This window comes from Leiobunum rupestre, chromosome 6 (assembly GCF_980474605.1).
Source record: "Leiobunum rupestre chromosome 6, qqLeiRupe1.1.hap1, whole genome shotgun sequence".
NCBI classification, from domain to species: domain Eukaryota; kingdom Metazoa; phylum Arthropoda; class Arachnida; order Opiliones; family Sclerosomatidae; genus Leiobunum; species Leiobunum rupestre.
The window spans coordinates 19599657-19736278 of NC_143389.1; the positions used below are offsets into that span (position 1 = coordinate 19599657).

Genomic DNA, 136622 nt, shown 5'->3' on the forward strand with positions numbered 1-136622 from the left:
CTAAAAGTCTAGAAGAGAGTGGAGTTTCAATTGTTAAAAAATCAGTTAGTTCTAAAAGTCTAGAAGAGAGTGGAGTTTCAATTGTTAAAAAATCAGTTATTTCTAAAAGTCTAGAAGAGAGTGGAGTTTCAATTGTTAAAAAATCAGTTATTTCTAAAAGTCTAGAAGAGAGTGGAGTTTCAATTGTTAAAAAATCAGTTATTTCTAAAAGTCTAGAAGAGAGTGGAGTTTCAATTGTTAAAAAATCAGTTATTTTCTAAAAGTCTAGAAGAGAGTGGAGTTTCAATTGTTAAAAAATCAGTTATTTCTAAAAGTCTAGAAGAGAGTGGAGTTTCAATTGTTAAAAAATCAGTTATTTCTAAAAGTCTCGAAGAGAGTGGAGTTTCAATTGTTAAAAAATCAGTTATTTCTAAAAGTCTAGAAGAGAGTGGAGTTTCAATTGTTAAAAAATCAGCTATTTCTAAAAGTCTAGAAGAGAGTGGAGTTTCAATTGTTAAAAAATCAGTTATTTCTAAAAGTCTAGAAGAGAGTGGAGTTTCAATTGTTAAAAAATCAGTTATTTCTAAAAGTCTAGAAGAGAGTGGAGTTTCAATTGTTAAAAAATCAGTTATTTCTAAAAGTCTAGATGAGATTGGAGTCTCATTTACAATGGTTGAAACTTCCCCGAATGAGAGCATGCTTTTACCCGAGGTAACCAAATTAAGAAATTTTGGAATGCAAGTTGATTTTAAATTACCCGCGTCAGACATGGAAATACAAACCAATTTTAAAATTGAAACATCGGACATTGCAATACAAACCAATTTTAAAATTGAAACATCAGACATTGCAATACAAACTGAGTTTAAATCTGAAGTCTCGCACAATGCCATGCAAACGGATGAAAAAGTGGTCTCTCAAAACTCTTCTCAAACTCTATTCAGAGTTGTTGAAATGTTTGAATTGGAAGACAGTCAGCTAAAGTCCAAAAGCTTAACAAGTGAAATTGAAATGTCAAAATCAAAATTAAAAGATGCTAACAATTCATCAAAAAAATTAGAAGAAGATCTAAACTTGCTGAAATGTGAGTTTGAAAAATTAAAAAAAGACCTTGATGGTTATCAACTGGTGCAGTCGTCATTCGTCAATGATAATACCAAATTAAATTTTTTTACTGGATTAGAAAACTATGAATCTTTAGTGGTGTTGTTTAATGGGATTAAGGAATTTTTGTTTGTAAAATCTAAATTAACACCATTTCAACAATTAATTTTGACTATAATGAAGCTACGATTAGCTTTGACAAATCGAGAATTAAGCTATAGATTTTGTATTGCAGAGGTTACTACTGCTAGAATATTTTATAATTGCCTGAATGTGTTATTTTTTCGTTTGCCAAAATTCATAAAGTGGCCTGATAGAGATTCTCTACAAAAAACAATGCCATTGTGTTTCAGGGAAAATTTTGGGAAGTCAATTGCTGTAATTATAGACTGCTTTGAGGTTTTTGTGGAAAAACCTTCAAATATTTTAACCAAAGCCGAGATGTGGTCCAGCTATAAACATAACAATACAGTAAAGTTTTAATAGGAGTAACACCTCAAGGAACAGTCAGTTTTTTTATCTGAGGGATGGGTAGGGCGAGTAAGTGATAAGCGTTTAACCGAGGAGTGTGGTTTTCTGGAAAACCTTCTCCCCGGTGATGTAGTTCTAGCTGATAGAGGCTTTAAAATCGAAGAGTCTGTAGGATTTTATTATGCTACTGTAAAGTTGCCTGACTTTAGAGAGGGAAAAAATCAGCTCTATCCACAGAACGTGGAATCAACTAGGAAAATTGCAAACATTAGAATACACGTTGAAAGAGTTATTGGTACTATTAGACAAAAATATACAATACTACATTCAAAACTCCCCATAGAGTTATTACATGTTGTGGAAGGTGAAGAAGTTGCCACAATTGATAAAATAGCCACTGTAGCATGTGCATTAACTAATCTTTGTAAGTCTGTTGTGTCTTTTGATTAAAATATTTTATTTTTTCAAAAACTAAGTATTAAACCAAACTCAATGGTTGAATAAATTTTGTAACAAGAATAAAATAATACATTTAAAATTCTAATAGTAATATATTATTATAAAGAATAATAAATAAACTAGATTATTTTCGCCTGAAAACCTAGACTTTAACTTAATAAACAGGTCTAAATAACAATGACCTATAAATAATACACAACTTGAGAGCAAAGTCAAGCAAAATTTAAATGAGTGTAACCCCAAGTGGTTTTTACATTAGACAGATTATTTAATTTTTAACATTTTAACAACCTTACTTTGTACAATTGCACTTAAAGGTTTTACCTGATTTTTATTCAATAGGGGATTTTAAATTTGCTAGACTTTTGCCCTCAGGTAGCCAATTATAGTTGCTTTCACTTTTTCAGAAGTAAATAAAGCTCATTTACTTTTTACCCTTTTCTCTTTTTGTTGATTAGGATTAATTTTACACAGTCTGGGCAATACCATTTGCCTAGTGGAATTTTATCCATTTTTAAACAATCCGTTTGGAACCATTGGAGGTGACAGTTTTCACTGTCGCAACTAATCATTGTTCGTTCTTCTTCCTTGTTGCAGTAGCACCAAGTTTTGACTTTTTTTCCGATTTATTTGTAATTGGGGAGAGAATATTTGAGGGAGAATCTATTGCTGAGACTTGAGATTTGGGGGTAGATGGAATGTACAATTTTGAAATATTTTCATACCTTGTTTCAGCGTTATCATAAGTAGTATTAATATTATCACATGTAGGTTCAACATTATCACAAATAGTATTATTATTAGCATGTGTAGCTCCTATATTATCACATGTAGCTTGAACATTGGCAGACGTAGCCTCAATATTGTCACATATAGCTCTGACACTTATATTTCTTTCAGATTCTTTGCTGTAGAATTTTCCAATGAGCTCAGGCAAAATTGCACATCTAAATAGTTTTCCCACTTTCTCTAGTTTTTCTTCCCAAAATTCTTCATTAGGTTTTATTCTTTCTATGTGCATACCTACATTGGTCCAAACGCAGAAATCTGCGTAAGAAGACTCTGTTATAAAAATCTGAGCTTGGATCTGATGGTAGTACGAATGATTTTTATCTAGGAAATAACCATTTTGTTTCTTTTTTGTAGGCAGGAATGATTTCTGCTGTAGAAAGATCTGCTTTCCAGATGGGATGGTATGAAACTCAGTGGCGCCGATCGCTTTTTTTCCCAATGGGGGCCGAAGCTCACTAATAAACTTGGAATGAGGCTGCTGGCAACCTTTTCTTGCTTAAAAGTAAATGGCCTTTAACATCGGCGGTTTTACCAATGGGGGCAGAGCCACCATTGATTTTTCCCAATGAGGGCTTCGGCCCCGCCGCCCCCATGGGATCGGCGCCACTGATGAAACTGTTTTGGTTACAGGTACAATCCACTTCGCCTTTATACCAGTGCAACTAACAGCTTCTCTGTGCCTTACTGCAAATTCTATATAAAATAACAATGCTGCGATGTGTGTACAACATTCATCCAAGCCAGCAATGCATGTACAGTGTCCACATAGTATGGTTCCTTCTTTGTCAACAATAACCCAAGAGTCCAAAGGTTTGTCTCGAAGCTGTTGCGAATGCATAACCTATATGAAACAAAATTGTAAACAGCCATTTCAATTTGGTAACACTAACAATTTTAAGCAATTTTAAAAGAGAAACCACTATTGTACAGTTTGTATAGTTTTTCAAATTGTACAATAGTGGGTTTTTCTTTAACATAAAACTTAGTTTTAACTTTTATGTACAAGAAGACACAAGGCTTAGACAGTTTTCCATAGTTCAATTTAAGTACTTACTAAACTACGCAAGAGCACATTTCCAGATTTTTCGAACTTTTTGACTTTTACTTATCTCACAAAACCATGCAGAAACTGGTTATAGGCCAATAGGCTTTTATGTCTTCTCAATTCTTGATGTGTGTAGGGTGAGATTCCGGACATAAAATATGTATAAAGGTCTTCAAAAGTAATTGAAGGTAAATGCATTTCTCCACCTTCTGCTAACCCTGAACTTCCATAGTCTTTATTGTAACTACCGTGTACTTTTTCAAATTCTTTCGAATCCATTTCATACGGATCCCTATTTTCAATATTTAACAACTTTTCAGCATATCTCTGTTTAACATCTGGAGGGAGACTGTTCAAATATTTTGTAACCTTATACATGTTACTAGATTCCAATATACGTCTACATATAAACTCGACACTATCAGACCCTTAATATGTCCGCCAAAACACCTAATATTCTTTGAATATATTTGTCAGTAGATGGCGTTAAAATATCTCAGACTTTTCAAATCTCTGTACCTCACTAAACATTTCGCGCCGTTCAACTGTAAGTTCCCTATTGAGAACATCATCCTTGGTACAAACAGGATTGTTACAAGGTATACATAAGATCGCATCTTTGTCCTTTCCTTCCCTTGAAACAACCACTGAAGAGCTAGCAGAGGATTGTTTCGAATTCTCAGCAATCTTAAACGAGACTGAGGAGGTACCATTTGGAGCTACACTCTTTTGAGAACGAAGAATTGGAGGAGAAGGCAAATTAACATCAGCGGCTTCCAAACGAGAGCGTAAGTGAGAAACAACGAGATTTTTTCCATGGGGCGAGATTTTAAGTTTTAATTCACGCGCGCGCGCGGAATTAAAATGAAAAGTTTCAAAAGGCACTCGGGCCTAAAAAAAAAACGAAACACTAATATTCGGGGAACCGAAAAACGGCTATAAAACCGAAAATATTGGTCGAACCGGAAATGTAACTATCAAATTCAATAGCAGGATAGTTCAAGCTTCAAAATAATATAAAAATCGCCACCCTTAGGCACTTTTAACTGTCGAAATGCTATAAAAACCTGGAGGGCAAATAAAACACGTAGCCATTTGGTTTACCAACATTGGGAGCTATAGACTATACGGACCTATAGCTTCCACTGTATTATTCACCTTCACCAGCACCACGAGCACCTCATACATCGGGAGCGAAAATAACAGCCTCTTTCCTCTCTACTAGAGGAAGATGCGAAAAATTCATTAGAAATGGTGCAATTTGTTTCCTCAAAAAGAGTCATATTTTGGGTAATAAATATACCTTCCCTTAGATAGTTTGACAACCCGTATCTTCAGAATTTGGAATTAAAAACTTAAATTAATGCCAAAACATGCTGCAATTTGGTTTCTCAATAATAATAATAAAAATTTATTTACCATCAGATTTAACTGCATGGAGCGTAATTAAATTAAATTGAGTAATGAAGTTTTCTGATAGAAAAATCATAAAAATCCAAAACGTTTTTAAAATTCATCAGTGCACTCTTTTTGGTCATACTACATTACTCATTTCTTTCTCTAATAACTTTATTACAATTCGACAAAGTACCATTAATGAGATTTTTACGAAAGCTAATTACCTACTTACCTAGACAAATCATAAAACGAAGGACAAGGGTTCAAAACTGATTCTTAAAAGCAAGGAAGAGAGTTCTATTACATATATAACTTAAAGAGATAGTGTCAGTATTTTCTACGTATATGAAGTTTTTTCATCAATTATTTAAAAATATAGCAATGAAAAATATCGCTATAAAACATTTGGTATAAATATAAATATTCACGATTAATTTCAAATTTTAAAATAGAAAGATAGCGTAACTTTTTTATCACATACTGTCTACGTCATAGATAGGTTGATGTTAATTGGTTACTACTAGAGCGAGCTGGAAATATAATTTTTAGGGGATGACAGGAGGATATTTTACTCCCATCGCTTTCTTCTGATCCGAGTTTCCCGCTTTCGCACGCTTTAAGACCCTCATTCGATGGAAAGTAATGGAAAGATAAGCCACTTTTGTTGAATTATTACTGCAGGAAGGAACTGCACAATACACTGTGGCGCCCACGGTCTGCGGTGCTTTCGGTGGCATCTTTCCGTAGAATATAAATATTGTTATAATGACTACTGTTCGGTTGTACACATCGTAATTTTGTATAGTGCATGTACCTATATTCGTTTTCAAATGTTTATATAGCGCACGCGCGCGTGAAAGTGAGTTTTTGGTTGCTGTTAAAAAAGGTGTTATTTTGCGCGTGTAAAAATAAATTAACGGCCAGTTCTGTTTTGAAATAAGAGGAAAAAGGTTTACCGGTTTTTATGTCGGAAAAGTTCGCGTCTTTTATTTCGCTGTTCACGACATTTTTTGGTCCGTCGAGCCGGATACATTCGTCAACTTGATTATGTTCCTCAACTAATCATCGAATCGGCTATCTTTCCGTGAGAGACAGTGAAAATTAGCGTGGATTCTCCGTTGGAAACCGTTTCAACCATCGATCATATCCCGATCGTAAACGAATCAACATAAGTCATCATGGATGTTCTGGTGAGAAGAAGAGCAGCTATCAAGGGACAGATCACCAGGATTGAAAATGCGGTGGGTCAAACAGCAACGAATCTATCTGACGTCGCCTTGAAGCTGTATGTAGACAAGGTGGAAAAACTATCGAAAGACTTGGATGAGGTTCACGATGCCGTAGTTGCAAATATCGATCCCGACGACGACGACTTCGCGGATCACGAAGATGAATACAACCCTCTAGTCGCTCGACTCGAAGATCTGACAATCCTACTCGTCACTGAATCAAATGAAAGAGCAGCAAACATTCCAGTGAGACAAGTCAGACCAGCTAGTGATGTACGTTTACCTAAGCTGGAACTTCCATCATTCAGCGGTGGTTACGTCGATTGGCTTCCATTTCATGATCTCTTCACGGCCACCGTACACAACAACGAATCGCTCACCGGAGCTCAGAAGTTTCAGTATTTGAAGTCATCATTACGAAACGAAGCAGCGCTCCTAGTTCAATCTATTCCGGTAACTGACGCTAATTATCTGGAAGCTTGGGATATCTTAAACAATCGGTTCAACAATACCCGGGAAATCATCGATGCACACGTAAAACGTCTCTTCAGTCAAACTAACGTCATCCAAGAATCTTCATCCGCTTTACGAACGCTCATCGATACCACCGCCGAATGCATAAGGGCGCTCAAGGTTCTCAAAGAACCAGTACAACATTGGGACTCCATACTACTTCATCTTGTAAAGGAAAAACTGGATTCAGAATCTCGCCGACAATGGGAACTTTCCCTGAGGGGGACCGAAAGACCAACTTTCGAGGATCTCGTTACATTTCTTGAACAACGGGCCAGAGCCTTAGCAGCAGCTCCGCCTACAACTACTGCAATCAAGTCGAAGCCTCCATTACATCAGAGACCGAGTACAAAGGCTCATCATGGTGCTCTGAGCGAGACGTGTCACTTTTGCAACGAAACACACTCTGTATACAAATGTACCAATTTTCTGAATGCATCTTCGGACGAGCGTTGGAACATGGTCAAGAGGAGTGCCATGTGTTTCAATTGCTTACGAACCGGTCATCAAAGCAATGACTGCAAATCTGGTCATTGTAGGAAATGCAACGCACGACATAACACACTTCTACATCAAGAGAAGGAATTAACGAAGACGAAGGCAACCTCCGGTGTAGTTTCATGCCCATCTCGTGAAATAATTGGATCAACCCAAGTTATCTTGGCAACCGCAATGGTCCAAGTCAAGGTACTTGACGAGCAACTTTATCCAGCCCGAGCGCTTCTGGACTCGGGTTCTCAAGCCAGTTTCATCACGGAACAATTCATGAGGAAACTAAGATTGAAGCGAACACGTTTCAACGTCTCAGTTGACGGAATTGGAGCAACCGGAATGAACACCTCTCAAGGCAGTGTCATGGTAAATATTCAGTCAAATATCATTAACACGTCGGAGGTCATCGTCGAGGCAATCGTCCTGAAAAAGGTCATGGATTATTTACCTAACAGTCCGTTCGATCCTGGAAATTGTCTACACTTGAAAGGCTTAACACTTGCTGATCCAACTTTTCATAGCCCTGGACAAGTGGATATTTTACTAGGTGCTGACGTGTATCTAGAGCTCTTACAAGATGGCATTTGCAAGGGGAAAGAAGGTCTTCCAGGTGCCTTTAATACTCTTTTCGGATGGGCAGTTTCCGGTCCATTGCTGATGGCCGGAAGAAGTTCGAAAATAAAGGTCCACCATTGTACATTGGAAGCAGATTTGAAACATCTTTGGGAGCTAGAAGACATCCAGCCTCGAAGAATACTATCTCCAACAGAAATTCAATGTGAAAAGAACTTTGAAGAATCACATACACGTGACTCTACAGGAAGATTCACTGTACGATTACCAAAGATAAACGATGCACCAAAACTTGGAGATTCTAAACAAATGGCAATCCGTCGATTCTCTCACTTAGAACGACGTCTACGTGTTACCCCGAATCTCTATGAGGAGTACCGCAAGTTCATGGGGGAATACATTGCCCTTGGACATATGGAACTCATTCCCTCGAATGAAATAAAAATCGAAACCAATCCATCTTACTACGTGCCTCATCATGCGGTATTCAAAGAAGACAGTACTACCACGAGAGTTCGTGTGGTGTTCGACGCCTCTGCCAAATCTACAACTGGAGTTTCCCTAAACGATCATCTGCTAGTGGGGCCAAAACTTCAAGATGATTTGGTCAACCTCCTTATTCGCTTTCGTCAACATTGCATTGTAATGAAAGCAGACCTTGCCAAAATGTTTCGTCAAATTAGAGTACATCCAGACGACTCCGATCTTCAAAGAATTGTTTGGCGAAACAACTCACACGAACCCTTGCTCGAATACCGTTTGCTAACGGTTACATATGGAACCGCATCAGCGCCATACCTAGCAACTAAAGTCTTGAAGCAACTCGGCCATGACGTGAAAGAGACACTTCCGTTGGCATCTTCAGCTTTACAAAATGACTTCTACATGGACGATCTAATGACAGGAGACGAAACGATTGAGAACGTTTTAAGACTTCAGTCAGAAATCATTCAAGCTACATCTCAAGCAGGATTTGAATTAAGGAAATGGGCGTCGAATGAAGCTGCATTATTGGATACACTACCAGCCAACATGAAGGATTTACAAAAGCCACTATGCATCGAGAACGACGAATCAGTCAAGACTCTCGGCCTATATTGGACTCCTTCGGCTGATAATTTCTCGTTTATGGTTACTTCTCCAGCGTCAAGAAGTTCAATCACTAAACGTACGATTCTTTCGGATACAGCACGGATATTCGATCCTCTGGGACTGTTGGCACCAGTAACCGTTCGAGCGAAACTGATGTTACAGGAAATGTGGCAGCTAAAATTGAATTGGGATGAGCAACTTCCCCAACCACTTGAAGCTAAATGGAGGTCGTTTCGAACCGATTTACCAGAAATTGAAAACATTACGGTTCAACGGCACATTTCGCAAGCTAATGCTACAGACATTAGCCTGCATGGATTTTGTGACGCATCGGAGAAAGCGTACGCAGCTGCCGTATACCTGAAGACGGTGAATAACAACGGACAAATCAAAATACAACTGATCGCTGCGAAAACAAGAGTCGCTCCGCTCAAACAAATCACACTTCCGAGACTGGAATTATCTGGTGCATTACTTTTGGCTTCTCTGATTCAACTGATCAGGGAGTCATTGAGATTGGATATAGCTGATGTTCATTGCTGGTCGGACTCAACAATCGTCCTAGCTTGGTTGAAAGCTCCACCGCAACGTTGGAAAACGTTCGTAGCCAATCGAGTGTCAGAAATCCACGAGAAACTACCGAGAGCGCAATGGCATCACATTTCAGGAGATAGCAACCCTGCAGATTGCGCTTCTCGAGGAATATCCGCTAGCGAACTGGGAAATCATGGTCTCTGGTGGCATGGACCGCAGTGCCTTATTTTCGCCGCAACAACGCAAGAACTACATGAACTCTCAGAGCCAAATGAATGTTTATCCGAGGAAAGACGAATTATTTCTTTAGTAACACATCATCAAATGGATTTCACGCTCCTTTCCAAATTTTCAGCGCTTAAAAAACTCATTCATATCACCGCCTACATTCTACGTTTTGTCTTCAATTCGCGAAATGCGACAGAATTGAGGATTACTGGACCTTTATCGAAGGAAGAGAACGAAAAGGCGCTATCCCATTGGATTCGGGTCGTCCAAAGCAACAGTTTTAACGAAGAGATAGCTTGCCTTAAACAAAACAAGGAATTACCACGGAAAAGTAAAATCCTTTCGATGCGTCCGTACATCGATCAAGATGGGATTCTTAGAGTTGGTGGCAGACTTTGCCACTCCAACTTACCATACGAACAAAGGCATCCGGCACTGTTACCGAGACAGAGCAAATTAACAGAACTTCTAATACAACACGAGCACGAAAAACATTTTCACGGAGGTGCTCAACTACTAACTTCTGTCTTACAGAAACGTTATTGGATCGTCGGTCTTCGTGATGCCATACGTTTCCATATCAGAAGATGTGTTTCATGTGTACGAGAGCAGGCAGTCACTGTAAAGCAACTTATGGGCGATTTACCACCAGCGAGAGTAAATCCTGCTCGGCCATTTTTGAAGTGTGGAGTCGACTACGCAGGACCATTTACCCTTAAACTAATGAAGGGACGAAGTCACCTCAGGTTTAAGGGATACATTGCCGTCTTCGCTTGCTTTACCACAAGATCAATTCATCTTGAACTTGTCAGTGACATGACCACCGAAGCATTTCTGGCAGCATTGAAACGCTTTGTTGCTCAACGAGGAAAATGCGCCGACATTTACAGCGACTGTGGAACCAACTTTACAGGAGCCGATCGAGAGATGAAAACATTCATCAAATTCATAGTCTCTACAAACAACAACGATCAAGTGTCACGATGGCTCGCAGACGAAGGAATTAATTGGCACTTCAACCCGCCTGCAGCGCCACATTTTGGAGGCCTCTGGGAAGCCGGGGTGAAGTCCGTCAAGTATCATCTGAAACGAGTTCTTGGCACCATGGTTCTAAACTTTGAAGAAATGCAAACGCTTCTTTGCCAAATCGAAGCTTGCTTAAATTCACGTCCTTTAACGGCGTTAAGCTCGGATCCAAACGACTTCAATGCGTTGACACCTGGACATTTCCTAATCGGAGATGCGCTCACCGCAATACCCGAACCCGATCTCACTTCTGAAAACGTCAACCGCCTGTCACGTTGGCAATTGGGCCAACAAGTACTGCAGCACTTTTGGAACCGTTGGCGAAATGAATTCCTCTCTCGCCTTCAACAACGTCCAAAGTGGACTACACCAAAACCGAATCTACGAGTCGGCGACTTGGTCTTGCTCAAGGATGAAGATTTACCTCCAACCAAGTGGAGAATGGCAAGAATCACTGAACTTCATCCAGGACAAGACAATCAAGTTCGCGTCGTAACTGTCAGAACCTCTGACAAATCACTGAAAAGACCCGTAGTTAAATTATGCCAGTTACCACTAGACTGATTTTAATTGTATTCAAACTGTTTACTAAGGGTTATTTATGTATGCAAATGTAACTTTTCGGACTTTTACTATCTCATTTGAAATTCGTTATTTCAAGGCGGGCGGAATGTTCGGTTGTACACATCGTAATTTTGTATAGTACATGTACCTATATTCGTTTTCAAATGTTTATATAGCGCACGCGCGCGTGAAAGTGAGTTTTTGGTTGCTGTTAAAAAAGGTGTTATTTTGCGCGTGTAAAAATAAATTAACGGCCAGTTCTGTTTTGAAATAAGAGGAAAAAGGTTTACCGGTTTTTATGTCGGAAAAGTTCGCGTCTTTTATTTCGCTGTTCACGACAACTACGTATAAGAAATAAAGGTATAATTTATAAACAATACCTTGTTATCGATTTTTTCTTCAATTTCTACTCTGAAAATAATATTTTTACACGTAGCCTTCTCGTGAAGTCGTGATTCAAGAATCTCGAACCGCGTAGTCCGCGAGAAGAAAGTCAAAAAACGCGCTTACAAATCCTCTACGCGATAGTAGAAAAAGACTACTGGAAATTCCCCGCTGCTCGAGCGCGCCGAAATCGACCAAACTCATGACGTCAACAATCTATAAATTTTTGCGCGGCTATTGAAATATTATTATTTTACATTAAAATATAAAACTAAATACTAATTTAAAGTGCTAATATGTATAAATATTCTGATTCAGGACTTAAAATCTATCATAACGTGTAAGCCAAAGAACAAAATTTTAAATTAATCTGAGTGGGCACTATCTCTTCAAGACGAAATTGTGGAAAATAGTAATTAATCATCTCATATCTTATAATATTGACTATAAATTCTTCACCTTTTTACCCGGTTTAGCTCGGTTAATGGTGCAGCACTCGGTTTTTAAACGCCGCACCGTCTAAAACGAAGAAGATGCCTTAAATGGCTTGTTTATAATCTAAACAGTACGTTTAGGAAACGTTTACCCTCCAGACACGTTATCGAAATAAATGGTTCAAAATGCGCCATATCGCGTATTGTGTGTTTAAATTTTTTGTGTTTCAGTTTTCAACAGTTTGTCAGGCGTAGGTTTTCTTCTACCTGTCACCCTTTAAATTAACTTTGTTTCGCAACAAATACCCTGGTGGTAGGCCAACCGCAGAGCACGGTGGCCTACCACCAGGGTATTTGTTTGCAAGGAAAGTAAATTTAAAGGGATACAGGCAGAAGAAAACCTAGGCCTTTAAGCGTTTAGGAAAAACACATATTTAAATTTGAAAAATGTGTTTAAAAGTAAAAAGTTGTTTTTTCTGTATGCAGCTTGAAAGTGTACTGGTAACCAGCGCACCATCAGTTTGTTTCTGAATTCATGTTAATTTCCTTAAGCAATTATTTAAAAAATGTCTTGAATTTCCTAAATCTATAATAGCGTAACAGATTATTGGGGGAAAATTGAAAACTTTGGTTAATAATTTTAGATGTTCTCACTTATAACAACAAGTATGCAATAAGAGTGAATGTTTTCATCGTCATTAATTAACAACGGTGCCGAATAACAATTGAAATATCACCACGGACCACGGCATTGAGGAATATATGTGAGGTAACTATATCAATTTCTTGAAATGCGGCTGGTAGCACTTAAAACTTATCGAGTTGACGCTAGTTCTATTCCGTCTGGTTTTCCAATTTAAAGCCAATTTGCTGATATGCTGTAAATAAAAATCATCAGTGACGGCAGTCAATCAGCCAGCCGGACGTTGTTCAACACCGTCGCTTTTCAAAACTTATCTGACATATTTCAAAGGTAGTGGTAGCTCTTTAAATTTCATTTATATAAGCACTTCCACTCGCTCGTTTACCATATACGACCAAGGGTTAATGAAATGTAAATGGTTTTTAAAATTACACTAATGGTTACTTAATTTAGTTTATTAAAATACCATTTGATAATCTTTCTTTGTCATTCTTGGAAATAGTTGTTGCGAAAAATAGCACGGGCAAAGCGACTACTGCCATACTTAATATTATTATGTTTATTTATTTAAATTTTTCTTCTGATGGTGTTATTTAACTTTTAAACCATTAACAATGAATCGCATATGTAGTCTGTACTCAGCTTTACAGAAATGAAACCGTTAAATATTTACATTATAACGAAAGTTAAAATAAAAAAAATAATAATCAGCTAGGCTAATACCCAAGGCACCACCTCAGGCCTAAGTCATCAAGTGACTAGTTGGATATTATGACCGAAAACAGCCTTTAAGGGCCACACACATTGACACACCCAAAGGGGGGGCCTCGTGCCCCCCCCCCCCAAACGAAATGAAAAAAAAATTCGTCCATATTTTATGTTTCATTAAAAGTCTTAAAATTTTCTCAACTTAGTTCATTAGGCACCGGTAATAACCGACAAATGACTAGACTGAAATCAGAGGTCGTTATTTACAAAACACCGAAGGTGCCTCCCAAATTAGCGGCAATCACCAAACATTTCTGTTAAGTGCTAGTGTACAATTCATCAGAAGCTCTAAAATCTGTCCCTTCAACCCTTGGCCGTAAACGTAGAACACATTTTAATGGATTTTATTTTAGGGCAAAATTAAAAAAAGTTGAAATATCATATTAAGAATCTGAAATATATCACCAATTGATTGGTAATTTAATATGTTGTATTAAATTATTCATTTCATAGGATAAATTCGATTTTACTTTAAGGTGTTAAAATAAAAGTTTTATATATGTATACAGCTAAAACTAATTAATGTTCAGACAGTTATGCGCGCGTTATAAACGTGTAGTTGTCTTTTTGGGCCTGGCATTCTCTGTACATTTTCCCGTCACCATTTTTTAGAACGGGCTTAATAGCGTAGTCACACAACTAAAAAGTGGAGTACATTGATTGAAAATTACGCTAAACACATTAAAGAATGACTTGATAAAAATGCACCATATTTTCAAATAAATATAATGGGTTTTCAAAATATTGCCGATTAAAAGCGTCATTTTCTCCGTTTTCCGGCAACTGTTTGAAGGGTCAGAATTAAGAAAAAGATTATAAATATATACATTTTCCACAGCGAAATACGCCTATCAGTTTTCCAAAAAGAAAAACTTCAAAGTCAATTGCAATTTTAGTTGTTAGTGATAAATTTGTGGTCACGCTTGAGGAAGAGTTTTCGTAGGATAATCTTTATTGTACATTTGTAGGTCATTACTTACCAATAAAAATAATAAATGTTTTGAGCCTTGTTATTGTTGTAAAATTTTATTATACTTTTATTTCAAGAACTAAGGATAATCATTATAGGAAGGGTTTTATTTTTTATACTTTTGATAAAAAAAATTCGATAACTTTGAAATGCCCAACAATTTCGTTATTTTTGCTATACCTTAATACCGCATTTGGAAGTTATTTTTCTTCAGTGGGCAAAACGATTATCTATGTGATGTGTTTAAATAAGAAACCATTAATACGGGCGATAATAATTCATCCAAAGACTAATAGTTGTTATCACCATCGCTTCGTACAACAAAGTATGTAAATGTTAGTATTATCTACTGCACACGGATTTCCAATAGTGATTCAAAGTGCATTAGTTCATTCAAGTGGTTCGTCAATAATTGCGACATTGTTATTTAAGAGTTCACGTTTGAACATTATTAAAACAAGCATTGCTACCATATCCTAATCATGGAGGAAAATAGCGATCCCTTATATTCACAGAAACAAACATTTTCAAAAGATTTATAAGTGGCAATTTTAGCAAACGCTTCGAAAAATACTAATTTGTTGCATATTTAATGAGGTTTGTTTTCCATGAGGAGAATGGGATTATTTATACTATTTTCGTTTGCACAAGGAATGCCGTCGAGCTGTTACCAAGGTAAATCAAGGCCAATGAAGCTACAACACAGTCCTTGATACGGTCAGCGGGAGACTTTTCGCAATTAAAGAAGGAAAGTTTAGAATATAATGAATCTCGAGATTAGTTTCCGGCTCAATGCAACTCCACATCCCTCTTTCGCTAAAATAATGAATATTAGAGGCCTTACCTCTTATAACAAAATAATACCAGTGCAGGTAACATTTGTTGTTATTTTTTTCTATTAAACCAACAACTTGAAATAAATAAAATTAAATACTTCCTTTCGGAAAATTTCCCAAAGAAAGAATAAGGTTGCATCGGAAAACAGAATTTCCACGTTCAAAGCATCCATGCAAATAAACTGTCCATTATGAAATAGGATATCATGAATGTAGTAAATCGATTTAGAAATTATCCACCCTATTGGAAAATGATGAGACCATCAACCACTAATTTTAATTTTAGTGCAATGGTAAAGAGTAATTGGTATACCATTGGAGGTAACTTATTATTTATACGCGAGCTCATTCAGCGCATAACTTGTATATGTAATCACCATCAATGGTTACATCGTTCACATAAATTGTTCTGTTTCAAATATTGCGCTTCGTCCAAACATCACAGTATTTGATTTTTAAATTCACGATCATACTCTCCATATAATTTATGAAAAAATGAAATATTTTACATTGCTAATTTTGAAGCATACCCGTTTACAAATCTTCACCAGAATAGGGTCAATAAATAGGCTATGTAAATCGTATGCAAATATGAATATTTGTAACTTGAGGCTTTCATGTTTAAGGGTTTAATCATTCTCAATATGTAACAGTACATTTTTGTAGAACTGGTAGCTGTAAATTGATTTAAGAAAAATATTTAAGTTCCATTCAAATAAAATAAGTGACCAGAACTGAAAATCAAAGTCTATTTATTTTTTATAAATATGATGAGTTTTCAAACATTAACAAAATGATTTGGTCCTTCCACATTATAACTGTACATATATTGTAACCGTTTGATTCAATAACAAAATGTCTGTCGCTAAACGAAATTTAAAATAAATGATTTATTTACTATTTTTGAATTAATTAAATATTATTTTAATATATTATCAGCTATATAATATCAAAACAATTTACCCATGCTAAGATTTCCAAAATTGAAATATATAATGATTTTATTAAAAGACGTTATTAAAATATAAACTAAATTTATTTTTGACACAATCCTAAGTAAATTAATACGTTATATCTGAGACTTAGCTAACATTCTTTGAACGGGTACAAATATCAATATTCCATATTTCTATCTTTTAATTGGTAATTTAAGTATAATAAATTATATTTCGTTTAATGCGTCTTCGATTTACCTTTAGATTTAAAATACCTGTTAATGTAGTACTCGCCAAAAATGTAAATGAAATAAGCGTTAACGAGAACTGCGCCATTCGCAACGGACTTTGAGGTTTTACACTCGTGACCAAGAGCTAAAATCCATGAGCAATATGAAGCGGCGAAAAACACGATAAAAAACTGGAGAACCTGAATTGATGTCAACCAAAACGATACTCTTTCCGGCATGCGAATATTCATGGATTTAACAGCGAAATATGAGTACATAAACGAGTGAACTACTAGATTCATTGTTCCAGACCATCTTGCCAGGGCTGGTGCCTCCGACGTCCAATAGAAGCTGACGAAGACAGTGAGGACATGATGCACAACGTGTATGAACGTCAGTCGTTTTCGAAGCACCACGAAACCAGTCTCGAAAAGTTCCAAAACTTTGGAAGCTATGGTAAGTGTCCCCCAGAAGAAACTAACTGAATTAAATGTGTTATTGCAAACCGAAAACTCCAAGCCGTAGTTCCATAGAACGTAAAGAATATCCGGAACCCCTCTGCACATGGCGCAGAAGCTGAAGATCGCCAAAGCGACATTCCAAATGAGGAATGGCCGTCTGACGTCCATCGGTGGTTTGTTCTTCATGTAGCATTGCAGCGCGTACACCCAAATCAGGTATACCACGGAAATGTACAAACAGATCGACCAGTTTTTCTCGAACCATATTCGCACCGGTTCAAATTCGAAGTTCCGCTCGAATTGAAATACGAACGCGTAGTGTTGATATCCTTTGTATTCAGTCACGTTGGGTATCACAGACGCGTTCATCACTACAAATTTGTTGGTAATCGTGTTACGCTCCGCTGCAGGTGTCGCAAAGAATCGCTTCATTTCAGGTTTTTCCTTTTTATACCGAAGCGTTAAAAACAGGAAAAACAATCCAAACCATGTTAAGGAAAACCATTAAACAATTAACTTCACTTGTAAACGCTTTACGGTATTACTTTTTACATAATTGAAAACTATGTGTTTTTATTTAACATAGTTCTAAGGCTAAAATGTTAATATAGTTCGTTGTGGATTTGGCTCCTGTTGAAATATCAAAACTATTACGTTTACATTTCAAACAATCTATTGTTTTATAGGTATACTTGAATTTGGAAATTAATTTTTGACCTCTGAGCGTAGATAAATCAATATAAACAGTAGGAAAACATTTTAAGTTGATTATTTCACGTGCAACTAAATTATATCCCACGTTTTAAAAACAATAAAATTCAGATATTAAAATGTTGAAGATAGGCTTTTAAGGAGTCCCTGGAATCTAGGAGCAACAAACACAAGGAGAACGCAGCTTGCCTTTAAACACTCTAACGAATTTCATTGGACGAGCGTCACGAGCCTTTACGCTGAACGTTTTACGGGCGGGCAGGAAGAAAATTTCCGAATTTTCCCATTCCGACGGCAACAGGCGCTAAAGCGTCTAGCCAATGAAAAATGTACACAAGAAAATCCACGACTTTTGACGGGTTGCGTTCTCCTTGTATGGGGTGCTGTGTTTGTTGCTCCTAGGTGGAATAAATCATTCAACTGAATTTCAGGATTGTTTACAAATTGAGTCACGCAGTAGAGGGAGACGGAGGTTAAAAAGTGTGACTAAATATAACAGGGTTAAGGGTCACATATCATAGTTTCCTATCGGAACCAAAATTATCAATTATTTTAAATTATAGTCACATTTTAATATTTATTTTATCATTTATAATAGTTTAATTAATTTTCTAGAAGTAAAACCATAAACATATATGCTTGGTTTTAATCGAAATTTTATAACTTAAAGGTTAATAGTGTTTATAATTGTTTAGGATTTGAGTGTTGGTTACGTAAATTTTCGGGTTGGGATTATTCCAATTTTTACTCCTTGTTGCGATGGGTAGGAAGCCAGTAATAAAAAGTAAATTATTCGTTACGTAATTTGGGTAAGAAGAATTTAGTGCTCTACCTTTCGAATCCAGAGACAATGTACGTCAACTATGTCTTCTATCATTATCCCTTAAATTTGCCGAGCTTTGAAAAAACAAAATACTTGACGAGCCATGCATTTTTTTCAGATATGAATATTCAACTCTATCTTTACCAGATGGTCTGTAACGTTAAATTTGGATTATTTTACATTTCAAGATAACTTTGCTAATATGAATTTACAGTTGCTATTTTATGACCTATTTGTTCCTACGCTCTCTCTCCAAGAACCTTAGCTAGGGGTCGCTCGTGCGCTGGACACCCGAGTTTCTAACCCCTCGTTAATGGCTCTTGTTTTACAAGCGCACAAAGATGGTGCTGGATAACCAGAAGAGGGAATGGGAGCTGTAACTGGCCAGATCTCCTCCATTTCCACCGATCCTTCCTTACTTTGTGTCGTTGCCCAATTATCCAACTCTCTCTCCTTCTCTGTGGGGCGGCCGAAGGAGCCCCTTTTAGTTTTATAACTCCGGTTGAATTGAAAAAGAAAGTATTGAGGTTTGCCGACTTGGCCAACAAATGTTTATTTCTTTTATTTATTTGTGTGAGCGTTACCAATTTGGTTGTATTACTATTTTTGAATTAACGCTCACCTTGGTGATGATCCCAGAAATAACCTAATTGGTAGGGATTTCTTATGGGATTCCTAGAAGCACGGGTCTTGATTGGTCAAAAAAGGTTGCAATTCCAGAGACCAAGTGACCCTACCCATATTTAAAATGGACTAAAACTATTTTGAGTATAAGTTCTTACAAGTGCGACAGAAGAGACACTTGTAAGAATAAATTGAAGACGGGTGTTAAGACACCGGGGTTCGCGTGCAAACTGTCCCGACGAGGCCTCTTGTCCCGACGAAAGCTCTTGTCTCGACGACGCGGAGTGCGTGCTTTGCCGGGAAGTTAGCCCGTGAAAAAAACGGCTTCGGAACAGTAGCCAACGTGGCCGTGTGTCCCTTTCTCGCGCCACCGTCACCACACCGACCTTCGTTGCAGCTCAACGCCATCATAATTTTGTCTGAAACCATATAGCAAAGTTGACGAAATTTACTTCACTCCCCTAACACGGGGCCGCGTGGCTTAGTGGTTAAAGCGCCTGTCTCGTAAACAGGAGATCGTGAGTTCGACTCTCGCCGGGGCCTCATTAAAAACATTTTGTCTGAAATCATATAGCAAAGTTGACGAAATTTACTTCACTAACCTAACACGGGGCCGCGTGGCTTAGTGGTTAAAGCGCCTGTCTCGTAAACAGGGGATCGTGAGTTCGACTCTCGCCGGGGCCTCACTAAAAACATTTTGTCTGAAACCATATAGCAAAGTTGACGAAATTTACTTCACTCCCCTAACACGGGGCCGCGTGGCTTAGTGGTTAAAGCGCCTGTCTCGTAAACAGGAGATCGTGAGTTCGACTCTCGCCGGGGCCTCATTAAAAACATTTTGTCTGAAACCATAAAGCAAAGTTGACGAAATTTACTTCACTCCCCTAACACGGGGCCGCGTGGCTTAGTGGTTAAAGCGCCTGTCTCGTAAACAGGAGATCGTGAGTTCGACTCTCGCCGGGGCCTCATTAAAAACATTTTGTCTGAAACCATAAAGCAAAGTTGACAAAATTTACTTCACTCCCCTAACACGGGGCCGCGTGGCTTAGGGGTTAAAGCGCCTGTCTCGTAAACAGGAGATCGTGAGTTCGACTCTCGCCGGGGCCTCATTAAAAACATTTTGTCTGAAACCATAAAGCAAAGTTGACGAAATTTACTTCACTCCCCTAACACGGGGCCGCGTGGCTTAGGGGTTAAAGCGCCTGTCTCGTAAACAGGAGATCGTGAGTTCGACTCTCGCCGGGGCCTCATTAAAAACATTTTGTCTGAAACCATATAGCAAAGTTGACGAAATTTACTTCACTCCCCTAACACGGGGCCGCGTGGCTTAGTGGTTAAAGCGCCTGTCTCGTAAACAGGAGATCGTGAGTTCGACTCTCGCCGGGGCCTCATTAAAAACATTTTGTCTGAAACCATAAAGCAAAGTTGACGAAATTTACTTCACTCCCCTAACACGGGGCCGCGTGGCTTAGTGGTTAAAGCGCCTGTCTCGTAAACAGGAGATCGTGAGTTCGACTCTCGCCGGGGCCTCATTAAAAACATTTTGTCTGAAACCATAAAGCAAAGTTGACGAAATTTACTTCACTCCCCTAACACGAAGCCGCGTGGCTTAGTGGTTAAAGCGCCTGTCTCGTAAACAGGAGATCGTGAGTTCAACTCTCGCCAGGGCCTCATTAAAAACATTTTGTCTGAAACCATAAAGCAAAGTTGACGAAATTTACTTCACTCCCCTAACACGGGGCCGCGTGGCTTAGTGGTTAAAGCGCCTGTCTCGTAAACAGGAGATCGTGAGTTCGACTCTCGCCGAGGCTTCATTAAAAACATTTTGTCTGAAACCATATAGCAAAGTTGACGAAATTTACTTCACTCCCCTAACACGGGGCCGCGTGGCTTAGTGGTTAAAGCGCCTGTCTCGTAAACAGGAGATCGTGAGTTCGACTCTCGCCGAGGCTTCATTAAAAACATTTTGTCTGAAACCATATAGCAAAGTTGACGAAATTTACTTCACTCCCCTAACACGGGGCCGCGTGGCTTAGTGGTTAAAGCGCCTGTCTCGTAAACAGGAGATCGTGAGTTCGACTCTCGCCGGGGCCTCATTAAAAACATTTTGTCTGAAATCATATAGCAAAGTTGACGAAATTTACTTCACTAACCTAACACGGGGCAGCGTGGCTTAGTGGTTAAAGCGCCTGTCTCGTAAACAGGGGATCGTGAGTTCGACTCTCGCCGGGGCCTCACTAAAAACATTTTGTCTGAAACCATATAGCAAAGTTGACGAAATTTACTTCACTCCCCTAGCACGGGGCCGCGTGGCTTAGTGGTTAAAGCGCCTGTCTCGTAAACAGGAGATCGTGAGTTCGACTCTCGCCGGGGCCTCATTAAAAACATTTTGTCTGAAACCATAAAGCAAAGTTGACGAAATTTACTTCACTCCCCTAACACGGGGCCGCGTGGCTTAGTGGTTAAAGCGCCTGTCTCGTAAACAGGAGATCGTGAGTTCGACTCTCGCCGGGGCCTCATTAAAAACATTTTGTCTGAAACCATAAAGCAAAGTTGACGAAATTTACTTCACTCCCCTAACACGGGGCCGCGTGGCTTAGTGGTTAAAGCACCTGTCTCGTAAACAGGAGATCGTGAGTTCGACTCTCGCCGGGGCCTCATTAAAAACATTTTGTCTGAAACCATAAAGCAAAGTTGACGAAATTTACTTCACTCCCCTAACACGGGGCCGCGTGGCTTAGTGGTTAAAGCGCCTGTCTCGTAAACAGGAGATCGTGAGTTCGACTCTCGCCGGGGCTTCATTAAAAACATTTTGTCTGAAACCATATAGCAAAGTTGACGAAATTTACTTCACTCCGCAACACGGGGCCGCGTGGCTTAGTGGTTAAAGCGCCTGTCTCGTACACAGGAGATCGTGAGTTCGACTCTCGCCGGGGCTTCATTAAAAACATTTTGTCTGAAACCATATAGCAAAGTTGACGAAATTTACTTCACTCCGCAACACGGGGCCGCGTGGCTTAGTGGTTAAAGCGCCTGTCTCGTACACAGGAGATCGTGAGTTCGACTCTCGCCGGGGCTTCATTAAAAACATTTTGTCTGAAACCATAGAGCAAAGTTGACGAAATTTACTTCACTCCTCAACACGGGGCCGCGTGGCTTAGTGATTAGAGCGCCTGTCTCGTAAACAGGAGATCGTGAGTTCGACTCTCGCCGGGGCCTCATTAAAAACATTTTGTCTGAAACCATAAAGCAAAGTTGACGAAATTTACTTCACTCCCCTAACACGGGGCCGCGTGGCTTAGTGGTTAAAGCGCCTGTCTCGTAAACAGGAGATCGTGAGTTCGACTCTCGCCGGGGCCTCATTAAAAACATTTTGTCTGAAACCATAAAGCAAAGTTGACGAAATTTACTTCACTCCCCTAACACGGGGCCGCGTGGCTTAGTGGTTAAAGCGCCTGTCTCGTAAACAGGAGATCGTGAGTTCGACTCTCGCCGGGGCCTCATTAAAAACATTTTGTCTGAAACCATAAAGCAAAGTTGACGAAATTTACTTCACTCCCCTAACACGGGGCCGCGTGGCTTAGTGGTTAAAGCGCCTGTCTCGTAAACAGGAGATCGTGAGTTCGACTCTCGCCGGGGCCTCATTAAAAACATTTTGTCTGAAACCATAAAGCAAAGTTGACGAAATTTACTTCACTCCCCTAACACGGGGCCGCGTGGCTTAGTGGTTAAAGCGCCTGTCTCGTAAACAGGAGATCGTGAGTTCGACTCTCGCCGGGGCTTCATTAAAAACATTTTGTCTGAAACCATATAGCAAAGTTGACGAAATTTACTTCACTCCGCAACACGGGGCCGCGTGGCTTAGTGGTTAAAGCGCCTGTCTCGTAAACAGGAGATCGTGAGTTCGACTCTCGCCGGGGCCTCATTAAAAACATTTTGTCTGAAACCATAAAGCAAAGTTGACGAAATTTACTTCACTCCCCTAACACGGGGCCGCGTGGCTTAGTGGTTAAAGCGCCTGTCTCGTAAACAGGAGATCGTGAGTTCGACTCTCGCCGGGGCCTCATTAAAAACATTTTGTCTGAAACCATAAAGCAAAGTTGACGAAATTTACTTCACTCCCCTAACACGGGGCCGCGTGGCTTAGTGGTTAAAGCGCCTGTCTCGTAAACAGGAGATCGTGAGTTTGACTCTCGCCGGGGCTTCATTAAAAACATTTTGTCTGAAACCATATAGCAAAGTTGACGAAATTTACTTCACTCCCCTAACACGGGGCCGCGTGGCTTAGTGGTTAAAGCGCCTGTCTCGTAAACAGGAGATCGTGAGTTCGACTCTCGCCGGGGCCTCATTAAAAACATTTTGTCTGAAACCATATAGCAAAGTTGACGAAATTTACTTCACTCCTCAACACGGGGCCGCGTGGCTTAGTGGTTAAAGCGCCTGTCTCGTAAACAGGAGATCGTGAGTTCGACTCTCGCCGGGGCCTCATTAAAAACATTTTGTCTGAAACCATATAGCAAAGTTGACGAAATTTACTTCACTCCTCAACACGGGGCCGCGTGGCTTAGTGGTTAAAGCGCCTGTCTCGTAAACAGGAGATCGTGAGTTCGACTCTCGCCGGGGCCTCATTAAAAACATTTTGTCTGAAACCATATAGCAAAGTTGACGAAATTTACTTCACTCCCCTAACACGGGGCCGCGTGGCTTAGTGGTTAAAGCGCCTGTCTCGTAAACAGGAGATCGTGAGTTCGACTCTCGCCGGGGCCTCATTAAAAACATTTTGTCTGAAACCATAAAGCAAAGTTGACGAAATTTACTTCACTCCCCTAACACGGGGCCGCGTGGCTTAGTGGTTAAAGCGCCTGTCTCGTAAACAGGAGATCGTGAGTTCGACTCTCGCCGGGGCCTCATTAAAAGCATTTTGTCTGAAACCATAAAGCAAAGTTGACGAAATTTACTTCACTCCCCTAACGCGGGGCCGCGTGGCTTAGTGGTTAAAGCGCCTGTCTCGTAAACAGGAGATCGTGAGTTCGACTCTCGCCGGGGCTTCATTAAAAACATTTTGTCTGAAACCATATAGCAAAGTTGACGAAATTTACTTCACTCCCCTAACACGGGGCCGCGTGTCTTAGTGGTTAAAGTGCCTGTCTCGTAAACAGGAGATCGTGAGTTCGACTCTCGCCGGGGCCTCATTAAAAACATTTTGTCTGAAACCATAAAGCAAAGTTGACGAAATTTACTTCACTCCCTTAACACGGGGCCGCGTGGCTTAGTGGTTAAAGCGCCTGTCTCGTAAACAGGAGATCGTGAGTTCGACTCTCGCCGGGGCCTCATTAAAAACATTTTGTCTGAAACCCTAAAGCAAAGTTGACGAAATTTACTTCACTCCCCTAACACGGGGCCGCGTGGCTTAGTGGTTAAAGCGCCTGTCTCGTAAACAGGAGATCGTGAGTTCGACTCTCGCCGGGGCCTCATTAAAAACATTTTGTCTGAAACCATAAAGCAAAGTTGACGAAATTTACTTCACTCCCCTAACACGGGGCCGCGTGGCTTAGTGGTTAAAGCGCCTGTCTCGTAAACAGGAGATCGTGAGTTCGACTCTCGCCAGGGCCTCATTAAAAACATTTTGTCTGAAACCATATAGCAAAGTTGACGAAATTTACTTCACTCCCCTAGCACGGGGCCGCGTGGCTTAGTGGTTAAAGCGCCTGTCTCGTAAACAGGAGATCGTGAGTTCGACTCTCGCCAGGGCCTCATTAAAAACATTTTGTCTGAAACCATATAGCAAAGTTGACGAAATTTACTTCACTCCCCTAACACGGGGCCGCGTGGCTTAGTGGTTAAAGCGCCTGTCTCGTAAACAGGAGATCGTGAGTTCGACTCTCGCCAGGGCCTCATTAAAAACATTTTGTCTGAAACCATATAGCAAAGTTGACGAAATTTACTTCACTCCCCTAACGCGGGGCCGCGTGGCTTAGTGGTTAAAGCGCCTGTCTCGTAAACAGGAGATCGTGAGTTCGACTCTCGCCGGGGCTTCATTAAAAACATTTTGTCTGAAACCATATAGCAAAGTTGACGAAATTTACTTCACTCCCCTAACACGGGGCCGCGTGTCTTAGTGGTTAAAGTGCCTGTCTCGTAAACAGGAGATCGTGAGTTCGACTCTCGCCGGGGCCTCATTAAAAACATTTTGTCTGAAACCATAAAGCAAAGTTGACGAAATTTACTTCACTCCCTTAACACGGGGCCGCGTGGCTTAGTGGTTAAAGCGCCTGTCTCGTAAACAGGAGATCGTGAGTTCGACTCTCGCCGGGGCCTCATTAAAAACATTTTGTCTGAAACCATAAAGCAAAGTTGACGAAATTTACTTCACTCCCCTAACACGGGGCCGCGTGGCTTAGTGGTTAAAGCGCCTGTCTCGTAAACAGGAGATCGTGAGTTCGACTCTCGCCGGGGCCTCATTAAAAACATTTTGTCTGAAACCATAAAGCAAAGTTGACGAAATTTACTTCACTCCCCTAACACGGGGCCGCGTGGCTTAGTGGTTAAAGCGCCTGTCTCGTAAACAGGAGATCGTGAGTTCGACTCTCGCCGGGGCCTCATTAAAAACATTTTGTCTGAAACCATAAAGCAAAGTTGACGAAATTTACTTCACTCCCCTAACACGGGGCCGCGTGGCTTAGTGGTTAAAGCGCCTGTCTCGTAAACAGGAGATCGTGAGTTCAACTCTCGCCAGGGCCTCATTAAAAACATTTTGTCTGAAACCATATAGCAAAGTTGACGAAATTTACTTCACTCCCCTAACACGGGGCCGCGTGGCTTAGTGGTTAAAGCGCCTGTCTCGTAAACAGGAGATCGTGAGTTCGTATCTCGCCGGGGCCTCATTAAAAACATTTTGTCTGAAACCATAAAGCAAAGTTGACGAAATTTACTTCACTCCTCTAACACGGGGCCGCGTGGCTTAGTGGTTAAAGCGCCTGTCTCGTAAACAGGAGATCGTGAGTTCGACTCTCGCCGGGGCCTCATTAAAAACATTTTGTCTGAAACCATAAAGCAAAGTTGACGAAATTTACTTCACTCCTCTAACACGGGGCCGCGTGGCTTAGTGGTTAAAGCGCCTGTCTCGTAAACAGGAGATCGTGAGTTCGACTCTCGCCGGGGCCTCATTAAAAACATTTTGTCTGAAACCATAGAGCAAAGTTGACGAAATTTACTTCACCCCCTAACACGGGGCCGCGTGGCTTAGTGGTTAAAGCGCCTGTCTCGTAAACAGGAGATCGTGAGTTCGACTCTCGCCGGGGCCTCATTAAAAACATTTTGTCTGAAACCATAAAGCAAAGTTGACGAAATTTACTTCACTCCCCTAACACAGGGCCGCGTGGCTTAGTGGTTAAAGCGCCTGTCTCGTAAACAGGAGATCGTGAGTTCGACTCTCGCCGGGGCTTCATTAAAAACATTTTGTCTGAAACCATATAGCAAAGTTGACGAAATTTACTTCACTCCCCTAACACGGGGCCGCGTGGCTTAGTGGTTAAAGCGCCTGTCTCGTAAATAGGAGATCGTGAGTTCGACTCTCGCCGGGGCCTCATTAAAAACATTTTGTCTGAAAGCATATAGCAAAGTTGACGAAATTTACTTCAATCCCCTAACACGGGGCCGCGTGGCTTAGTGGTTAAAGCGCCTGTCTCGTAAACAGGAGATCGTGAGTTCGACTCTCGCTGGGGCCTCATTAAAAACATTTTGTCTGAAACCATATAGCAAAGTTGACGAAATTTACTTCACTCCCCTAACACGGGGCCGCGTGGCTTAGTGGTTAAAGCGCCTGTCTCGTAAACAGGAGATCGTGAGTTCGACTCTCGCCGGGGCATCATTAAAAACATTTTGTCTGAAACCATATAGCAAAGTTGACGAAATTTACTTCACTCCCCTAACACGGGGCCGCGTGGCTTAGTGGTTAAAGCGCCTGTCTCGTAAACAGGAGATCGTGAGTTCGACTCTCGCCGGGGCTTCATTAAAAACATTTTGTCTGAAACCATAAAGCAAAGTTGACGAAATTTACTTCACTCCCCTAACACGGGGCCGCGTGGCTTAGTGGTTAAAGCGCCTGTCTCGTAAACAGGAGATCGTGAGTTCGACTCTCGCCGGGGCCTCATTAAAAACATTTTGTCTGAAACCATAAAGCAAAGTTGACGAAATTTACTTCACTCCCCTAACACGGGGCCGCGTGGCTTAGTGGTTAAAGCGCCTGTCTCGTAAATAGGAGATCGTGAGTTCGACTCTCGCCGGGGCCTCATTAAAAACATTTTGTCTGAATCCATAAAGCAAAGTTGACGAAATTTACTTCACTCCCCTAACACGGGGCCGCGTGGCTTAGTGGTTAAAGCGCCTGTCTCGTAAACAGGAGATCGTGAGTTCGACTCTCGCCGGGGCCTCATTAAAAACATTTTGTCTGAATCCATAAAGCAAAGTTGACGAAATTTACTTCACTCCCCTAACACGGGGCCGCGTGGCTTAGTGGTTAAAGCGCCTGTCTCGTAAACAGGAGATCGTGAGTTCGACTCTCGCCGGGGCCTCATTAAAAACATTTTGTCTGAAACCATAGAGCAAAGTTGACGAAATTTACTTCACCCCCTAACACGGGGCCGCGTGGCTTAGTGGTTAAAGCGCCTGTCTCGTAAACAGGAGATCGTGAGTTCGACTCTCGCCGGGGCCTCATTAAAAACATTTTGTCTGAAACCATAAAGCAAAGTTGACGAAATTTACTTCACTCCCCTAACACAGGGCCGCGTGGCTTAGTGGTTAAAGCGCCTGTCTCGTAAACAGGAGATCGTGAGTTCGACTCTCGCCGGGGCTTCATTAAAAACATTTTGTCTGAAACCATATAGCAAAGTTGACGAAATTTACTTCACTCCCCTAACACGGGGCCGCGTGGCTTAGTGGTTAAAGCGCCTGTCTCGTAAATAGGAGATCGTGAGTTCGACTCTCGCCGGGGCCTCATTAAAAACATTTTGTCTGAAAGCATATAGCAAAGTTGACGAAATTTACTTCAATCCCCTAACACGGGGCCGCGTGGCTTAGTGGTTAAAGCGCCTGTCTCGTAAACAGGAGATCGTGAGTTCGACTCTCGCTGGGGCCTCATTAAAAACATTTTGTCTGAAACCATATAGCAAAGTTGACGAAATTTACTTCACTCCCCTAACACGGGGCCGCGTGGCTTAGTGGTTAAAGCGCCTGTCTCGTAAACAGGAGATCGTGAGTTCGACTCTCGCCGGGGCATCATTAAAAACATTTTGTCTGAAACCATATAGCAAAGTTGACGAAATTTACTTCACTCCCCTTACACGGGGCCGCGTGGCTTAGTGGTTAAAGCGCCTGTCTCGTAAACAGGAGATCGTGAGTTCGACTCTCGCCGGGGCCTCATTAAAAACATTTTGTCTGAAACCATATAGCAAAGTTGACGAAATTTACTTCACTCCCCTTACACGGGGCCGCGTGGCTTAGTGGTTAAAGCGCCTGTCTCGTAAACAGGAGATCGTGAGTTCGACTCTCGCCGGGGCCTCATTAAAAACATTTTGTCTGAAACCATATAGCAAAGTTGACGAAATTTACTTCACTCCCCTTACACGGGGCCGCGTGGCTTAGTGGTTAAAGCGCCTGTCTCGTAAACAGGAGATCGTGAGTTCGACTCTCGCCGGGGCCTCATTAAAAACATTTTGTCTGAAACCATAAAGCAAAGTTGACGAAATTTACTTCACTCCCCTAACACGGGGCCGCGTGGCTTAGTGGTTAAAGCGCCTGTCTCGTAAACAGGAGATCGTGAGTTCGACTCTCGCCGGGGCCTCATTAAAAACATTTTGTCTGAAACCATAAAGCAAAGTTGACGAAATTTACTTCACTCCCCTAACTCGGGGCCGCGTGGCTTAGTGGTTAAAGCGCCTGTCTCGTAAACAGGAGATCGTGAGTTCGACTCTCGCCGGGGCCTCATTAAAAACATTTTGTCTGAATCCATAAAGCAAAGTTGACGAAATTTACTTCACTCCCCTAACACGGGGCCGCGTGGCTTAGTGGTTAAAGCGCCTGTCTCGTAAACAGGAGATCGTGAGTTCGACTCTCGCCGGGGCCTCATTAAAAACATTTTGTCTGAATCCATAAAGCAAAGTTGACGAAATTTACTTCACTCCCCTAACACGGGGCCGCGTGGCTTAGTGGTTAAAGCGCCTGTCTCGTAAACAGGAGATCGTGAGTTCGACTCTCGCCGGGGCCTCATTAAAAACATTTTGTCTGAAACCATATAGCAAAGTTGACGAAATTTACTTCACTCCCCTAACACGGGGCCGCGTGGCTTAGTGGTTAAAGCGCCTGTCTCGTAAACAGGAGATCGTGAGTTCGACTCTCGCCGGGGCTTCATTAAAAACATTTTGTCTGAAACCATATAGCAAAGTTGACGAAATTTACTTCACTCCTCAACACGGGGCCGCGTGGCTTAGTGGTTAAAGCGCCTGTCTCGTACACAGGAGATCGTGAGTTCGACTCTCGCCGGGGCTTCATTAAAAACATTTTGTCTGAAACCATATAGCAAAGTTGACGAAATTTACTTCACTCCTCAACATGGGGCCGCGTGGCTTAGTGGTTAAAGCGCCTGTCTCGTAAACAGGAGATCGTGAGTTCGACTCTCGCCGGGGCCTCATTAAAAACATTTTGTCTGAAACCATATAGCAAAGTTGACGAAATTTACTTCACTCCCCTAACACGGGGCCGCGTGGCTTAGTGGTTAAAGCGCCTGTCTCGTAAACAGGAGATCGTGAGTTCGACTCTCGCTGGGGCCTCGTTAAAAACATTTTGTCTGAAACCATATAGCAAAGTTGACGAAATTTACTTCACTCCCCTAACACGGGGCCGCGTGGCTTAGTGGTTAAAGCGCCTGTCTCGAAAAACAGGAGATCGTGAGTTCGACTTTCGCCGTGGCCGCAATTAAAACATTTTGTCTGAAACCATTTAACGAAATTTATGAGTTTTACTTCACGTCAACCACAACGTGGCCGCGTGGCGAAGTGGTTAATGCACCTGTCTCGTAAACAGGAGATCGTGACTACGACCCTCACCGTGGCCTCTGCTTTTCGGTTTAACTTTTACCCAACATACAAAATGGACAAATTGGAACTTGTCATAACCATAACCGGGCCGCGTGGCTCAGTTGTTTAAGTGCCTGTCTCGCAAACCGGAGGTCGTGAGTTCGACTCTCCCCGTACCCTCAACTAAAACCTTTTATTTGAAAGTATTTAACCAAATTAACGAATTTTTCTTATACATTCTCAACGGGGACGCAAGGTTTAGTGGTTAAAGCGCCTGTCTCGTAATTAGGAGATCGTTAGTTCGACTCTCACCGTGGCCTCGGTTAATACGTTTGGAGTTAAGCTATTTTACCAAAATGAAGACTTTTACTTTATCTTTAATTTCAAGGGGCCACTTGTGTTTCTTGCTATTTCCTGTCGGTATTTTTAAAATTATTTAAAGTTTTCAGGGGTTTAGAGGCCACGGCATTATTTGAACCTAGGACCTTCTGCTTACGAGACAGGCAGTTTGCACATATTTAATTTTTATAATTTACTGGGTAAGCCATGTTGTACTTTGTGCTATCTCTGCGCAAACTTTAGGCTAAATTATTAAATACCTCGTTCACCTTATTATTTGTATGGATGTACTTTACAAATACATGAGCACATTGACGCTTTTTATTGTCAATATGGTTTTTAAATTTATGTTTTTATATTTACTTGGTTTTACCAGAGAGTGCAAAGATTATGAGAGGCGTCTCTCTTTCAAAAAAGCGTACTAACTTTTTTTTTCCCAAAAATGTCCACTACTACCGTAAGAGCGATGGCGCCACCAGTGGCGCCGTTCTCACAGCGCGTGCGTTTCGATGTTAGGTTTAAAAGAGACGCAAAAACTTTCCAGATTTTTAATGCTAGTTTTAGAAGGTTTTTAAATAATTTAGTAGGTCTGGGGTATGTTCTTTTGTTTTAAATTGTAAAATATCGAAAACAAGAAATCCTTGTTTATCTTTTTTTTAAGTTTCCAAAGGAAAAAGCCTGGTAAATTCGCATTTTCATTAGATAGGCTTATTGGCATATTAACTTAATATAAATTTTAGTTCTATTTTGTGGCTGAAAATTGTAAATAATGATGGACTTACAAATAAAACTACGGAATATTTACACGTTAACCATAGAATTTGCGCGAATCATTTCATTGATGCCAGTTTCATGAATATTAGAACTAAAAATAGGCTCACACCATCCGCTGTGCCAACAATTTTCAGTCTTAATGACTCTACACCATTGGAAATTTCAGAAAATGGTAATTTCAATTCAAGCCTTGCTACTCCTCTGGGAAGATCTAAATGATAATTTTGGTTTTAAGTTTTTATTAACGGACAGGATTAGCCAAGATTTTGTAGATAATTTTCTTGGATCTATAAGACAGAAAGGAGGCAACCGTGATCATCCCAATAGACAACAATTTCGAGCTGCATACAGGGCTGCCTCTGTAATAATCTCTTGAAACCACCGGATTCTAATTGCATTGATGATTTGGATGAGTTCATTTTAAACATTGACACTTTTAAAACTGCAACTCCAGGACCGGATGAAGATTTCTCCAATTTTGAAAATCTTGTAGACTCGCAAAGCCAGGGGCAATGTTCCGATGAAGACTTAGAATTTTGTAAATCTATTGAAAGTCCAAACCTGCTAAATCAAAATGTTCTTAGTTACATTTCAGAATATCTAATTCACCGCTGCTACTCAAACCTTCAATGCTCTTCTTGCATAAGTCAACTCAAAAAATACAATCCAATTGTTGACCCAACAAATCTGCTTTTTTACTTTTAAGCTTTCAAACCAGCAAAGAATTCTTCTATCAGCTGTTCAGCAGCCTCATCGTACCAACTGATAGTTTCTTCAAATTTGTAACGGAGACAAATGAAGTATTTGACACCAGTTTTAAGCTTTTATCGCACATGACAAATATTAAAGGACGTTTGGAGAGATTCATCATTCAAAGAATTGACAAGAAATATTTTAAAGCTAATGAAGATTCTCCATGTGCAACTGCTTACCAAAACATGATATCTTTTTTCATAGAATTCTGCATACATAGTTCCCTTAAAAAACAAGATCTCAACCATGAATACATGAAAACCCAGAAAAGATAAGTTAGGAAACTGTTAAAAGTACAATGTTAATCACATTTTACCAACTTCAATGTTTCCTCGTATTTTTTAACTTATACTGCTCTGTTCTCGTTAAGCCTCGGCAATTTCATAAAATTTCCAATGAATTTCCTTGGTTAATCAAACAAATTAATTCTTTTAGTATCAAAATATTATAAATAGTCCGCATTCTTGTACTTACGTTTCTTTATTTTTCATGGAATTGAATTTTATTAATTTTAAATTAGCATAATTCAACTATGTTTAACAGCCATGACTGATGAAAAATACTTTCCGGATGTTTACAAAATTTAAAAATTTTCCAGTAGCGACATCGTGTGTCGGATAGTATCGTAACCTCTCCTATGGGCGCGTGCTCTCAAAATCTTGTACGAAATTTTAACGTTACGGGAATAGGAAGAGACGCCTCTCATAATCTTTACACTCTCTGGTTTTACCTAGATTAATTTATTTCTTTTGTTTACATTTACAAAGATGTTCACACCTACAATAATGGATATGATCCATATTGTATTTAATCTTTACTTAAAGCTTTGGTATTTTGATTTGATTTTGAATTTTTTGATGATTTCTGATAACAATTAAATTTTACAAATATTATATACTAGTTTATGTTAAGATAATTAATCTGAGCCATGGTACAAAAGTACTTTAAGATTTACTATTCTCGAAACCAGAAAGAGACAATGCTTTTCGAAGATATGTAGGTAGTTACGATGTACGATATCTAGTGTTTGCATTTATTATCGTTTATCTCTTCAAATATTTACCAATTCAAGATGGCGGCTTAGGTACATTTAAAGTGTTTGTATCTTACGACGTTTAAAATATCAAGTGATATGAATAAAGTTTAGGAAGATGCGAGTTTTTATTTAATTGTTTTTGTACTTGGTTTTACTCGTTTTGGTCTGGGTCTGCCTTTTGAAATTTTGCAAATGTTTTGATTTTCTTTTAAACTGTAATAATTTTTTTTTATTTATTGCACTCAATAAATTACTACAATTTAAATATTTAACATCCACTTAACAAAACTACACGAAGCGTTATGTCAAATAGCATTGCAGTGGGAGCTTTTCGTAAATTAATAGTTCGGATTTGTAACAGAACTCTAAAAAGTGACCACTTAAACCTGTGGGTCAAAAGCTTATTTATATATTCTTTAAAAATTTAATTTTTATCTTTTAAAGACCATATTTTTCCTTCACTAAAATTTTATCATAATAACCAAATTATCTTAACTATACTATTAAATACTACCTTCCTAAAAATCTTAGCTCCACAATTATTTTAAATCAATTTAGACAATTGTTATCGAGATCAGGGATGTATTACAATAAAATTATAATTGAAATAACTAAATACATTGTTCAAAAACTCTGTTGTAAAATTATGGAAGAGGTGACAAAATACTTAAATATTTTTAATTAATAAACACATAATATATTAGCACCGAGGATTTTGTGTATGAAAGTATAAGCCTCGAGACTTTCTAAAGTTTTTATCTTATCCAAACACCACTTTTTATACCTTTAACTGGCTAGAGAGCCCGTCAACGTGAAAAGAAAGCTAAGTGGAATAATAACAATCGCATCAAGCTATATTATGTCTTAGAATTCAGGTTTAACAAAGAATACGGTGACTTCTATCAATTTTATTTTATTCAATTTTTCTCCGATTTGAAAATAATATTATATTATCCTTTAAACCTAGGAGCAAATCCGAGCAACAAACACAACACCCCACACACGGAGAACGCAACCCGTCAAAAGTCGTGGATTTTCTTGTGTACGTTTTTCATTGGCTAGACGCTTTAGCCTGCTGCCGTCGGAAGGGGAAAATTCGGAAATTGTCTTCCCCCCGCCCGTAAAACGTTCAGCGTAAAGGCTCGGGACGCTCGTCCAATGAAATTCGTACACAACCCTTCGTTAGCGTGTTTAAAGGCTAGCGACGTTCTCCTTGTGTTTGTTGCTCCTAGTTTAAACTGTTTGTAGAACAAAGCAGCTGTGTTAACAAAAAAAATCAAAATTACTTATCCCAACAAATTATGACCGCTTGAACAGGTTTTCAAAGCTTTGTTAAATTTCTAAAGTAAGTTTCATTTGTCTACAATCTATATCAAGACACCAAATAAACATTTGTGTTTAGAGAATCCATTAACTGAAAACGAAGTAATTATTTTAATTGTTTAATTAAATGTAATACCGTTGTGCTTGACGGAGGTAAATCATTAGATCTGGGAAAGCTGGTAGATAAAAAGTGACAACCAGAATTCGTAAATCATAACCAGCGTCACGTTTCCTCTTATGACGGCACAAAAGAGATCGACACAGGATTTAAATTATTTTCATCTTTGTCATGAACCATATAGAAAAAGCTAACAACCAAAAAATACATTTCCTCATTTTCCATTCTCTCCATCGAGCCAGAAGGTTCGAAAAGAGCCTTTTCCCTGCAATTTATGAAAACATGTACACTTTAGGTTTCGTGTAGAATTTTAGGATCTTAAAAATGATGTAAATTAAATGTTTACCTTGATTTGAATATCGCCTCTGAGAGTAAGTAGAAATGTGCCGAACTTCTCTAGTAATCGTTTGGTCACCCAACTGACATGAATTTTCATCGCTTTAAGCAAAGAATTACATTTATAAATATGTTTCTTATAGCAGCAGATAGAATGAGCTAACTAAGTAGAAAATATGATTAAAATTATATGAAAGAAAATTTATTGGGAATTTTGTTGAGATTATTTTGAAAGAATTGCTAAAGGCCAAATTTTTGATATAATCGAATTAAAAATATATACAAATAAATAATTTTTTTAAATCACAACTTTAGCGAAAGCTGATTTCTGGAGATAAACTAAATGCTTGTAAGTGCTATATCTTTGCATCTATTTAGAATATATTTTTAATTTTTTAATTCTAATAATTTACCACCAGCTTGAGTTATTTTACGTGCAATATTTAGACTTATTTTGAGTAATCTTTATAAGAAATATAAATATATTTAGTTCATTTAGAAATAGCTTGTTTCAAATAATTCACCTTACTGTAGGTTAAAATGTCCTTAAAAATTTGAAAATAAATGTTATTAATTTATAAAGTTATAAGAACTTAATAAGGTAGCTGAGAGGTACGAGTCCATCAGTTTACAAAAGCAAGAAATGCTACGACAGAAATTCAAAATGAAAAAATGATTGGTTTTTAAATATTTATTCTTGAGATGATAATTGAGAACCTACCAACTATTTTGGTTTTAAGATTTAAATAGAAAAAATAATTAATTTTTTTAGTAACTTAATTGAATTTGCACAAACTAATTTTATTTCCGTAATTAAGAATAAGCATTTTCTCCAAAAGAAAACAACTGAAAGTTGATAGCTTCATGCAATAAGTAAGTTTTAATAACCGAACCGCCATCTAAAGGCTTTTAAAACAACTATTAAGAAAACTTGTGGGTTTCTGTCCGAAAGGGAACATGACTTTTTGCAATGCAGTCCTTCGAGAGAGCAGAAACGTAGGTTCTTTGTAAATTAAATAGGTTCTTGGGGTTATTGATATTTTAGAGTTTTAAAATGAGAGCTGAGACGCAATATTATCAAATAAAATTTAACTTTAACTATTTGAATTTCACTTCTTATTGAACACACGATTTGAAACTTGCTAAGAAGAAAATTTGACCTCAGTTAATTTAAAGGAAGTAGATATTAAACCCGAACATCATCCGCTAACACGCTCGATGACTAGTTCTTAAATTAACTAACTTCCGTTAAGCCTGGAGGCAGAAATGTGAAATTCACTGCTCCGCCATTATAAAGGAAGTTCATACTCCCTTTAAGCTGTTACCTTTGGCCATCAAAGTAGTTTAACGCGGTCACTTCGCGATTGGCAATTAAGAATTTTGGAATTCATAAAGCGTGAAACGTTAAGAATTCACAAATATTTACATCGCGTGATAAATAAATCACCGGATGTCAATATTAACAGCGTGTGAATATTGTGAAATTGCTCTTCGCCTTTTCTCAACCAATCTAGTTGTTCTTTAACCATCAGTTCGTTCTGCAAGAAAGCGCTAAGCTTCTAAATATTTCAATTTGATTTCATTTTCATTTTTCATTTTTTTCATTAAACGTATAATTCGTACTAAACGAAACAGATTACAGTCATCGGCGATGGAGTTACCGCTATAGTGGGTCTGAATTATAATTTTGCCGAGTGTGCTCGTTCACTGAGACCACATTTGGGATTTTCGTATTAGCAACTTGGACATGATAAGAGATTTGGTACCATCTCTTAGACCTAAGGCAAGAATCCATACCTCTACTTGGAATGCTTATCGCGGCAGATTTTCGTCTCGATGTAGCTGACGGTTTTTTTGACGTCACTATGTTAAGTTAACAAACAACTACGTGAAAGGGGATTCTTTATCTCGTGGGCGGGGCCAAAGCCGTCAGAGTGTTCTTACCATACGCCATACGGCAGGATAAGCATTCCAAGTAGAGGTATGGATTCCTGCAATAGGCTATGCATACGAAACGTTTTTCCTAGTCGACTTCACGTTCTAAAAGCAAGCTACTTCCCCCTAAAATAGTCAAATAAAAACGGTATCTCATTGGTCCTTTAAATTGACGTCTTCCTTTGCGAAAGAAGCACGAGGCGGTGCCGTTTTTCCTTCCCCCTTTCGCACTGGCTGAAAACTAGAGTTCGATTTCCGCCAATCGCCTCAACAAAGTCATTCTCCCTAAGTATAAATTAAATCATTTTTGGCACTTTTTAAAAATCAGGAAATTTAATAATTCATGTATCTTTTATGCTCTATCCTAGAATTTATCGATTTAAGAAATATACGTATTTACTTGGAAGCAGTTATATGAGACGATTATGATAATAATTCGATTTCTTTTTGTAACGAACTTACCGCGAATTAGGAGTTACAAAGTAAATAAATTTGATGTACCGTTCACGGTAAAGACAAGTAATATAATACACATAATGAAAAACAAGTCCCATTTGTTTTTCAAGATATTGAGTTTATAGGTTTACTTCCAAAAATATCTACATATAAATTGTATTTAGACAATTAATCTTGTGGGGTTAATTTTTAAATGGTTTGTTAAATAATTGGAAGGTGTTATGTAGTCGACAAATACGGCTAATAAAGACAGAATTTTGCTAAGATGGTCAGTAGAGTTCTAAGAATATACATTTTGGGTTTGTTGTAAAACCAAAATGTACAATTTGTAAAATATCTTGAAAGGAAAACTGTAGTACTAACAATTTTGTACATTAGTGTACTTTATTTCCGTACGAAAATGCCTTAATTATAGCGTTCAAAAGGGCCACAGAAACATTCGAATATCACTCGTTTTCCGCATAAGTCTCCGAAAATAAGTGTGTAAAAAGGGAAAATTACGATTTTTTCGAAGTGATAATGTGGACCGTTAACCAACGAATACCCCCAGAAGAAATATAATGAACATCTAGATGATGAAACGAACTGCACCCTACAGGGCGGACTGGCGATATTACAAGCAAAACTTGATTTTCAATCTTTGTTTTACATATCACGACGGGTGTCCAAAATATTCACAAATAGGCTCTTTCCATGAGCGCACCCAGAGCGACCTTTCTGTGTCGACGCATCTGAACGGTCATGAAAATTACGCGACGCGATATCGCCGCCTGTTTCCATTGTCGAACCGAACCCCCACTGATGAGTAGATCGCTCCATTTGTAGTGCTACTAACTGGCACTTTGAAGCATTTATCCTAATATCTTCTTTCTAGCCCAATGCGGTGGATTAAGTCAAACTCGACTTTCACCCAAACTAATTTGACTTACGCTTACGCCACAAATTTATACGTTCATATAAATGTAAATTTGACGGTGAAATTAGTGAAGCAGTTTGGATATATAATTCAGATTGTACCTGATCATGTGAGAAAAAGATAACGGATTGATATGTTCAGATAGAAAATAGAAGCACTAGATTTACCAGTTGCTTTTCAATTCGGAAATGGGCTAAGAGGATCACCGAGTATAGAAGGAATAAGGAGAGAAACACCCAAAATGTAGTGAGAACGATGCGATGACCGTTTCCAAGAAACAAAAAGGAGCGATATTTTATCCCCGGAACACCTCTTTTGTCGTGCCAAGAAGGTCGACCACTTTTATCGCACTAACCCGTTTCCATGACCGTTCAGATGCGTCGATACCGAAAAGTCGGTCTCGGTGCGCTCATGGAAAGAGCCTCAAACATTATTTGGAAAATATCGGCACATTTATAAGGGCCTCGACCTTCAAAATGTTTTTCTCGATAATTAACTTAAGTCATACAAAAAAAACCTTCTACAGATTATGGACCTTCAAAATGGTTATCTTTAATTTTTAAATTTGGTCAACCTGCAAAAATAAGAAATGTCACGCAATTTAATTTATTTTTTGGAAAATTACTGAATTAATTTGGAAATTTTTAATTTATGAGTAAACAAAGAAATGCATTATTCTCACAAAGAAAAAAATATCAACACTGTTGCAATTTGGAATTCATTACTATTAGAAGTTAGCGTCATTAATTCTTTAATTAATCAAAATTAAATCTTGATATAATGAAATCTCAAACTTTGTCTTAATAAAGAATAAAGCGTAATTAAATATTATTAATTTTTATCAAGTTAATTTGGATATGGCCCTTTCTTCATACCAAACTAGTAATTTAACAGATAAAAATTATTGAAGGCTTTCAATAATTATATTGTTTATTATTAATTTTATTTAAACCCTTAAAATTGTTTTAAAAATATTTTTTATTTACTCGATATTTATCAAATTTAGAAAACAACATTCTAGGCGGTCTCTATAATTGATACTAAAGTGATGGAAGCTATATGAGTTTATTTAATGAACGAATTGGCCCATAAATAATAGATCTTTCTACAGGGTTTCAAATTCAAAGACTAACATCTTAGTTAGTAATTTTTTGTAGAACCAACTGTTTTTTTCATGATTTTAAAACCAAATAAATCTATTTTGAAATAACCAGCACTATTTTTAAGTTTCTGAATATATTATACAATTTTCTCATTTAAATATTTGTCATTTCAATTTTTAAATATCATGAAATGTTAAAAATTAAGAATTCCTTTACTTATAAACAAACACTGAAAATACTAGAATTCTAAATTTAAGAAAAATGCTATTTCTTATAAGCATTGTTTTGGGATTTTATAAGTTTCTAAAGCTGAAAAGATGCGATTTAAAATTGAAACACGAGGTACGTGATTTTCAAACGAATTTTACCCCGAGCATTAATTTTAATTCGCATAAGTTTCAGCGGGCTCTTGTTTGTATCATTACCTGTTGAACTACATACGGCAAAGATACCCTCGTACTTCAATGCTCTTAATGTCAGGTAACATTTACTTTAGGTAGCTATAGCTTTATTTAGAGTAACCAGTTAGGTTAATTATCTCAGGTCAGAGATCGAATATTAAAATTCGGGCTTCGTCTTAAAATTTCTTTCAAATGGGTTCATGTTTATTGCGTCTACGGCAAACTATTCCATATTTAAGACGGTGATAAGGAAATATTAAATATTAAATAAAAATGTAAAATATTTAAAGAATTTTTCGGTATTCGTGATAAGCCGTGTAATTTCCCAAAGTGCGCATCGAATTGCCGCAGCTTTGCGTTTCGATTGTTAAAACTGGGAAAAATTGCGCCATCTAGTTTTTTTAACGACATCTTCCGAAATGGGGCTAAATTTAAAAAAACAAGTTTTCAAACCATTTATCTTAGTGACAATCCTCATTAAGTCTTAGGAATTTCCGGCTCGACCAAAGTGAAAATTTCGAAAGGTCATAAAACGTGACCTTTTGACTCTGCTAGAAATCCGCCCGGCTGATACCTAACTGGGGCATGCCCCAGTTAGGTATCAGCCGGGAATAATTTTTTCTCGGATCACAGACTTACAGTCCAAGACCTTCCCTTGTTAGTGGACTTTAAAGCAAGTGTCGGCTGGACGTCAAGTAGTTCGTTTTTCAACAGATGTCGCTATCGTCGACATCAGAACAAGATGGGTAAGCTACATTTCAACCCAAAAGGCGATAATTTTCAATACCCATCGCGTTGATTGGATCGTTTGTAAATTTGTCAATAACATAAATTAGAGCAATTATAAACAATATTTTTACATGCGATATATCATTAGGTTAAAATCCACTTAATGGAGTAAAAGTTTTTTAAATAAATTGCTCAACAACGGCTCTCTGATGACGTTATCATTGGGCAATTTTAATTTAATAGATGACACTGCGGTCTCCACTAAAGTCGCTTTATTTCGGATAGATTCATGGCCACCTCTAATAACAGGGGCCTTTGCGTATAATACAGGTGGCAATGATAGAGCCGACAGTTGTTTTAACCTAAATTATATATTCCATATAAAACATTTAAAATAATACAATAAATTAAGTTATTGACAAATTTACAAACGAGCCAATCAAAACGATGGGTACTTCTATATCGCACCATTTGGATCAAAATTTAGCATAACTATCTTGTTTTGATTTCAACGCTAGCGACATCTGTTGAAAAAAGAGTTAGTTCACGTCGAGCCGACACTTTCTTTATATATATTGTGGATCCATCTACGGTAGTTTTTTTAATAGCAGATTCTATTTAAGATTTGTAGCAACGGAACTAAATACAATTTATAAGAAGCTTTTTAATTTGGTCTTAATTTCTGAGCCTAGTTTTGTGAACCATAATGTTAGGACTGACCTTCCCCGGTGGATTCCATTCGAGAGGCAGTGTTCACCGTGTCTCCAAATAAACAATAGCGAGGCATTTTCAAACCTACCACACCCGCAGCGCAAGGACCTGAAAAAATACGTCTTTTGTTGTAAATAGAAATATTATTTCAAAAACATAAATTTGGTAAAGATGGAATGAGGAGCGTTTTTTAATACACCCTTTAAAAAAAGGTGTATTTTCAAACCTTTAAGGGTTTTTTCTTGTCCCATATTTAACACCTTAACAGGTTTATAAAGGATGTTATTCTACACCTTAAAAAGCAGTTTTCCTGCTAGGGTGTTTATTCACACTGTTTGGGGTGCTTATGTCCTCAGTTTTGTTTCCTTTGTTAACAGTTTGTAGTATAAAACTATTCACTTCATGCTTATTATCTACTCCTTTTAGGGAACCAAACGCCTCCCTTCAGGGTGTTACACTACCCCCTTAAGGGTTCTATAATACTCCCTTTAAAGTTTTAAACTACTGCCTTTAAGGTTCTAAACTAATGCCTTAAGGGAGCTACACCCTTACCAGGTGTTAAATCACTCAATTTACGGGGTAATATAACACCCTTTATACACCTTTTCAAGTTTTTAATTTGGGACAATAAAAATCCCTTTAGGGCGTTTAAATTAACATTAAAGAGTGTTTTTTTTACAGATATTACACCCTTAATTATACCATTAAAAACCCTTATAATAGAAGAAAAATAAAGGAAAAATGTTCTATGGGTTCGCCTTTCTGAATTCTAGTTCATGTACCAAGCTTTTATCTTTTTACATTTAGACTTGATAAAGTAGCTTCCACTCCCTGAAAATGCGCTAGAAGACTTCCACGCGTAGGCTACAAATATGAAGGCCCTGAAGAAGGTCTATAACGTATTAATGTTATTCTCTTTATTCGAAATGATTTTTGAACTAAAAGAAAAACCATGGTAACTTAAATTTTATAAAGGAAGTTTTAAAAGTTACTATAAACCTTGGTAATATTTTTATCGATATAGTGACTGAGCTTTTCTGATTATTACTGTAACTTTCAAGAAATTGTGGCATAACATTCAAGAAATCTATGACCCATTTGAACTGAAAAAACCAACCCATCCTTAGATCCCCTGTCTTTGAGTTGGTTTGCGAACAAAACATACCGACGATATAAATATAAAATTAATGAGACAATCTTGTTAGAAAAACCACACTTTTACCATGGCGCTAATTGCGGAACTTGAAGGTGGTAGTTAATGGCATCTCTTGTAAATTGGTTTCTTAAATAAGCGATCTCAGAAAACCATTTCGTCTTATATTTCTATCCTATGATTAACTGATTTACCAGAATGAATTCCAATTCGTAGTTGTAATTTTTTACTCGGCTTATGCCGTATCTGAAACTGCCCGATGGCGTCCAGTAAGGAGATGGACATCCGCGCTATTTCTCGGGCGTGTTCGTTTCCATTTCTAATAGGTAATCCGGACACTACCATGTAGGCGTCACCAATGGTCTCCACCTGAAATATTTAGAAATGCAATGTCTCAGTGTTCCAGTTTGAATAACAAACCTTTTAACATGAATCTACTCAAACCCATTTATATTTCTATAACTCTACATTTTTCAAAACCCTTTTTCTGGTAAACTGAAATTAAAACTGACGCGAGCGCTCGCGTCAAATCTTTTCACTTTCAAATTTCATATTAAACATTTTCATTAACGTTTTCCTAAACTAACCATACCCAATATATTTAACAGAACGTAAAGTTTCGATTACCTTATACACATCATAGTTGCCTATAATGGCGTCGAAACACGTATACAAATCATTGAGTAGGTCAACCACCTGAAAGTAAATATAAAATAATATTATCGATAAATTTAAATTTGTTATGTTAAGGACAATTGTGAATTATATGTTAGTCGAAGTATATAAATAATAAAGAACCTGACTCTTCACAAATCAGATTCAAGGGTAGCATTAAGAGGTTGGGGTCTGCTATGGGACAGATATTGAAAACTGGTAATAATTAAACGATATATTGCTTGAATCATTTTAGCAAATTTTGGAATAATTTCAAATACAAAATATATTTTAAAATATTTTAAATAAATGTTTGAACTATTCCTGATACCCTTTCTTTATCAAATTTAAGTCATATTTTATGAATGTTTGAATATAAATAATATTTGACATTCAAATTTCTTTATTTTTTCGCATACTTAATGCACATTTATTTAAATGTATAATTTTTGATATTTCTGATGATTCTAATAGTTACCGTTAAACGAGAAAAATGTCAAGTTGACGTTCACTTCTTTGTATTTGGCGAAAATCTAAGTTATATTTAAATTTTCGATCAATTCTGATTTAATAAATGTAACAGAATACAGGCTATTAGAAATAGTTCACAATGCCAAAAATGTAAGACATTTTAATTAAGAAATACATTGAACATATAACTGAAAGTAGTCTTTTGTTGAATATATCGCGTAGTTACCTCCATTGGTGTGCTATTGGCAGATATTTCGGTAAAACCAACAATGTCACTGAAGTAGATGGTCACGCATTCAAAAGCTTCCGGTCTGAAATGATTCCCCGCTTTTAGCTGCTCTGCAACGTATCTTAAAACCAAAAATTGAGATAAGATAAATCACTTTTGGTATCTCCATTAATTTGTTTTTAATAATAATAATAATAATAATCATCTATCTAATACCCAAGGCATCACTTTGGGCCTAAGTCATAAAGCGACTTTTAAAGCCATTAAATCAGGTTGCCGGGGTTACAATGCGTCGGATGGTGGTGGAAAAACCTTCATGCCACGCGAGATAACAGCTCCCTACACTCGCTATTACCGCTAGCCTCAATATCTCTACACCAAGTGTCTTTGAAACAAAATAAAAATATTAATTTTCAGGGCATACATATTAAGTATAATAAGCTTTATTTTTAAGTTTCGGAAAATTATGGCTTTCTATAAAGTAACATGGCTTTATTGTTATAATGTAGCTCTTAGAACGGTACTGATTAATGATATTTTACAAATTTTCTATACTAATACACCTCTTTAGTAATGCTGTTTATGCAAGCGCAACGACTATCAGAAAAGTGAAATGCAATTTATTTTTTGCCGAACCAAATTTAAAAAGTACGTGCTTTCAGAAAACTGCCATAGATGGCGTCATTATAAATACTGAAATAGTGCATTGTGTATGGTATACCTCGGTAGAACTTCGTACAAAAGTTCCTCGCTTCTTTTCTTCTCTTCTAAGAAAGCGGCTGTTTTCTCTTCAACTAGCAGCTCCAAGTTATCCGCGTATTGTTCCATTCGCGAAAGTAAGTTGTCCAGGAAGTTCTTGCTACCCATTCCCCTGAAACAAATTCAATGTGTTTTAATATAATAATAAACTTAAATATTTAATCAATCAATACACATTCGTGAAAGGAAGGGAACATAACGTAATTTAATCTTATCGTTTGGGAAATATTTCCACAGCTTGAATATGATCATACTTGGTAACTTTTTTCAGAAGCAATTTGATATTGCAAAAGGAAGGTCGTTCGTTGGGGTCTTCTTCCCAGCACAAGTGCAGGATCTCCAGGATTTCAGACGGGCATTCGTCAGGAGACACTTCGGGACGGAATGGTGGAGACGTCCCTACTCGAAGCTGCTCCAGAATTTCTGAAAAAGGTTTATCCGTTGACATTTCTTTATACATTTAGGGAATACGTAAGGCTATTTTAAAGAAATTTAAACTAATAAAAACTACGCAAACCCTGGCTGCTACTGCGTAGGTCTAGTAACGCCAAGAATTTATATACGTTATTGAGAACGTACGAGTATCTCACAAGCTGAAAGTGTAAACGCTAATGTATGGCGACCGCAAGGACATGTTTTGGGAGGATGCCGAGTAGATTGCCACCAGCTGCTAAAATATGGCCAGATGGCAAAATAGTTATTTTGACGATCTTTTTAAGAAATCACCACCCGAACAATGATTTCGCTAAGTACCTCGGAAAATCTTTAAGCATTTTCGAAAAACAATTACTTTAAAATTTGAAATTAATTTTATAAAATTGTAGGTATTCGCCATAGACCGCCAAAGATTACAGTACTTTCTCACAAAAAGCATTGAAACAAATCATATAAATATAACAGAAGGATTTCCTTTATTTATTCAAAAGCTAATAAAAGTAATATTATAATTATGATCATAATAATCAGCTAGGCTTATACCCAAGGCACCACCTTAGGCCTAAGTCATTAAGCGACTTTTAAAGCCATTAATTCAGGTGGCCGGGTTACAATGCGTAGGATGGTGGTGGCAAGCCCTGTATGCCACTCGATCGAGCCAACAGCTCCCTACACTAACTATTACCGTTAACCTCAACAAGTTTTTATAGGAAAGTATGGTCAAAGGTTCTCGTACATTATGAATTATAAAATAATTTGCATAAACAATCGTTCCGCATACCAAATCTGTAATTGTACCCTCATGAAGACTCTCCTTCAATATACTCACTAAAAAGTATCAAGGCTTTACCGTCAGTTTGTAAGATGAGGCGTGTTGGCCTGCATGAGCACTCGAACGGTCCACATCTGGTGATAATTTCTTGCAGGATAATGGAGAAACTGTAAACATCGCCTTTCGGAGAGCCTCTGAGCTCTGGTCTCATTTCACGGAGGTGTTCCGGAGCCGTCCAAAACAAAGACTCTATGAAAAAATAAGCATACACTGTTAAAAATAAAGGTTTAATTTTAGACCTCTAAAGTGGTTAAAACATTTTCCAATATTTAAGACCATTCAGGGTTTTATCATAAAACATATTTAAACCTTCTGCTCCTCAAATTCAGTCCTTTTGTGGAGTGTTTAAGTACTTATTATACATTCTTCTATCCATTTTATATACTTCATAAACAGTAAGAAGTTCATCTTTTTTAACTTTATTTTCAATCCTTTATAGGCCCTTATTTAATTTTTTTTAAATTATTTAATACAACTCAATATATTAACCATTAACATGGCCACATTAGGCTGGTTTTCGCTTGGGGGAAATAGCCGAATGAGCGTCCCTGAAGTCGTTGAACGATGGGAGTTGATCACGTATAGTATCATTTAATACTTTAAATTTTTTATATACACATAGCAAGAATTCTTTGGTGTCGATTTTGGGTTATCATAGTTTGACGCCTTAATCAATATCCCCTATATTTAAAATCCGTTATCAAATTTTTAAAGACTTAACCTTAGAACATAACTTTTTTATACCTTTACCACCAGGACTGGAAAAGGTTTACTCTTAGGGCTCGTTCCCTTTCAATACCCCAACATGAAAGAGTAAAATGGGTCTACAATAATTGATTAGACCGTTTTTAGTAACCAAATGGTTTGAAATAAATTAAAAGTCCAATTTTGGTCGTTTTATAAACCTTTATTTTTAACAGTGTATGAAGAACAAAAGGGTATTAAAAAACTACTTGATCATTGAATTTTACAACTAAAAATATTCGAATTCAAAGTGTTACAAAATGATCCAGGTATTTTTATATTTGAAAAGGTTATCTAAAAATTTGGTGGTCAAACTATTCGGCTTTTAAAAGATGTAAACTCTAAATGACCCTTCAGGCAATACAATATTAATACCAAGGTTTTTAGCCTATTTATAGTGTACTTAACATAAGTGTTCATAAAAACGTTTTTTCAACTTGTGTTTCAAACTTTTGCTTTGGTGTCACAAAAAGCAAGAAACATTTAAAACTTTGCTCGTGTTTGTTATTGAAATTATAATTTTCTCTAAGCATGTTTGCAATTATTTTATACCACGAAGAGAGAGCTTTTGGTAGGCAAACCCAGTGGCGTAAATAGCGCCCGAGAACTAGGGGCCCCCAAACGTTTATGATTAAAATCGGTGCTATTTAAAAGGGCCCCGAGTTGTTTTTCGCGGGGGGGGGGGCGGAGTTCCTAGTTACGCCACTGGGCAAACCAGAAATTATCATGTTAATGTTTAATAATTTAGAAGTGTGTCATTCAGACCATTGTTGCCTTATTGCTAATGTAGGTTTTTAAACCGAAGCGATAAATAAAATGGCTATTGCTAACGTTTCTTTGTCAACAAAAAATTTATGTCATTTTTTACTTGGATTAAAGGAATCATCAGGTAGTACTTGATCCATCAATGACCTTAGGCCAAAGTCAGTTAGCTTGACGACGAATCGGCCATCAATAACGCAATTGGTGGACTTAAGACGACCGTGGTATCCCAGAGCGCTTTCGTGTAATACGCACATTCCCTAGATTATAGATGGTTATTATTAAAAGTACTTTTTAACACTGATTTTCAAAGAAAGTGACTTAATCAAGACACACATTGCAGGTTTGAAAACGATTGGGAAGAAAAGCACACTGCTCGCTTTGAATTAAACTCAAGTAATTTATTTTGAAATAGGGTTCAAATATTTTAATTTTAATGAACGGTATAAACTACTAACTTTCCTGAAATTTAAGTAAATTAAACGTTTCTTTTAAAATAATATTTTGAAGAGCTTGTCTGAATACAGAAAAGGAAGTGTGTAAGCCCCATTTGAATTATACTTAACGAAAAGCATTGCTTTTCAGGTAATTTACTTAAATTGACTAAATAATTAATCTAATAAAATGGGGAGAAGTGGTTAGAAAAAATTATATTTTTAAGAGCTTGAGATAAGATACAAATTTAATTGTGTTCGCATAATTTGAACTGCAATTCAATAATTTATATAAAAAAAATATTTTACAGTAAATTTACGTATACTGCCTAATTATTAATTAAGGACGAGAAAACATTAGAGTAAGGCTTAATAGTAATTTCCTTACTTCTATGATATCCCCAATGACGGAAAAACGGAATGGCCAGTCCATTTTGATTTCATCGTTCTGAAGGAGATCCTAGATTTAGTACAGTCTTTTAAATTGTGAGGTTTGCGTTCTGATAAGAGTTCAATGAGACCATTTTGGAGCCGCAAATGATTTAAATGAAGCTCCAAAAAGCGAAAAATGGTGCAAAAACGATCAAACAAACTCTGCCATGTCTTTTATCTTAATTCGTTAGACAACAAGATAAATTTGATATTTCATCTCAGGGAATTACAATACTTTTTATGCTTGTTTTTTTTCAACCACTTAATTTTAAATATAGAAACGACAATTCAAACACACATCGAACCTGTAAACATCCTCTAGGGCTGTACTCATTGAGAACAGCTACGTTCGGATGGTCGATGCACAAACCAATGAATCGAATTAAGTTTCCATGCGTCAGATCTCTTAGCTGTTACAAAAACCTTGTTAGTAACTTCATGGAAATTTTTAGTTTTATAGCAACCGCAAATAGCGATAACACAAAAGACTAGAGCCCGTCTTTCGGTTATTCGTTGGAAACATGTACTTTCGGAGGTTGTTTAAATATGGTAAATATATCTGGGCAGTGCGGGGAAAATAGCAACTATATGGAAACTGTCTTGAGCCTACGAGGGTACATGTTTCATTTGCAGTTTCGTTCCAATATTATTCTTCGTTTGGTTGACACAATAGGGACTTGGCAGTGCTATACGTCACAGTTTTTTTTCAAAAGTTTTTATCGTGGCGAGAAAAATATGACCACAATGGCGGCCATGGCCAAAGCTACGGAGTGCCAAGTCTCTATTGGTGGAGAGCGAGAGTACAGAGTCTAAGGTATATTTTACAAACGTACCTGTTTCATTTCCAAAAGAACTGTTCTCGAAATGGTTACTCTTCGAATATTCAAAGATTTTACTGCTACACGCATTCCCTGTTATAAATGTTATTTTCATCACTTATACATTAACTCTTGTTACACCGTTTAAAATTGAAATTTTTCAAGAAAGAAAGTTTAATCTTGTAACTAATCGGAATGGAAAGTTATCAATATCACAATTAAGAAATGTATGATGCGTTTCTGACGGTTTTCCCTCAGAATCTATTAGATTTAAAGATTTTTGTAGGATATGAAACCATCTTTCATTCCGGCGAAGGATTTTGGTTTATACAGTGTATAGCTCAAATATTCTGTATCAAAATACGCTGCTCAAAGCCTCAAAGGTAGTTTTCCTAAACATTGATTTTCAATAGTTCTATTACATAACAATGATGGCAGACTGGCAGAGTTCTAAATAGATTGTGGTTGTAGAGGGTCCTTGATAAAACTGTATTGGCAGCCAAATAAGTTCCAGTGCCCTGATATATTTTTAATAAATATTGATTAAAGAGTTCAAAGTGTGTCTTAAAATAAAAGCTGGGAAATTTTCTTCATTGGTAATATTTAAAACCATTTCTAACTTATATTATTTCACTTTGACCTTCGCTTTTGGAATAATCTAATGTCATTCGCTAATGATTTCATTCAAAGTAATTATTTTGGACTTACGCTAGTCGATCTGCTTCACTTATGAGTCAAGCTGTATTCCGATTACGTAATCAAGCAGTACCCCAAAAAAACGTACAGTATTCTAAGATTAAGAGAAATACGACGAACTTACGCTAATATTACCATGAGTACCTCGATATTACGTGAGAATTACGTGGAATACAAGAAGATTACCTAGATATTCCCGGTGTAGGTAATATTACGCGCAGTACAAATACTGCGTCGAAATTACGGGAATCGCATGTACACCGTCAGCCTCTTACGTCCTACCCATTGAGCTCTATACTTTGCTGACGTGGCTTTCAATTCAATTCAATTTCAGCTTTACCCAGGAGTTAAGTTTCACCCACTGTATGGCGTAACTATTGCCCTGCCTTTACGGTAGTCACGTGAATTCAAAGTATAACCTGTTTGATATCCATGGAAGCATATACATAAACTAGCCGAGAAGCCCACCCTATGGGCGGGCCCTCAGCTAGTTGTGTGTTTCTAGGCCTCCCCCTCCCCAGTAAGCTCCCCTACCCCTCTTTCCCGTGCGATAATTTCCATGGTACCCTTTTCCCCATAGTCGAACCACCGCAGTAAGGCACTCCTCCCCCTTTTCCCCATGCCAGAATTACCGTAGTACCCTTTTCCCCAAAAAAATTACTCAAAAACTCGCCTTTCTCTCTCGTCGAAAACCCTCTTGTACCCCTGTAAACCCCCTGTATCCTGTATCTTAAGAAAATTATCATAAACGTGAAACGATGCGCTCCGACCATAAAGGTTAATTAAAATGCAAAACAATTGGTTAAATAATCAGTCAATTGCAATAGGCTTCGGAAGCAATTCTGCATGAAAAAGATACAAGATGAGAAGAAAATAGGATACAAAAGGGTAGAATTACTAACATACACCAGGACAAAAAGTTAACCCTTATAACATTTTTCCAAACTATTCGCTTCCCAATTTTACAGCATCAAAACTGTTAGCTAGCGGTTGAGTTTTGGTGTATTTGGGATATTTGCTGTTGCACTATCACGTTTACGAATTATTCATCTGAGCATTTACGTGAGGTCTTTATCGATAAATTTATCTTGAAACTGTTCGCGATACACCAAATACCCCGCACTAACAAATAATTTCCCCTTCATTCGTTTTCATTTGAGTTACAATAATAATAATAATAATAATAAGCAGCCATTAATTCAGGTAGCCGGGTTACAATGCGTAGGAGGGTGGTGGCCAGCCCTTCATGCCACGCCAACCGCTTGTTACACTGTTAAATTAACCTTCAAGCTGGCAACCGATTTAAATCCTAATTTCCTGGCTTCGAAATAAGGAGCAATGTATTCGTTCTTCATTAATGTTATTTTCCATTTTTTTGGTTTTTAATACTTTTACGTCTAATAAAATAATTTCTTAATAATAATATTGAGCTACGCACCACCACTACTCAAATCAGCGTTGAAATACGTAACAACAAAACTGTAACTCTTCTATATCAAAACAAATTAAGAGCGATTTCCCGTTAAGTGCCCACCTATCGCAATCGATTTCATAAATAGAATATTTACTTTGTAGATAGCGGCTCTAGTTCCGGGAGTGACAGGCTCTATAGTAGTACTGGACGCAGAATCCAAGTCACCATTCTGTTAAAAAATGTTTTTAAGTAAATAATTTATATTTACTGCCACTCGTTTCTTAAATGCAAAACTGTAGATTATCATTCTATCTTTTCACCGCTTCGAAAGTGGTTTTGTTTTTTTATCTAGATTATTGCTGAACCAAAAACATATATTAGCGTTAACAGATTTCACTTGAAACCAAATTAAGGTAGAAATAAAAGTTGCTTTAACCAAGGAATGCTTCTGCGCAAGTTTTCATACCCGAGTGACTGATAAATATCGTATCACCTCAGGCAGGTATCAAACCCGCAACCTTTGGGTTATCGTTCCAACGCCACTAACATAGGACTACCGAGGCCACGAAAATATTGTATATTAAGCCGCGTTCAGAAAGACGTTTTGTTGAACAGAATTCTAAAGTAAAAGTGGAAAGAGCATCCTGCTTTCGGCGGGGTGATCCGACTTCAGCCTTTCTCTTTCTCCTTCTGCACAATGGCAGCAGTTCACAAAGACTTCCTTTACTAGCGCTAACACAGTTTTATTTGTGGCAGCCATAGCGCACCGAAACCACGAGGTAAACCAACATAAATAAACACAGTCTTTCGTTCCCTCACCATGGTTCCCTCGTGCCTTGGGCTCCACACTCTCTCGAGAAAACAGGTGTTTGTGTATCACATAACCGACACGACGTCATAACCGCTTCTTCATTGGCCAAACCTGGCAAGGGATTTTCAGCCGAAGGTCGAAATATCAAACTGGAGTAGATACGGGTTGACCGCCGATTTTCCTCTCGTCTTTTGACTTTCGGTGGGTTTGTGAACCGCCGATTTCTAACTTCAGCTATTTACATGTACCATTTTTAACGTCTTTGTGAACGCGGCTTTAAAATTTATAGGAGCTTAAAAACGTCGAAAAATGCGCAAATGTGCAGTTTCTATGATCACTTGGACCCAACTGTTTCCTTCCACTAAGCATTGGTTTCTTATCTTTTTCGGTATAAAACAAAACTAGTATCAAAAGTGCGTTATCAAATTGAAAGAAGTAAGCTACGTGTAAAAATAACAAGGTGTATCTAAGTGACTACGCATATTAAAAAAGGAAATGATTGAATTCCGCTTTTAACCCCTAGGAGGGGCTATACAATCACCGTGTCTGTGTGTCTGTCTGTCTGTCTGTCAGTCTGTCTGATTGTCTGTCTGTCCTGCGAACGCGTTCGCATTTTACGCAATTTCTCGAAATCTCTACGTTCGCAGTTTCTCGAAGGGTTGGCAAAGCCACCGTGTGACGGTGAGCGTTAACGGATTAATTTGCGGTTGGGTCCGGTTTGGATGGTGTTTTTTCGTTAACGCTCACCGTCGTGACGGTTTTAACTCAGTTTGTTTGGGTATTTCGTAATTGTAATGCTTAGGCGTAGGTTGCGAATGTTGAGGTCGTGTTATGACGGTTGCGAGTGTTGAATTCGTGTTATGACGGTTGTGGGTGTGGAGTTTGTTGTGTTTGTGTTATGATAGTTGTGGATGTTGAGTCTGTTGTGTTTGTACGGGCGTTTCCTCTCCAACTTCTTCTTAATGACTTTGGGACGGACCGAGTGCTGAGTGTTATGCAAGCTCTCAACGTCCAATGGCAGGGTTTCCACCAATTGTTCACGTTATTCGTCTTAGTAACAATTTGCGAATTATTGGCGCCGGCCGGTAATCGAACCCGGGTCTGCCTCGTGCAAGAGATTTACTCTAACCACTCAGCCACCAAAGATTGTTAAGTTACGGTGTTTTTCTAAAAAACAGCTTTTGCGAATGTCCTTTACAAAGTTATAACGTTAGGTACTATAATTTATTCTACATCATTTTAAATATTTATAAATTATATTAATCTTATATTTAATTAAATATTTATAAATTATATTAATCTTATATTTAATTAAATATTTATAAATTATATTAATCTTATATTTAATTAAATATTTATAAATTATATTAATCTTATATTTAATTAAATATTTATAATTATATTAATCTTATATTTAATTAAATATTTATAATTATATTAATCTTATATTTTATTAAATAATTAAGTATTTTAATGTAGAAGTTGATCGTAATCAAGAATTGAACTCGGGTCGCATTGTTACCACGTGGATAGTTCACCGCCGAGCCATTAACTTCCTTAGGGAAAGGAACCATTATGATTACTAAACGGATTAATACAATATCTGTGGATATTTTTTATTGAACTTTGTTTTTTTATTTTTGTGAACTTGTTTTTATTTCGTCTGGAATTGAACCGGGAGCGCGGTTTTAGGACTTTGATTCGTTGCCGCTGTGTTATTTTTCCTTTTACGTTGTGTTATAAATCTGTAATATATTATTCAATGACGTTGTTAAACTCTTTAATTGTCAGTAGGTTTTTTTTCGGATACGCTTTTTTGTTGTGTTTTTTAACTGATCGAGATTACGTTATTTTTTGTCTAATCTTTGGTATTGTTGTTTTTTTCTGTCTTATATTTGTATCTACTATTTTTTAAGTTTATTTCCTTTTTCCCGCAAAACCGTCCAGTCTTAGAGGAACCTTTAAGAGCGTAAGTCATGCCCAAAAGCTTATCCGGTTTCATTATAATAACGTGAAAAATCGTATTTGCGAATGGTAAGGTGTTGCGCTTCTTGATATTATATTTTCTATTGCTTGATTTCTAAGTATTTGAACTAATTTATTGCTTGACTGCGTTATAATATTTTTCTATGAGTTTTGTTTCTGAAGTCTGATTGATTTGGTTGTTATTGTGTATTTTTCTATTCGTTATTTTTATTTTGTGATACTCTAATATTTTAAACTGGATATAGTATAACGTTACTTCTGCGTATTTCGAATGTGCGTGACGTGGAGGGTATTTTCACGATTTATTAGGATCAGTTTTTTTAATTTTATATATCTTTCGTTTTATTTGTATTTTATTTCGTTTCTTCAGTCGTATATTTTAATCGAGTTGTATACATCGTGCGCTTACAATTATGTTGGTCTGGTTTTTAACTGGGTCGTCATTACTTCGTAATTTATTTAGAACGTTTTCTCGACTGATTAAGATGTTTAATTTGAAATAAAATGAGCGTTAAAGATGCGGCAAGTATTTCGTAAGCGAGAAAAATACAAATACCCTCTGTAGATATTTCTTTCATTAAAATTGGCTTCGTATTATATTTAACTGATAAACTTGTACCGAAAATAGGGTTAAATTCAATTGTGCATTGTTTTAGTACGTCTAACTCGCTGTTGTAACTACTTAATTTATAATATTCTGAATAAATTATACTCTGTTGTTTCGTCTCAATTATTTTAATTATAATTAAAATTTTATACCGGGCGGGATTGAACCGGGTTTACGTTTTTAGTAAATAACTCGGAATTGCGGAAATATATCTTTAAGAGTCATCTCGAAAAATTAATACCGCTAGGGACAATTCTTCCGAGGAGAGGTATATTTTGGCTTGCCAACTTGTTTATTCTTTTAATGCCATACGTAAGCACAAATTTAACACCTTGTGAGGCGTTTTGGAACGTATCTTACTCATCTCCGTGTTTTATTTTCGAATGCAAGTACACTGAATGTAGTTGGCTTGTGTAATTAAATAGTCACCTACAAAAAAATGTTTTTAGTCTACAGGTTTAGTCGACAACACATGTTCTTATGGTTCATTTTGGACGCGTACGAGGCTCGAGTTTGCATTCAATTGAGGGGCCTCAAAATTAAATTCACATTTTGTATCTTAAACCTGCTGTGCTATGGCGAACTTCACGATTGCAGAATATGGCGATATGCATCTGATGTATGGACTCGCTGAGGGAAGTGCGGTGGAAGCACGGCTCTTGTATCAGGATCACTTTTTTCAAAGACAGCTTCCAAATCGACAAAACGTTCCCGGTGGGTGACAGACGCTTAAGATAAACTGGAAAAATACAACTCAGGGGACCTGCTACTGCAGAATTAAGGACACGTTCCAGAACACGTGGAGGAACAAGTACTTATTATCTTCGGGAATGATCCTACGACAGGTACGAGGAGAGTTGGACGTCAATTGCATGCCAACCATTTACTTGTCTGGAATATCCTTCGAGGACTCCAGTACCACCCATTCCAGTTACAAAAGGTTCAATCTTTAAGTGAGGTCGATTATCCAAGACGAGCCAAATTTCAGTGGTTTCAAGAACAGACTTAGGACGTTAATTGTTTCTGATGAGGCTAATTTTTCCTTTGACGGAATCTTCAATTTACATAATCGTCATGAGTTGAAGCTAGAAAATCCGCACGCGACTACCGTTAGATCACATCATGCACAGTTTAGTCTCAGTGTCTGGTGCGGAATTGTCGGCGACCATTTAATTGGACCTTATTTTCTACCACCAAGACTGACTGATGAGTCGTATTAAACCTTTTTAAAATACACTTTACCAAAGCTACTTGAAGACGTACGATTACCAGTAAGACACCGAATGTGGTTTATACACGACGGAGCACCCCCTCATTTTAGCCTTTGGGCTATAGAGTTCATCTTGATGCCGAGTTTCCTCAGAGGTGGATAGGTCGAGATGGAACTGTTGCATGGCCAGACAGATCTCCTGACTTTAACCCATGTGATTTCTATCTTAGGGGCCATATCAAGGACTTGGTATACATGACTGAAGTTCGAGACGTTAAAGACCTACGTCAACGCATAATTGACCCCGTGCGACACAATTCGAAACACGCCAGAAATCATTTTGAAGACTCGTTCAAACTTGTATGTACGCCAATGGGGGCCATTTTGAACAACTTTTGTAAATACAATGATCAATGTAATGCTGTTTAGGTAACAGTACATGTAACCTCTGAAAAACCAAGAAATGTATTTTTTACTGTGTCTCTTGATAGTTTATATCAAATTGTTATTATTTTTAATCGTAATTATTGTATACTTCTAGATGTGAACTCTTAGTAAGCTTTTGTTAGTAGAAATTTATATTCAATTATCTCTTAAGACGTTTTTACTCCTTGTTACTCAAAGAACTTGAATTTCTACCCATTCCCGCAACATTGAGGACCTACGACAACGCATTATTGAACGAATCGGATCTAGATTACGCAACGGTGCCAAACCGTATAAGGGGTCTAATTTCGCTTAAGTTTCCACAGTGCGTTAAATTTGACTTCCGAAGAGTAGTTCCGCCCGCCGCCGTTAGGGAAGGCAACCATAGTTTTTGACCGCTTTGAATCTTCGAACGGGTTAAAGAATGATTTGCGTGTGCCCCAGGTGATAATTTTGTACATTTTTTGTAATTCGGTGAAATTTGTACTTATGGCATTTGAAGAAAAAAACGAAATTCAATAAGTTACTTTCTTTCAATTGACGTTGTCCCTATGAAACACCTTGTTATTGTTAATTTCTATACGTAGAATTCTTCTTTCAATTAATAACGAACTTTTGATACTAGCGATCGTTTTCTTATCTTTTTCGATACAAAACCAAATGCTTAGTAAAAGGAAACAATCGGGTCCAAGAAATAAACTTAATTTGCTCGTTTTTTCACGTCTTGGAAGCCCATTTTGGACGGCCAATTACTCGGATACGGTCCAATTTCGTTAAACGTTTCTTAGGACCTTTTGCACTCCTTGTTACCCAAAGAACACGCCTGTAAATTTTGGCCAGACATATGCCAGAGTGAAAAAAAAATTAAAAAAGTCATTTAACCTCGGGCAGGAGATGAACATTCAACCTTATGGTTACCATTCCAACGCCACTACCATTAGACTATTGAGACCACGAGTGAACAGGCCTTGGACATCCAATTTATGAATGACTCGATCGGGTTCGCTTGTTTGACGGGAAACATTTAACCCATTGTTGACTAGTTATAATCAAGGACTAGTTATAATGATAGTTGACTTTTAAGTCAACTATCATTATAACTAGTCCTTGATAGCCTGTAGTCAGAACAATGACGCTATCAAATAAAATAGCATTGGGGATAAATATTGAATGGAAGCTCACATGGAAGCTTGGTTTAATTATATACATCCAACTGCACAATGAGATCTCACGGTGCAGTTATAAAATACAGGTTTAAAATGTAATTTTCTTCCACGTGCACTATCATTCAATTACATTAAACCACAGTGATTTAACCTACTTCAAAGTCAATGAAATATTTTAAATACCTTTCGACTATAAATCGGCACAAAATATATAAATTGTAATCTACTTACTGTTGCAAAAGCTTCGGTGCTTGTTGGTAAACTAAGAATGGACTTTGGAAGCTTTTCATGAAATGTGATGTCCTGCCATCGCACTTTCCACCAGAGACTGGCCAGCTCCGACTCTAGCTTTAATCGCCTTAAAGAGATATTTTGATTATCACGTTTAGAATTAAAAATTAGTAACTATATCAAGGTGCCAAGTAACAAATGTGTATCAAAATTCCTTAATTTGACTCGACAAAACCGAAAACTATTACTCTGAACGTGATATTTCAGTATTATATAAATATTAAATAACGTCTTGCCATCTAGGAGCAACAAACACAAGGAGAACGCAGCTAGCCTTTAAACACGCTAACGAAGGGATGTGTACGTATTTCATTGGACGAGCGACACGAGCCTTTACGCTGAACGTTTTACGGGCGGGGGGAAGACAATTTCCGAATTTTCCTCTTCCGACGGCAGCAGGCGCTAAAGCGTCTAGCCAATGAGAACTGTACACAAGTAAATCCAGGACTTTGGACGGGTTGCGTTCTTGTGTGGGGTGTTGTGTTTGTTGCTCCTGGTTGCCATCATCCTCCTACGCAACTTAACCCGACCACCTGATTAAAACGCATCAAACGTCACTAGTTGACTTGGGCCTAGGGGGGTGTCTTGGGTATTTGTCTAGCTAATAATTATTATAATTATAATTATTTATGTTACACTTTAGTGCCCAAGTTTAATAAAATGTTAATTGAATATTATTTTAATAAGTCTTGACAGCGACCTTTGAAGAAAATGCAAAGGATTTAAATCATTAAAAAGTTTGATACGTTATTAACATCTTAAATTTTGGTAATATTCATAATAAAAATAATATGTATAATTGTTAAATATTTAAACGCGCGACATTTAGAAAATATTGATGGACCAGAATGACTTTACTTACCTATAAACAAAGACTCCAATAGCAAAACCCGCCGAAATCGCCACGAATCCAATGATGGTTACGATTAAAGATAACGGTGTTGATTCTAGAGAAAAAAAGACCCAATCAATGTTAGTAGATTGTGCTGCAAGCATTGTCAAACTGAACCATTAATGATATTTCTTTTCACTTTGGCCAAGAAGGCATCTAATTCTACCAAGAATACATTCAAATACCTAAGAATACGTGTCAAAAGCATTTACCTCTAGTGAAATCCTCACATACTTCGTAGTAAAATATCGTCAGCTATTTAATATCAAAAAGTAAACACAGATGGAGGTCGTCTGTGAAATGTCTAAAGCAGACGAACTTTCGCTACAAAGTATGCGAAGTTGGGTTTGAATCTTAGTCTTCTAATACATTCTGGTTTCTACTCTGATTCTATTAATATGCCAGAAAACGTTTAAAAGAGTTTTGATCAAGAAATCATCATCAAACAGACCTTTGGAAAGGCAGTCATGATCGTTGCCAGTAAATCCACAAGGTGGCACGTCCGGTGGAGGATAGGCTCGATTATTGGGCCACTTTATCGGGCTTCCGGGGACAGTGCTCAGTTTCTGATTCGCTCCAGTGTAAAGCAATACGGGCTAAAATAAATATCTCAATTATATTATTTGATAACGAATAAAAAATTGTTAAGCGCTTTGCATTTGTTATTTACTTGAATTGCGCAATTATATTTTTAACGAAAACACCAATCAATGACTAGTGGCATGAGCCTACCCAGCGAACACATCTGGTCCGTTGGATATTCAAAAAAAAATGTCAGCATGTCCCTAATAAGTCTAATCTAAAAAGCATAAGTAATAGATGTCGTTGCGATGGAAAAAATTATTATTTACTGGATATATAAAATAGCCATAAAATATTCTGGCTTCTAGTTTTAACCTATGTGAGATTTTTGGCGAATAGGATGCTTATGGTCTTCATATTAAAATGAAATAGTGCTTATTTTATAGCGACACAGATTAAAAACTAAACCGAGGTAACGTTTTTTAGAATGTTTAAAGGTGTTTATTAGATTTTAACATCTAGGTCTCGCTTAGCCTTTAAAACGCAAACAAGTCGAAAAATGTAAGAGCTTGGTGCTTCCTTATTAAAAACGTAATGGGCCGTTCACAAATTACGCAAGCGTTAGTAAACGTTAAAGGAGGGGGAGAGGTCACTGAACTGTTTAGTCCGATATCGTAATTCCATACGAGACCCTAAATTACCAATTTACTACCCTTTCTCATTTATAATTTAAGGAACACTGGCAATTTACTACTCTTTCTCATTGATAATTTAAGGAACACTGGCAATTTACTACTCTTTCTCATTGATAATTTAAGGAACACTGGCAATTTACTACTCTTTCTCATTTATAATTTAAGGAACACCGGAAATTTACTACTCTTTCTCATTTATAATTTAAGGAACACAGGCAATTTACTACTCTTTCTCATTTATAATTTAAGGAACACTGGCAATTTACTACTCTTTCTCATTTATAATTTAAGGAACACTGGCAATTTACTACTCTTTCTCATTTATAATTTAAGGAACACTGGCAATTTACTACTCTTTCTCATTTATAATTTATAGCTTATAATTTAAGGTACACTGGCAATTTACTACTCTTTCTCATTTATAATTTATAACTTATAATTTAAATTACACTGGCAATTTACTACTCTTTCTCATTTATAATTTATAACTTATAATTTAAGGTACACTGGCAACTTACTACTCTTTCTCATTTATAATAGCCTGATTGGTTTTCTAGTGGTAAAACAATAAATAGTTTAGCTTGTAAAGTAATTTTGGTGGTGTGGTCAATTAATAACCTGCGTTACGTCATTTATGAACAGCCACTTATGAAAGCACATCTAAGGAATATGAAGTCTTCAGTGTAGGGTTGCACCTTATGTCGTTTAGGATAGTAAATGTGTTTATGTATCGCAGTTAAAATTTTCAAAATCAGTACGTTTGCTTACTTTCATTGAGTTAGAAATCTCATCGAAGTCATTTAAGGTGTAATCAGCTTCCCGGTCGCCATTTTCGTTAATGTATATTGGTCCAGTCAAACCTAATTATTATACGTACGTCAACAAAAACACAAAATAATTTTTGTTAGTGTTACCTCCGTTAAAAGTTCTGTTGAGTAGTTTAGCAATGATGGCGGTCCCATTAGACGCGTTTCCATTTTCAGCAAGCGTCTCGTTCAAAGCCCAAGCGTACAGCAACATACAATCGTGAAATCCTGCCACAATAACATTCACCTAAAGGTAAAAATAAATTTTAAACGTGTATTACTTACAATCGACCTCAAAATAGCTAGAAGACCGCGAGTTATTTTTTTATTATTTATCGTTTTTCCAGAAAGTATTCCGCTTCAGTATTTATTGTGCCGCCATCTACGATAGTTTTTCGGAAGCAGATATCAATTAAGTTTTCTATACGCCGCGGAAAATGAAAATATTAACTAAGAATTTATTTTTCTGATAGTAGATGGCGCAGTCCGTAGAACTGAAGTGGAATATTTGAAGGGGCGTTTTAAATAAAAATAATATAAAGTAATATTGAAAGTGAAGGATTACCTCGTTCTCGTCAAGGGATCGGTTAAATAGTTCCCAGGATTTTTCAGTGACGTTTTTAACAAAAGTATCGTACTCAGTTCCCGTCGGTACTCTCACAGAAACGACCATTAAAGCATCAAACATTTTCTTCGCTATCTAATTACAAATTATTGATTTAATATTATTTTTTAAATCGAATCCCATTTTTGTCACGATTTCAAATTAAGAAACAGTAAAAAATATAGTATTTGGAGCTCGAATTGATTCGGTGGTTGTATAAAAAATAAAAATCATTAGCATTACAGATTATTTAGCTCAATCCAATTTAAATATGCACGTGATACCACAGTTCCTAAGTCTACGTAAAGGCTAGTTCCCACTTAGCGAAAAATGCACGTGCAAGTGAAATTTAGTGAAGCTCAAAGCTACGACGAAAATCTGCCGCCATAAGCATTCCAAGTAGAGGTATGGATTACTGCCATAGGTGACAATCGTGTGCGTGAAAGTGAGACACCAACATTCCAAAGAGGATGAGCTTCGCTAGAAAGTATGTGATGGTGGGGTAACGATCTCTGCGATCCCATATTCTTAAGTAGCCTAAATCATTCTTGTTATTGCTATTTTACTTTCGTTCTCTTCCTTCTTGGTTGGGTTTCTATTACGTCGCCAGAAAGCAGAAATCATGTAACAGGAATTACTGGCCTTTTTTGCATTTCAAAAACCGTATCGACTTTTTATACAGAGCGCCTGCCCTCCTTGTTTTAAATATTTAAATACTTTTACCTCTAAAATACCAAAAAACAAAAGAGGTTGCACACGTAACGACTTTGGGACAGTGACGGCGATCCCGTGCGGGCTCTGGGGCTCGAGCCCCCATAGGGAAAAACAAACGAGGGCACAGCCCCCACAGAAATAAAATCGAGGAAAAATAGCAATCAGGGAAAAATTTATAATCTCACTGCCCTTATTTGGGTCTGAATTCGTTTTTTTTACAGAAGTTATTTTGAGATTGCAGATGCGAGTAGCATTAAGATGATATAACCGTAAAATTGATTTCAATAGATTCGTCCAAACATAAAATCGGCCCGTTGTGTACCCTATTTTAGCTAAAATACCTTCGTAAAGTATGTGGCTTAATTATCTAGCCATGTACACAGATATTTTTATAAAGATATCGAATTTTATTATCATTGTATTCATTAACGGATGAGATATAAGAAAGAACACTTTAAAAAAAAATAGATATAGTTATAAAAATTTAGAGCAGTACATTTTCTTGCTTAAATTTTAAGTATATGCATTTTTGGATGAAAAAATAATGCCCGTGCCCCCACAGACATATTTTCCGTTCGCCGCCGCTGCTTTGGGACAGAGTTAGAGAGAGTGCCAAGGTCGCCAGAGATATTAGAAAAGATAGATATTGCAGGTTACCGACTCGCGTGAGGTTGTGCAAGACACTAAACTTTTAAAAGAAATAATGGAAGAAACAGCATTAAATTTTAAAATTAAAAAACATTATATGCATTTTTCTGTATGTGAACGACAGTCAAATGTACTATACATTTTTTGGTAAGCTCGTTTAAAACTATTTTTTGGACACAGCGTAGTACTTTTGTTTCGTGTAACAATGATTCTTACTTGATTGCGAGAGCAGTTTATCTTAAACCAAGAAAAATCTCCAAAGAACTGTTGACTTTTGAACAGTTCCACTCCTAAAAACACGTAGTCGCCGCCGGTCATCTGCAAATCATGTGCTTCGAGGAGAATTTCTCGAATGGCGTCTCCTTTGCCAACTAGGATGAAAACTGAGAAATATTTTGCGTTGCGTTAGACAGAGGTTAATCTTATTTTTAAAAGATGCAATTATTCATAATTATGTTATTAACTTAAGAGAGACTTAAAAGGAAAATGTTGGACATCGTGTTTGAACGTAATTAATTCTTTTGAGAAATTTTCTGGTATCGCGGACCAAATTTGAAACATTCATCTCAATATTAGAGCTTAAATCCTGTAGTACGCGAGTCTATGGGAACTTATGAAAGTTCGAAGTTAATTAATTTGGTGCGATTTTGTGTACATATTCCATGATTGACGTCCTTAAGTTTTGTTATGGGTCGCGTGACTTTAAAAATACGTTTTTTAAATGATGCAACCCATAGTGTTTATGGCCAAATTGTACTTCCCTTAAAACCAAACGAAATTTTCGGAACTTTATAAGCAAATGACACTTTACCTCGAGCCATCTGTTTCCCACGCATGAGAAATTTTCGGAACTTCAAACTACGGCCTTCTGTTTGGTGTAGTTTGTAAACTTGAACCTCGAAAATTTCCGATTCAGTGAAAAGCTCTTCCAGACTCTCCGCAATTTTCGCTTGCAAATGTTCCGTTAAATCAGCGATGAGAACGATGTGTCTCCACCGGAAGTAGTCCAACACTTTAATAACGAAGGCGCTCATTCGATCCAAAGAGAAAGATATTCTGATCAATGTCCGGAACACCGATGTGTTCAGGTGTCTAATATCAATTCCTCCCGCGGTGCAAATGGGCAGGTTCCAGAACGTTGACATACGAGCGACCGGGTCCAGAGCTTTGGTGCAACCTTTTCAAATTTGATATACATTTTTAAATCCAATACACTTATTGACCAAAGCTCAAAAATGAAACATCCGTCCTCATTGTTAGATAAAGTTGAAGCCATTGAGCGGGAAAATCGTGCTTGACAACAAAGAATAAAAATCTTGAGCTCGTTTAAAGTTACGTTTTTCAATTTAAACCATTGTTTTTCTCTAGGATTTTTAACACGCATCACGTGTGAAACTTGTCCACCTAAAATAATAGCTTTAAAGGTCGCTAGCTGAATTTGACCGAAGGTAGTGCACTGCAGACGGTATTAGCCTTTCGGATTATTAGTATTATTAAATATTGCTATTACTATTATTTTATTATTTCATTAAACACTGAGGAAGATTTGATCTAAAAGAGCTTGTAAATATTGTCCAAATGAAGATTAATAGGGATATTGCACCTGAACGAAAAACAATGTGGTTGATACTTCTCTAGTAAGTTGTGCTTTACATACCTCTGCTGATAATAATTTTAAAGATATTTCTTCAGCTAGAAGATTGTAAATATTTTGGGTTTTAATTTATACACTAGATGCTTGGTGCTTAAACTTACTCACTATAAACGATCTGTGATTTAACTTATTTAATAAAGTATGTGTGTTTTTACTTATTCAATGAAAGTTGTGTACTTTAACTAATTCATTAAAGGTTAATTGCTTAAACTTATTCAATAAAAAATTTATGTTTTATCTTATTCAATAAAAATGTAATGTCTTATCTTATTCATTAAAGGTTTTTTTTTCTTTTTTATTCAAAGAAGGAAGAAATAAGGGCTGATTGAGTCTGAGAAGACCTCGAGCCCGGCGAAGATCTGATTAAACAGGGCGAGATATGTGTAACGGCCACGCCAACGGGGTGATCCGTGGGGCCAGGGGTGGGGACAACCGGGGCGGAAGTATTCCGACCACCCGTTGCGGGATTGGTGGTCGTCTTCACACGGCTATACACAAATTCTGCCTCCCAGACGCGTGGGATTACAGGAGTACGCCACTACCGCCGGCATCCATTAAAGGTTAAGTGCTGTAACTTATTCAATAAAGGATAAGTGCTGTAACTTATCCAATAAAGGTTAAATGCTGTAACTTATTCAATAATGGTTAAGTGCCGTAACTTATTCAATATAGGTTGTATGTTTTAACTTATTCATTAAAGGTTGTCTGTTTGAATTATTTGCGAAACATGTCTATTTTACTATATGTGTTTTAATTTATTTACTAAATATGTGTTTTAATTTATTTACTAAATGTGTTTTAATTTTTATACTTAAATTATTTGTTAAATTTATTTTATTAAATTATGTGATTAATTTATTTACTAAATATTATGTTTTAATTTAGTTACTTAAATTATGTGATTAATTTATTTACATAAATTATGTCATTAATTTATTGGCCTAAATTATGTGATTAATTTATTTACTAAATATTATATTTTAAATTATTTACTAAAAATTATGTTTTAATTTATTTACTAAATATTGTGTTTTAATTTATTGGCTAAATATTTTGTTTGTATTTATATACTTATGTTTTTGATTTCATTTATATTCGAATGTTTTTTTTATTAATTTATAAACTAATGGTTTTTATTTAACAAGCTTGAAAAAATTGGTCTTAAAATTGTAAATTTTTCAACTCCAAAGTGTAAACGGCAGAAGAAAATTGATCACTTGCCTCTCGGCCTGGTCGTTGAAACACCGAAAGCGCTTTACTTAACTTTTCTATTATCATTTAACATTTTTGTTCACGAAGCGAGCTCCGCTCAAATTCTTCATGAAAGAGGAAAGTACAAAGCAGTCAAAGACAAAAACGCCAGAGTGTAATTAGTCATTGCCAAGTGCACTAGTGAAAGAAAAATCATCTACGTCAATCAGCGGGCTCGGAATATATATACATGATAGTCCTCTTTTGCCCTTCAAATATTGCTCCAGATAAACTATCGAATGTCAGGCTAAGAGCCAAGGCGATGATTACAAAATCGTAAGCATACCTTATAGTTTGAACACATTGCTAAGACTGAGTCATTAACCAAAACTTAACTTGGGTTTTGTAATTATTTTGGGAGAGTAACTGTTCAGACTCTCTATTAGTTAGAACGACGAACCGTAAGAACCAGATTTACTTAATACACTTTAAAATAACAAAAAAATCGTCTTGTCCAGCTTTACACGTGCGTGTTTATACAGGGTGTTTCAAAAGGTTAAGCAAAAAGTTTAAGGGGTTGTAGAGGGTGAGTTGAGAAGTATGCATGTTTTTTTTCCATCTTGCTACGATGAGTTAAAAGACCGCCAGAGCGCTTCAAAGTGTGGCCTACTAGCCCCTGGAAGTAGGCTGCAACAAGCGCAAAAACCAAGCAGTTGGGAAATGCGAACATTAAGGTGATAAGTAAAAAATGACTTTTTTAAACAAATCGAGGTAACCAGCGTAAAAAAGTAAACTTAAACAGTATTTAAAGTCCCTGCTACTTGGATTTGTGCTTGTTGCAGCCTACTTCCAGGGGCTAGTAGGAAACACTTTGAAGCTCTCTGGTGCTCTTTTAACTAATCGTAGGTTAATGGCGAAAAACAGGCATTCTGCTCAACTCACCCCTATACAACTCCTTAAAATTTTTGCATAACCTTTTGAAACACCCTGTATAACCTCTGTGTTATCGGGTGGCGCCACAGTCTCTAGGGCTCCATCACCGGTAGCCATATTCGAAGGGTGGTATTTCGCCAGATTTCATGTGCTTATTTCACGTAATCTGGTTGACGGACTTAATTTTTATCATAACTCGCATCACATGATAAAAATAAATTCCTTGCGAGTGATATTTGTTCCCTTCCGTGTCGGGTAGCTAGACCCAACCTAAGAACATAATGGTCTTTTTTTGGTACACTTTTCTCAAAATGGTAAAACTTTGATAAAGGTATAATATAGGCTATTGTGAAAACCAAGATACCTGGTCCGATAAAGGCCGAGATGTTCTTGGAGCAATAGGCGGCGGCTGCTTGACCCGGAGCGAGATTGGCGTGACAGGATGTGCTCGATTGGATGATGTCAACTGTGAAATTGATATTTCTGTATTGTTTGGCGATGTAGTCTCGAGCGTACTCTAGCGTCGGTTTCATGATTTGGTAAGAGTACGATAAATCTTCTTGGTCGAGGAAGATTCCTTGCAAGTAGGCGTTGTACTCGATTCGCTCTTCTTCGGAGGCGCCATCTTCAACCGCGAAGCTCTCGTCTGACGTTTCGACAGATAAAATTCCTCCATTAATCACAATTAATAATGCCACGAATATCTTTTTCGCAGATTTCGTCCAAACCTGCAGATTAAAAAAAATAATAAAAAAATCAGTTATGCCCACCCGGTGTAATTCAAAGCCCTTCAGAAATAGATATATATTAAAAATTAGTTAAATAGATTTTCAAGAAGACAGAAATTTAAATGCATTCCATTTATTTAGTGAGTGTAATGTTTTCAAGAAGGAATACAATTTTCATTAACATTTTCACCACAAATTCCTCAAAATAATTGAGTATGGGTAAAAATGTACGTGTATGAAATTTCAATGAAGAGTACAGGGATTCATTTCGCTTGTTTAAAATTACACAAGACTGAAAATTTAAAGAAATTTGTTTCGCTTTGTTTTTAAATTGTTATGCGAAGTTGATTAAATTGGGAATTCGTCATGGTTTAACTTGATTTATACAGTTTATTAAGATAAAACTCGTAGTTTGTCAGCTTTTATAAATTCGAATGAAGTATGAAAATCAATAGACTTTCAAGATATTTGAATCAGGAGAAATCTTGTTTACGATTTTTGAACAGTCTTTTTAAAGCAGGTTTGACACCATGGCTCACAAACGACGTTGCAGACGAGCAAACATGATGCGGAAGTTAAAAGAAAATTAATGAATAACTTCACGTATAATAACCCCCGTGAGCTTCGATATTTTGAAATTCCGTTAATAGAAACACTTATAATTAAAAAATATATTCAATTATATAGATATTTGAAGAAACACTAGAATTTTTTTAAATTAAAAAATTAAGATTTTCTTATAGATTTAATAACTGCAATTATCTTTCAAGGATTAAGCAAATATGTCTAGTTTAGTACCTTTTTTGGGAATGCTCCTATTTTATGGAAAGAAAAAGTCGTACTTTTAAATTGATTATGTATAGATCACTGAATAGCTTTGATATACGGATAGTGCACGAGAAATGGGCTCACTCTGATATAACTCGCTTTCAATTTTGGTACTGTTATCGAGAATGATGAATGTCAAAAATAACTTCTAACGTAATAAAATAATTTATTGGAACTATAACTGAAATAGACAGAGAGAAGCGAGAGTTCATAAATGTAGAATCAAGGGTTCTTCGTTGAAGCAAAAGTAAATAGAATAAGAAAGACTGACTTCATATTCTAGCTTCACGCTGTGGTTGACTTGCTATTTAATATGCTCGAGAACAAGCGATTGATTAGGGCAAATATAATTGTTGTAAACTCGCTCCATTTTCCTTAACAAATTGTGCTCATTTGGATGTTTCTGTAACCATTTTGCTAGTGATAAATTATCAATTAATATACTTTGATTAATTTTAATTAGAATCTGATACTAGCTCTTTGAAAAATTGTAGAATGCAAAAACAACCTTAAAAAATTGAGTAAATTTGGAATAGGTATTGGGAGATAAAAGAAGTTCTCGACTCAAAACCCTTTTTTACTTTTGATAGATTTATATCAGAAATCCTTTAAGCGATGATTTTTGATATTTCGAAAGCCCTTACGTTGTTTATCGTTGAAGCTAGAAGTCTATGACGAAAACGTGATAGGCTAAGGGAATTTCCTAGTTATTTCATCAGAGTGTTAATAGTTTTAAGACTGCGTGTTGGGTTTTGAACGATCTGTGATCATATTTGTCTAAAATTATTTGTATTTCCAACAATATCGAATTTAAGTCTGCTATATATGTGGTAAGTCTGTAAATAATTATTCGCAAAATCTTACCCTTAGAATGAAAATCACGAAATTTAATAATTGATATAATAAAGTATGAAACATAAATGGCAGCATTATTTTATCGTTGTCTTAAAATTTTGATATTTCTACAGATTTATAATGCTAAAATAGCAGTGGTTAATTTTTTCCAAATTTAATTTAATATTACTTTTCTACATAACTCTTTATGGCACTTGATATTAGTGATGGATACAAAATTGAGGACAGACCAAACTCATTTTAATCGGAAAAATTCTGGCCGATCATTTTCTATACTTACATTTATGGAAAGCGCGTATCTCTCATCTTATTAAACAACAATACTATTAAATGTAAAAATAATTTGATTCTTATTTAAAAACATACCATTTTATGTGACATAAACCATGTATATTGGGTAGTATTTGTAATAATTGACATTTTTAAATGCTTCTTCGTTAAATAAATTTTGTATATCTTTCAGACTTATCTATGGACAATGGTTAAGCAATTTCTAATTTCACGAAACACATAATTAAATCTCCATCCAATATATAAATAAACAGTTTTTTTTACAAATTCCCTAATTACCGTTTTAAATTTATTTTAAAATTTTCATTATTAACAGCTTTATACTACTAAACAAAAATTAATTTTGTTGATGTCTTCGTGTAGTTATGAACTATTTATATGTGAACATGCATATTCCACATACCATTTTCCATTTCCACTTCATCAAAGAGAACATTCCCGGTGTGAGCCCGAATGTCCGTTTCCGAAACTGAATCGGCCGCTGATATCACAAGGCAGAAATGAAATATTTTTGCCCGTCTCATTTCTTGGGACGAACGCGAGGCGCTATCTGGGAAATGATTGAATTCTCTGCACAAACAAACCCGAAGAAGGTCCGGGATTGTTCGTAAACAAACAAAACGACACGCCAATTGCTATTAATAATGTGCAAACAACTTGAACGTTGTTATTGTCACCACACATTTATACAAGCAAATACTAAACTAAGTATAATAATATTATTTCTTATTGTATAATAAGTAAGAACATATAGAAAACCAAAGATGTTTTTTTGGTAATTGCAACTACAAAATATAAATAACTGAAATATTCTTATAAACCCAACGGAATTATATAAAATCGTTTTCTTATAATGTGCGAGTAAATCAGCATAAGAGAAACTGACCCTGAATACCAAATAAATAACAAAATTAAAAATACTTTCCGAATAAAAAAGATGTATCTAAATTAGTTATCGCATTGGGCGGCAGATTTTAATATTTATTATTCTTTTAACTTTGATTTAAAATAAATAATTAATTGTAGACTATCTGGGACGCCAAAGTATTCGTTAGTAAGACTACATTTTCCTAACTAAATACAGTTTTATTAAAATTAAAATAAATTTATTTTTCAAAAAAAGATTAATTTTCAGGTTCCATACTATATCTGCCAGAACTCCTGGTGTTAGTTAGGACATATTGCATCTGTCACGTGATATACTTAGGGGTTGTCAGAAGGTGTTAGCTGTGAAATAAATCTAGACAAGTTAAATGAAGCATGCTTTATTGTTAGCTATGAAACATATTCAATATGTCATAATCCACTCACTGTAACCTAGGAGCAACAAACACAAGGAGAACGCAGCTAGCCTTTAAACACGCTAACGAAGGGTTGTGTACGAATTTCATTGGACGAGCGTCACGAGCCTTTACGATGAACGTTTTACGGGAGGGGGGGAGACAATTTCCGAATTTTCCCCTTCCGACGGCAGCAGGCGCTAAAGCGTCTAGCCAATGAAAAACGTACATAAGAAAATCCACGACTTTTGACGGGTTGCGTTCTCCTTGTGTGGGGTGTTGTGTTTGTTGCTCCTAGCTGTAACTAACTCAGCAACATCCTGCCTTTCCATATATATTATCCTGTTAACTCGTAATCTTTGGGCTAGAAAATATTCAATATTGTAGATAGAAATTTGTGAAGAACCCAGTTTTTTAAAATAGTTTATAATGTATCGAATTCCTTTACGTACAAATATCAAAAGGCATAATATTAGTTCTCTATTTAACGCAAGCACGATAAACACTCAATTCTTGTGTTTTTATTGATGGTTAACAGCAATGATATACATAATATTCTAAATAAAGCAGGAATCTCTAAAATAATTTCCAAATCGTATGAAAGGGGTTTTCAGAGAATGTCTGAAAAATAAAGCAAATAATGGCAGCGTAAATATTATTAAATTAAAACAAGGGTCAACCTTTTGATATGTAAAACACGACCTTAATTATTCATTTCCTCAATTTCCAATACGGTAGGTAGCGTAATTATTTATTTTAACTCCATAACAGTTTTTCAAATACCAATGTTTTTTCGCAACGTTATTAAACAGTCCAGTAGGAACTAAACACTGAAGAAATTCAACCACCCGCCAAAAAAGTGTATGCTACCTGAAAATGAACCACAAATTGAAACATCAATGACGATCATTAATATTCAAATCTACGAATTGTTGAAGGGGGAAACAATACTACGCTTTAGCCAAATATTTGTCTCATTTATTTTCTCCCATAAGCGACCAAACGCGTTTGATTTCCTAGTATCGCGGCTAAATTTCGCTTTAAATTCCGTCTTTTCTTTCTGCTTCTTTCCAGGTCAACTTAGTCGGCCAAGGTCTCAATCTCACCCCACCGCGTCGACAGAGAATCTCGCTTATTGTCGACGAAGCGCCGCGACTACTGATAACGTCCAAGATGCTATATTTAAGTACTCGGAATTACCACCAAACTCGCGGTAATACCGGAAGCAGTTCGACGGTCGTAGCTGTGAGATTCATATTTGTATGTCTACTCTTACAAGGTAAGTGTTTCAAAGTTTCCTTTACACTGGTTTCAATAAAACGTTGGAAGTATTTCTTAGACAAAAATGCGATTTTTTTGTTCTCTTTCGAGTGAGGATCTATCTATAAGCTGAAACCTGTTTTTCTAGAACTCTCGTGGCTCCGGCGTGTCTGTTGACGGGCCTAATATTATCAAGAATATAAAAAATCACGTATTAAAAACGAAAGCGTTTTAATATCTTTACTAAGTTATACTATAGATGTATATTTATTTACCAGTAATGGTAGCTGTATAATATGGATATGGTCTGTCAATACCGCTGTTGGGTAAAACAATTTGTTATTCATGCTAAAAGTTAAGGATTTTTAAATCGTTTATGGAGCACTGAAATTAAAATATTACAATTTCAACTTATAGTTTCGATCATAGATTTAGTTTCTGTTCAAAATTAAATCTATATTTTTATAGAAATAAAATATAATTTACCAATGAATTTATATGAACGTTAGCGTTTAATGACTGACGGAAATATATCGAATGTAGGAGACGAAATAGAATTTATAATTAGTGGACTTTTATTGCAATTTATTTTAAGAGTTGTGATTTAAATTATCACGAAGTGTGTGAGAACACGCGAGTTGCCATGATTTATAGAAAAGCTGTGTTGGGCCAGATTCGTTTTAATATTACTCGACATTTATTTTGCCAATGGGGTAATAATAAACTCTATAGTAGTTTAGTATCAAAAATTAGGTAAGCGGTTGATATTTTGACCAAGAGTGATAAATCAAAACCTATATATAACATATGACCAGTATTTGTGGTTCATGTTAAAAATTAAAATGTTGTTGCAAATAGTTAATTTCCTCTGGAGCCTTTCAGTTCAGTGTAGGAATTTAGATTTTCTGAAAGTAATAAAGCAATACAGTTAAGCCCAAAAAGTTGGTAATCCGAATGTTGAATTTCAACGGACACCTAGTTTGTTAATATGAAACTGCCATGCAATAGCGTTTTAGAATTTTTTTTTTATTCCATTGGACCTACCTTGAAATTTTTAAGATAGCCCAAATCTTTGTTATTAACGACAACATTTGGAAGTAAAAATTCCTTAAATTTCGACACAGATTTATAACATGGATCATAGAAATTGAAATCAATATATTCTACTAGTTTTATTAAATAAAAACCATTTACTGATCAAATATCCTAGTGACACATTGTTGGACAGTAACAAAAAGAACCAAATAGAGTAGTAGCACTCCGTAGCTATGGCCATGCATGGCCGCCATTTTGGTCGCAAATTTTTTATCTATAGTATTTGTAAATTATTAATATAAAATATTTACTGGTAATTACGTTATTTTAAATTAAAATTACTTATAATCTACCAGATTAAACTTTTATTTAAAATATCTAATTCTGCAATTAAAAATTGATTTTGGTCGTTCCGGAGTAATGAAATTAAACTACTGAGCTGTCATAGAATAACTTCTCTGTAGTAGTACACAAAAGAGCATACTTTAAGTACATCAAAAATAATTATAAAAAAATTAAACCAGTTCCAATGTGTATTAGCCTAGATGATGATAATGATGGTGATTATTTTTATTATTATTATTATATTTAAAAACGCCCCTTACCTTTACGATTAATCTTCTTTAACTTCTGAAATGCGGCTTTAAACTTTGTGTATGTGAGTGTTGTGTCTGAGTATTTTACTTTCTTTATTTACCTCTAAGCTTTGTACATGCATTACTACTTACTTAAGGGTATTCGGTGTTCTAAATACATGTGATAATACGACGAACTGCCGTGGAACATAGCTGCCTAGATAGTCTTTCGATCTAAGCTATTGAAATATGGAGTAAGCAAACTTTTTCTCGCACTCTACATAGCGTCATCTGAGTTGCTTCGCATCATAACTCTGTTATGAACATTTAATCGAGTATTGTACACGTGTATAGTTATTGAATTAAATTCAATATATTTCGCGATTATATTTTAAAAATTCGATATTTTATATTCTACTTATATATTTTGTAACTTCAAATTTTATTTTCTCATAACCTGATTTCTATTTCATTTCCCCCCCCCCCCGGGGGGGGGCTAAAGGCACCACTGTGACAGTAACTAAAAAGATGGAACGATGCGTACTTGTAGACATTCAATTTCTACTTCGTGCTTTGATTTTGGGCCCTCATCGGTTTTATTTACGATGGAAAGCGGGACACTAATAACAATTAAGGAGCGATGCCTGCTCGTGGAAATAGAACTTCCCCCTCAACCTTTGAGGGGTTGGATAATCGACCTTGGATGGACACCGTGTAGTTGGGCCTAGAGCATAGCGTTGATTTAATTTGGGTCTGCGGAGGCGTTTGACTAAAATCACCTGGCGCCGAATTTTCCAAAATCATTGCCGGCGTTGATTTCTAAAATGTATTTGAAAGAAAAATTATATACGCCTCCTCTCATCTCTTTCTATTTAAAACCTAATTTCTTTACTGAGCAGTTGCTCCCTCTTTGATCTATTTCTATTCATAAGCCCACTTCTTTATTGAGAACGGTCGGTCGTTCTTTCTCGGGGAAACAATAGTTCTGTTTGTTACTATTTCAAATCGTATTGCTTCGACTATAAGGACTGTGTGTTTAAAGTCTTAACTATAAGGATTACGTACGTTTTTTGTCTTATTGAAGTGTGACGTTAAAAGGATTTCGTCATTTATGTATATAAGGATTAATAATAATCAGCTAGGCTAATAGCCAAGGCACCACCTTAGCAATGCCGGATTAACGTCCGTTGAGGCCCTAAGCTTGAGAGTTATTTATGGCCCCACTAACTAAAGGAAAACTATTTGGTTTTCGGTGCTTCAGGTATTTCAGTTTTATCCTATTGATTACGTGGATGTTTTACAATATAAGAATAAGATAACGTGATTTAAAGTTAATGCAAATGAAACAATTGAAATAATTTTTCTATCAGCGCCATCACAACAGTCGAAGTCAACCAGGTTTACTTACTAGATTTAGAAATGGAGAAGATTTGATTGCTATTAGCTATATATGAACTGGCTGAATTTATACAAATTGTATAATAATAAATTTTACAATATTTTACATTTCGTAATCCTTGCTCCCTTGTACCATAAGTAACATAATAACCTTAAGTTTGACACTTCCTATAGTTTAAATTTTCTATCCAAACCTTTTTCAACACTCCGATTTGGACTTACAATCTGACCCAGTAGTAGATTATCGTTCATGGCCTTATATTTAAGTTTCGCTTTATTTTAGACGCTAGGTTGTCCTGTGCTGATTGTGCAATAACTTTAAAATAACTTCGGTTATACATTTTGATAATGGTTATAGTTCTTATGTTACTTATGCTTGTACCAAATATGCTTGTGTCTTTGCCACTTTTTTGTATTCGATTATGCAAAAACTCATTGTGAAACAACACTTTAAATTGAGCAATGAAAAAACATTATCACCGTCTTTGCGAACTTGCTTAAGTAACGATGATTATAAAATAAAGAAGTGATATAATATAATTAAGGGAATATATGTAGGTAAAACGACTGTCTTTCATAATCAACAATATTAAATGTTTCTTTTTTTCAAGCGGCGAAATAACCTGTGCATAATTCTGAATAATAATTGCAGAGAGCTATGGCCAAATTATTATTAAAAGGAATGAGACGAAGCAGCTTTCTCCCTGCCCACTGCCGCCTCAGCCACTAAACGGCCGCTTCCGCATTCGACGACAAGGAGGTGTCTCCGCGATATTCACCTGCAATTCTGGATACATTCTATCAGGACACAACGTATCCAGATGTATAGAAGACACGAAGCTATGGTCGCATTTTCCACCAACGTGCATAACAGCCCAAAGTAATATTGTATTTGAATAGGTATCTTCCCATTGCGCCGAATCCCATTCGACCAAATTCCCATTAGACTGAATTCCGCAAATGTTTTGATGAAATTAGCCCCAAAGGCGTGTTTTGTATTTTTCTAATCGACTCACGCAATATTCACAATTGAGCGACCGCAATAAAAAATAGTTTTTCTTTCTACTCCTTTTGATTTTTTATGGAAGCATTTTAATAAATTTTAAGTCTGTTGTAGGTTAGGTTAGGTTAGGAGAGGTGAGGTGAGGTAAGGTTAGGTTAAGTAACACTGCATGCTGTTCTGACAGATGCTGTAACGGATCAAACCGAATCCTAAACCCGGAGAAGTTCGGGTTTTCGGTCGAATGGGACAATCCCATTAGACCGAATCCTAAATCCGCCAAAGTGCGGCTTTTTCGGTCGAATGGGATTGGGTTCGGTCGAATGGGATTCGGCGGAATGGAACAGATTCTTTGAATAGATAGTAAATGTTTATTTTTATTAATAGTAAATTCTTAGGTTGAATATGCCGCTACCAAGGATTATTTCAGGTACCTAAGAATAGGTAAAGACTGAAATTCTTATACTTAGTTTAGAAAGTTCGTTGGCTTTTGATATTTTAGAGAAAGTCTTTTACACAGATGATTGCCATCTATGTTTACGTTTAATAATTAAAAAGCATACGAACTGTGTCTACCAAGTAAGAGATTGTGATACGAGAGGGTATTACTAGAAGCTTATGCTTTTGTCCCATATTCTTAGGTACCTGAATTCATCATCGTTTCTACTAGGAATGTTAATACGAAAATCTTAAACCTAAATATACGGTTGCTAAAAACTTTAAAAATAAGGTGCATGTTTTCAAAATAAAGATGGTTTATACTATCAGACTTTGAGAGAGGAAGGTCACTAATAAAGATCGCTTAACCTAACAAAGTAGTTTTTCCATTGATTTTGGATTAATCACTTATTTTACCATCATGAAGGACATTAAAGTAGGTGTTTTTCAATACTTAGTGGCTGACTTATAGAAGACAATAACGAGTTAGGTTATCAAACGCGTGAAGCCTGAAGATAACTATAAATAATTCCTAGTAGACGATATGAGTTCCTAAATATAGCTTTTTATGTTCCACTTTCCTACATTACTACAAATTTATGAATTCTATCTAAAACAACATTTACAGAGGTTCCCGAAAGTCACGACTTGAAGAAGTGCGACGAAGTGACATTCGACTCTCAAACTGTTTATCTCAACGAAGGAGCAATAACACTGAGATGTAGTACACTAAACCAGAATATCCTGTGGTTAAAAGACTCCGTGGCGTTGAGCTATGTGGTACCCGGAATCACATTAACGAGGGACGGCTCTTTAGTGTTAACGTCCAAAGAACTAGTAGGACAGTACACTTGTTTAACAATGAGTGAAAACTCTCTCAGAGTATTAGAATCTTACATGGTTGTAGCATCGCCAAATCCGAATATGCCCGTGACTTTATCGGACAACGTGGAAATTCATCCTTTGAAACCAAAAGAGGTTCTCGTAATAACGGTGAACAAATCGATCGAACAGAACAGATTATGCGGAGTTCCTCAACTTATTTTCGAACCAGAGGCTAAAATTCGAAAGAAACGAATAATTGATGGCACGCGGGCTAAAATAGGATCCGCACCTTGGATGGGGATCATGGCCAGTGAAAAGAACCCCTTTCTTTGCGGGTGCTCTTTGTTAACTTCCAATTGGGTTGTCACAGCGGCTCACTGTCTTAACTCAGTCGAGGACAATGAAAGATCAAAATTAGTGATTAAATTGGGCAAGTACTTAAGACGGCAGAGGGAGCCCGGCCAATTCACCAGCTCCGTTTCGAGAATAGCCGTGCATCCGGATTTCCGGCCCAGGGCTATCAGAAACGGAAAGGTGATCGTCAACTCGAACGATATAGCATTGTTGAAATTGGAAACTCCGGTTCCGGCTGAGTCAAATTCAATTATACCCATATGTTTGCCGAGACAAGGACTTCTGGAATCCCTGCCCGAATCCGCGCTGGCCGTGGTGACGGGATGGGGAAGAGTCAGCGTGCAACAATCAATTAACGCTTACACTTTGCAAGAGGCCAAACTACCACTGGTGGATAGAGGAATATGCGAACGGAGTTCGGATTACGCTTTAGCTAACGGGACATTGTGCGCGGGGTACGCCGAAAGCTATAAACCCGACACGTGCGATGGTGACAGTGGCGGACCGCTGTCCGTTAAAATTAACGACCGCTCTTTCCTGGTGGGTATTGTGTCTTGGGGTCAAGGGTGTTCGTCTCCTGGGAAATATGGAATTTACACCGATGTTGAGAAATATTTATCTTGGATATTAAATATAATAAATAGTAAAGAATAAAAATTACTTTCATGAATTTGTGCAATTAGTTTATACTAGGATGCTAAGACTTATGGGTCGAAGTACCGGGTACTTAAACTTTCACTTATTAAGTTTACTTTTTCACCAAACATTTTTACAACTTTTGGGGCTGACCACTTGCAATAATTAGATCTCGGGGTTTGGATAAGAATTATCCGTTCTATTTGTTTTTATCGATAACCGAAAATTATCTGAATAAAACCTTAATCTTTGCACGTTAAATCTTTTTATAACCGTGAATAATATCCATAAAAAAAGCAGTTAATCGAAATTTTTATGAATAATTGGAAATTCGGTGGTTAATTTATCTGTTCCGCCGAGCTCTAGCTGTAATCCGTTAAAACTTTGGCTGTAAGTGTAACGGTAATCGCCCTGTTTTCGTTTTTGTTTAGTGTGCTCTGCTAATCGGTTATCGCTGCAATGTTATAGTGGTTCATTTTCGTTAATCACTGTAAATTTTCCGTAATCACTGTAATACATTATTCATCCGTAATCCCTGTAATCGTTCCGTAATGAATCTTTTATATCTCTGCTAGCTGCTTAATTGAGGTTATCTCCGTAATAGCTGTAATAACTTTCGTAATCATTGTATTCATCATAGTTACTCGTGTAGTCAGTGAGTACGTAATCGGTGTACAGCAAAATGAGAAGTGACAAAAAGATTTGACTTTCTGTGGCTTCTCACACGAGGTTTCCAGCGACAACTGATAGTTACGTGGTATCCGGTGCCTTCTAATATTCAAACTTATATTTGAATTTATTAATTTTTATCTTACTTTCCCATTAGTTAATGACTTATTATATTGAATCAAATCCACCAAAATATTTATTTTATTTAAAAATTTAGGTATTATTTTATTTAAAAATTTAGGTATTTAGATACATATTTAAGGGTTCAAATATTTCCGTCGCAATTTGGAGACAAATATATTTCGCTTTTCCTATTTATTTGACTTTTTATCTAAGCCGAAAAAGATGGATATTTAGGGAGAGTCTCTTTATATCCCGAAATGGTGGTCGGTTTTCAAAATAACAAATCAATCGCTAACAATGAAGGGAACAATGATAATAGACTTCCATTATATTCATTGACGTGCATTTCCTTAACACAAAATAAATAAAAGCAAACGTATTTTATAAATACGAAAACATTCTTCACGAACCGGTTAAAGCGGATAAAAATTCACTCGCTTATTGACATCCAAAATAATATGGGCTAAAAATTTAATTATTTTACCAAAATTATCGTTTAACGTCATATTTACGTGAGTTAGATCATAAGGTAGGAAGTCTATAAAATCGTCAGACCTATTCATAACGTTCTGAAGGTTATTTGAATGGATTTAACGTAATGAGGCGAGAACATCAGCTCGTACGATGCATCACTTCCCAAATTTACACGCACATTCTCTTTACAGGAACCGGGAGAGTGAAATTACTGGGAGTGACCACCTCGTGAAATGTTCATATGATTATTTTCAACACATTGCGCAAAAGCTAGCCTTGAGCTCAAGAAAAACTTCCAAATTGAAATCACGAGTGACTGTAAATTCTAGGATCGACTCGATAAAACCTTTGTTAGTAAACAAAAAATGTTTGTCATAAATGGCTGCTGGGTTTTGGATCACAGCTATTCAGACAGAAGCAACTAAACGTAGCATCTGCTAAATGGCTGATTTCGTCATCTTAGTTCTTTTTCCTGGTCTTTGAAGGTCGCAAATTCTAGACGAGGTCTAGTTTATCGCTGAAATTTGTTTAATTCAAATATTGAGAGCAATTTTAGCTGTACTTGCGCGAAAATATTGGTAAAATAAATAGGAATTGTTTGAAACATTAGTTTAAGTTGCGAGAGGAATTAGGGGCAATGCAAATTGGGAATCGTTGCTGGTTTATTCATACGTATTAACATTAGCCTATAATAAGAGGCTTAACATAAGGCTTAAGGTTTTTCAACGCGTATTGAGAAAATTATCGCATTCAGAATCACGATTATTGTTCATTAGTATGTATATTTATGATAGCTAATAATAGTTTTAACAAGTATAACCTTTATAATGTAGAAAAAACCAAGTTCTCAAAATTAAAAATCCCCAGCAAAATCCTATGGGAATTCTACGAGCTAAAATGTTTTCTCGCTACTGCTCGCGTATGAATCGAGGAGCTATCCAATCATTCCAATGATAGAAATTTTGTATATCTGATTTCAGATTTCAAGTGATTTCAATATTTAATTGATTAAAGTTATGAAATCTACTAAATTTACGTGATTTCACTGCTGATTTGTACACCTGAAGTCCCTCGGTATGAATATATCGAGAGGACTATATTTTCTGGACACATATCGCCTTAAAAAATCCGTATCCCTCCGAATACCTCTTGTTCGAAAACGAGACGTTTAACGATTTTGGGCGACTTAGAGGCTTCTCTTATTATAGGCTTTTGCTTTTAAGTAACTCTCATCGATGACACCCGTTTCTTTCTGCCCGTTTTCTAGCGTTGCCAGTTTGACTTTATCCACGTTATTAAGCTACTCATCGGTGGCCCATAGAATACATCTCTCGGAGGAGTTAATTTTCCAATAATTACCCGTTGAGTGACGTTTTATAACGACGATTTTAATAGATTAACCTAGACATAACATTATTACCCAATAAAGTGCTAATTGCGATACCTGTACGTACCTTTTTAATAATATTTATCAAATTAATACAGTTTAATAGCAAGTTATAATTTAATTATAAATATTAATTTTCAATTAACCTACAACACAATGCTAAGACACCAAAAAATAAAATGCGGATAAGTTTCCAAAATATTTTCGGAAAATTTTCCGCAAATCAGAAGAATAAAAAATTTAAACATAAATTACTTTATAAAGGTTTTTAATACTTTTAACTTTATTTCGATATATAATGTCTAATATCAGTAAACATACTACAAAACATTAATAGTGTTACATTGTTAATCAGTTTAAACAAGTATAGAGGTTTACATGTAGTTTTACATTTAGATTCTAAAAAAATTCCGCTTCATTTAAATTTGCAAACAATATATTAGACAAATCATGGAATGAAAACTTTTTTTTATTTTTTTCGGAATATTTTCCGGAAAAAAGGCCTCCGTCATTTTCTGGAAAATTTTCCGACTGAAAACATTATTCCAAACACATTTTACAACAACTTCATACGTCACGAAGCTCGTAGGTGGTTTTCTTAAAAACCAGGTTCTATCCGGTAAATGTTACTGAACCCAAGCCAACTCAAAGAGGATTACTTCTATGCATTATTGCAACAATTTGTTTGGTTTTGTTCTTAGATGTCATTGAGAGTTGAGCCACAGGGTTTAGAATGCTGTATGTTTTGTCATTGAATTTTGAACAAGTGGACCATGTGTCTTAAAAATTTGAACTTTTTGTAAACACTTACTGCCTTAGGAACTGAGATTTTCTTATACATTTAAAGATACGTATAGTAGTTATCACAGTCTAAACATCTGTAGAAAATTATAACTCTTTGTATTTGAACTTAGTGATCACTATGTAAACATCTCTAAAAAATATCACCCTCTACATTTGAGCATTTTTTACAAACATATTTAGCGTCACAGTGCACTAATTCCCGTACTAAATGGTTTCCGATGAGGCTACAGTACAGAAACCCAGGTACTTTCTAGTGTCGATGCTTAGTCCTCACTAACTCCTACTTGCTAAGTTACGGGACACGCGGTCCTACTCAGCTCTGGATAGACTTCTTTCTGGTAGTCCAGTTTTCAAAAACATTCTACAGACTTCACTTTCTCTGTTAAAACATTCAAACTGTCAGAGAGCGGTGTTCAACAATTGAGCGTACATTAAGAAAGCACTAACTCTATTAATCTTCTGGGTGCAATAGAATGAGTGATAATTCCAGGTTTTTGGTTAAATAGAAATATACAAATTCTATATTATTATTATTCTTTATTTTTCTTTATTTCCAATGATTCGGTTACCTATGATAAAAATAAATAGTCCGCAATACGTAAGAATATGTTTTCAATCAATTGATTTGTTATACAAATATTTAGTACAATCTTCATTGAGTAGCTTCATTCTGTAATCTTGTCAATTTCCGCTATTTTAAGCGCAATTTTTTTCATAGGAAATAGCACGGATGAGATCATATCTTGTGGGACCAATACAGATCCATATGGGCCTTTCGCCGAAAAAAAAACACAATTCGTGTACTAGGTATATCGACATATCAAGGAAGCTTTGTGACCAATAGGTCATCAGAAAATTGTGACAGTTCGGGAGCAGCGAAATATTTTACTGTAATTTCCTGTTGTAAACAGTTGATGAAAATTGCAAATACCTGTGATACGGTATTACAATAATGAATTGTGTTTGAATATAACCGTCCGCTAGAATTGCATTGACGGCGATCGGAGGCTGTCCGTTTCCTAGTTCGCACGTGATTGGGCGTGGTGGACAAAGGGTCATAGCCGCCCGCGACGCGACCCGTTCGGGAATCGGACATGGACGAGCAGTCATGCATTAGGAAGGAAAATAGCCCCAATCATTTCACTATCTGCCGTTTATGGGACGGTTGCCATAGCGACGGTAGTCTCCAAAATTCCACAAAATATTTTGTTCCGAAATAGTTGCCTCGTGTTCTGTCTGTCGGAGGAATTGAGCTCCAATTTGGATTAGTTATTTAATATATTTATAGTTGGATGAATGTTAATACTAAAGGTTTTGAAAGGATACGTATGAACACCGTAAAAAACATCTACCCGACGATAGGAAATCTTCTTAACTAATAAGACCACACAATATAAAGGTGAGTTTAAATAAAAGCTGTGATTTAAAATTTATTTTTCCGTCTTAGCAACGAAATCTTACGATATATATTTAATAAGGATATAATGGTATTGTATTGATTTACATAAAAATTACCCGTTTCGTTACTTGAATAAATATATCTTTACCACTATATCTTTGCTGTGCGTGTATGTTATATCTAACTGAAAAATGAGTTACTATAAAATGAAATGCGATGAAACGCGTTTTTTTACTCAAATTAAGAAATGTTATTTAGTATTTTAGGAAAATAATATTAAGCCACGGTCACGTGACTGCTAAATCGGCAAGCTTAAATCTATCTATTGCCAACGCGGTTTTATGCTTGTTTATATAATGCCTTATGCAACCACTATAGAATTCTTCAAGATGACATGTTACGTTTTTATAGCTACACGACAATAAAATAATAAAAAAGAACTGTAGTCGTATGGATATTCCACCATTGCCGCAGTAGCGTTGAATCCCTTCTTTACACACAAACCACAGTGTAGCCGATGCCACCGTGTCGTACATAATTCTTTACCAGTTAGTGTTATAAATTTCGAGGATATCTAGTTCGACGATACATTTACCGGCCTCTGTATCCCAATATATATTTTTTTAAATCTGAGCCCATGAAGTTAATAATTTTTCTATTTAAATTGTTTTTCGCGATTTTCAACTTTAAATCTAAATACATTTTTTAAATTAACACCGACTTGGTTGAAAATTATATTTTGAGTTAGTACTGATCATTACTAAACCAGGTTTTCGGTTTCATTAAGAAATTTTTATTTGAAGTGATATTTCAGGCCATTTCGCGGGACATCACAACCCGCGTACGCACTATTGTGATATCTGAATTTCGTACCAGTTGATACAGGCGCCATCTAACTCCAAAAAATAAAGCCACCTTATTTTCAAAACCAGGTAACTCGAAAAATTAGGTTTGTATAAAAATAAATATAAATTGGCGTGTAGGCGTTTCGCTACCTTATTTCCAAAGCCAAGTACCTCGAAAAATTCTATATGTCTAAAAATTAATACAAATTGTTGTGTTCGCATTTCGCTACCTTATTTCCAAAACCAAGTAACTCGAAAAATTCGGTTTGTCTAAAAATTAATTTAAATGAACGTTTTCGCGTTTCGCTACCTTATTTCCAAAACCAGGTAATATCATTTTCGATAAACTTCCTGTAGAGTTTTTATTATTACACAATATGATTGAAAATTGGTTCAAACTTAAATATAATAATTAAAATATAGTTATAACATCGGGGGGATTGTGTGAACATAAATGTCCGTGACACGTTGTTTTTTCTTCGTGTTTCTTGATGTTTCAAAAAGGTTAGCCAAAACAACTCGATACTATCCGCGATTGAGGGAATTTTCCCACATCTAAGGAAATTTCGACCCCAAAAATTCAAAAATCGGAAATAAGACCGAAACTTTTCAAAATCGAGGTAGAAATTCCGGCGTGAATGATTTTAGTGATTAAATACGATAAAATAAATACAATTAAATTAGCAACTGATTGTAATTTAGGCTTTCGTCAAATGTTTAAGAGTTGGCACACTTGGACTCTTGCTTTGATATTTTATGTAAGCTCTCTTTAAATAAATAAACTGAAAAATCAAGCAATATTAGTCATAGTTCGATTTGAGAATTTATTTTATTTATATTCTATAGGTACCTACAGATATAACTATTTTGAAAAATCTCACACACCGTGGTCAGATATCTTCCATCCTCTCCTAATAATACAGAGCAACGTTTAAGCTATGAGTTAAGCCACCCTATCTTGTTAAATTCTTAGTAAAAGTATGAAACCGCATAGAATCGAAACTTGTAAATTTTTCAAGTCGTGTTTTTCAGTGAAAAATTGGTCCTCTTTTCATCAAACTTACGATATTCGTACGTTTTAGATAACGCTCTACAACTTGATCATTGGGAAATTTGATCTAGCACCTAGTAGTGAAAAAAAAATATTTTGAATATTGTTAAAATATTTTCAGAAATCAGTGATTTTTCAGAAAAGAGTGTCCATAAATAACGAACCATAAAAAATTATGTTCTAGCGATAATAGTTTTTGCAAAAATTTACTTTTCGAACAAAAAATACCCCGTATATGCTTAATTTAAGTGAAACTGATAAAATAAATTTTAATAAAAATTGCTTATTTAGAGTACAAAATTCAAGCGTCATTGTCTTTTCTTAAATTACCAACGCTTGGTAAATATTAATTTTTTGGGGGGGGGGGGGTAACATGATTGCTTGTAACTTGGCCACCTGTTTTGATTCCCCATTTACAGAAATTTGTTTAGAACTATATACTTAGTAGCATAAGTAAGATATAAGTTTGACACTTCCTATTGTTTTCATGCTAATTTTCTAACCGAACCTGTTTTCAACACTTACCCACCCGCCCCGCTATGACTTGGACTCGCAACTTAGCTCAGTAATATATCCTTGGCATAAGTATATTTCTATTTGGGCATTTTTGAAACACTAGGGAGCTCTGCGTTGAACGAAACCTAAATTGCACAAAAACTGTGATAAATTAGTTCGGTGTTAATCTAAGCTATTGGTCATACTTATACATGTATTTATTATATTTGTACTAGTTAATGACGTGGGCTTATATCCGAATACGTTTTTAATACCGTTAGATTCGTCATACATTCTGATAGTTTCCTCGGTATAGTTTTGGAAAGTGCGGCTTATACTCATATTTACTTGAAATTACCGTAAACAAATACACTCACATAGTTTATTTTATAGTCCATATGTGGTTTTTATTAATTATAAATATATCTTTGACCGCAAGTATGAAATAATGTTTAAGTTCCGAAAATATTGTCGATTTTCCGAATAATTGACATTTTAATTTATTTGCAGAGAAATGTCACACGTGGGAGTTGCCATACTTTGGCTTCCCATTATTTACCTGATGATCGGTAAAGGGCAGTCATCTCTCAGCTTATGGAGAAGTACTCACGAACGATACAAAGAAATTGCATCAAGGCTGTTGGGAACGCAGGATACTTCTGTTCCTCTAAATCTTCCAATAGTAAGTTACGTTAATGCTACACAATTTATAATTCGATCACGAAATTATAACTAGATATAATCTTTGTTAAATTTGACAACTACCAAGCTGTTTAATGCTACAAACGAAGGCCATATAGTAGAAGTATAAGCCGTTAAATATGTTACTGAGCTGAAAATAACTTTTTATAAAGTGGAAAATAGAAATTTCTCATTTTATCATTAAAATTGCTTATTAATTACAATTTTACCATTTTAGGTGTACAGAGTTAAAAGACAAGAGGATTTTGATTGTAAGTACCATCATTATCAGTAAAGGAAACTAATAAATTAGTTTCGTACTAATGTCAAAAATAGTCAAATAACGTTTTTATTTAATTTTACTAAGACTTTATTTTGTTAGAAATTACATTATTCATTCGATTTTTTTTCATTCCAAAATACTGCGAAAAACAATTTGTCAAAAGGAAATTAAATTTTTAATTTATGTAGTTCAAAATACATGTACTTATGCAAACCCATTTAATAGAGTGCTCGTTTCATGGAAAAATATTAATTGTGGTTTAAAAACAATGACACAAAAATTAAAGATTGATTTATCGCCCTAAACTTGGAAGGTTCCTTAAGTAAAATTTAAGATTTTATTGGTTATAACAAAAATAAAACATATCCTTTGCTACTAAAATCACTAAACATATTAATTAAGTGCCGTCTGAACCACCTGGACTGTGCACCTTTGGCTCGGAGGATGAACTGGAGATGTGCACTTATAAAAACGTTAAAAACGTCTCTTCAAAACTGAAATGGAGGGCCGGGAAAGGTGTCACCGCATTCTGGCTCGGGGGTCCCAAGTTCGATCACACAGAGGGCGACAAGAACGGTATTATGAAATTAACGTTTCTACTGTTTAATTTTATGAAACTGAAAAGTTATTTTTTTAAAATGCAGGAGGCTACACATTCTTCGAGACATCGTACGAGCGTTCCGTTGTTGACGCGCAACCAAAACGTAGTCGACTGACATCTCGAAGTCTCAACCAAAGAAATTCGTACAGGCACAACAATCCCTTCCCTTTTCCGTCTTTATCTCACTCTGCTAATCACGAATCGGAAGGCATTTCCTACCAATCGAGCACAACCCCGAGACCAATATCTTCTTTCACTGTCGAAAGTAGTGGCTCACTGAAAGCAGCGCCGTCGGACAGCGGACTGGCCAAGCCTGGAGAAACCGCTTTCTTGTTTAGCACCAATATATCGCAAACTGGACCCGATGGATTTTGTCTCAGTTTTTATTATAACATGGAAGGACTTAGCGCTGGACGATTGAGGGTTATCTTGTTTGATTTGGAAATGGGTGATAACGACACGATCTGGGAATACGCCAGTGATGGCCTTGACGGAATGTGGCAACACGGCGAAATCGCCTATACATACGGAAGTCTCCATAAGGTAATGCACTTAAGTTCACTTTAAAAGCGAAAGGCGAGTAATTGCAAATGTATTAGTCACTTTTCAATAATTACCCTTAAATCAAAGAGGTTAAGATTATGAAACACTATCACGAAATTATACACTATCCTAACTGTACCTTTAAATTAAAGATCAACCTAAAACATTAGTTAACATTTTTCATCCTGCATTTTTGAGTAAGTTGTTTCACAGGAGCCACTTAGCCTTATATAAGCAAGTGTTTTTGCACACCATCAGTATGATTTTATGTAGTGGTATATAATATAAATAAATGATAATTCCAAATCTTGATACTGAATAAAGCTAAAGGCAGTCTTTACCCTTAAGGAGACGCGAAATCGTGTAGCTTTCACTAGGCAAGCCTAACTTTTACTGCACTGAGCCATTGACTTCACGTATTTAAAATTGTTGCTCTGATTTGAAAGATAGGGGACCAATGTGAGCCCTCAAGTCCTTTAAATAATAGTGACAGATCCTGCCGTCTTTATTTAATTGTATAGGACTAACAACAGCACGATATGTGGCCGTTGGTCGCAAAGCTACTTAATTTATCGTCCCATTTAAGGATATAAACATAAGCTGAGGTGATTCATTAGCAATGTTTATTTTAGGTGATCTTTGAAGCTATTCCCAAAGCAGCATCTGATCCAGCTCGTTCGTTCCGTGGGTACATTGCCCTGGACGATATAGAATTTTTACGAATGGGTCCTAATGCAGAAAAAGGCTGCTTAGGTATGAGACAGGGGCCACTAAAGAGCTCCAACCATTTTGTTAAAAATGAAATGTTTTTTTTTTCTGGCTATAGGGCATTGCACATTTGAAGGTAATTTTTGTGGTTGGAAGAATGTAGATGATGAAGACGATTTTGACTGGGATTCCGGAAGAGGAAGTCAAAGCTTCTTAACGGGACCATCTAGAGATGCCAGTAGCTTTGGAAAGAACGAACCTACAGGTGAAATATAACAAAGTTTACCAGAAAATTATACACTTAAATGGAATGTATAAGTCTTCATTGCTTCAAATGATTTAACAAGACCAAATTTATTGTGCACTCTTATTTGAGACAAGACTAAATTCATATCGAATCAGCGTATATTTTTAAAATCTCGGCTTTAAACCACACCTGTTTCTATGAGCATCAGTACCCCCGCCAGGAATTTTTAACACACAGGCCCGGTCTGATTTAGAGGCCCCCCATCTATATATTTAAATTTAGAAATGCCCTATTTTAAAGATTTTTTTTACTATAGTTAAAATTTTAAAATTATGACACTATTATGTTAATTTAAACGTTCTCTTGGCCCGGTCTGATTTAGAGGCCCCCTATCTATACATTTCAATTAAGAAATGCCCTATTTAAAATTTTTTTTTACTATAGTTCAAATTTAAAATTATGACACTAATATATTAATTTAAACGTTCTCTTAGGAAAGAGAAAATTTTCTTCCCTGGAAATTTAATCAGAGAATGATACTCTTCGATTAGAGCTTTTACCAAATTCGTCAACCACTAAATTAGGGTTTTCTTTTAAACTTGTTGAGGTTAACGGTAATAGTTAGTGTAAGGAGCTGTTGGCTAGCGTGGCTTGCCACCACCCTCCTACGCATTCTAACCCGGCCACCTGAATTAAAGGCTTTAAAAGTCGCTCGATGACTTAGGCCTAGGGTGGTGCCTTGGGTATTAGCATAGCTGATTATTATTATTATTATTATTATTATTATTATCAATCCCCATTAATGGACAAAGTAGCCAGATTTGAAAGTCTAAATTATCCCATAGTTGTTCGTAGACGTGTTTCTTTTAAAAGCCGATTCCGCGATTTTAGTAGCTTCTTTCCAAATATAATCAAAGCGTTCAGAGTTTCTACACTCTTCTAAGGTCTTGACAGTAGCTTGGCAAATGGCAACGGCTTCCGTAAAAATAACTTTGGAACTTTGTTAATATTCCGACAGGGAATTTGTTACACCTAATACTTCGTCTAATGCAACGACTATTATTAAGTTTTTAAAGTCGGGTTTTCCATTTTCAATCAGATTCTCTTAAGATAAAACTACGGAATCGAGTCTATTTCTAAAATAGTTAATCCCCTTTTTTTGCTCCACCATCGAGTGTCGCAGCTTTGTGGCATTTTTAGTATATCGTAGCCTATCTTTTTGGGAGTTTTCAAAATATTCACTTCTAATGACCGAACTGCTTTGAAAGTTGTAAATGGCTTGAACCAAACCAAGAAGTTCCCTAACTGTCGATATTTTGGAGCAACAGTCAACCGAAACTAAATTTAAGCGGTGGGCGTAGCAATGAACGTACGGACAATGGCCAAGTACTGCTTCTTCTACTTTCACCCTTACTCCTTTTACATGTCCACTCATTACACTAGCCCCACCAAAAGTATGTGCAACACAATTCTCCAATTTGAAACCACCCTATTTTAAAACATTTATAATTGCCAAGCTGATTCTCTCAGAATCAAACTTGTGTAAATCTGTGAACCCTAGAAATCGTTCTACGACACCTATGTCTGCTTTGGTATATCGAATACAAAGACTTAACTGTTCTACTCCCACATTGTCTCGAGTTTCGTCAGCTATTACAAAGTAGAATCCACCGGATTTGTTGACCTCTTGAACAATAATTTTTCTCACTAAACTTGCACAAATGCCAATTATCTCGTTATGTATGGTGCTGTGCATATATTTGGCATTATTCAGAATATTATCGCACTTGGCTTTTAAATCAGGACCTTTTCTTTTTAAAAGATCTAATATTGCAATAAAGTTTCCCCTATTCCCAATATTGTCGGCGGATGTGTAAGTGTTCCCCTGAAGTGCTAAATCTTATTTGGCACATAAAATAATCACTTCCACGTGTGTAGATAGGACCTCTCTATTTCTAATAATGTCTAGTCTATGGTGGTTGTTAAATTGGCAAGCTATTGATCCACGGGATTTGGATTCCATGTAGTCTAAGCACATTTTGTAGGCTAGTTGGTGAGAAGATTTGTTGGAAGTGAAGTGTTCTTCGAATTGTTTTCCCATATTTTTCCAATCCGAAAATCCCTTTAGAAATCCAGTATTTTTACAGCCTAAAAAATACGGCAACAAAAACAATACACTGTATCCTTTGCTACTGAATTTTGCTAAATCATTTGATATTGGTCATACCAAGAAGAATTGAAACCTCGATTTTTACCTCAAATTAATCTTTTAGGAAAAGGATTTAGCTTAGGCTGAACTGGAAGGCAATCTTTATCTAGACTAATATCCAAGTTATTCAACGCGTGTAAGCCCATTTCTTTTGAATTGGACACGTTGTTTGATCTATTTTGTGCATGGTTAGAGTTGGGGTTTGCAATTACTTCTGCAATTTCTCCTTCGTGAGTTAGTTTCATTTCCATATCAGCACTGACGTTTGGAAGAAGTTCGGCACCGGCGATCGGAAAAAATTCCTGTAGGTTCCCGGGCCCATATATTTTAAATAAAAAAATATACAGTCTTAAAACTAAAACCAGAAAATAAATTGACAACTGTACCATTTGAAAAAAAGTGTTCTTTCTAATATTGATAACGAAATATAGGTCGATGTCTTCCAAAAAAGGATTAAGGGCAGATCATTAAGCCTTTCGTGGCCACATGCATGCAATTGACGGCTTTTAAAATTCATTTTGCGCGTGAAAATACCCCTACATGTTATGGCCAAAAAAGCACGCAAAGAAGGCTGTGTGCCCAAGACATATACCTGTAGTGTCACGCGCTAAAACGACATTTCAAAATCCGTCAATATAAAAGTATTTTAGGCTATCTAGTATACCTTAAGATAATTAGGTAAAACAGGGTACACGACAGCGCAATTTCGGTTTGGACGAATCTATTAAAATCATATTTATGCTTATTTCATCTAAATGTTACCTGCATCTTCGGTATCAAAATACCTTCTTTAAAAGACTAAATTCCAACTAAAATGAAGGCAGTGAGGTAATTTTTTTGCCTAATTTCACATTTACTTTTGTGTGGGCTCTGCCCCCGTTTGTGTTTTCCGGTGAGGGCTCGAACCCCGGAGCCCTCAGCGGACCGCCGCCTCTGAGCACCATCAGTCTCACCGTAATCTTTCTTAGACGTTCTAATTGTATTAATATATAATTTACTGATTAAAGAGTAACCTTGCTTTTTATATGTAGGTGGTTTCGCGTACATTGACGCATCCTACCCACGACGACCCGGAGATAAAGCTAGGCTTGTCAGTCCAGAATTTCTCGCTACCGGTGACAATAATCCAATGTGTATGAAATTTGCTACTCATATGTTTGGCAATGGAATTGGAACTCTTCGAGTGATTCAAAAGGCATTGGAAGCCAATGAAAGTCAAGCAAAAATAATCTGGGAAATTTCTGGTGAAGCTGGAAATAATTGGTATACGGCCCAGGTCCCTGTGTCTTCACCAACGCCATTTACTGTAAGTGTCAGAGGCGTCAAAGTTGTACTTATTGAAACAAACTTAATTAGTTTTTAGTTAAGTTAATCGAAAAGGTAGAAAAGTCTTTAATAAAAAGGGGGCAAAAGAGATAAACAATAGCAAATTTATAGTAATGATAAAATAATCGAACTGCATTATAGGCCATAGGTGGTTTTTATTAACTCAAACTTAATTAGTTTTTGCTTAATTAGTATAGTTATCTTAATTAATATATCCCTTACATTTTTGTAGCTTACATTTGAAGCAACAGTTGGATCGAATACTCTGGGAAATATCGCCATAGACAATGTATCTTTTAGACCAGGAACTTGTCCAAGTTAGTAATTTCTAAACATATTTCAAATATAATTCCGAAGGTTTGTCTCAGAACTAAGTTCAGTCGCTGAAATAAACGAAACATTTCTAAGTACACATATGTGCACGCGGAGCAAAAGCTACCTTTAGAAAGAATCATTCGTCAAAAGTTATGGCATCAATAACGGCTAGTTTGTATTAATATTTCCTCGAAACTACCTTATGAAATATAATTTTTACAGTGATATTGGGAATTATTAAAACTACCTACAATTTTATTAATTTCATGAAACCTCACCGTGTCAACGTCTACATGAATACTTTTATTAGTCTTAAGTCAAATTAAAATACATCTAATAAAATACCTATTTGAATTACAATTATACTTTCATATTGCAGTATCACCTCAGACCGCATTTAGAAATTCAGGTGAGTTTCTCGTTCATTGAAGGGCCACACTGCCATTTAGAACATTTATGCGCGAACCCAGTACTTCTGTACCTTATAAAAACAGAACCGACCACTCATATTGTGATATTTCTTCAGTCCAATTTCCGAAGTTCGCCCGGGACACTAGTAAAATTCAATTGTCGGTGTGGTCCTTGAACTTTGCCCGTACAAGGCCTGGTTAATATCTACTTCGTCTATAGGAAATTGCAATTTCGAAGAAGACTCTTGCGGGTGGAACAACCCTACGCCCCAGGAAGGTGCCGTAGAAGTTGATTGGGCAAGACAACATAGCTACAACGTGCATTACGGTCCAATCGGTGATCACACGAAGGGTACACGAGACGGATATTATATGAACTTACTGAGTAACTCTCAGTCGCCACTCAGAGGAGGAACTCGAGCGTGGCTAATAAGTCCGAGATTCCCACCAGTGAAGCATCCGAGATGCTTGGCATTTTATTATTTTATGTTTGAAAGGACCATCGATCCCGCTGGTCCGTCTCTCGGCAGCTTGCGCGTTTACGTGCGCTCCGTTTCCAGAGACAGCGTTATGGTCATGACGCCGATATGGAGGGTTAACAACCATCAAGGACAAAGGTGGCTTCCGGCTAGAGCCCCCATCGTTTTGGGCTCCGAGAGAGCTTCACCCACCGAACCTTATCAGGTTATCATTGAAGGAATTTGGGGCGATGGTCGTGTTGGATTTATAGCGATTGACGACATCAGTTTCTTCGACGGGGATTGTACAAGTGAGTGCAACATACATATTTAAGGAATCGATTGATATAAGAAATGAATTAAGGAACCATGTCTTCCAAAGTACTATTTTTCTGCAATAGAATATTTTCCCCATGTTTGCTTGGAACTTATCATCGCTAAACTTAACGAGGCAATTCACAAATTTACTTTCATCATCTTTCTGCGTTAAGTGTGCAGGATATCTACCCCTCTTAAAGGGGTTTGCCTCAAGTTGTTCGGTTTCCCCTTACCAAATATACTTATTGATTTAGAGTTATTAATAAGTGTACGAAACTGTGTGTGAACGGACGTGACATGCTGGGCTTCGTGCCACCCTCCTTCGCAAAGGAAACCCGGCTTCTCCTTCTGCGTTGAATTATCTCCCCACCGGTTAAAGGGGTTTTCCCAGGGTCTTCGGTCTTCCATAAAAACTTGTAGAGGTTAACTCTAATAATTAGTGTAGGGAACTGTTGGCTCGCGTGGCATGAAGGGCTTGCCACCACCCTCCTACGCATTGTAACCCGGCCACTTCTTTAAAGGCATTATAAGGCGCTAGATGAATAGGGCCTAAGTTGGTGCCTTGGGTATTAGCCTAGCTTATTATTATTATTATTATTTTTATTAAACGCATTGAAGTTGGTTACGGCCTTGGGCCTTTGAGGGTGCTTTGGGTATTAGCCTATCTGATTAATAAATCTTGCTAAATTCGTTGTAAATTAACATGTTAGGCTTAATTGTTAAACCTTGTGCCGCCATGAAGGTACATCTGGCTAAATTACCGCAAATTAAGTTTTATTAAATAATTGGTCTTCAAAAAAAGTTGGTCATTCATTTTTTATATAACACATGCCGGTAATGACAATCTATACAATAATATTGCAAAAACGTACGATTTGTTAAAGGTATGAGAAATAGTACTTTTCGAACATGGTTGTGTAAAGAAAACTTTGGAAGAAACTTACATAATTAGACTCTAATTATTCTTGCATATTTTGCAGCCCAACCTAGTAAAGCCACCGCTGTGGAAGGTATTCATTATAGAACCCGCTTAGGAAAAAAATAAACATAGGCCTAATAACAAATTTTTCGTGAAGGCGAATGCTCCTTTGAACAAGACACATGTGGCTGGAAAAATGGAACAGTAGCTGCGTCAGGTTCTTCAAATGGAGGCGTTGTTAGTTCTCAAAACAGAGCTGGAAGACTTCCTGCTGGTCAAGCGATAACGGAAGCTTTAACTTGGAGAATGGCTACTCCAACCAGCAGACCCGCAAATCTTCAAGATCATACTTTCAGGGCTCCCAGTTAGAACCCGTTTTAATAATAACGCTGTTTCTTTGCCCAACAAACGCTAAATTGTTATATTTTTTTAGCTGGATACGCGTTTTTTGACATATTTAACCAAGCATCCGCTCAGAATCCGGTTCTGGAAAGTCCTCCTCTGGAACCAAGTCAAGAAGGAGAGCGTTGCCTCAGTTTCTGGTTTGCTCCATTTGGCAGAGGAGAATCCACAACTCTGAGAGTCGTTCGCCTCGAGAGCCCAGCCGGAGAAAGTGAAAGGGAGGTTTTGTGGCAGTTGTCCACCAGGCGTTTCGACATCGGCCGTCCTGATTGGATGTACGGTCAGGTTTCTTTGAAAACAGAAACGTCACACAAGGTATTTTTGCAGATAATATATGTTACCTAATGAAGAATTTTACATTTTTCGCTTTTTGGTTTAGATATTGTTTGAAGGAGAATCGACAGATGGTGGTTTTGCTATCGATGATATTACATTCTATGAGGGTATTTGTAAAACTAGACCAGATCAAGCTTTCGTGCCGCCACCCGCAGATTCATAAAAGACAATAGTATACCATAATGATGATACATACATTTTCTATTAACATAATAACGTATTTATAAATTGAAGTGATAATCGTTAACAAAATAGCCAACTGTTATCTGTGTATAATCTTATTAGTTTAAATTGTTAAATACGCGACCAGAATATTCATTTGAAATATATATAGCAATATTTATAGGTTCCTGTAGCAGCATGTTGTAAGTGCTTTTTTTGTTAATTTTAAATTTAAATAATTCAATTTTAGCAGGATTTTTTTTTAAATAATGCTCGTGTATTCAGTTGACGTCACGAAACACAATAGGAAAATTGTAGGGTATCGTTAGAAAATATAATTTCTTATAATCCTCCATTCTTATAGTTTTTTGCTTTTGCAATATGTTTAGTTTTTTCGTTCTTTTAAAATGATCACTAAAAAATTATAACGCAAACCTTTTTTTAAAATACTAGCTTTGTCCGTTTTGCTATTCAACAGTTGAATTTTCAACTTCAAAACATGATTGCAGAATGAGTGTTAAGCTAATAATTATTGCCATTTTAGAAGTTTCTACTGCCATATACAATATTGTGTACGATATAATGAATTTATCCATTTCCATTATTTCATTAAAGGGTTTTACCATTTATCTTTGCATTTTCTATTACTCAATGTACCAAAAATTAATAACAAAGGTGTAAAGCAACTCATTTTACATTCTTTAAAAATTCCCAATCGAAACGAACTTCAGCAATTTTTCATTTTAATATCAGGCTCTTAAATCAAGGCTTGCTTTTATCAGACATTCAAGCGCGCAAAAACAGTGATTAATATCCGAATTCCGAAAGGACGAATTTTTTAACATACCAAGACGTAGAGTATTATTTATCAAATTATACTGACCTTAAAAAAAATAAAATTAATATTCAGTTTTTCAAGACCCATTTCTGTTAATCATTCGCCTGCAATGCAGTAACAGATTGGTAGCAAAGGTACATTGGATAACCACTCCTAGTGATGGGAATGAGTTCCAGCTCTAGCAAATTGGGGGGCCCTTGGTACAATGACACTATAGCCTCAAATCCCATAATGAATGAGTTGTAAATATCTTTGTTTATCGAACAAAACAGTTACACAGCAAACCGTTCAATATACAGGTATACACATTTTGAAAAAAACGAGATAAGATTAAGCGTAGCAGTTTTAGAAGCGGCATCTTAAAGAAGCTGATATGGAAAAGGAGACGACGGTGCGCGATAGGAATGATTTCACGAAACAATCGGCATGTATGTGGGATAAGTAAGTTATTCTTTTTGAATTTTCTTAGTTTTCCAATGTACCGCAAGCTTTATTCCATAATTTTAAGTTGTCTCGTAAAAGCAACTTCGTTATGGACAGATTTAGTACCTGTTTTTATGACTTTCTTGAGGTAGATTGTAAACACGTTTTAAATTCAATTCCGTATTGTTGACAAGATTACTTTAAATAGGTTTCAAACTGAAGGACGAGTGTTAGAGATACAACAAAATAAATCTGCATAAAACGAATTTAACTTTTTAGGACAGAGAAGTTGAGTTCGTTAGATAAGTTAAAACATGATTCGTACCAGTACATGGCAAATGAAATATTTTGTTTAGTATGTTGGGTATAAAGTCCTCTCGGAAAGGACTTCGAGTTGATATTTTTTCTCAGGTAGTGAGGCGAAATATAAATCTCTTGACAGATAACTTCCGATAGTGTTATTTTAAGCCGGTTTTTTGGTTTTTTCGACCGCATTTTTATTGAATACGTGCAGATATCCGACTTGAAAAATTTAAAAAGATATTCCACGAGGTTTTTCGCTCTAAAGTGTAATAGATCTGTTTTTGATGAGTGAAGCGGTTGGTGACCGACGGGTTGTTACACGACACAGTACCGAGTTTATTTAATGAGTCCGTGGTTTGAGGGTTTCTTTTAATAGTTGAAAACATATTTCATTAATATAAAGAGGCAACAAGCGAGGGAGCTATAAAGTGCACTTCTTTAAATCAGTTCAGGTTAGTGTTTTATTCCTTTCAAAATATTGTTACACCAAACTTTTCCAAAGCAGTATGATCGCTAACCTTACTTCGACTGCGGGATGGTCCGCGTCCCAATAATGGTAACTCGATTAACTATTTAGCTCAATTTACGATATCATGTATTCAATTTTGACACTGTTCACAAATTAATTAAAGCATGGAGGGGGTGGGGGAGATTCGTTCAAGCGTTACTAAATGTCACGGGGGAAGGGCCAGGGTGTGTGAAATGTTACGTCACGTTGGATAATTCTATACCGGAACATACATTATCAATTATTTTAAGCTGCACAAGCAATTCAATATTTGTTTTTCTCATGTATAATAATATTATTAGTTGCCTAACCAATTTAATTTAGAATTGAATTTACAAATTTTAAGGTTTATACTTATTGCAAAAATTACAGGATGTGGTCTTTTGAATATTTATGATTTTTGTGTTAATTGAATTATTAAAATATTACTGTATATTTTTATATTTTACAGGACGAAGTATGATGATGTACTTACAATTGTTCGTGTCAACAGTAGTTGTGATCATTTTTGGTCCTTGTCTGTCAACTGCAATTTCTATTTCTATCAGCGATTTTGGATACAGTGGGATTGTTGTTGCTATTAATAAAAATGTTCCCGAAGAAGACATTATAACAGAAAATATTGAGGTAATATGACTTATAACATCCATGCTGATAATTTAACCGATATTAAATATTGCTTTTATATAATTAATGCTTATCACAACACAGTAAACATAATTGTAAATTCTAAATAGGAGTCTGCTATATTGGGGCGAGTGAGTAACTTTGAATAGACCTAAAATACAATTCAGATTAAATTTAATCGTGAATATATATATAAATCGTAAATATATACAGGGTCTTTTTTTTTGCTCGGAAAAGTGTTTTTTTTCAAAAACTATTTATAGTACCGATTTCAAATTTTGAAGGTCAATTCTCTATACCGGGGGACATCAGTTTGAGAAATTTGAGCGTTTTCGGTAATGTTTTTCACCAATTTTGAAAAATTATTTTTCGACCACTAGGTGCGAGATAAAAAATTTCTATTATAAAGTTGTAGGCCGTCATCGAAAACCCTTAAAAATTGTTCACTCGACGAAAAACAACTTATTTATCAGTGAAAATTCGAGCTTGAAAAATTTACAAGTTGGTGAAGCCAAATTACGGTTGTTTGAAACGATAATTGAAAAGGGAACAAGTCTAATACAAACGTAGTAGAGTTTTCACACTTGAAAAAATGTACACGTTTGGTTTTTAAATGCAGATATTTTATTCACATAAATTTTTACAAAACATTTTCAATAATATCACCATTGGCTGCAACACAGGTTTGTGCGCGGACAATTAAGTTCTCAAACGCTTTCTCTACCATTTCTGGTGTGACGTCTCGGCAAGCACTGATTATTCGTCTAATGAGTTCCTCCCTAGTTTCAATGGGCGTGGCGTATACCTTTGCTTTAACGAATCCCCAGAGAAAATAATCCAGCGGTGTTAGGTCAGGTGACCTTGCTGGCCAATGCACTGGACCATTTCTCCCTATCCACCTTTCAGGAAACTCGTTGTTGAGGTGCTCAGTTACTTGCCGGGAAAAATGCGGAGGGGCGCCATCTTGCTGAAACCACAACTGACGTCTTTCAGCCAATGGAAGGTCGTCGATTGCGTCACTCAGTTCGTTCTGTAGAAAATGTAAATACCTTTGGCCGTTGAGGTTCGTCGGCAGGAAAAAGGGACCAATCAAACGGTTTCCAACAAGTCCAACCCAAACATTGACCCGTTCAAATTGAACCTGGTGATGATATTCAAAACCCCAATGTGGGTGGATGTCAGACCAAAGATGGCTGTTTTGATGATTAATGGGCCCATCTCTAGAAAATGACGCTTCGTCGGAGAACAAAACATGGCGCAAAAATTGTCTATCTTCTTGGACAGCATTTAGTAACCAGTTGCTAAATTCATAACGTCTTTGATGGTCTCCGTCAATTAGTCCTTGGTGGAGCGTAGCTCTGTATGGGTGATAGCGATTCTTACGAAGAATTTTCCACACACGATTTGCAGAACAACCCAAATCAGCAGCGGCGTTAGCGCAACTGTGACGAGGATATGCCACAAAGTACGCGAGTACATTGTTCTCGAAGTCTAAATCCGGTTGACCCAATCCGCGAAACCTAGGTTGCAAGTTACCAAATTGATTGAAATCGTGAATTGCTCGTCTTACTGTATTTACAGATGGTGCTCCATTTGGATGTCTTTCTGCGAAGATTTCACTCACTCTTCTAAGGTTTTGCGCTGCTTCTCCATAGTAAATGGCAACTATCTCGGTACGCTCAGCTACTGAATAACGAGGCATTGTTCGAAATATTATCAAACACTGATAATAATCTCCCAAAGTTTTCCTTTAAATACCCAATGCATGTTTAGGATTGACCTATAGCCTCGTGTTTTTTAAATCCGGTCGTTTTTTTAACCAAAGTTTCAACTGGATTAGGTAATTCGGTTTCAATTATCGTTTCAAACAATCGTAATTTGGCTTCACCAACTTGTAAATTTTTCAAGCTCGAATTTTCACTGATAAATAAATTGTTTTTCGTCGAGTGAACAATTTTTAAGGGTTTTCGATGATGGCCTACAACTTTATAATAGAAATTTTTTATCTCGCACCTAGTGGTCGAAAAATAATTTTTCAAAATTGGTGAAAAACATTACCGAAAACGCTCAAATTTCTCAAACTGATGTCCCCCGGTATAGAGAATTGACCTTCCAAATTTGAAATCGGTACTATAAATAGTTTTTGAAAAAAAACACTTTTCCGAGCAAAAAAAAAAGACCCTGTATATAAATCGTAAACGTATCTTACGAGAGAGTTGATTGACACCCAATTTTAAATGAAATGGCTTAATCAATTTTAATTCCAATTTTAGCTTGATTAAAGTTGAACAAAAGTTTTTCGGTGAGATGATGAAATGTGAGACGTGCATTGAGATGCACAAAATAAGTCTATCTCGGGAGCGTGATTTCAATTCGTGGTTTATTTTTTCAATTGGATTTACACAACAATATAAATTCGGAAATCTTTTAGCTAAAACAAAGCATATACAGTGAAGTACCCTACATAAATTTAAAGGTTCGAATAAAGCAGAGTGACCACACCTCTTATAAATTATAATTTTTCCTATATTTTCAATGTGTTCCTAAAACTATTTTCCTTTTTTTTTCCTATATTTCGGTAATTTTTCGGGCTTTACCTGTTGCAATTAGGATTATTACGTCTTTTGGTATCAAAATCTACATAATTAGAATGCATTTAAAAAAATATTAGAAATTATTTAACCAAATTCCCTTTAAAAACCATTGATTTACCCTTCATAAATACTTGCAACCTATGTTTCGCGTTATTTTAATCAAATTTTTCTTAAAATTTCCTTTTTTCCCGAAATATATCTAATAAATCGACCACAAACTTTTTATTTTTCCAATAATAATTTTTGAACTTGCTGGGATCACCCTGATAAAGTTATCTTGTATAGAAAGCAGTGGCGTAGCTAGTGGGGAGCGAAACGCATGGGCCCCCCACCCACCTGGAACTAACATCCTGACTACGACACTTTTTAGAAATAACATTAATTACTTACTTTCACATTGATACACTCAGGATTTAGTCAACTAGTAGCTAGGCATGTTATTTTTATCCATTTCTTTCTCGTTAAATAATTATGATTTTTGATGAATATTTGGTTTATAATGTTATACAAACGTATAACGTTTTCCCCCAATCACCCTCATGTTCGAGGAGTAAGCTCCTCCCTCTAAACGCAATCAAATCCGCCCAGTTTTAAAGCAATTGTCTTCCGACGCTATAGACGGGTAAATAAATTGTATGCCAGTTTATCTTTAATTTTAACGTGGAAGTTTTTTAAAAAACGGGGAAGAAAATGGGGTTATCCAACCAAGTCACGTGATATTTGTGATGGTAGCGACATCTTACGGCTGATTTCTACAACTGTCAACCTTTTTTCATTGGTCTACGAACGTTGGCTGCTTATGTTGTCATTTTTTGTAATAATTAAATATAATTATTTAAATTAATCTTGTTAAATGAGTGTCACGGTGGTTCAAAGTATTGCGTTAAAGGTTGTAGAAGCTTACCTTTTGGTAAACTTAAATCGTCATTAAAAATCAAATTCAAAGCAGACCTACATTGAAAGATACATAAAGCTTTGTCCGAAAAACATTTTTGAAATTAGATTTGAATATTATAATACCTTTTTTCCTAGTTGTTAAGTTCTTCTTTAAGATCTACTTTTTTCTTATTTCCAAACAGTTTTAATAATTTAAACTAATAATTAGTTTAAGATGTGTAACACTGAACCGCCGTACAAGTAGGATAATATAGAATATGCCCAGACTCCCGTAATAGCCAATCAGGTTCTCCTTTCCTACCCACAATTCCCTCGAAAGTTCGTTTAAAATATTTTAAATGGAAAGCGGTTTTCTTTACTGGTCTATTTGTGCACACGCTAGTTACGTTTTTACAGGACAAAACCATGAAAGATTCTGGCTCTTTTACCTGAAAACAGACCTACGAATCTTTTAACATTTGGTTATTCTAATTCATTAGCAATTTATTTTCTTACTCAGAAAATGTTTTATGCCGCTTCCGAAGTATTGTTCGAGGCAACTGAACACAGGGGCTATTTCAAAGAAATCCAAATAGTCATTCCGAACACCTGGAAGTATAAATCGAAATATGAAAACACCACCGAAGATCTTTTTCAAAAAGCGCATTTCCGAATAGACGTGGAAAACCCTCAATATGGAAGTGAACCTTATACTCTGCAAACTGGAACTTGCGGTCAGACTGGTACCTTCGATTACATTCATTTGACGCCGGATTATATCAAAAATCCAGTTAGTCAAGAGATTTTTCGAGAAGGCGAAATACCAGGTACAGAAACTAATTCGGTACTTCATTTTGAGGACAAACATAGAAATTTTAGCAGCATCAATGAGCACTTATTAAGCAATAATAGCGTTTCTAGCTAGTCAAACCATATTTTCATAACCGAATCTAAGGTTAAAAATTATTGTAATTCCAAAATCCATCTTTTTTCTTCAGAATATAGAATAATTCAAGAATGGTCTAAATTTCGTTACGGTGTTTTCGATGAATTCGGATATGTGGGGAGCAAAAAGTACCCAACGTTTTATTATGACAGTGTATGTAAGTGTATTTATAATTTACTTAAATTTAATTATAAACTTGGTTCTTATACCCTTTCAATTGGTTTTTTTTGAGGACTATTCATTAATATTGTAAAATTAACAAAAATTGGTTATTTACACTCAAATGAGTAAACCATGTGTGTTTTTAATTAATTTAGACTTTCGATAAAACTAACTTTTAGGATCTAAATGGTAATGCTGCAACCGGCTGTGTCAAGTCAATTCCAAGTTCATTCGACTTTTCACCAATTTGTAAAGTAAACCCAACGGAAGGAAAAATAATCTTGTCAGATTTGATAAACTGTACGGCCATTCCAAGTCAATTCGAAGAAGAAGAAGATAAAGTTTACGCATCGATTATGTACACAGCTCGCATTCCAGAGGTACTTTTTCAAAGATAAATATTTATAAATTAAAATCGATAATTACAACGAAATTTAAATGTGAAATGCTGAACTAGATTTCTGTTTTTTATTAAACACTCAATTAAATCCTTTTTAGATTACACTATGCCCGTTGTAAGATTTATTCAATTATCTATTTAATATTTAAAATTTTCAATAAGTTTATGTTTATTTAAAACAATGCTAGAAGCGTAAATATACACTATAACCATAAGCCTATAACCTCTAAGTTTGAAACGCGCATAGCGCCCTTTGTACCACCACTGGACGGGCGAAAAAGAAGAAATCAGGCGATAGTATCGGCACCAGTAGAGATAAATTGAAGCTTCTTCCTTCCCCCTTTCTCTCTATGCACCTCTCTCTTACCAAAGCCGCTGGCATCATGCATTGCGGGACGCGTTACGTTTCTCTTTTCCGCCAGTCGTTTGCTTGAACCAACACTGCCTTTCGATTCAAACTTAGGGTTGATAGGCTTATGCTATAACAGATATTTTACAAAATGGAGCTTTTGGAAATCAAAGCTTAGAGCGGTGTGTACCGTAAAAATGTAATTTCTACATCTAGTCATAAACAAGAAGGTTTGATAACTTTAGTACTACTATTTTAAATTATACAGATTTTCTTTATCGATTTGATTTGATGTTCAGTTTGATAGGTTTGAAATTAAAGGAACATAATTTAAATTGTTTTTTTTTGTCATGTATACAATGTATTTAATATATTTGTAATTAATATGTAGGTCGTGCACTATTGTAGTAGTGATAGCTCTGATAAAGGGAGGAAACATAACGAAGATGCTCCAAATAGACAAAACGATGAGTGCAATGGCCGAAGTGCCTGGGATGTGGTCTCACATCATCAAGATTTTATTCATATTCAAAGGCAAGTATGTATAGCTGAATTTGTGGGTGGGTTGTTTTATTAAAACAAAATTAAAAAGAAAAAAAACGGAGTTTTTCGTTGAAAAAAAAATTGATATTTTTCCAAAAAAAAAAATATTTTAAAATATAATTTTTGTTGAAAAAAAATTTTGAAAGAAAAAAAAATAATTTTGATAGAAAAAAAAATTATTTTGAAAGAAAAAAATTATAATTTTGAAAGAAAAAAATTAATAATTTTGAAAGAAAATTTTTATTTTTTTTGCATATACCACACATAGATGGCTCTACTTTACGCTTGCAGGGACTACTAATACTGTCATGGGATTATTTTGATTGTGAATTCAATGCATATTTTTGTACACCGCTCCCTTTCGACGAAACCTAAAGAAGCTCGATATTAATATACAGGGTGTTAACTAAAAATCGATACAGAGGCAATTACTCAAAATGTGTTTTATTTAAGAATTTGAAATTTGCAGGTTACATAGAGGGTGCAGGGGGACAAATGACAATGAAAATTTCAATGACCTTGAACCAGGTCTTCAAGGTCATTCAAATTTTACGTCGAGAACCGTCAGGATTAGAAGAATGGTTCCAATTAGAAATGTGTTCTACGTTTAATTTTAAGTCTAACCAGCTTTGACCCGATCTAATTTGACCAATGGGAAGCCGAGAAATGTTAGACCAAAAACCATAAGGTCGTGTGTGATATTCCAATCATGACACGACATTTAAGGGCTTATAAATCGAAAACTACCAGATCTAACGGATCAAAATAGTCGTGACACTCTAAACTGAGGGGGAGAGTTCGTAATTTGTAACTTATGATGACCTTAATTAGTTCAAGGCCATTCAATTTATTTCAATTACTAGTTAGATTATTTTGTGTTTAAAACATTTAAACTCAAAAAAGTTAATAAAAATACTTGGTACGTCTTAAATCAATTATTTAACGTTTATTTTGGAGTCTTATTGGTTTATTTACCTCAGGTGAAAGGTAATTTGACTTAAAAACCTTGGCGGGCATTTTTCTAATTGGAACCATTCTCCTAATCCTAATGGTTCTCGAGATAAATTTTTAATGACCTTGAACTAATGTTTCAAGGTCATCATAAGTTACAAATTACGAACTCCCCCCTCTAACGGATCAAAATAGTCGTGACACTCTAAACTGAGGGGGAGAGTTCGTAATTTGTAACTTATGATGACCTTGAAACATTAGTTCAAGGTCATTAAAAATTTATCTCGAGAACCATTAGGATTAGGAGAAGGGTTCCAATTAGAAAAATGCCCGCCAAGGTTTTTAAGTCAAATTACCTTTTAACCGAGGTAAATAAACCAATAAGACTCCAAAATAAACGTTAAATAATTGATTTAAGACGTACCAAGTATTTTTATTAACTTTTTTGAGTTTAAATGTTTTAAACACAAAATAATCTAACTAGTAATTGAAATAAATTATTAATTTTTTTTCTTTCGAAATTATTTTTTTTCTTTCAAAATTATTTTTTTTTTCAACAAAAATTATATTTTAAAATATTTTTTTTTTGGAAAAATATCCAATTTTTTTTTTCAACGAAAAACTCCGTTTTTTTTCTTTTTAATTTTGACCGGGATGGCGTGCCATATTGTTTAAAGGTATACCAAATTCCAAAAACTTTATCCAATGGGAAAAGAAGCAATTAATGAAGCTACAAAAAATTTATATTTATAATAAAGGGTTCCGGATGATCAAGACACAGCACCAATCTTTCGCTACCTTTACGTCAAAAAGAAGGTTGAAACTATATCAAACCGATTTGTGTGGGTTTTGGACACATCGTACAGCATGAAGGTACTTTTTATTTAAATATTCATCAACGATCATACCAGAATAATAAATGGCTAACATCCATTACTCGGCTATTATCATTAATTAATGCTTCACTATTTACAAACTCAACTGTTTAAATTTCCTTTGCTTATTTTTCCGAAATTTAGGGAAAGCCTATGGAGATTTTGCTGACAGCAACTACAAGATGCATTGAAGATCCAGTTTGTATTCCAGATGGAAACGAAATTGGAATTGTCACTTTCAGCACTTACGCTAACATTGTGTCAAACTTAACGAAAATTGAAAATTCGGAAGATAGAAAATATTTGAGTACACTGCTTCCACAATCCGAGGATAAGGGCTACACAGCCATTGGAAAAGGATTAGTTGATGCGGTTCAGGTAAGCGCTCTCGTGAAACCAATTTAATTATAAATTAGTAGAAGTTGGTTTAATTATAATCAGCTAAACTAGTACCCAAGGCACTACAGTCAGTTACAGTATACATATTTATATGCCTATAAGTCTAGTGGTGGCAAGGCCTTCATGCCACGCGAGCCAGCAGCTCTCTACATCTATTATTACAATTAACCTCAACAAAAAGAGAAAACCGAAGAACTCGAGAGTAATCCTATTATTACCTGGTCCCTGCTGTTACGCGCCAAGTGCCAACGGTTTAATAAAAAACTTAATCGTTTACGGCAGAGTTCGACGAATTTATTTCCTAAGTCTAACCAAGAATGTATGTATTCATAACTAGGGAGAATGGCTTTGTTGAGACGAACAGCGGGCATCACGGCCTAGTTTTGGTCCTTAACATGACGCCGAAGGAAGAAAAAACGTCATCAATGTGTGTTTCAATAAAATGGGAAGTCTTAGGGAACCTATGAGATACGGGGTCGATTTTATTGCTATTCAATGGGAGGAGCTTACTGTCAGAGCGTGAGGTGGATTGGCAGAAACGCTACGAATCGTATCAACCTAGTCATTCCCCTTATATACAAATAATATATACCTTAGTGCAGCTTAAGGTGAGATACATGAGTGATTAGCCTTCCTCTTAACCTAATAAATGTTTGAAAAAGCACTAAATTTCTATGTAAATTTTGATTCCTTTAAATTTATAATTCAGAGCGAGGGACTAACCTACCTCAAATTCTTTACACCGATTTCAGCGAGTACAGCTTTTGGTAGTGCTTAATTATAACCTCTCTCCGGTCGGAGCGTTTTGGTGATTAGATGGCAAGTAATCAAATGATGTTAATAGTCCGGTGTTAGGGAAAGGGAAAGGGGAGGTTGTGGAATCTCAGACGGAAAAACAGTATGATCTCAATCAAAATTCTCTTTATTAATAATACACTCTTAAGAATAATAGGGGGACAAAATCAACATTATAAAATAACATATAATAAGGCAAGGGGACTTATGGTTTTAAACGGGACTTACTATCTCGTCTTTCCGGGGTTTTCTAGTCTGGTAATCTCTTCGGGACTCCACAGGAAATTGTGGGTTTTACTAGGGGGTCTACGCTATCTCGCGGTATTGGTTATTAGGAGGAAACTCTAGATTTGGGGCGAATTTTGTCAGTTTGATGGTGGGGGTCGTTACTTGACTCGTTACCTTGACCCGGTGAATTTTTAGGGGGGACTTAGGAGAAATTACTACTGATCAATTGTCCTTTTGTCTGGTGTCTTCGCTTGTCTTGGAGAGGAGGGATTAATTCTCTTCTTTCGCGCGGGACTCTCGTTCTCACAGTCCGATGAAGAGGCACAAACAGTCACAACACTTCGTTCAAACGCACGCGGAAGGGTTGCACGTTCCCGAACGGCAAGGGATGAATCCAGGCAGCGGATCCCAGAGCCCTCTTTCTCTCTTGATTCACGATGCGTCGCTTAACTCGAAGTTGCAATGGAAGGCTGGGGTCTCTTTCTCTGGAATTTGACGATTGTGCTTAGTCTCTTCGGCTTACGGGGATCCGGGTTACGGGATTTTCGGATTACGCAAGTAGGCTCCCAGAAGTCTTTAAGACTTAATCAGCTTGGCTAATACCCAAGGCACCACCTTATGTCTAAGTCATCAAGCGGTGGCCGGGTTACAATGCGTAGGTGGGTGGTGACAAGCCCTGCATGCCACGCGTTCGAACCAACAGCTCCCTACACTAACTATTACCGTTAACCTCAACAAGTTTTTATGGAAGGGGAAACCAAAATTTCGGGGGAAAACCCCTTAAACCAGTGGGGAGATAACTTGCAAACTCTACGCAGAAGGATTTGCTGCGAGTCGGGATAACTCTTTCGGACCTGAACGGGACTCTCAAACTCTGGATTGGATTTACGTCTCTCGCTCTATTGGGATTTGGATTTTCGTAGCTGGATACGTCTGGGGACTCGCCGAACGTCGTTATTATGAATGATTTCATTTCTAAGTTTTGGTTTAAAGTTTGAAGTTTCTAAGTGAAGGGTCGGGCCATGGCTGAGCAGAGCTTCCGCCTGCAAGTCTCTTTTGGGGTTCTCTTCTGGTTTCGAGGGGTCTTTTTTATACCCTCGGTCTTGTCACTCATTCCTTAATGATGGTGCTCCTTTTTGGGCATTGGGTCCATAGTACGTAGGGGGGTGGTTATGCCTTTGACTATGCTTTTTTGGTGTTTACGTGACTTGACGAATTTGAGGTCGGTGGGGAGTTGGGGGTCCTTTCATCCTATCGCGTTTTTGGTAACCTTGGCCTTGTTGCTGAGGGATCCGATGCACGATTTATGACTATTTTTAGAAGTTTATGATAGTTTCAAGGTTTTTTGCGTGGGGCTCTCTCAAACTGACAATAAAACTCTCCTCCTTGTCTATTCTATTTAATTCTTTGGGGCTTAGGCTTAACAATGAAATCTGCATTACTTTACATTTAACTTTAATATTTGACTAAAACTTAATGGGGATCACACTTAAATTACATTTCTAATCTTGGGCCATCAGGTCATATAGTTCCTTAGGGACTTTATACTTTAGAAATTACTAGGGGGCCAACCTTTATTATATACATGACTTAAACTTAAATTTCAACTTAAAATAGCTAACGTTTGATAGATTTAGGTATTTCAATATTATAAGCATTTATGAAAATAGAATTATTGCGTAGGAAACTAATATATTATAGCGATATTACGTTAGTTACGTCAGCTTAACCTTAAAAACATACTGACGAAAAGTCCGAGGGGACATTCATAAAGACTTACTTCGCTTACCCGATTTCAAAACAAACTCTGGGACTTTACATAAAGCAAAACCTAGAACACTCGGGGACTTTACATAAAATATAAAATAGAATGAAAATCAAAAAATATTACATAACAAGACAAGGGGGCACCACTGAGGCGGTTACATAATCGGTAATCGATCACGTAATCACTTTAGTACAGTCAAAGAAACAGGCTTTTACAGCGATTACGGATAGTTATCAGCCCCTCGATTCAGACCCGTCTCTGTAGCATTTTACCTATTAAATTTTATAATTAAAATCTATATCGGTACACGCGTATGTATATGTATAATGAATACGCTCATATAGATGTGCTTACGCGTAGAGCCAAAATTTTCGGAAATTAGGCCGTGCAAAATAATACTGTACATAAGAATGTTCTAGTTTACTTTCAAAGTAGAACTCACAGTTAACTCTTATTTGATATTTTGGTGGTCATCAGGTTTTTAAAAATGGTGGAAAATCACCCGAAGGAGGTCAAATTGTTCTTTTGACGGATGGGGAAGAAAACGTCTACCCGAAGATAGACGAAGTTCTACCAGATCTAATCGAGCAAAATGTTGTCGTATCCGCCATCGCATTCGGTAATAACGCTTCAGAGAAACTGGAAAATCTGACGTCTTCTACTGGAGGGGAGCTGTATTTGTTCAATAATTTGGATGGTTTTACTTTCGCAAATTCTTTGGAGTATGCCTTTCTTGAAGCCACAACAACACAAATCGAATTGGACAACCAACCTGTCACGGTAATAAACTAGACATTGGTTTTTAAATTAAAAATTATTTTTAAATATCTACCAACGGTATGCGCAGAAATGAAAAAACTCAACGATTAAAAGTACACTATAAGGTTAATTTATTGTTAAAATATTTTAATCATTAAAATAATTCAACTAAAAAAGCGCGACATGTTTCGGCTTGTGGCGAGTACGCCGCCGTTTTCAAACGCAGTTGCAAGTCTAATGACACCGGCTACGTGGAGTTCAAGCGAAGAAAGAATCCAGGGTAGATACATTATTAAGTGCGTTGAGTTTTTTCATTCCTTCGCATAATTTTTACACTAGTTTAAAGTTACACATTGCATACTCTACCAACGGATTTTTTGATATTTTTAACCTTCTGGTTATCGAAGCATAAGCCCCAACTTTTCTTCTGATATTGTAATTTTGCAGTGGCTTGTAAATATTTTTCCTGTTAACAACAGAATCTTATTTTCTCAAAATATCTATTCTGACTCTGATAAATAAGTCTAACAAATAGTTTATCAATGTTTCTATAACATTATGTGTATATATTTCTGCGTCTTGTTTGCTAACTCATGGTCTTATCCCCCCCTTCCCCCCGAGATGATTTTAGTTTTCACTTCTGCCCTAAGATTGGAGCTAACTCATTGAACGTTTTGTATCCGATACGTAGGTACCTAGAATTTTATTAAATTTAATTTTTTATTTAGATTGCCAATGAGCGACTAACATCCGATAGTCAAATATTGACCAAAGAGATAAATATAGACAATCAAATTGGAAAGAGCACCGTTTTCACAATTCAAACTGCAAACGTCAAAATGATCGATGTAGTTCTCGTGAGACCAAATGGATCCGAAATATCTGATACCAACAAAGAAGAGTTCAGTAACTCAGTTCAATGGGTTCGATTTTCAATACCGGATGCCGAGGTTCGTATTTATTATCATTACAGTGTAGAATCATACTTTTATATTTATTTTAAGGTGGGGTGGCGGAGTGGTTCGATCCCAGCTGAGTGTAAACTCGGAACTACTCCTTCTGCGTTGAGTTTGCAAGTTCTCTCCCCACTGGTTTAAGGGGTTTTCCCTAGAGCTCTTCCCCTTCCATAAAAACTTGTTGAGCTTAACGGTAATAGTTAGTGTAGAGAGCTGTTGGCTCGCGTGGCTTGCAGGGCTTGCCACCACCCTCCTATGCATTGTAACCCGAACACCTGAATTGCTGGTTTTAAAAGTCGCTCGATGACCTAGGCCTAGGGTATTAGCCTAGCTGATTATTATTATTATTATATCGCCAACGAGTCAAGTATCCATCTCCTTATGTTATTTCCTTGAAGCCGTTCCTTTTGCCCTAGTGTATTGCAAAAGTATCTCTTTGTATAACCGTACTTCTCCAAATTAGTCTTTATTGTACAAGGCCTAGGCGAATTTCAATTCAAACAAGTATTTATGCTTTTTACAAGTATGCTGCTAGATAAAAAAAAGTTGTCATAACTGTGTCTCAATTTATTGAGATCGAAAATTATTATTATCAGTATTTTATTTAAATATATTACGTGTCACGTAGCTCGATCGAAATATGACTGTTAAATGGTTGTATACTATTGGACCGAATCCCGTTCGATCAAATCCCATTGAACCGAAACGTATTTTCGTTTATAGCCCAACATAGCGGGATTCGGTTGAACGGGAAAATTAAATCTGGTTCGTTTTCACTTCGGGTAGGTTAGTTCAGGTTGGGTTGGGTTGGGTTGGGTTGGGTTGGGTTGGGTTAGGTTGGGTTGGGTTGGGTTAGATTGGGTTGGGTTAGGTTAGATATGGTAGGCAACTATTTCACGTCGGGTCTTATCAAGGTTATTTTCAAAAATTAAACCCGGAAAATATCGAATTTCAAGGGGAAAAGGTCTAAAAATACCCATCGGTATGAAATAATAAATATTTAAGACATAGTTTTGTCCAAATTAGATATACTCTCGTCACGTATCCTACGATATATAAAATTGTATCACTAATGTTATATTGAATGAAAACCGCGCAAAACGCAGTTTTCGGTCGATTGGGATCCGGTTAAATGGTACATTCGGACGAATGGGATTTCGGTCCAATGGTCTACAATCCTGTTAAATATTCGACTGCAATTTTTGCAAAGTATAAAACGGGAAAGTAAAACGTCTGAAATGTTTACGTGACTCCCGAAGTTGTTGTTCAAACTTCTGGAGTGTTCGGCTTAAAATTCACTGGTGTCAGTTTCTAACACTATTACACCAGAAAATCTCTCTTTTTTTTATAAGTAAGCACTTCTTGTGGTTACATATTCTAGTATTTTTATTTATTTCCTTGTTGTTGTAGCCTGGGACATGGAAGTTAACTATTAAAAGCAGAAATCCGATTCTTCCGGCCGTTGATATTTTCGTCCGTTCGTTTCCGAACAACCCTAAAATCCAACCCATCAGAGTTCGCGTCCAACTAAGCGACATCACCATTCAACATCCAAAGAGTTTAACTATTTTTGCTGAAGTGAAGAGAGAATACGTTGCTGTGATAAACGCCAAAGTTACGGCTCATATTTCACGTCCAAATGGTTCTCTCGTTGAAATTACGTTGAAAGATAACGGAGCGAGTAAGTTACTTTCTTCAATTCAAAACGTGTATTACAATTTTCGAACTTGGGGGAACGAGGTTAATTAAATGCTTACAGGGAAACAAACATATAGAGTGGGAGTTCCAAAACGGCCGATCTTTAGTTAAAGGCGATCTTGACCTTCAAATTGACCATTTTTAGAATTGAAAACTTCGTCCGCCCTTTAACTTTTCTGACTAATTTATTAAAATAATTAACAACTTCAAATAATTTTTTAAAAGATGATTTTCGTAAAAACTATTAACAAAGGGGATAAAAAAGAATGCTGATTGATTGTGTAAAATCGATATAATAGCAACTCTCAGAAATCCACACCTCTACTTGGAATGCTTATAGCGGCAGATTTTTGTATCGTTGTGTAGTAAATACGAAGTTGTATTTTTTAGTATAAAAACAGACTCCTTTTAAGCTGCCACAGTCCCAAATACATCCTGGTTTCCGAGTTATATCATTCTTATTTGGAGTAAAAATCTAGACTTATTTAAGATTGCTATATTTTGGTTTGTTTAAGTTTCAAACAAGTTAGAAAAATAAAACTTGTCTAACACTTTTTGAAACTGCCACAGTTCCAAATAGTCGCTTGATGACTTAGGCCTAAGGTGGTGCCTTGTGTATTAGAAGAGCTGATTATTATTATTATTATACATATCCTTATTTTAGATTTAGTTCAGCTCTGGGAGAGTCCTATTTAAGACTCCTAATAACGGTTAATTTCAGTTTAATTTATGTCTGATATTTCTCCTTTAAATATATAGTCTTGTTTAAGATTAAACTTAAGCGTATATTACTAGGGTTATTTTAAACTTATTACTAGCTGCAAATATAATATTAATTTTAGTATAAATTTTATCCAAACTAATACATATTTTAGTCTCAACTTAAACAGCAAAAATAATTCATGTTAGTCTCAATTTAAACTGCAAAAATAACGCACATTGTAATCTCAAATTAAACTGCAAAATAATGCATATTTTAGTCTCAATTAAAACTGCAAAAATAACAGCAATTATGGCCTTCATTTAACCAGTAATTTAATTTTAATATCTCTCTAATTATTAGTTTGTTGTCAGCTTGAAAGCACTTTTCTTTCCTACAAAATTAGATACTCATTTAGAATAAACATTACAGTAGACTTAGAGCCAACAAGACCACTTTCTTCAAGACGTTGATCTTCTTATGTATCGAATTCGTAAGTATTAAATAAAAACAATTGGATTTTATACCAAATTGTGTATGGGGTGCCGTTTATATGAATGAACATTCAAATAATATTTTCTTGAAATTAATTTGTTACGCGATTTAGAGCTAACTTATACCAATAAGAAATTGTTAAGTCCACTATGAAATTTTTTATAGGTTGTTCAAAAACCGATTCGGTCTTACAATTTTAGCGTTTAATTAATAAATCATAAATGGTTTAAATTAACCCACAAAACGGTTTACGAAATTGCATTAAACCCCTATTGAAACCGTTATTTTTTACATCGTAGTAGGTATTTAGATTTAAGTAACCGTGTTGTTAGTGTGTTTTGTACTTACCGGTGGGATAGCATGGTTTATTTTCAGCGTTTAAAACCGGGAAAATTTCTTCGTTATACATTAAGGATAGGTTGTGGCGTTTGGAAGTGATTTAATAACAAAATGGGTTAGTGATAAAATTACGTACTTCAAGAAAGCAATATTTTCAGTATCCATCATCAAATAGTCTAGAAAACATTCCGAAGTAATCCAAAAACTTCCTGGAAATTAGTAATAAATTTTTTTTTAGTTTTGCTTATTAATTTCATATTAATTATATTAATAATTAATTAATATATTGTTTTCATAAAAAATTATATAATTTTAATTTTTGGAACTTACGCGTAACAGTCGCGTAGTCTGAAATCTGCCCAGGAGGGGTTCACACTCTATAAAGGTTCAGAGGGGTCGAGAAGGCGGTGGACATTAAGTAAAGTCTAAGGTACGACCAAAGGGGGTTGGAACGTGGAAGCCCCCCTTGTCTACGCCACTAGAGCATAACGGAAATCATAAGGCATAAAATGAAGAACAATTGCTGTAACTAACAAATTTTGTTGAAAGTGCCAAGAGAAACATTTTGATAAGTTAAATTCATTAATTGAGCGTAAAGTTAGTTTTATAAACAATGTACTGCCAATCTTATATAAAGAATATTTTAAGGTTTAAATAAGGATTTTTTACACTGCTTATTATTATTTCTTTTCTGTTATTAAGGCTGCATTTTTAAACCTAATTCAAGACTCTTCTAGATCTTATCTTTTGAGATTTATGTTTAAGTCTTATTTTACACTTGATCTAAACGGGAAAGAATCTAAAATACATTCATAGTTAATAGCTATTTAAGTCTTATTTGACTACTTTAAGTTTAAAATAAGGATATTTTACACTGAATATTTTAGTTTTCATATAGGGTATTTAGACCTTTTTTAAAGCTAATTTAAAACTATTATTAAACTTAACTTCTCTGATTTATTTAATACTGAATATACTTTTGTGGCAGTACTGTGTTAAATGTTACTTAGGACTTGAGTAAAACGAAATGTTTACTAAAAATCTGGCTTATTTAAGAATGAAATTGGTCTTATTTGAGCGAGCCTCAAATTTTATTATAAATAAGGATAACTTACACTGCACATTTTAGGTTTTATGATGATTTTGATCTAGGGTATTTACACCTTTTTTTACTCGAATTAAAGGCAGTATCTGTGCCGTGGGTAGGTTTGGCAGGCTATAGCTTATTTTAATTTCACTAGGGGCCGACAAATCGACTTCAGAGACCCGAATCCTTAATCTTGACATTTTCGGTGCTTCTTAGTGGTTGATTGAGGATTATATTCGCTTTAAAACATAAAAGGGGCCCCATAACTGATTAAAGTTTTTGAAAACTTAATGTTTCAGAAATTGAATTTACTTTTATAACAGATTTAATTTAAAACTTATTAAAACTTTATTTAAACAGAATTTTAACTGGAAAACTCAAACAAATATAAGAGTTTAGTTAGTGTTATTTGAGCCTCAAATTTATGTATGACAACTTTGTATTGTCGATGCGATTTTAAAACTATTTTATATTTAAAATAATAATATTTTACCCAGTATTTGTTTTCGTTTTTAGTGGTTAATAAGGCTGCAGTATTAAACCGAATTGAAGAGTCTCCATGTTTTTATTTTTCAAGCTGCATTTAACCGTAAAATTACAATTATTGCAGTCTTAATTTAACCGATTTTTCAATTTCATCTAAACGAAATTGGTACTCTCAAAATAAGTCATTTTTAGAAGATAATTAAGTCTTATTTGAGTGGGACATTAAGTCCAAAAAACATTAATTTGATTAGGTTATCATAAGGCTTGATTAAGTTTTACTTAAACGTAACAAATAAATATGGGTTACGACATTTTCCCCGACTTACTTATTTGTTAAATAAAACGTAATCCAAATGCATCCTTATTTCATTCTTAAACAAGACTCCTATTTTGGTATGGGTTAACTTAACAAACAACAACGTGAGAGGGGAGCGCGCGCAAAGGGGATTTTTTCTCTCGTAGGAGGGGCCAAAGCCGTCAGAGTGATCTTACCATACGCGATACGCCAGGATAAGCATTCCAAGTAGAGGTATGGATTCCTCCTTTAGGCTATATGCTTACGAAAAGTTTTTCCTAGTCGACTGCAACTATTTATTGAGACCAAATATTAAAGACATTTATGTATAAACTAGCATCGTTAATTATGTTATTGTGGTTGGCTTTTATTTTGATTATTTATTTAATACACTTGAAATGAAAAGGGGGCTTGAGAATGTAAATTATCAACACAAAAATAAAATGAGTTTTAATACCATATAGAATAGACGAGCTTTGGTTCATCTTTATTGTTGGGGGTTCCTAACATTTGTATGAGAGTGTAACAATTAAACAGCGCAATTTAGAGGGTTGGGGAGGCAAATCTTGGACCAACATTACTAATACTACTCAATATTGATTAAGTTGCGGCTTGGTTTTATTTGGCTTCGGCTAGTTTCGATCAACGCGAGATTGAGTTTAGAAAAGGTTTTCTTCGTGATATCTGGATGAGGCTACTTTGACTCTGCGATAGGAGGGATGGAACCGGGCTTCACTTTAAAAAAAGTTCCTTAACTTGATGGGAATTGCAAAACGAGTCGAATTGGGGCATTTTAATGTGTACTATGCTTTCTTCTGTTCAGATCTCTGCTCTGGTTTCTTTCGGGGTTTTATTTCTGCTTCCCAGGGTTTCTCTCTCATGGTGTAAACAGCTAGCCTTATAACTAAGGCATCCCTTTAGGCCGAACACGCAGGAAACCGGGCATCTAGAAGGCTGTGTTAGTTGGAGGTGTTTTTTGCTCCTCCATTGACCTTCTAAAATTACTCTTCGCTGTAGATTCTTAATTAGATTTTAATATGAAATTATCGTCTGTTTTAAATCTATTATTGGTATTAGTTTGTAAAATTATGGATTATTATAAGATGTTCAGTTATTATTTTGCAGTTTAAATGTGCATATATGAAGCTTCCTTACCAGTTATGGGGGAACCAATCTCTTAATATCCATCAACTCAAAATAGTAATAATATTATCGTTTATGGTGGTAAATATATTTATTGGGAATGTACTATTAAATCACTAAAACATTGTCATTTTAAGTGAAAGATAAATAAAAATATTTGTTTTGCCTGTTATCGTCGACAAGGGAAACGCTATCTTAGAAATACTTTTTAAAACTCTGATACTATAATTAATCAGTCTTTAATCAAAAGTATTTTTGAAAATTAAATAAATATTATAAAATAAATTCTAAACGGGAAAAATTATAATTTGGAAGCATATACATCAATAAAATGGTTTCACGTGACTACAATATTACACGTGTAATTTTTACCCTTTCTGATTTTTGATTCAGCTCCTGACAAAGTAGAAAACGATGGAATATATTCGGCATATTTTACTAGTTTTTCTGGCAGTGGAAGATACGGCGTCATAGCTAAAGTTTCCAACGAAGGGCATGCCAAATATAAGGAATTTATTAAACGTAAGCTTTTACGGTATAAAATACATTTATTTCAAGTTGGGCAACGCAGTGTCAATGAAACCTATTCAACAATTCGCTAAAAACTATTAAGACTGGATGGTCCTTTTCTAATTGGACTTTCTTATTACGGTTTAAAAGTCAATTATGTTTTCAATTGGAGTATAAATACGAACGTAATAGTTAGTTTTCATTTTTAAAATCATATATTGAAATTAAAATTAAAAATTTATTTTTTAGTGATTTGAATTTGAATTGTGTTTTTAATTGATGTATGGATATTAAATTGGTTTTAGTTTTATATTCAAAATTACTCGCTGATTTTATTTTAAAAGGTCGAAGAAGAACTGGGCGCAGCGTGCATGACTCAGACGACAATGGCGCGGATAAAGAAGTTCTGGATAAGTTTGAAAGAATCGTTTATGGGGGAGTGTTCAAGGTGGAGAATTGGGATGAGGTGGACAACGATATCACTCCTCCATCCAGAATCAGCGATTTGCAAGTAGATCACATCCTCCATGTAAGCACCATCGACAAAGTCATCATTTTAAGCTGGACCTCTCCTGGTGACGATTTAAATGTTGGAACTGGTAGGCATTTCGAAATTGCATATCATATCTAATGATTATTATGATTATAACCTAAAATATATAGGCAAAGCCGTGTTTCGGCCTAGGCAAAATAGTCAATTGACTAGCAATAGCGGCGCCCGGATTTTTGGGGAGGTAGGCCAACCATTTCGAGTCCCCCCCCCCCTTAACAAATGAGTGGTTATTTACTTATTTCTACGACTGAATTCCAGTCTAGCAATTTATGTTCATTCCTTCGGTACTTCGCATGTACATCCCTTACATCAGAACTTACAACTTTACGACAATGAATGTAGGTAGGTACACTAAGTAAAGTAAGTTAAAGCACCATTTATTTGTAAAGATAAAATTAAAGATACAATTTGGATATAGTAGCGCTCGAGAACACTTAAAACTTAAAAGTAAACTACTGTCAAAGAAAAGTGACTCGTACCTTTGAAAGGAATAAAAACAGCAGTGTCGTTAAGCGAATCACTCGCATTGAATATTGAAAAATTAATAAATAAATTGTTTCGCAAACAAATTACAGAATTTTCTGATATTAAATAATTTAGAGGCCCATATATTCAATTTTGGAGGCCCCTTAAGACGACTTTTGGAGGCACCTACCAAAACTTCAAGTAGGGCCAGGCCTTTCCCGGCCTTTTGCTGGCGCCGCTACTGTTGACTAGGGCCTTCGAATGTTAAGTTTATTTTCAGGCCTGTATGCTCATATAAACTACGCTTCAATAAGCAAAGTATATTTAAACATAATACAGAAAATTCTTTAATCTAAAAAATATCCAATACAAAATAATAAATTTTTTAAATAAATTTACTCGTGAGTCCCGTGTTATCTTATAACCCAATACGTCAAAAGGCATATTCGTGAATGAGCTGTTTATACGAATGAGATGAAAATACGCCTAATTTCCCAACATATATTGTCCGTCCGGTAGCCATAAATAAGAAAAGGAATTGTTCAAAAATCCCATAAATAATGACAATATAATTGACCAATTTGTTGAAAAAACGTTAGACTGAAAATTAAGTAATTTTAAAGTTTAATTTTTTAAAATATTTAAATTGTTTTTACATATCATAAAGTAACAAATTAAAATTGTTGGTAGTACTTTAACCAAATTTATATTAAAGTTGAAGCATTACGGCCCTGTAAAGAGAAGGCTAAATTCTTAGTCTTCGGTCAGCTATGGCGCCACGAGCTTTTTGAAAAGAAAACCTTTTTTAAGTTTTCGATTCTATTCCGTCCCTCATATCTTCTTCCGTGTAATTTATCAAAACGTTTCCTCGATCGCGGTAAAAAGTAGTTCGCTTCTTTTTAAACAAAGGCCAACCTTAACTTCTGTTTCTATTGCTTAAATATTAGTTCTAATTAAAATTTATCAAAGCGCAATAATTGGGTAATTTGGCATTATAAAAACAGACTTGAAATTTTTAACCACATTACAAGATAGGATATGTGGCCACTCTAACTGTTTCTACCGAATTATTTTGCTAACACTATTATCTTTAGCTGCTTCACTCGAGCTGCGGTATTCGGAACACGTTCAAAAGCTGCGTTCATCTTTTTCTGATTGCCGCAAAATAAACGAGACATCACTATTAAGTGGAACTTTGACACCAACGTTGGGTGGAGAAAAGCAGAGTGTAAGCGTCCGCTTGACCTTAGCCACCGAAGCCAATAAAACGTATTTCAAGGGTCCAGAGGTCGATGCGTTCCATTTCGCCATAATTGCGGTCGATGAAGCTAACAACGCCGCTGAGCTCTCAAATATCGCTTTCGCCTTTGTCGAAAAGAACCATTTCGATCCAAGGTCAATTGAAGTAAATAGCTACTCTTTGAGAGAATCAAAGCCAATACTAATAACCGTATTGGTATTCCTATCATTTGCATTTTGTCTCGTGCTTATTCTTGTTTTGAAATTGATGAGTAATCAAGTTAAATCGAAACAATATCAACCGCTAACTTATGTAAGATGCTCAAAACCTGATCCGCCTCGTTTTAACAAGATCGAAGAAAGGTTAACGTATAATTGAAGGTCTGTTGTCGAAAGTCCTAAACACTATTGGTCATAACTAATTTAATTTTTTCAAATTGCCAAAAAATTCTTCACGCTTCCTTTAGAGCTTTAAAATAACGTAAATCCGAAATAGAGAAATAATGTTGTCATAGAATAATCTGATTCTGTATAACAATGCTGAAACGATTGCCTTTTCTCTGAAATTTAGATCAGATTATTGAACTCTTGGTCTGTAGAAAACATTCGTATAATTGTATTTGGTGGTTTCATTTAATGTGAAGCATTAAAGTTTTTTAAACTCTCAATATTCGTCTAAACTTTGATTGAATACAGTTTTATTTTTTAATATAAATATTTGATTTTTTAAATTAATCTTTAATTAAACTATCTATAATATACGTAGAAACTGAGTTATTTAAAGGTCAAATCAAAATTATAATTTGAAATTAAAAATTTTTTTTAATTTGTTTATCTACTCATTTTTTAGGTGAATAGTTTAAGCCCGAACTGCCACCGAATGAAACCCCGCTGATGTGAGTCATCATAAAAATGTAACCAGTGCTCCTTTAATAGAATAGAACGGGTAATTCTGTTCACTATTATTCAAAATATACACAAAATTTAAAAACTAAGATCCAAGACTCGAAAAAAAAACAATTAGCTTTTAGATTTAAACCTGGTTTAATTTCAACTACTGCTTTAAAAATAATTATCAATTATATTAGCTATGTTTGACTGTACGTTAATTGAAACTTTAATTCGACTTAAGATTTTATTAAATAACCACTTGGTTTGTGAGAATAAAACCAGCCAACCCTGCTCGGCGCTAGATGACTCCACGTTAGAGGTAGATCGATATTTTCCCGCGGATAACGTATTCCAATAGGCTGGCTTTATATTTTTCAGAAACAGTTATCGCAATTATTATCATTTAAAATTATTATTAATTAACTGAACTCTATTATTTGACGTGTTGTAAATAAGCTTTTGTTTAAGCACTATTGCGAATAAGGGTTTTCATCAGCGTAAGTCATCTTATTAAGAATTAAACACATTTTTTACCAAGCAATACCTCCGCGAATGTTTCCATACCCTTGTGACTGAGAAATATCCCATCACCTCGGACAGGAATCGAACCTTCATCTTTAATTTATATACGAAAAAAGAGTCAAATTCCGAAATTAGTCCGTTTGCACCCGTAATTGGTTCTTAAATAAATGATTTTCAAGGAAATCACCCTGAAGTAAAGATCCGAAAGGCAGGACCTGGAAGTTACTGCTTGTTGAAATAATGGAAACTTTTCACCTGTAAACAGAACGTCGTGTTTTGCCAAGGATTTAAGTAAGAAAAAGCTACCTGGTAAAAATTAAACAATTGATGCACATCGTAAACGTGAAAATTTTCCATTATTACAACAAGCACTATGTAAACAGTAACTTTCAGGTCTTGGTTCTCGGAAATATTACATATTGGGAATTTCCTTGAAGATGATTTATAGAAGCCTCCATTGGTTTTGAGTGGCGGATTATCTACTACCCGGCCTCTAGGCTTGATCTTTGTAACGACTCCTTCGCCTTGCTCTGTCCTTTATTCACTTTAAATAATTTGCTCTATCCTCGTCTCGGCATCCTAGGCGTAAGTAAGCCTACTCACTTCAAATACGCGAAAAGTTAGAGAAGTCCATAATAAAAAGGGGGCAAAAAAATAAACCCTCATCAATTTATAGTAACGATAAAACTTACGAATTACTCGGTGCAATAGAGCTACGTTCACACTTACCCCTAAACTCGCTTCGTTTAGATAACTGGTTTTTAAAACCAACGTGAGAAATCGTGTTGGTTCGGGAAGCAACTCGTCCAAGTCAGTTCGCTTAGAATCGCTTTCAAAACGACAAGGCGGGGAAATAAAATAGCTCGTATTTTCCAAAATAATGGTAATAAAATTCTAAACTATGTCAAATAATATTACTATATGTATATTAAACATGATTAAATAATTGTTTTGGGATACATTTTAGTATTTTAAAATTATAGTCCTAATTTGAAATGGCGTTAAGCGAACCAGGGTAAAGCGATTTCGCACGTGTGAACCAAGAATTATCGTAGGCGGTGAAAACTGGCATTCAAACCGACCTAAACTGGGTTTTAGGCTCTAGTGTGAACGTGGCTCAAGTCTTCGAAAAACCAAATTAAAACGCGAAACTCGGACCAAATAGATTTTCGAGACAAAAACAAATTAAAATGGAATTAAAATAGCCAGAATTTCCAGTGGTAATATGTTATTTTAGCCTCGTTTTCAGGGTCGATTTTTAGGGGTAAAAACACAATTGAAGGGGAAACTGATTTGTTTTTCTCCACTTCGGCTTCAAACTTCTTACTTTTCATAGCATTGAGAGCTCATAAAACAGCGTAAGCGCCAAATCGCTTTCTGCGCCGATCAGAATTAATTTTATATTTTACGCTCTATTTTAAATTTTAGACTGGACGTCATATCACGTGTGCCATAACTAGCCAATAAGGATGCAACGGATAACCGGAACCGAGAGGAACCGGGTAAATTCTATTAACCGGAACCGATATTATCAAAATTTTGTAACCATATCTGGAACCGCGTCCGATATTTGTAAACAAATTATAACCGGAACCGATAATATCAAAATTTGATAACACTGTCCGGAACCGCGTCCGATATTTGTAAAAAAATAAAACCGAAACCTGAACTGGAACCGATAATGTAAAAATTTGATAACCGTATCCGGAAGCGCATCCGATATTTGAAAAAATAAAATAAAACTGGTACCTGAACCAGAACCGATAATATCAAAATTTGATAACCGTATCCGGAACCGCACCCGATATTTCTAAATAAATTTTAACAGAAACCGGAACCGGAACCGATAATATAAAAATTTGATAGCCGTACCCGGAACCGCATCCGATATTTGAAAAAAAAATTAAAACTGAAACCTGAACCAGAACCGATAATATCAAAATTTGATAACCGTATCTGGAACCGCATCCGATATTTGTAAATAAATTTTAGCAGAAACCGGAACCGGAACCGGAACCGATAAAATCAAAATTTGATAACCGTATCCGGAACCGCATCCGATATTTGAAAAAAAAATAAAAACCGATACCTGAACCAGAACCGATAATATCAAAATTTGATAACCGTATCCGGAACCGCATCCGATATTTGTAAATAAATTTTAACGGAAACCGGAACTGGAACCGATAATATAAAAATTTTATAACCGTATCCGGAACCGCATCCGATATTTGTAAAAAAAATTAAAACCGAAACATGAACCGGAACCGATAATATAAAAATTTGATAACCGTATCCGATATTTCTTAATAAATGATAACCGGAACCGAATTTTTTATAATGATAAACGAGTTTTAAACGGTTCTATAACTTTTTACCACCATCTCGCGCATATTGAAAATTTACTAATTTAGTAAATAAACTTACTATTATTTGTTTTCATATAAGCCAATCCTTATCCAGAGTAAAAAGGAGAAATAAAACCGTATGACTAACTAACCATCTCTAGTTTCGCACCATACAAACAGTAAAGAAAAACACCCCTTACGTATTCTCAATTCCTGGGGAAAGTTAAAATAAGCTCGTCCACAAAATGTTGTCTTAGAATCCGGCACAATCCGCGGTTGTGGAAACCGCTAAACGAAAACCTTAAACGATAAAAGCTATTTCATTTTGAACGCGAACTCGCCGATTCTTCTCTAGGAGGTAACTATTTTATACATTATAAATGTATATGATAATTTGGATGTATTTAATGACATTTTGGCTTTACATATCATTTAACACTAGAACACACTGGAACCGTTTAGGAACCGGGTCCGATCGGTTCGAAATTTTGAGAACCGGAACCGATAAAGCGAAAATTGAAGAACCGGATCCGGAACCGAGATAGTCCATTGCATCGCTACTAACCAATAGTATCGTGGTAAATGTGGTAAATCACAACAGTAAATCATATAAAAGATGAACATTTAGCAACTTGGTTTATTTATTGATTTTTAGTTATTTAACCCGGGCTGTTGAACTATTTATCGATCTGAAACAACAAGCTTAAAACATCAAGACACATTTTTAAGCCGTGCAGGGCCCCCACTAAAATCTTCAAATTTTTTATAGGAAAAATAGGATTATATTTCTAAAAATATAGGACTTTATAGGACTATTTTTTCAAATTATAGGATTTTATAGGACAAAATATGCTATTTCATTTACTAACTTTATGCATTTAAAAACCAAAATCTATATTTAGTGAAATAAATCTTTGATTTTCACTTGAAAAATAGAAACTTTTGAACCATTTCATCACAAAAATATACTAGTAGCTAACCATGTTAACAATAACAAAAGTGTAGACTAGAGTGACTTTATCTAGGAATTTATCCTATAGATAAATCTAGCAATTTAACAGTGGCGGGATTTGAAATGGGCAAAATATCAAAATTATAGTATTTTATAGGACTTATAGTGCCTCTGGGGGCCCTGACCTTGTCAAAGTTAGAGTTGCTAATCCTCTTCTATATTTTCTATGAATTAACGTCGTCTTGGAGTCATACCCTTCAATTGGTTTCACCTTAAATAAGCAAAAGATCTCGAATCCCCCAGGTCAAAGTATTTTCCTTGGTAATAGCAAAGCGTAAGATTAAACCTAAAATTGACGCGAAAGCGTAAACCAAATCCTGTTGACGTTTTCCCTTTGGCAAAACTATTTTAGGTTACGTGATGGCTATGAACATAATCGTCAAGTTAATGTTATGATTAAATATTTCTTTATTATTTTCCAACGTGTGGTATATTTTTAACTTTAAAAGCGTCTTAATTATTCGTTGATAATTTGCCACAACGAAGATGAGCCAACGGGTGTGTTTCTATGAGTTACCTGCCACTAGGAGCAAAAAACCCACAAGGGTAACGCAACCCGTCAAAAGTCGTGCATTTTCTCGCACACAGTTTTCATTGGTTAGACGCTTTAGCGCCTGCTGCCGTCGGAAGGGGAAAATTCGGAAATGGTCTTCCCCCTGCCCGTAAAACCATAGATGAAGAACGGGTTAACACATTCTTTGTCTATGGTATAACGTTCAGCGTAAAGGTTTGTCCAATGAAATTTGTACACAACACTGCGTTAGCGTGTTTAAAGGCTAGCTGCGTTCTCCTCCTTGTGTTGGCTGCTCCTAGCCTGTAAGCTAAACGAAGCTAAGTGTTTTAAAAAGATCGAGTATTTACGAAGTATTGCACTAAATACTTTTGGGAAAACCTAGTTGAGGATAGAGGCAGTTCATTTTATCACACTATAACTTACTCGGCTAAGAGAATTGATGTTAGGCTTATGGTAGTCGATACAACTAAGAATGACGAAGTTCGATCGTGAGTTATGAAAGTATTATGCAAATAGGGTTAAATTTATTCCACGGAGCACTGTCTTCAATCAGTACAAAAAATATTGTATGAATAGTTTCCAGTCATTGAAATATTTATAAATAAGAGATAACGGGAAAAGCTAAAATGCGTGTTATTTTAGATTCATTTTGTTCTAAAGAATTTTTCATTTTTAACAAAAACGTACGGAAATCTTAACTTAAAATATTTCGAAATAGATTTAGTAAGTCAATACGGAATTTTTTTCTTTCGATTTGGTTATGCTTAGTTTAGAAAGACAAGCAAATGATCGATCAATACTTCTTTAAAAAAAGGTTGATATCACTTTCACGCGTTTATTGAAATCCCTACATTTTCTGAAATTGTAAATTAATCATCAGATTGGTTTAGGAATGCGCAATCGTGTTCGGTAACCCAATAGCTGTAAAACGCGAAGTCACCCTAAGAATCTCTCGCGTATTATTCTCCTACTCCAACGCTCACCTCAAATATTTCAAAAATTCCATCACTGGCAATCTTCGCGGATTTGCAAAAAAGGGGGCCTTCCTCAGAGTCAGAAAAACAGTCACTCGCAAATGATTAATGATACATTCTTTTCTGTTTTTGTTCCCAAGCAGTCTTTGCTCGAGCTTTCAGAACAGTACTCACCTTAAAAATCCACTTGAAAAATGTATTTACCTACAGTTCAACGAGGAAAATTAAACGCTTCAAAAAGGGAACGATCTTCATTTATTAGCGGGATATTTTGGTTTATTTTATTTTTGTAAAGTCATGGTTCTATTATGACCAATATTTACTAATTAGAGAGATATTATATTACTTAAATAATGTCTTGAATCACGACTGATACTTCATGAAGTCGTGATTCAAGACTTGTTATTAATTAATAGATTTTAAACCATGGTAACAAATTTTAATTTTTATGATATTATATTCTAATGGTGCAAAAATTATAAGACGAAAATAATTAATTTTAAAGATATTCTAATTTAAAGATGTACGAACCGAACGGTTCGGGGCGTAGAATTCACTCCGCGGCGAAGAGAGCTCGCCGTCGCGCCGTTTTTTCCCGGTCGAAAATCAGCCTTTCTTTATTTATTGGGAGTGGTAATGGAGCCAGTAGGACTGCAATATTTTCGAAATATGCTGCTGTAGTAGACGTGGGGTCTGAGGAGTAAAATGACGGTGCCCGAAACAAAGCTTTTGTTAAAGGATTAAAATGACGGCGGGCTACTATATAGGTAGGAAAGAAACATTTCCCAAACCGTATTCATTTTTCACTAACCATGTCCGATACCGGGTCTTCGCGTAGTTCCGCAAGTTCGGAAGATTCTAATTCTGTTAATTCTGGCGACGAGGAGAGTGATTTAAAGCGTTATTTAACGCAATATACGTATAATAATGAAGTATTTACTCAGTATGAAATCCACGATCTGGCCAAGGATCCGTTAAAATTAGTCGAGTGGCTGCAAAGCCTCAACCTCATTGCGAAAGATATAACGTGTCCCAAGTGCGACGATTTCTAGTTCTTACCAAACAGACGAGAACCACCGACAAGTACGTTTGGCGTTGCAATAAAAAGATATGAATTTTTAAACATTGGCCTTTTGCAGTGAATTTTCCCTAGGACGATTCTTTAAATTCCTAGATTTTAATGCGTTTTGGATAACGTGGGGCTGATGACTAAAGAGAAAAATGTGGACATGCAAAACATTACTAACTTACTATTTTAGGTATTTTCGCGGTATTTCAACGAATTTTAGGGGTTTTGGTGGGGAAAATAGGTTAGGTTATTTATATTATTAGGTTAGTTGGATTAATATCGGGTTGACGATACTTGATGCGTCAGGCTTGGTGCTGTCCTCTAGGTTGCGTTATAGATGGCCCATAGCTTTCTTTAGTATGGGATTTGGGGAGGCGCCGCGCGCCCCCAGCGCTCGAGCGAAGCAAGTGCGCGGCGCCGTCAGGCGCCATTACTTAGAATACATTCGACGTTGTATAAGTCAACATCACACAGAAGACATATAATATGACATAGTATGATTAAAAAAGCCTTAAATGCGTTGAAATACGGGGAAAAATCCCAACCCTTAAAAGTTAGTACTGTTTTGCATTTCAGCCTTCTTCTTTTTCGTCATCAGTCCTACGTTATCCAAAAAGTATTAAAATCTAGGAATTTAAAGAATCGTCCACGTCATCCGTCCTACCTCATCCAACACGAGTGCGCGGCGCCGTCAGCCGCCAAGGTATAGTCTTTGGGCATTTTTTAATTAACTTTTTAAATAATGCTTTGCTGGGAATAATTTTCGCACCATTGGAAAATCCTTAAAAAGTACTTTAAGGGCGGTCGAGAAAGGGGGGCAAAGGGAGTGGCGGTGCTTTTGTTCCATTTTACCAAAATGCTTTCTAAAGTAATGATTCAAAAGTACTGTAAGATAAAATGGTAGAAATTACCGTATTTTTAGGTATATTGAAAATACGATCTTTTTTATCATTTTGTCGTACATTAAAAGTATTTTGTTTCATTGTCGTGACTCTTTTATTAGTCAGTTCACTTACAAGTTACCAGTAAAATATGAAGTCGATTAGAGTCGACAAAACCGTACCGGTATATAAATCAAATTTAACATTAAATTTAAAACTGTGTATACCTTTTTGGACTACAATAAAAATTGTTTTTGCTATAATTAAAGGCTTCGTGGAATCCACTCAACTTTTTAAAATATTATATAGCAATTGATAAATATAAGGTATTTTAACTTTTCATACGAAACTAATAAAATAATTGTAAAAATTATAAAATAATTATTTGCTTCGTGAAGTTCACTAAACGTTCCAAATAGTAAAGCCACTTTTTCTAATTAATTCATTATTAAATGAAATTGCATCCGATTATGCTACTTTTAAAATATTCTCTATCAGCGACACTATAATTATGTACCTTATTTTATAAAACACAATTATAATTAAAATAATTAATTATATTTAAAAGAGTGACACGCAAGGATTAAAACATTTAAATATTTTATTGGGAAGTATTAAGCGCAGATAAACATATGGAGTTTTCAACCCGAATAAAAGATTTTAATCCATATTATTAATTGATTTTTTTTCCATAATAGATTTAATAGTTATTATAATTAAATTATTAAAACCACATTTTATAAATATTTCAATTTGAGTCGCCATAACAATTACCCTCGGTGCGTGTTATTCAATAATGAATGAAGTAATTCCCTGTTAGTTACAGTTAAATAAAGTAATTCGACTCACGTTCTCATTTTTAATTACATTAGTCGTAATGTACTCGTACGATTTTTCCTGGATGATTAAGTGCTCGTAACCGAGCCATATTCGAATACCCACTAATGACTAAAATAAGGGAAAAAAATCATGAATTAGAAAAATAAAATTGTGGAGATAACTTTCGACAAATTTGAATACTCCTTAGAAATTTGAGGATGCGTAAGCGCTTCTTTGTAGAAGAACAAATATGGGAATTTCCGACGCAGAATTTATGGTCAGTCCCCGTTTCCTGTTAAGTGGCCTACAAGAATGAGTTCGCGTCGGAATTTTTATGTTTTGGTTCTTGAGCAATATTTTAACGCTTTTCGCGCGGTTTCTCTCGCAATTTTCTCTTCGCTTCGTACGTCTGCACCGTACTTCCAAATTGGCCTTAAATGTAATAAAAGCCAGACGCGCGCATTGTCAGTAATCTCGCCGAGTTCCCGACAGGAAACGTTGTTCTAAACGGCACCCGGACTCGTCTTAAGGCACTTAAAACCCATCAAATGTCAATCGAGTAATTCCCTCCAACTATTATGAACTTTTCAATTCGAAATCGCGGACATATTTCAGACGCCTAGGAATCTGACTCACCAATGGAAAAAGCTCCCCTCGATTCGCCGATTATCAGAATAGCGTAAGTAACGTAATCGCGCGTAAGTATGACACCAAAGGCTTGATCTTAATGATAGTTTGACGCGAAGTGATTGCGTAAACGGATGTATCGAACTAGGAAATTCGTCACTCTCTTTACTCTTTATGTTGGTAGAATCTTTTCTACGTAAGTGTTATGACGATCAATACGAGCTAACGTCTCAAAATCTAAATTAACTATCTCTAGAAACGGTGGGGATATTTATAATAGTTTAAATTCAATCATCTTTCATTATTTTGTGAAAGTAAACGTTATTTTTACTGTTGAAATCTTGGCTGATATTTTAAATTGGCTGTCGACGGGATAAAACTTCCAAAGACTAGTATTAAAATAAGTTTATGTCATCATTGCGAAACAGACTACCATTAAAAAAATGCCATCGGGATAATACGTAGTGTCATACTTATATTTGATAACGTTACTCGAGATGCTAATGATATAACCGTAAGGGTCTGTGGCAGTCTTGTTTCTATTAAGTAACGCGTAGGTGGAGAAGGAGGGGTAACCGCGAAACCTCGGAAGAGCGAACTGCAGCAAAGCGAGTGAGTACACACAATCCGTCGAAAATAAATTCCATAATTCTGACCATGATTTAATCTTTCGTTCGGCGCGGAGCAGTCGTACTGGTAGTGGCGCGCGTAACTTTATCTCGACTGTGGCTGTGTCTCTTCCGCTACTTACCTTTGGGGCGAATGTGTAATTGTCGACCGGAATAGAGTCACGCCTCGCTAATAGTTTTATCGCCATTCAAAGTCCACATTTAACGGTACATTCGGTTTGGCGTTCAACGGCGGATATTGAAACCTAGGAAACGGCATCCAAGTATTTGTTGTGACCGATTTCTTTCAAGGTGTTTTTTTATTTCTCGTCGTGTTTGCTCTTTGGAGCCTCGCTGTCGATGGTTCCCGTTGTGGGAGCGGTTTCCGATTGATGGCACCATGATTCTGATTACACGCGGCGATTTATATTTTTCGCCAGTTTGTTATTTTCATTCCGACCGTTACCGCGGCGTCCAATAGACAACGTCAATTAACGGTAAGTGATTCTTTTTCATTTACAAGTTTTGTTAGAGAGTAAAGACCATTTACAGACCATTTACAGACCATTGATATTTTCAACTTGAACAAGCTTCATAAACGTATTATATTGTGATTTTTGTTAGAGTATAAAGATCATTTACAAATTTAATAAACTTTTTATATTATTAATTTTGTTATCGGGAACATATCCTTTACAAACCATGGAAATTTTTAATTTTATAAAACTGAATACTCTGTTTATAATATTAATTTTGTTATAGGGAACATATCCTTTACAAACCATGGAAATTTTTAATTTTATAAAACTGAATACACTTTTTATATTATTAATTTTGTTATCGGGAACATATCCTTTACAAACTATTAATATTTTAAACTTGCAATATCTTAATCTTATTCTAATATATTTTTACTTTTGTTAGAAATCACAGATCATTTATTTATGATTCATGGATATTTTAAGCTTTAATAACTACCTATTATTATTATTATATATTCTAACTTTTCTTAGAAAATACAGATAATTTCTTTATAAACCATTGATGTACTAATAATAATAATCAGCTAGGCTAATACCCAAGTCACCGCCTTAGGCCCAAGTCATCTAGCGACTTATAATACCTTTAAACAGGTGGCCGGGTTAATAGACTTAATATATTATAATTTTTGCTAGACAGTTAAGCTTATTTACAAACTGTTACTATTTTAAACTTGAAATTACTTAATAAACTTATATTAAATTCTTATTATGTTTATATTCATATTTATTATACTAAAATAATTGGTGTTGATTAGAGAGGTTTAATTTAAAGGTTATTTAAATATTAAAGGGGTTATTTAATATTCATATTTATTATTAACGTTTATTTTTACGTAGAACGATATATTAACTATAGTCGTCGACAGTATTTTATATTATAATATAATATAATGATTATTATTTTAAAATACTTGGTATTGATTTAATCTCATTCGTTCGCGGAAATGTTAAATTCATGAGGCTTAATTTAATTTATTTTAATGTCTGTTAAAATATAGATTAAAACGGCTATTTCATTTGAATTGGGAAATATTTACGGAAATCGGTTCCGATAAACTTGAACTCGTGTGTTTGACACGACCTCGAAGTTTATCTGATTCAGGATTGCCATCTCGTATGACTGACCCTATGGGTTAATTCAAAACTAGGTTTTGTCGGCCACTTGGCCTTGACACGTCTAATGACACTATTATCTGAGATTAAATTTAGCTCAATCGGAAAACTGCTAACAGTCGCTTTTAAAATATTGAATAAAACTTATAACGCGGCTGAATCAAGCTATAACACTATCACGACAGATCTCTAAAAATAACTACAGATTGTTTAAACTCTAATACGGGCGCTAAAAATAAAATACTTATTGGACCCCATGCCTTAAATCACCAAACTTCACTAAATTCAGTGTACGATTATTTGTAGATGAAAGTGTATTCTTTAATTCTTTTGTTTTAAGAATGAAAGTAAAAAAAATGAAACGATGTGTAAACAGTTACACAAAGGCATTCTAGAATAGAACGGTCTTACGGTCCGCGTAGAGGTTCGAACTTATCTCCCGCATAGAGGCGCTGATTAGAAACGTATCGTTTATCCTTCTAGAACGTTCTTTACGACGTACCTCAGAATGATGGTCTCAAAAAGTTAAAATATTTTTTTCTAGTCGTAGTTTTCTTTAGTATTTCAGTCCTTCGCTAATTGAAGCTCTCCGTAAGTATAGTATCCAAATTTAAATTTTTGCTAAAATAGTTATTTTTTGTTTTATACAATCAAAAATATGATATGTGTTCTCGAAATGGCTCAAAGCCATATTTTGACTAACCCTTTTAATTATGGCTTGAATAAATTTGATACTTGGCGATCAAACTCAAAACCCATATAATTTGCCAATTCGCATACATTTATGGGAATGGGGTTTGTTTAATAATGTTAAATTGGTAATAATTTAAAATCTATTCAGAGCACATTTGCAGATTATTTGTTGGTTATTTGTAACGATCAGGTTTTTGGATGGTTTGGGAGCTAATTTTGAATCTGGGGCTATAGCTTACCAATTCCACTGATATACATATTACTGAAAATATCAAAAAATTTAATTTCAATTTATTTTTAGTACATAGATTAATTTTTTAATGCCAGAACTTTGAACCATCCAATATTTAAATAATATTTAAAGAGATAAATTTTATTAAAACTTATTTCGAAGCCAGGAAACGTTATTATTAAGAAATCGAATTGATTTTAATCTGTGATTTAAATCGCTATTTAAACTAAGTGATTTTTAAATCATTTCTAAATTATCTATTTTACTTAAATGTATCTATGAAAATGTACGAACGTAGGTTCTTTAGCAATGTCGATTCAGAGCAAACTCAAATAAAATTATTTTTGAAATAATTATTTAAGTTTCTTAAGAATAATCTAATTTTAGATTACATTACCGCTGCTTTCAAATTATTAATGAAGTTGTCAATAAAAATAGGCGTAAAACCTTCAAAATTCAATAAAATAAAATCAAATTTAAATGAAATAAATCTATAAGAAAAAAACAAACAATAACTCTGATTATGATAACAAACTGTAATTCGTGGAAATCACGTCAAAACTTAAGTAATAACAAAACGTTATCGAGTACAATTCAATTATTTGTAATATCATCTATAACAAATCTTCACAAATTAACTATTTTCCAATAAACTAATGTATTAAAACACTTTGTCCACTTTATGTATGCAGTTGGTTTAGTTTAAATGATGTTATTGTGCCGTGCTAGGACGTAACGACCTCGGAAGTACTTCTGCGAAACGAACGAACCTCCATCTGTACTTCCTTAAAATAAAATACACAAAAAATATGACACGCAAAAACCAAATCCGTTAAAAAGTATAATTTTTTTTAAAAACAAACCTTCGAAGTGAATTGGTATAATTAGGTCATTAACCTCTAATTTAGAATACAAATAACCTATATATGGCTTCAAATTCAGCAATCAGAGAATCTGTTTTCGTCTAGAAGACTATCTCAAGTTGATAAACTTTACTTATAAAAGTTTTAATTAGAGGTAGAATCATATTTGTGGTTTCACAAATATTTTCACGTAAACATGTGGTAATATTTTTATACAACAGCAAATTTTGTAAATTTTATCTGTTAAAAGAAAGTGCAAAATCTACTTGTACAGCTGCTGGAGCCTGCTGCTCAAGTAGATTTTTTAAGTTACATGTAGATATAGTAATTTGTTTTAACCCTTTTTCCCGTATATGAAAATTTGGCGCCAACATTGTCTGCTAATTTACAAGCTTAAAGAAATACCGATAATTACCACATCCCACGTACTGTTGTATGATACACAAACGAATAATTGAACTACCTTCACTTCGTAGTTTTCCCGCTTTTCGTTTTGCCGACTCATTGTTCATGAAAAAAAATAATAATATTTCATTAAACAAGACGCACAGTCAGTTCAATTAATAGGAATGAAAATAAAATAATATTACTTTATGTGTAATAAACTTTAAAATTTAATGATACATTTTTCACGACTAGTTCCACCATTTTATTCGGGCAAAAATAAATAAATAAAAAAATTAAAAATACAAATAAAAATAAAAATAATACCACTTAATGTATGATAAAACCCATTTAATGTATGATAAAGCTTTGAAATTATTTTGATACCATTGGGGCATCATCAGGTCTGATACGACCAAATGAAATGGCGAAACTAGTTGTCAAAACATTTTATAATCAAAGTTTCAAGTTTTATTATACATTAAGATGTACTATTTGGATTTTTATTGGGATTTATTGTAATTATTGTATAATGTAATTAATAAATTGTAATAGTAATGCTGCAGTATTTTATAATTTTATAAACTTACAGTTTTTTAAATAAATTAATCTAGCAAATAGACAATCACATCCTTACAGAAAAAATAGGGACCTGATTAAGTTGGAATAAGTCAAGATAATTTTTGAATTTTTTATACTAACTTTCCATTATTTTTAAATCTATCGCGTCTGCACCCATTGTCTATGGTTGCGCAAGCCTATGTCTACTCAAAGCTGAAGAAAGTAGTCATCTCCAAAATGGCCGAATTTTACCGCGAATATTTTCATTCTCGATCTTTTGTATTTCATTTGCATTTTCATTTAAAGGACAACAGTCACCAAAACCAAAATTTACGAGTTTTTTTTCAGAAAGATAGAAAATATATTAATAATTATGTCCCAGAAATTTTATAGTTATTAGAAAAGTATTTAAAAAGTTACGCTACTTTTTCCGCAACCTACATCAAACGGCTTCAAAAATTTCAGAAATCGCGGTTAAACCTACGTGCAGAGCCAAAAGAATGAAGCGGTAAAAATTTGAGAAAGGGCGGCGTGTAAGGCGTATTAAAAGAACGATTAAATACAATCTACCAATATAACTAGGTTAAAAAGCCAAGGAGAATGTCGTAGCAGACGACAGTTCCGACCGAAAAACGATAAAACCGGGGAAAAAATATTTAGTTCACGAGATGGCGCTGCGGGTAGGTTCAACCAAGCGGCTCTGAAATTCTCGAGTCGGGGGGGGGGAGATAAAACACAAAATTTGGTTGCTTATAATTAATTAAATACTGGAAATATTAACCTGAAATGTTTTGTATACAAATTTTCGGACGTCCTCTATCCATTTAAATGGTTCTTAACCAATTTTAGGGTGGTGACAGTTCTCCTTTAAGTAAATAAATTTCCAACCTTGAATTATCTAATTACGATCAAAATTCGTTGTTGTTCATTTGGAATTAATGACACGAAAACATAATGAAATAAATTGCATCTCTTCGACAGTTGAATTCTACACGAGGTGCAGCTCAATATCGTTTAGGGTGTAAAGAAAATCGAGATTCAATGATTAAAATCTTAGTCAGGATTTATTAATTTTAATCACGATCAAATTAATTAAGTTACTGTTGAATTTCTTCTCAAACTCGAGTCGATGTATCGTTAATCATTCAAATCTCGAGTTAATCATTGGAATCACGATTTAATCATTCAAATCTCGAGGTTATCATTTGAATCACGATTTAATCATTCAAATCTCGAGGTTATCATTTGAATCACGATTTAATCATTCAAATATCGAGGTTATCATTTGAATCACGATTTAAAAATTCAATACTTGAGTTAAACATTTCAATCACGATATACTCATTTAATATTTTATAATTTTATCGTGATTTCATTCAATTTATTATTATTTCATCCATTTAATCATGATTTAATCTGGATTTAATTTTCGTGGGTTTCCTATTAAGCATGATAGTGACCGGCCACACGATATTACGTGATGCTTAAAAGTGCATTAGCAAATAATCATAGTACTTTGGCCGTGACTTTTTTAAACACACCTATAATAGAACGCTGTGTATTTGTAGCTCATGAAAAATAGTGCACTTATTTATTGATCATTTCAATTTGCTTCAGGTATAATCACGCGTGTAAATGATATATCTTTGAGTTCTGAGAAATGGTCGGAATTAGGGATGCAGCCTATTTTTCTAATATCGGTATCGGCCAATATCTGCTTAAGCGAAACCGATATTATATAGCGGATACCGGTATAAGAAAAATATTTTCTGAAAAACATTTAAAATAAGAATATTCTTGATTAACTAACGAACGATAATATTTTATTTGCTTGGCCGCGCCACGGACGCCAGACTTAGAAGGTAGATCATACCTTATTTAAGACAGGGGGTTACGAGTGTAAACAAATAAAAGCAACGATATTCGATTTGTGATTGAAAATATGTATCACGTAAAATGAAAAGAATTATATTCGGATATGCTCTTGCAAACGTTTTTCATTAAAAATTTTAATAAAATGATATGGCATTGTACTGAACTGTTTTTTATCATGTACACTATTGTTATGATAGATAACTTTGTTAATATTGGCCGATATATCGTCCAATATTACCGCAGATATATCGGCCACGAATAGCCGATATATCGGCTGTACCCATATCGGTGCATCCATAGCCATATAACTTAAATAAACTCCCTAAGGTGTTGGCTTCTAAGAAGGCAACATACCAGGGCCCGTGCAGCCTCGGGGGCCCGATTCGGAATACACGAGGTGTACTACTCCAATAAAATGTATAGTTATCTACAATAGTGAAAGCTCTCAAAGGCTCTGAGGACGGATGATAAAATTATTTTACGAATATTTATGTCGCGTATGGTTCATGCCGATAAAATCAATGGAAATCGCGATTTAGAACAAAAATTCAATATTTATTAACTTTTATAACTAAAAATATAACTGTGATAGTGGATTTTATATTACTTTTTGATATTTTATCATTTTTATGCTAATGTAAGCGTGGTTTTGGAAGATTTTTAATGTTCTTTAAGTTTTTACCAATTCTAATCATTTACCCATACACTGATGTTAATAGAATGAAAATCATACCAAATGCGGTTAGGAAATTATTTAAATATTTTGATGGAAGTAAACCGTGTATTATATTTTCAGAAACATCGAAC

The 136622-nt window shown here is 35.8% G+C and overlaps 5 protein-coding genes and 75 non-coding genes across 82 annotated transcripts in view; 79 read left to right on the top strand and 1 right to left on the bottom strand.

Annotated features, from left to right (window-relative positions):
• The first annotated feature begins 19788 nt into the window (after window positions 1-19788).
• On the top strand, window positions 19789-19861 carry TRNAT-CGU (transfer RNA threonine (anticodon CGU)). Its single transcript has one exon. It is a non-coding gene; the product is annotated as a tRNA-Thr (tRNA).
• A 68-nt stretch (window positions 19862-19929) lies between these two features.
• Window positions 19930-20002, top strand: TRNAT-CGU (transfer RNA threonine (anticodon CGU)). The gene has a single exon. It is a non-coding gene; the product is annotated as a tRNA-Thr (tRNA).
• A 68-nt stretch (window positions 20003-20070) lies between these two features.
• Window positions 20071-20143, top strand: TRNAT-CGU (transfer RNA threonine (anticodon CGU)). The gene has a single exon. It is a non-coding gene; the product is annotated as a tRNA-Thr (tRNA).
• Window positions 20144-20211: 68 nt separating this feature from the next.
• TRNAT-CGU (transfer RNA threonine (anticodon CGU)) lies at window positions 20212-20284 on the top strand. Its single transcript has one exon. It is a non-coding gene; the product is annotated as a tRNA-Thr (tRNA).
• A 68-nt stretch (window positions 20285-20352) lies between these two features.
• Window positions 20353-20425, top strand: TRNAT-CGU (transfer RNA threonine (anticodon CGU)). Its single transcript has one exon. It is a non-coding gene; the product is annotated as a tRNA-Thr (tRNA).
• Window positions 20426-20493: 68 nt separating this feature from the next.
• Window positions 20494-20566, top strand: TRNAT-CGU (transfer RNA threonine (anticodon CGU)). Its single transcript has one exon. It is a non-coding gene; the product is annotated as a tRNA-Thr (tRNA).
• A 68-nt stretch (window positions 20567-20634) lies between these two features.
• On the top strand, window positions 20635-20707 carry TRNAT-CGU (transfer RNA threonine (anticodon CGU)). Its single transcript has one exon. It is a non-coding gene; the product is annotated as a tRNA-Thr (tRNA).
• A 68-nt stretch (window positions 20708-20775) lies between these two features.
• TRNAT-CGU (transfer RNA threonine (anticodon CGU)) lies at window positions 20776-20848 on the top strand. The gene has a single exon. It is a non-coding gene; the product is annotated as a tRNA-Thr (tRNA).
• A 72-nt stretch (window positions 20849-20920) lies between these two features.
• Window positions 20921-20989, top strand: TRNAT-CGU (transfer RNA threonine (anticodon CGU)). Its single transcript has one exon. It is a non-coding gene; the product is annotated as a tRNA-Thr (tRNA).
• A 68-nt stretch (window positions 20990-21057) lies between these two features.
• On the top strand, window positions 21058-21130 carry TRNAT-CGU (transfer RNA threonine (anticodon CGU)). Its single transcript has one exon. It is a non-coding gene; the product is annotated as a tRNA-Thr (tRNA).
• A 68-nt stretch (window positions 21131-21198) lies between these two features.
• Window positions 21199-21271, top strand: TRNAT-CGU (transfer RNA threonine (anticodon CGU)). The gene has a single exon. It is a non-coding gene; the product is annotated as a tRNA-Thr (tRNA).
• A 68-nt stretch (window positions 21272-21339) lies between these two features.
• On the top strand, window positions 21340-21412 carry TRNAT-CGU (transfer RNA threonine (anticodon CGU)). The gene has a single exon. It is a non-coding gene; the product is annotated as a tRNA-Thr (tRNA).
• Window positions 21413-21480: 68 nt separating this feature from the next.
• On the top strand, window positions 21481-21553 carry TRNAT-CGU (transfer RNA threonine (anticodon CGU)). Its single transcript has one exon. It is a non-coding gene; the product is annotated as a tRNA-Thr (tRNA).
• Window positions 21554-21621: 68 nt separating this feature from the next.
• TRNAT-CGU (transfer RNA threonine (anticodon CGU)) lies at window positions 21622-21694 on the top strand. Its single transcript has one exon. It is a non-coding gene; the product is annotated as a tRNA-Thr (tRNA).
• A 68-nt stretch (window positions 21695-21762) lies between these two features.
• On the top strand, window positions 21763-21835 carry TRNAT-CGU (transfer RNA threonine (anticodon CGU)). The gene has a single exon. It is a non-coding gene; the product is annotated as a tRNA-Thr (tRNA).
• A 68-nt stretch (window positions 21836-21903) lies between these two features.
• TRNAT-CGU (transfer RNA threonine (anticodon CGU)) lies at window positions 21904-21976 on the top strand. Its single transcript has one exon. It is a non-coding gene; the product is annotated as a tRNA-Thr (tRNA).
• Window positions 21977-22044: 68 nt separating this feature from the next.
• On the top strand, window positions 22045-22117 carry TRNAT-CGU (transfer RNA threonine (anticodon CGU)). The gene has a single exon. It is a non-coding gene; the product is annotated as a tRNA-Thr (tRNA).
• A 67-nt stretch (window positions 22118-22184) lies between these two features.
• TRNAT-CGU (transfer RNA threonine (anticodon CGU)) lies at window positions 22185-22257 on the top strand. The gene has a single exon. It is a non-coding gene; the product is annotated as a tRNA-Thr (tRNA).
• Window positions 22258-22324: 67 nt separating this feature from the next.
• On the top strand, window positions 22325-22397 carry TRNAT-CGU (transfer RNA threonine (anticodon CGU)). The gene has a single exon. It is a non-coding gene; the product is annotated as a tRNA-Thr (tRNA).
• A 67-nt stretch (window positions 22398-22464) lies between these two features.
• On the top strand, window positions 22465-22537 carry TRNAT-CGU (transfer RNA threonine (anticodon CGU)). Its single transcript has one exon. It is a non-coding gene; the product is annotated as a tRNA-Thr (tRNA).
• Window positions 22538-22605: 68 nt separating this feature from the next.
• Window positions 22606-22678, top strand: TRNAT-CGU (transfer RNA threonine (anticodon CGU)). Its single transcript has one exon. It is a non-coding gene; the product is annotated as a tRNA-Thr (tRNA).
• Window positions 22679-22746: 68 nt separating this feature from the next.
• Window positions 22747-22819, top strand: TRNAT-CGU (transfer RNA threonine (anticodon CGU)). The gene has a single exon. It is a non-coding gene; the product is annotated as a tRNA-Thr (tRNA).
• A 68-nt stretch (window positions 22820-22887) lies between these two features.
• Window positions 22888-22960, top strand: TRNAT-CGU (transfer RNA threonine (anticodon CGU)). Its single transcript has one exon. It is a non-coding gene; the product is annotated as a tRNA-Thr (tRNA).
• A 68-nt stretch (window positions 22961-23028) lies between these two features.
• Window positions 23029-23101, top strand: TRNAT-CGU (transfer RNA threonine (anticodon CGU)). The gene has a single exon. It is a non-coding gene; the product is annotated as a tRNA-Thr (tRNA).
• Window positions 23102-23168: 67 nt separating this feature from the next.
• On the top strand, window positions 23169-23241 carry TRNAT-CGU (transfer RNA threonine (anticodon CGU)). Its single transcript has one exon. It is a non-coding gene; the product is annotated as a tRNA-Thr (tRNA).
• A 68-nt stretch (window positions 23242-23309) lies between these two features.
• TRNAT-CGU (transfer RNA threonine (anticodon CGU)) lies at window positions 23310-23382 on the top strand. Its single transcript has one exon. It is a non-coding gene; the product is annotated as a tRNA-Thr (tRNA).
• A 68-nt stretch (window positions 23383-23450) lies between these two features.
• On the top strand, window positions 23451-23523 carry TRNAT-CGU (transfer RNA threonine (anticodon CGU)). Its single transcript has one exon. It is a non-coding gene; the product is annotated as a tRNA-Thr (tRNA).
• A 68-nt stretch (window positions 23524-23591) lies between these two features.
• Window positions 23592-23664, top strand: TRNAT-CGU (transfer RNA threonine (anticodon CGU)). Its single transcript has one exon. It is a non-coding gene; the product is annotated as a tRNA-Thr (tRNA).
• Window positions 23665-23731: 67 nt separating this feature from the next.
• Window positions 23732-23804, top strand: TRNAT-CGU (transfer RNA threonine (anticodon CGU)). Its single transcript has one exon. It is a non-coding gene; the product is annotated as a tRNA-Thr (tRNA).
• A 67-nt stretch (window positions 23805-23871) lies between these two features.
• On the top strand, window positions 23872-23944 carry TRNAT-CGU (transfer RNA threonine (anticodon CGU)). Its single transcript has one exon. It is a non-coding gene; the product is annotated as a tRNA-Thr (tRNA).
• Window positions 23945-24012: 68 nt separating this feature from the next.
• TRNAT-CGU (transfer RNA threonine (anticodon CGU)) lies at window positions 24013-24085 on the top strand. The gene has a single exon. It is a non-coding gene; the product is annotated as a tRNA-Thr (tRNA).
• A 68-nt stretch (window positions 24086-24153) lies between these two features.
• On the top strand, window positions 24154-24226 carry TRNAT-CGU (transfer RNA threonine (anticodon CGU)). Its single transcript has one exon. It is a non-coding gene; the product is annotated as a tRNA-Thr (tRNA).
• A 68-nt stretch (window positions 24227-24294) lies between these two features.
• Window positions 24295-24367, top strand: TRNAT-CGU (transfer RNA threonine (anticodon CGU)). The gene has a single exon. It is a non-coding gene; the product is annotated as a tRNA-Thr (tRNA).
• Window positions 24368-24435: 68 nt separating this feature from the next.
• On the top strand, window positions 24436-24508 carry TRNAT-CGU (transfer RNA threonine (anticodon CGU)). The gene has a single exon. It is a non-coding gene; the product is annotated as a tRNA-Thr (tRNA).
• A 68-nt stretch (window positions 24509-24576) lies between these two features.
• Window positions 24577-24649, top strand: TRNAT-CGU (transfer RNA threonine (anticodon CGU)). Its single transcript has one exon. It is a non-coding gene; the product is annotated as a tRNA-Thr (tRNA).
• A 68-nt stretch (window positions 24650-24717) lies between these two features.
• On the top strand, window positions 24718-24790 carry TRNAT-CGU (transfer RNA threonine (anticodon CGU)). The gene has a single exon. It is a non-coding gene; the product is annotated as a tRNA-Thr (tRNA).
• A 68-nt stretch (window positions 24791-24858) lies between these two features.
• Window positions 24859-24931, top strand: TRNAT-CGU (transfer RNA threonine (anticodon CGU)). Its single transcript has one exon. It is a non-coding gene; the product is annotated as a tRNA-Thr (tRNA).
• A 68-nt stretch (window positions 24932-24999) lies between these two features.
• Window positions 25000-25072, top strand: TRNAT-CGU (transfer RNA threonine (anticodon CGU)). Its single transcript has one exon. It is a non-coding gene; the product is annotated as a tRNA-Thr (tRNA).
• A 68-nt stretch (window positions 25073-25140) lies between these two features.
• Window positions 25141-25213, top strand: TRNAT-CGU (transfer RNA threonine (anticodon CGU)). The gene has a single exon. It is a non-coding gene; the product is annotated as a tRNA-Thr (tRNA).
• Window positions 25214-25281: 68 nt separating this feature from the next.
• On the top strand, window positions 25282-25354 carry TRNAT-CGU (transfer RNA threonine (anticodon CGU)). The gene has a single exon. It is a non-coding gene; the product is annotated as a tRNA-Thr (tRNA).
• Window positions 25355-25422: 68 nt separating this feature from the next.
• TRNAT-CGU (transfer RNA threonine (anticodon CGU)) lies at window positions 25423-25495 on the top strand. The gene has a single exon. It is a non-coding gene; the product is annotated as a tRNA-Thr (tRNA).
• A 68-nt stretch (window positions 25496-25563) lies between these two features.
• TRNAT-CGU (transfer RNA threonine (anticodon CGU)) lies at window positions 25564-25636 on the top strand. Its single transcript has one exon. It is a non-coding gene; the product is annotated as a tRNA-Thr (tRNA).
• A 68-nt stretch (window positions 25637-25704) lies between these two features.
• Window positions 25705-25777, top strand: TRNAT-CGU (transfer RNA threonine (anticodon CGU)). The gene has a single exon. It is a non-coding gene; the product is annotated as a tRNA-Thr (tRNA).
• Window positions 25778-25845: 68 nt separating this feature from the next.
• TRNAT-CGU (transfer RNA threonine (anticodon CGU)) lies at window positions 25846-25918 on the top strand. The gene has a single exon. It is a non-coding gene; the product is annotated as a tRNA-Thr (tRNA).
• A 68-nt stretch (window positions 25919-25986) lies between these two features.
• Window positions 25987-26059, top strand: TRNAT-CGU (transfer RNA threonine (anticodon CGU)). The gene has a single exon. It is a non-coding gene; the product is annotated as a tRNA-Thr (tRNA).
• A 68-nt stretch (window positions 26060-26127) lies between these two features.
• On the top strand, window positions 26128-26200 carry TRNAT-CGU (transfer RNA threonine (anticodon CGU)). The gene has a single exon. It is a non-coding gene; the product is annotated as a tRNA-Thr (tRNA).
• Window positions 26201-26268: 68 nt separating this feature from the next.
• TRNAT-CGU (transfer RNA threonine (anticodon CGU)) lies at window positions 26269-26341 on the top strand. The gene has a single exon. It is a non-coding gene; the product is annotated as a tRNA-Thr (tRNA).
• A 68-nt stretch (window positions 26342-26409) lies between these two features.
• On the top strand, window positions 26410-26482 carry TRNAT-CGU (transfer RNA threonine (anticodon CGU)). The gene has a single exon. It is a non-coding gene; the product is annotated as a tRNA-Thr (tRNA).
• A 67-nt stretch (window positions 26483-26549) lies between these two features.
• Window positions 26550-26622, top strand: TRNAT-CGU (transfer RNA threonine (anticodon CGU)). Its single transcript has one exon. It is a non-coding gene; the product is annotated as a tRNA-Thr (tRNA).
• Window positions 26623-26690: 68 nt separating this feature from the next.
• Window positions 26691-26763, top strand: TRNAT-CGU (transfer RNA threonine (anticodon CGU)). The gene has a single exon. It is a non-coding gene; the product is annotated as a tRNA-Thr (tRNA).
• A 68-nt stretch (window positions 26764-26831) lies between these two features.
• Window positions 26832-26904, top strand: TRNAT-CGU (transfer RNA threonine (anticodon CGU)). Its single transcript has one exon. It is a non-coding gene; the product is annotated as a tRNA-Thr (tRNA).
• A 68-nt stretch (window positions 26905-26972) lies between these two features.
• On the top strand, window positions 26973-27045 carry TRNAT-CGU (transfer RNA threonine (anticodon CGU)). The gene has a single exon. It is a non-coding gene; the product is annotated as a tRNA-Thr (tRNA).
• Window positions 27046-27113: 68 nt separating this feature from the next.
• Window positions 27114-27188, top strand: TRNAT-CGU (transfer RNA threonine (anticodon CGU)). The gene has a single exon. It is a non-coding gene; the product is annotated as a tRNA-Thr (tRNA).
• A 66-nt stretch (window positions 27189-27254) lies between these two features.
• On the top strand, window positions 27255-27327 carry TRNAT-CGU (transfer RNA threonine (anticodon CGU)). Its single transcript has one exon. It is a non-coding gene; the product is annotated as a tRNA-Thr (tRNA).
• Window positions 27328-27395: 68 nt separating this feature from the next.
• Window positions 27396-27468, top strand: TRNAT-CGU (transfer RNA threonine (anticodon CGU)). The gene has a single exon. It is a non-coding gene; the product is annotated as a tRNA-Thr (tRNA).
• Window positions 27469-27536: 68 nt separating this feature from the next.
• On the top strand, window positions 27537-27609 carry TRNAT-CGU (transfer RNA threonine (anticodon CGU)). Its single transcript has one exon. It is a non-coding gene; the product is annotated as a tRNA-Thr (tRNA).
• A 68-nt stretch (window positions 27610-27677) lies between these two features.
• On the top strand, window positions 27678-27750 carry TRNAT-CGU (transfer RNA threonine (anticodon CGU)). Its single transcript has one exon. It is a non-coding gene; the product is annotated as a tRNA-Thr (tRNA).
• Window positions 27751-27818: 68 nt separating this feature from the next.
• TRNAT-CGU (transfer RNA threonine (anticodon CGU)) lies at window positions 27819-27891 on the top strand. The gene has a single exon. It is a non-coding gene; the product is annotated as a tRNA-Thr (tRNA).
• Window positions 27892-27958: 67 nt separating this feature from the next.
• On the top strand, window positions 27959-28031 carry TRNAT-CGU (transfer RNA threonine (anticodon CGU)). Its single transcript has one exon. It is a non-coding gene; the product is annotated as a tRNA-Thr (tRNA).
• A 68-nt stretch (window positions 28032-28099) lies between these two features.
• TRNAT-CGU (transfer RNA threonine (anticodon CGU)) lies at window positions 28100-28172 on the top strand. Its single transcript has one exon. It is a non-coding gene; the product is annotated as a tRNA-Thr (tRNA).
• Window positions 28173-28240: 68 nt separating this feature from the next.
• TRNAT-CGU (transfer RNA threonine (anticodon CGU)) lies at window positions 28241-28313 on the top strand. The gene has a single exon. It is a non-coding gene; the product is annotated as a tRNA-Thr (tRNA).
• A 68-nt stretch (window positions 28314-28381) lies between these two features.
• Window positions 28382-28454, top strand: TRNAT-CGU (transfer RNA threonine (anticodon CGU)). Its single transcript has one exon. It is a non-coding gene; the product is annotated as a tRNA-Thr (tRNA).
• Window positions 28455-28522: 68 nt separating this feature from the next.
• TRNAT-CGU (transfer RNA threonine (anticodon CGU)) lies at window positions 28523-28597 on the top strand. Its single transcript has one exon. It is a non-coding gene; the product is annotated as a tRNA-Thr (tRNA).
• Window positions 28598-28663: 66 nt separating this feature from the next.
• TRNAT-CGU (transfer RNA threonine (anticodon CGU)) lies at window positions 28664-28736 on the top strand. Its single transcript has one exon. It is a non-coding gene; the product is annotated as a tRNA-Thr (tRNA).
• A 68-nt stretch (window positions 28737-28804) lies between these two features.
• On the top strand, window positions 28805-28877 carry TRNAT-CGU (transfer RNA threonine (anticodon CGU)). Its single transcript has one exon. It is a non-coding gene; the product is annotated as a tRNA-Thr (tRNA).
• Window positions 28878-28945: 68 nt separating this feature from the next.
• Window positions 28946-29018, top strand: TRNAT-CGU (transfer RNA threonine (anticodon CGU)). The gene has a single exon. It is a non-coding gene; the product is annotated as a tRNA-Thr (tRNA).
• A 68-nt stretch (window positions 29019-29086) lies between these two features.
• Window positions 29087-29159, top strand: TRNAT-CGU (transfer RNA threonine (anticodon CGU)). Its single transcript has one exon. It is a non-coding gene; the product is annotated as a tRNA-Thr (tRNA).
• Window positions 29160-29227: 68 nt separating this feature from the next.
• On the top strand, window positions 29228-29300 carry TRNAT-CGU (transfer RNA threonine (anticodon CGU)). The gene has a single exon. It is a non-coding gene; the product is annotated as a tRNA-Thr (tRNA).
• Window positions 29301-29368: 68 nt separating this feature from the next.
• TRNAT-CGU (transfer RNA threonine (anticodon CGU)) lies at window positions 29369-29441 on the top strand. Its single transcript has one exon. It is a non-coding gene; the product is annotated as a tRNA-Thr (tRNA).
• A 68-nt stretch (window positions 29442-29509) lies between these two features.
• On the top strand, window positions 29510-29582 carry TRNAT-CGU (transfer RNA threonine (anticodon CGU)). Its single transcript has one exon. It is a non-coding gene; the product is annotated as a tRNA-Thr (tRNA).
• A 68-nt stretch (window positions 29583-29650) lies between these two features.
• On the top strand, window positions 29651-29723 carry TRNAT-CGU (transfer RNA threonine (anticodon CGU)). Its single transcript has one exon. It is a non-coding gene; the product is annotated as a tRNA-Thr (tRNA).
• A 67-nt stretch (window positions 29724-29790) lies between these two features.
• Window positions 29791-29863, top strand: TRNAT-CGU (transfer RNA threonine (anticodon CGU)). Its single transcript has one exon. It is a non-coding gene; the product is annotated as a tRNA-Thr (tRNA).
• A 67-nt stretch (window positions 29864-29930) lies between these two features.
• TRNAT-CGU (transfer RNA threonine (anticodon CGU)) lies at window positions 29931-30003 on the top strand. Its single transcript has one exon. It is a non-coding gene; the product is annotated as a tRNA-Thr (tRNA).
• Window positions 30004-30071: 68 nt separating this feature from the next.
• On the top strand, window positions 30072-30144 carry TRNAT-CGU (transfer RNA threonine (anticodon CGU)). Its single transcript has one exon. It is a non-coding gene; the product is annotated as a tRNA-Thr (tRNA).
• A 68-nt stretch (window positions 30145-30212) lies between these two features.
• On the top strand, window positions 30213-30286 carry TRNAS-CGA (transfer RNA serine (anticodon CGA)). The gene has a single exon. It is a non-coding gene; the product is annotated as a tRNA-Ser (tRNA).
• Window positions 30287-34947: 4661 nt separating this feature from the next.
• Window positions 34948-69101, bottom strand: LOC149940243 (atrial natriuretic peptide receptor 1-like). Its single transcript, XM_090179185.1, has 24 exons — window positions 69087-69101; window positions 66674-67037; window positions 63343-63708; window positions 62748-62914; window positions 61131-61265; window positions 60674-60812; window positions 60528-60619; window positions 58994-59138; window positions 58513-58597; window positions 57591-57717; window positions 51308-51382; window positions 49059-49136; window positions 48531-48635; window positions 48182-48253; window positions 47466-47619; window positions 45872-46042; window positions 44841-45009; window positions 44549-44698; window positions 43825-43948; window positions 43101-43169; window positions 42668-42842; window positions 41330-41428; window positions 35080-35171; window positions 34948-34998 (listed from the first exon to the last, which is right to left on the bottom strand). The coding sequence occupies exons 1-24, from the start codon at window positions 69099-69101 to the stop codon at window positions 34948-34950; spliced, it is 3219 nt and encodes a 1072-aa protein (XP_090035311.1).
• A 296-nt stretch (window positions 69102-69397) lies between these two features.
• LOC149940244 (uncharacterized) lies at window positions 69398-77830 on the top strand. Its single transcript, XM_090179186.1, has 4 exons — window positions 69398-69454; window positions 71366-71570; window positions 75212-75439; window positions 76626-77830. Exons 1-4 carry the CDS (start codon window positions 69398-69400, stop codon window positions 77828-77830), a joined length of 1695 nt encoding a protein of 564 aa, XP_090035312.1.
• Window positions 77831-85537: 7707 nt separating this feature from the next.
• Window positions 85538-95187, top strand: LOC149940245 (MAM and LDL-receptor class A domain-containing protein 1-like). Its single transcript, XM_090177987.1, has 14 exons — window positions 85538-85741; window positions 85979-86012; window positions 86426-86599; window positions 86668-87167; window positions 87800-87920; window positions 87994-88140; window positions 91363-91637; window positions 91890-91974; window positions 92352-92381; window positions 92603-93151; window positions 94139-94168; window positions 94235-94441; window positions 94511-94794; window positions 94859-95187. Exons 1-14 carry the CDS (start codon window positions 85574-85576, stop codon window positions 94976-94978), a joined length of 2724 nt encoding a protein of 907 aa, XP_090034113.1. The 5' UTR covers window positions 85538-85573; the 3' UTR covers window positions 94979-95187.
• A 1652-nt stretch (window positions 95188-96839) lies between these two features.
• On the top strand, window positions 96840-119846 carry LOC149940246 (calcium-activated chloride channel regulator 1-like). Of its 2 annotated transcripts, none has more exons than XM_090177709.1 (14): window positions 96840-96993; window positions 97501-97676; window positions 101667-101973; window positions 102145-102245; window positions 102434-102634; window positions 103395-103537; window positions 105256-105370; window positions 105517-105750; window positions 109040-109342; window positions 110050-110271; window positions 111688-111958; window positions 116914-117042; window positions 117375-117629; window positions 119143-119846. In XM_090177709.1, the coding sequence occupies exons 2-14, from the start codon at window positions 97509-97511 to the stop codon at window positions 119664-119666; spliced, it is 2973 nt and encodes a 990-aa protein (XP_090033835.1). In that variant the 5' UTR covers window positions 96840-96993; window positions 97501-97508; the 3' UTR covers window positions 119667-119846. The 2 variants fall into 2 exon arrangements, with proteins under 2 accessions (XP_090033835.1, XP_090033836.1); XM_090177710.1 differs by lacking the exon at window positions 96840-96993 and having other exon boundaries at window positions 97501-97528; window positions 97598-97676.
• A 9945-nt stretch (window positions 119847-129791) lies between these two features.
• LOC149940247 (calcium-activated chloride channel regulator 3A-1-like) overlaps window positions 129792-136622 on the top strand; it is a 23090-nt gene continuing 16259 nt past the window's right edge. Inside the window, exons 1-2 of one of the 2 annotated variants that reach the window (XM_090177711.1) lie at window positions 129792-130049; window positions 136612-136622. The exon at window positions 136612-136622 is cut by the window's right edge and continues 171 nt beyond it. The gene's annotated coding sequence lies outside the window, so the exon portion shown is untranslated. The remainder of the gene's footprint in view (window positions 130050-136611) is intronic. The other variant, XM_090177712.1, reaches the window with a different exon arrangement.

Bases quoted from the DNA above. Each gene is read 5' to 3' on its own strand.
- LOC149940243 (XM_090179185.1), bottom strand. The intron at 62,915-63,342 runs GTAAAGTGTCAT...AATATTTCTCAG, and splicing joins TGGGAAACAGATGGCTCGAG to TTTTCATCCTAGTTGGCAAA. The intron at 42,843-43,100 runs GTAATCGAAACT...TAAATATTTCAG, and splicing joins GCAACTATGATGTGTATAAG to GTGGAGACCATTGGTGACGC.
- LOC149940244 (XM_090179186.1), top strand. From the start codon at position 69,398: ATGCATATTCCACATACCATTTTCCATTTCCACTTCATCAAAGAGAAC. The intron at 71,571-75,211 runs GTAAGTGTTTCA...TAATAATTGCAG, and splicing joins TGTATGTCTACTCTTACAAG to AGAGCTATGGCCAAATTATT. The intron at 75,440-76,625 runs GTAATATTGTAT...CAACATTTACAG, and splicing joins AACGTGCATAACAGCCCAAA to AGGTTCCCGAAAGTCACGAC.
- LOC149940246 (XM_090177709.1), top strand. From the start codon at position 97,509: ATGATGATGTACTTACAATTGTTCGTGTCAACAGTAGTTGTGATCATT. The intron at 101,974-102,144 runs GTACAGAAACTA...TTTTTTCTTCAG, and splicing joins TCGAGAAGGCGAAATACCAG to AATATAGAATAATTCAAGAA. The intron at 110,272-111,687 runs GTTCGTATTTAT...TTGTTGTTGTAG, and splicing joins TTTCAATACCGGATGCCGAG to CCTGGGACATGGAAGTTAAC.
- LOC149940245 (XM_090177987.1), top strand. From the start codon at position 85,574: ATGTCACACGTGGGAGTTGCCATACTTTGGCTTCCCATTATTTACCTG. The intron at 94,169-94,234 runs GTATTCATTATA...TTTTTCGTGAAG, and splicing joins TAAAGCCACCGCTGTGGAAG to GCGAATGCTCCTTTGAACAA. The intron at 94,795-94,858 runs GTATTTTTGCAG...TTTTTGGTTTAG, and splicing joins AAACAGAAACGTCACACAAG to ATATTGTTTGAAGGAGAATC.